The sequence below is a fragment of the Lynx canadensis genome, chromosome C1, assembly GCF_007474595.2.
Source record: "Lynx canadensis isolate LIC74 chromosome C1, mLynCan4.pri.v2, whole genome shotgun sequence".
Taxonomy (NCBI): domain Eukaryota; kingdom Metazoa; phylum Chordata; class Mammalia; order Carnivora; family Felidae; genus Lynx; species Lynx canadensis.
This window is the reverse complement of record NC_044310.1, coordinates 53,767,057-53,911,235: the sequence shown is the minus strand read 5'-3', so window position 1 is coordinate 53,911,235 and position 144,179 is coordinate 53,767,057. Positions and strand designations below refer to the sequence as shown.

At 37.8% G+C, this 144,179-nt stretch overlaps 1 protein-coding gene across 2 annotated transcripts; it reads right to left on the bottom strand.

Moving 5' to 3' along the window:
• Positions 1–54,667: 54,667 nt before the first annotated feature.
• On the bottom strand, positions 54,668–143,822 carry LEPR (leptin receptor). Of its 2 annotated transcripts, none has more exons than XM_030324219.1 (20): positions 143,768–143,822; positions 143,377–143,421; positions 127,363–127,421; positions 122,667–122,996; positions 119,764–119,887; positions 102,387–102,595; positions 97,468–97,613; positions 95,071–95,215; positions 87,688–87,978; positions 87,413–87,530; positions 84,543–84,742; positions 82,599–82,747; positions 81,195–81,354; positions 80,994–81,076; positions 79,606–79,822; positions 77,307–77,489; positions 75,798–75,893; positions 74,047–74,152; positions 72,785–72,860; positions 54,668–57,975 (listed from the first exon to the last, which is right to left on the bottom strand). In XM_030324219.1, the coding sequence occupies exons 3-20, from the start codon at positions 127,400–127,402 to the stop codon at positions 57,148–57,150; spliced, it is 3,501 nt and encodes a 1,166-aa protein (XP_030180079.1). In that variant the 5' UTR covers positions 127,403–127,421; positions 143,377–143,421; positions 143,768–143,822; the 3' UTR covers positions 54,668–57,147. The 2 variants fall into 2 exon arrangements, with proteins under 2 accessions (XP_030180079.1, XP_030180082.1); XM_030324222.1 differs by lacking the exon at positions 54,668–57,975 and adding an exon at positions 59,630–61,484 and having other exon boundaries at positions 143,768–143,815.
• Between the last annotated feature and the right edge of the window lie 357 nt (positions 143,823–144,179).

Sequence of the window (144,179 nt, the reverse complement as noted above, 5' to 3'; positions counted from 1 at the left end):
ATCAGGATCTCCATTCTTTAATCTCAGAATACAGCTACAGTTTATTTATCCATTCACCTACTGAAGGACATCTTGGTTACTTCCAAGTTTTAGCAATTATGAATAAAGTAGCCATAAACATCCTTGTGCAGATTTTTGTGTGACATAAGCTTTTAACCATTTGGGCTTATCCTGTCCTTTGGGCTAACCCTTTGGAGCATGATTACTGGATTGTATAGTAAGTAGTGTAGTAAGAAAATGCCAAACTGTCATCCAAAGTGGCTGTACCATTTTGTATTCCCACCAGCAATGTATGAGAGTTCCTGTTGCTCCACATCCTCCCCAGCATTTGGTGTTTTCAGTGTTCCAGATTTTGACCAGTCTAATAGATATGTACTGGTGTCTCATGTTAAATTTGCATTTCCTGATGATATATGATATGGAGCATCTTTTCAGATACTTATTTGCCTTCTGTATACCTTCCTTGGTAAGTTGTCTATTAAGGTCTTTGACCCATTTCTTAATCTAGTTGTTTTCTCATTGTTGCGTTTTAGGAGTTCTTTGTGTGCTTGGATAACTATCCTTTATTAGATACTTGCTTCCAACATTTTTTCCCAGTCTGTGGCCTGGGACATTCTCATTCTCTTGACACTGTGGATGGTGTCTTTGGCACAGTATATAAAAAGGCCTCACCATATCCGAAGTCATCTAGTTTTTCTCCAATGTTATCTTCTAGGAATTTTATAGTTTGTGTTTTACATTTAAGTCTGTGATCCATTTTGAGTTAATTTTCGTGAAAGATGTAAAGTCTGTGTCTAGATTCATTTTTTTTTTTGCATGTGGATGTCCTACTGTTCCAGCACCATTTGTTGAAGAGACTATCTTTGCTCCATTGTGTTACCTTTGCTCCTTTCTCAAAGATCAGTTGACTATTGTTTATGAGGATCTATTTCTGAGCTCTCTATTCTTTTCCATTGACCTACTTGTCTCTTCTTTTGCCAATACTGCATTGTTTTGACTACTATAGCTTTATAGTGAGTCTGGAAGAAGTAGAGTAATGTCAGTTTTCCAACTTTGTTCTTCTGCTTTAATATTATGCTGGTTATTCTGGGTTAGTTCAAGTATTTTACACACAGAATTTAGGTATTAATAACTGCTCTCTCTTACTGGCTGAGGGTTCAGATCAACTGGAAAAAGAAAGCAAAGAGAGTGAAAGCATAGAGGGAAGAGGGTGACAGATTTGATAAACATATTCTGAGAAGCCAGTTTGGCCTTAATGCATTAGCTCTCTCCCTTGCCCTCTTAACAGAGACTTGCTAATGATTTTCCATTTATTCCTACAAATACTTTCTCCCTTTCATGGTTTATAGCTAAGCGATAATGTGAGCACATTTCTCTTTTTGGCATGCAGAACATAGTTAGGGCATCCCTTTTTATTACTGGTCTCCATCTTGAACTGCAAAGACCAACACATTTCACTGAGCCTGAGACAATCACATTAGTTACTAACGTTGTGTCATTTTCTCCTTTAGATAAAAGATGGTATGTTTGGAGCTTTTCCGTTTCCATAAAGTTTCCTTGGAAACATTTGCCTTGCAGAAGAATACATTTGCATTGCAGATGAAAGAGTTTGGCATAGGGGTCATTCTGGAGGGTTTGGCTGAAATTAAATGAAATGAACCTACCATGTGCCCATGTTAATTACACATAACCAATATTTTCTATTGTAGGAGGGAAAGATACAAAAATAAAAGACCAACTTTCTCTAATTCAATTAAAAGAACGTATGATAGAACTCAAAATCTATGGGTAGTAGATGAATTATTGGGGACAGATATTTATTCACAGCCTAGGAAACTTAATTGTACTCTTTCACACAAAATATATACTCTGCTGTGTCCTTTTACCCAACCCTCTTGCCTTAAGTATTTTAGGAATTCTCTGTTGCACACACAGAACCATACAATCAACAGGTGATCAATATTCATTGAAAAGAAGATTCTAGTTTTGTTTTTCCATTAGCAGTAAGCTATATTTCTCTCGTATACCCATCTGTATTCAATATCGGGTGGATATATTTTCTCCTTCTTTTTATATTTCTTGCTTCTGGATTATAGAAAACCTCTTCTAATGGCTGTCTTCTTTTTAAATGTTCATATTTATTATGGAAAAATTAGAAAATACATGTAGAAAAAAGGGATGAGTCATTCAAAACTCCACTGCTCAGTGATAACCACTTTTAAAATGGTGGTTCTTGGGGCACTTAGGTGGTTCAGTGGGTTAAGCGTCAGACTTTGGCTTAGGTCATGATCTTGCTGTTCTGGGGTTCGAGCCCCATGTCAGGCTCTGTGTTGACAGCTCAGAACCTGGAGCCTGTTTTGGATTCTGTGTCTCCCCCTCTCTCTCTGCCTCTCCCCCCTTGCACTCTCTCTCTCTCTCTCTCTCTCTCTCAAAAATAAACATTAAAACAAATTTTGTAATGGTGGTTCTTCCTGACCTATATATCTTATACATAAATACATAAAATGTAAAACAAACATGGAATTTGATCCTATATATTTCTCTGTATCTGCTTTTGTTTGGACATTTTCTGTATTAATAAATACAAACTCATATCCTAATTTTAAAGGATTCCATAAAATTCCATATGTATACACGATAATTTAGTAAAAGCTTTATTGTTGAACATTAAGATTGCTTAACATATAAAAATGCTTTTGAAAAAATATTCTTGCATGTTGTTTTTCGATTAGAATAGAGTTCTAGAAAAAATTACTGGATTTAAGAGTATGTAATTTTAAGGCTGTTAATGCATTTTGTCAGGTTATCCTTCAGAAAGGTTGTAAGGATTAAATTTCCACCTGAATTATGTTAAAGCACCTACTTTACCACACCTCATCAAAACCAAGTATTTAAATACTTTTGCTAATTTCCTTTTAAAGGGTGTCTTTTTATGTTTGAGTGGTTGATATGGCTTTTTTTTTTATTTTTTTTTCAATGTTTATTTATTTTTTTGGGACAGAGAGAGACAGAGCATGAACGGGGGAGGGGCAGAGAGAGAGGGAGACACAGAATCGGAAACAGGCTCCAGGCTCTGAGCCATCAGCCCAGAGCCCGACGCGGGGCTCGAACTCACGGACCGTGAGATCGTGACCTGGCTGAAGTCGGACGCTTAACCGACTGCGCCACCCAGGCGCCCCTTGATATGGCTTTTAAAAAAGACTAAGGAAAGATCATTATCACTTTGAGAATCCCAAAAGGATTATTGGTTATTCCCCAGTTACTAAGGCATCATGGAGCTCCACCTTAAATCTATACCCTTATTAATATAAATCCATGTTCCTAATTATTCTTGTAGTTAAATGTACTTCGTACAAATCGCCTGTTTTCAGCAAAGCCACTATTAAACCTCAGAATGTTATTCATTTCGAATCTTGTAGCTATCAATCTAAAAAGCTTTTAAGTAAGTCCCTAAGGCTGAATATTGGCATCTTTTCCCAGTGGCTTAATAAAACACGCAACAGAGAAAATAGGCTTAAATTGAGCTGCCAGTTTAAGACTTGGGACTTCTGCCATTTTCTGACTGAGATTTGACCCAGCTATTTTTTTACTTCTAATTGCTTCTATCTAGGTGATTCTTCAAAATAAAGAGATTGCAGGACATTTTTCTTTAGCTGAATACCCAGCTCCTTGATATGGTGGTGGTGATAATAATAATAATAATAATAATAATAATAATAATAATAATAATTTAAAATGAGATCCTTTTTATCTGTTTTGACTAATGTAGCATATAACAAATATCTAACTGCACATACAGCCTATAACAGGGTTGAGAGAGGGGATATAGAGATGGAATGATTTATAAAGAGATTTCTTTGAAAATAGCTTTGCTGTGATACCCCAATCTATACTCCCAAAATGAGAGGATTTACTTCAGTAACCTTTAGCTTATGGAGGGAGCATGCACTGGCTTCTCTGAGAGCTTTAGATTGCTCTCTAAGGCTGGATCACACTAAGGAATGTTGCCTTGACCTTCATGAGAGAAAGCTAAAGCAGTCTGCAGATAAAGATTAAAACTTGCTGCATTGCAATGGGTCAGCATTTCCAGATTGTCAGAGCAAGGGATGAGTATCTACTCCCTGTGGTCTCTATATGAGCCAGACAGGAAAGGTGGCCATATTAAGTTAAGTCCTGGATCCCTGTTAAGTCCTGTCTAGAGGAGTATCTAGGAGGGTGAAGAACTCCTATAAGAAAAATCTGCTGGAGAAATAGCTGGAAAACTAGGGGCTGGGGGTGGCATGGTAGGTTACTGGGTGACAAGACAAAGGCAAAGCATAGACTGTATCAAGGTTGCTATACTGAAAGGCCACAGAAGCCCCCACAAAAGTGAGTCCACTTGAAATACCAAGCTCTTGAAACCATCTGGTCAAGGTCAGAAATAGAAGCTAGCTCACTGGGGAGGAAATAAACAGAAAGCAGCTTCCCTGGGAGCTGGTGGCTCATCAACTAAGGGAAGTCCAACCTTTCAATTAATATATAAGGAGAAATTGATGTTTGGGGCTGGACATTTTAAACTTATGAATCCAGATTGATTTGAAACAAAGAGAATTGTCTATCGTGGCCTGACAGAGACAGTTTTATCCAGGAGAAGAACAATAGTTCCTCCCTGAAAAAAATATTTAAGGGAACAACAGCAGACAATGATAGCTAGCTAACACACACATATATACGGGGCTTTGTACAATGGCAGGCACTATTCCAAACACTTTACCACTATTAACTCTTGTGATCCTCACAATATCCCAGGAATCAAGCATTATTTTCATCTTTATTTTACATTTTAGGAGCCTGAAGCACAAAGAGTTTAATTTGACAAAAGTCACACAGCTAGTAAGCAGCAGAGACAGGATCAGATAGTTATCAATCTGATTCCAGAGTCCAAGCTCCAAAGTTGGATGTATCCATTAAAAATTATAAAGCATAAATATCTGAAAATCTTCATGGATGGATGTGGTAGGGAAAAAATAACTCTGGGCACTTTAGGAATAATAACCAATCTATCCACTTCTATAGCACATAACATAACAAGATATCACCAGTTGCCTGGGGGCTCTTACCTTCTAGTAATAATTTGGGTAGCAAAGATCACCTTTCCCAGATGAGGCTGAAGTTTTTTTAAGGGTAGAGAAAATGTTGTGATATTTTTTTCCAAAATGTTACATATGCTGGACCATAATAAACATCTGTGAATGATATTACATGAATTAAGGGAAAAAGACAATCCTTACTTAAATTATTTTGGATATGTACCAGGAGTGGAATTGCTAGATCACATGGTAGTTCTATTTTTAATTTTTTGAGGAACCTCCATACTGTTTTGCACAGCAACTGCACCATTTTACATTCCTACCAACAGTGTACAAAGGTTCTAATTCTCTACATCCTTGCCAACACTCACCTTAAAAAAATAAAAATAGCCATCCTAACGGGTGTGAGATGATACCTCATTGTGGCTTTGATTTGCATTTCTGTGATGATTAGTGATGGTGAGTACCCTTTCATATGCTTATTGGCCACCTGTATGTCTTCTTTGATATCTGCACTCTCACATTCATTACAGCATTATTCACAGTAGTCAAGATATGAAGAAAATCTAAATGCCCATCAATGGATGAATGAATAAAGAAAATGTATATATACAGATATAGACGTATGGATATCATATCCATACATCCAAAGATATTAATAAAGATATATGGATACAGATATAGATGTATGTATATATGTATATATATTATTCAGCCTTAAAAAAAAAAAAAGAAATCCTGCCATATGCAATATCCTGTCCAAATGGATAAACCTGGAAGACATTATGCTAAGTGAAATAAGCCAGTCACAGAAAGGCAAATACTGCATGATTCCACTTATACAGGTACTTCTAATAGTCAAACTCATAGAAATAGAGAGTACAATGGTGGTTGTCAAAGGCCAGGAGCATGGAGAAATGGGGAATTGTTGTTCAATAGATATAAAGTTTTAGTTACACAAGGTAAGTAAGTTCTAGATATCCGCTATACAACATAGTGCCTAGAGTTGATAATAATGTATTGTTCATTTAAAATTTTTATTAAGAGGATAGATCTTAGGAGTGTCTGGGGTGATTGGGTAGCTCAGTCAGTTTCACGCCCACTCTTGGTTGCAGCTCATGTCATGGTCTCACAGTTTGTGGATTTGAGCCCCGCATTTGGGCTTTGCACTGCTTGGGATTCTCTCTCTCTCCCTCTCTCTCTGTCCCTCCCCTGCTCATGCTTTTTCTCCCTCTCTCTCTCAAAATAAATAAATGAACACTTTTAGAAAAAGGGGGGGTAGATCTTACATGTTAAGCATACCTACCACCAGGAAAAAAGGGGAAGAGGAGTGCAAGAGGAATGTTTTGGAGGAGATGGAATGTTTGTTACCTTGACTGTGGTGATGGTTTCACAGGTATGTGCAATGTCCAAACTATCAAATTGTATACACTAAATATGTACACGTTTTTTGTATATAAATTATACTTTAAGAAAGCTTTTAAGGGGTATCTGGCTAGCTCAGTCAGTAGAGCATGTGACTCTTGGTCCCGGGGTTGTAAGTTCAAGGCCCATGTTGGGTAAGGAGATTACTTAAAAATAAAATCTTTTAAAAAAAGAAAGCTGTTAAAAAATTAAAATTAAAATAATAAAAATTAACAAGGGGGCACCTGGGAGCTCAGTCAGTTAAGCATCTGACTTCAGCTCAGGTCACAATCTTGCAGTTGCGAGTTTGAGCCCCATGTCAGGCTCTGTGCTGACAACATAGAACCTGGAGTCTGCTTTGGATTCTGAGTCTCCCTCCCTCTTCACCCCCTCCCTCACTCATGCTCTCTCAAAAATAAACATTACAATTTTTTTGAATAAATAAAATAATAAAAATTAAAAAAAACAAAAACAAAAACGGCAATCCTTTTTCTGCCACTGATTCAAGCTTGTTTCAAGATAGGTTTCCGATGAAGTATGAATGTAGGCTGGATCTGATGCTACTGAAATGTGCCTTGCTTTTTCCATATTTGCTATTGCTACCTGGGAGTTAATATTGACCAGGGTAATGAGAAGGAGTCAACAATTACTAGTATCTATTATACACCAGATAATTTCATTGTAGGTTATCTTATGGAATTCTCATGAGAAAGATAATTAAGAGGTAATTGCCATTACCTCCATTTGGCATCTTTAATAATAACTCTCATTTGTTAAGCACTTCCCCTATACTAGGCACCATTTTAATTCTTAAATTAATTCAGTGATTCCTGCAATAACTTTATAAGTTATTATTTATCCCATTTTACAGATGGGAAACTGGAACAGTAAGAAGTTAAAAAAGTTTTCCCCCTAATTTCGCCACTAAGACATGGCAGAATGAACATTTGAACCCAAGCAGTCTACAGCAAAACCCATTCAAGTGTTCAGCCACTCACTTCCTCATAGTGAAGTGAACTGGGAGTCTGGGTGCAATGGACTGAATGTTTATATCCCTCCTCCCATTCATATGTTGAAATCTTATGTCCAAAGTGATGGTGTTAGGTGGAGGGGCCTCTGGGAGGTGCTTAGGTCATGAAAGTGGAGCCCTCAGGAGTGGGATTAGTGTTGTTATCAAACAGACCCACAGAGCTCCCCAGCCCCTTCTGACACATGAGGGTACAGCAGAAAGACAAGCCATCTAGGAAGTAGGTTCCCACCAGACACCAAATCTGCCAGCACCTTGCTCTTGGACTTCTTAGCCTCCAAAACTGTGAGAAATAAATTTCTGTTCTTTATAAACCACCCAATTTATGGTATTTTGCTGTATCAGCCCTAACAGACTAAGACACAAAGTGTTAAAGTGACATCTAAAAATCCCAATAAAGGACAAAGACTAGATTCAAAATCTAGGCTCTTGGACTTGCATGCTTTCCTGCACACTCTCTTCCTGATCTAAAGGAGTCACCCTACTCTCCCCTCCCCCAAAAGGACATATGGCTTTACCCCTAGGTGTCATATTTGGGACTTTCAAAATCTTGGGTATTATAAGCATGCACTCATCTGGTTATCTTCTCCCTGTGCATGTATGACTCAGAGATACTAGAACTTAATTAAAAAAATCTCTACTGTTCCTAATTTTAACTATAAGAGAGAGCTTATTAGTGTTCTGGCAAAGGATATTCAGGAGCAAAATTTCACTTCTAGTTTTAATCACCATCTGCCTAGCAGACTTTTAGAATGTGAACTTTGACCCCTTCTGCTGATTAGCAGTTGTTTCTGCTGATTGCCATGTTAGATTGGGTTGGTTGTTGGACATATAGTGTTTCCAGTCTCTCTTCATTATATTATTGGCTCAACTTTTCCTTCAAGGCTCAGTTCAAGTCCTGCCTCCTTTGTGAGAAGTCTCAGGGATTTCTCCTCTGAATTTCTATATGGCTTTGTCTATTCCTCTTAGCTGGTGTCTTGTGTATAAGCTACCTTGAATCAGACCTATCATTTCATACTTGAGCCTTGCCTTAACAATATCCTCTTCATATCTCCTGAGGCCATGTACCCTTACCTGTGGGACTAGTCCAGAGGGAAAAGAATCTAGCACTGGGTGGAGTGGCATCATGGAACTCAACTACATAGCAGGTTCTGAGAGATGGCCAAGACTCTCCCTCACAATGCCCAAAGGGAAGAGTTGATGTCCAAAATATTTACTCGGCAGAATAGACTTCCAACCAATCAGAATGGATACCAGCTGCTAAAACTTATCAGTGTGTAATGACTGAATATTCTCCTTGCCTAAACGGATACTAGTTATGGCATAGTACTTAGGAATATGAGCTCCAGAATTAGATGGACTGAATTGAATCATGCTGCTGTTTAATTTTAGGAAAATTTTCTTTGTCTATATATACTCCATCTTCCCATCTTTAAAAAGAATATGATAGTACTTTCTTCATAGGGTTGTTACGAAGATTAAATATGCTAGAATAGGTATCTAGAATATTTAGAATTATAACAAGCACATAAAAGCTCAGTAACTATTGATTATTAATGTCAATTTCTCTCAGCTACAGGGTCCAATCTATGCAGTCTATTAGGAGGCACCAAGCAGAGGTGAAACTTTCAGTCAGACTGTCTGCCCATCACTATCCATTGGTTGACCACTGTTGAAGCAAAACCCCCACTGGTCAGTAATAGAGGGGCATACTCTCAGGCACAAGAATAAGACTGGGAGATCTAAGCATGAAAGCATCTCGTTCTGAAGTTTCTTTCAAGTACAACAGATGCTGGGGTTACAGCAACAAGATTTATTCCAGGATCCACCCACTGGTGAGGATATGACATGTGGCAAAGCCATACAACACAAGCTAAGGGACTGGGTAGGGTGCTGATCTACAGGCTGATGGTCATTGGTGTCAATAGCTAGGCAGAGCTAGAGAAACAAGAACCTTCCTGAATCCTCTACAAAACTGGGGCACTCACAAGGATAGTGTTAATGATAATAATGTTGTTGAAAAAGTCATTTAGTTACTCATCCCACTGAAACATTTTCTGAGACCTTACTCTGACTGAGGTACTCTGCTTTACAATGGGAATTCAACAGCAAACAAGAGAGACATGGTCTAGCAGGCCCAGATGAATTCCATGCCATATTCCGAATTTATCAACGTTAAAAATTTGTACTGACAATGCAGAAAGGCAAATAGTCTTTACTTCGGTAGGGAGCTTCTAGCTTCCACAGATTTGTTTGGCTGGTATCCTAGAAATCAGGGTGAGAAACATTTCCATCATAAATTTCACAATCTGACCCCAAAGCTCTCAACCCAAAGCAGTACCTAATATTCTAGCACTTCTAAATTCAAATCATAAGAGCAGCTTGTTTAAAAAAATAAAAATGATAAAGCTCTTACTCCTTGAGAATGCTAGTAATGTGGGGCCGATGTGATGTGCAAAGTTTGAACAGAAATACCCATCTTAGCACATTTCATTTTTTCTCTTAGAAGGATAACTGTGTACTGAAACCATTCTTTTCTCTGGGGTGAATGCTTAGAAAATCAACATGCTATGCCCCTAGAAAGAAAAGCTTCGTCCTTTTCTTTGGCTTTTCTTGTCCTTTTTGGTGAGAAAACATGCTTTTTAATAAGGTGGTCGAGGAAGAAGCATATAATCTGCCTCTCTAGATTCTAGTTTTACAAATGGAGCCAGAGGGCTCGGACACAAAGCAGATGAAGGACTCCAGGGCTCCAAGCCAGTGGTAATTTCAAGAGGCAGCACAGCACCCACCATTTCAATTTCATGAAATTGAATTTCCCCACAGTGATAGAGGTTTTGGAAATAGAGAACCCCAGATCCACACTGCTCAACACACACACACACACACACACACACACACACACACACACACACGCTTTTGCTCTTAACCCTTTGATCAGTGGGTGAAAGACTCACACCTAATTGAAAATTTTTTTCCTCATCTAGGATCCTAATGAGCTGATCATCTTTCTCACTCGAAGGAGTAAATGTCATCGTTTTCATAGCATTGGGTAGAAAATGGCTTCCCAGCAGGTGTGTGGTAGCTCAGCTTAAAACACAGCTGGTATTACATTCAAGAAGATGAAACTGAGAAAAAGAGTTTCATTTCCAGCCTTAATCAGTGGCTCTCTGCAGCACCCAGGTCAGCAGGCAGTCTGTGTTCTGCACTTGTCTTCTCTCCCACTTGAAGGAAAATGGAAGGTGGTAATGAGAAGAGAAGGAAGGCAGCCTGCAGGTGATCAGTGACCCAGCCATTCTGGGACCATCTTTTCCCTTTATCACCTGCCCAACACACATGTGCTTTGCTTTTTCTAATCCTAACTCTGTGAGCTTCCCTAGAGTTGAACCCTGGCAACAGATGTGCTGAAAGTTTAAAAATCCATTCTAAATGTCACGGTGCCCCAAGCAGAATAGTTGTTCTAGAAACATTAGGTGATGATCATAAGGATGGAGATGGGAACATGAGAAAATCCAAGCTCACAATATCCCAATTGTATTTACATTTGAATATTAAATATCTATTGAGTGACTATAGGACAGACACAGAAGGTCTTCACAAAAGTGAGTAAAGAACAGTCAGAGTCTCTGCCCCGTGGAGCTTACATTTGAATGGAAGAGACAGAAAATAAATCAAATAAACATAATCTTGCAGCAGTAATCAATGCTAACAAGGGGAAGTTCAAGGTGCCATCAGACGGAATTTTGGAAGAATCTGATCTAGACTAATGGGTCCGGGGGATCATTTCTAAGGACAATTGACCTGAGATCTAAGGGATAAAGAGGAATTATAGGGGGTATACGATGGAGGGAAGAAGAAAGTGAATTTCCAACAAAGGAAACAGCATGAGCAGATTCCTGTGGAGGGAAGGGGCAGGTGAGAACTAAGGAAGCCAGCACAGCTAGAGTGGCTGGATGGCTGGGGGCCAGGTGGCCATGGTGGGAGGTGAGGCGGAAAGGGCTTTTGTATCCTATGTTAAGGATTTGGACTCCATCCTAGAAGCAACAAAAAAAGATTAAAGATTGTTTTAGGAGGATGAAGGGGGAAATGTTTTGCATTTTGAAGTGTTTTCTCTAGTTGCTGCAATTAAAAAGGATTAGAAAGGGCCAAGTTATTGAAAGAGGCCAGGGAAAATAGATGGTGGCTTGAATGAGTGCTGGCAATGAAGATGGAGAAAACCAAATAGTGCTCGATGTATTTAAGAAGTAATTGGTACATTGTTTTGGTTATTCACAACTCAAATCAGATTATCATTTTTCACTCATTAATTAATTACACAAACATATCTGAAATGCCTTCTATGTGCTAGACTGTGGAAGTACAATGAATAAAGATACAGTTCTAACTAGAAAGCATTGCAAGGGTTGATTTAGCAGAGCAGTCATGAGAGTGGGCATTGGGGTCAGATGGAATAGTTTGAATGCTGACCATGCTTCTAACCAGCTCTGTCATCTTGGGCAACTCAAAGACTTTGAGCCACTTTTTTTTCTGAGCCACTTTTATAAATGGATGTAGATGGCACCTACTTTACAAGATCATCTTGAGGATGAAAAGAGATGATGCATGTCTAATACAATGATTGCATTAGAAAGTTTTTAATAAATGGCAGCTATTTTCCTAGTTCACCAAACAACGGAGATATCAAAGATCCATCAAAGTTGGTTTATTGGCAAATGCAACCCTCATTTAAAGGAAATGTGATCAGAGGGACTTAAGATGGAGGAGGAGCATGGAGACCCTGAGCTTGTCTCATCCCTGAAATGCAGCTAGATCAGCACCAAACCATTTTGAACACCTAGGAAAATGATCTGAGGATTAAGACAACAATCTGCATAACTGGAGCCACAGAACTCTGCAGGTACGCAGTGCAGAGAAGTAAACTGGGGAAGACAAAAGCCACAGAGGGTATGGAGCTATTTTTGTAAAAATAGGACAGAGAAAGAGAAAGGGGGAGAGTGGGGTGCATCAGGAGTGCAAGAAAAGCACTCTCCCAAAAGTAGCTGAAGAGAAAGAGTGAAAACACTGGCAGGATGTTGAACAAGAAATCTGTCCCCTAAAACCACTGATGGGAAGAAAGAGGATGGTTTCAATACCACCAGGATTCTATAAACAAAGGAATAACAACTCTGAAGTTTTGGAGCCCTGTGCCTGGCAGTGCTCTGGTGAGGAAGCAGAGAAAATCCCCAGGAGCAGGCAGCGGGGTCTGAGGAGTCCATGTGCCACATGGGAAGAAGCGGTTCTCCTGCTTGGAGTGCACTGGGTAGAGGCCAGATGGTCTCCCCATAGGCAAAGCTCCCAGCGGACCCCAGAGAGCAGCCACGTTTGCTGGTATTGGGACAAAGATGCCAGAATGCTATAAAACCTGGTACTGGCTGTGTGTGTCTTGTGGTTTGCCATAATCTCTGAACCTCTGCCACTGCATGATCACATGAACGTTTTCTGGGGCAAGCTGGCACCTTGCCATTGCTCAGTGAGACCCTCCTCCAGAGAGGCAGCATGGGTCCAAGCCACAGGGGTCTCTGAAGGGTGGGGTTTTGAAACACAACCCAACTGAGATAAAACTGTGGAGGGAGGTGCCACCTGGCAGGTGAACAGCTTGGACATGGACAGGGTAGAGGTGGGAGTGGACAGAGGCCTGAGTCAAAGGAGAGGTGTTTGATCGCAGATCAGTGTGGGTGCAAAGTTCCTGTGCCAGAGACTAGGGAACTGGATGAAGCCACTTCCATCACTCCTACACACGTGCATGCATGCCACACTGATCCACCACAGTAAGCTAAGTAGTGCTACCTAGTGAAGAATGGAGCCACTGTTACACCAAGCCCTGCCCAACTGTGCCTTCCAAGCACATCTCACTCAACCTGCTTAGTGTATGGACTATAGAAGGCTTCATAGTTTCAGTTCTAGGGGAAACTAGATGTAACTTCATTCAGGTTTCATTCTGTTTGCTGGTTCATTTGTTTGTTTTCCTTGCTTCTGTTTTTGCTTAATAGTTTTTTCTTTTATTTTCTTCCTCATTCTTGGATACAGAAAGAGAAATTTTTACTTTTATTTTTACATATCTTTTCTTTATTTTTTATTTTAAAAAAATGTTATTCTAATTTATTTTATTCTACTTTATTATATAATTTTTTTTAATTTTTAAATTTTATTCTTACCTTTTTTTTCCTTCTTTCCCTTTTTTCTCTATTCTGTCAAGCTTTTTTAACAAGCAGACCAAAACACACCTAGGATCTAGATTTCTTTATTTGAGTTTTTGTTTTGTTTTTAATTTTTAATTTTTATTTTATTAATTTTTTTCTTCCTCCAAAATGACAAAACAAAGGAATTCACCCCAAAAGAAAGACAGGAAGAAATGCCAGCCAGGGGCTTAAGCAAGATATCTGAACTAAAGCATATGATGAAAAAAGCATAGAATCCCTTTCTGTGTAGATAAAAGAAATAGATCTAGTCAGGATGAAATTTAAAATGCTATAACTAAGATGCAATCTCAAATGGCTGCTACAACAGCAAGGATGGGTGAAGCAGAACAGTGAATCAGCAATTTAGAAGATAAAATTATGGAGAATGATAAAGCAGAAAAGAGAAGGAAACTAAGGCAAAAGATCACTACACAAGACTTAGAGAACTCAGTGACTTATTAAAAAGGAATAACATCCAAATCATAGGAGTCCCAGAAGATGAAGAGAGGAAAAAAAGGGGCAGAAGGTTTATGTGAGCAAATTATAGTGGAAAACTTTCTTAACGTTGGGAAAGACACAGATATCAAAATCCAAGAAACACAGAGGAGTCCCATTAGATTCAACAAAAACTGACCATCACCAAGGTATATCATAGACAAATTCACAAAATAGACAAGGAAAGAATTATGAAAGTAGGAAGGGGGAAAAAAGTCCTTAACCTATAAGGGAAGACAGATCAGGTTCACAGCAGACCTATCCAGAGAAACTTGGCAGGCCAGAAAGGAGTGGCAAGATATATTCAATGTGCTGAGTCAGAAAAATATGCAGCCAAGAATACTTTATCCAGCAAGGCTGGAGAGATAAAGAGTTTCCTAGACAAAACAACAACAACAACAACAAACTAAAGGAGTTTGTGACCACTAAACCAGCCCTGCAAGAAATTTTAAGGGGACACTTTGTGTGGAGAAAAGACAAAACAAAACAAAAAAAGACCATAAGTAACAAAGACTAGAAAGGACCAGAGAACATCATGAGAAACACCAACAGACAATACAATGGCACTAAATTCATATCTTTCAGTACTCACTATAAATGTCAATGGACTAAATGCTCCAATCTAAAGACATAGGGTATCAGAATGGATGAGAAAACAAGAGCCATCTATATGCTGCATACAAGAGACTCATTTTAGACCTTGAGATGCCTTGATATTGAAAGTAAGGGGATGGAGAACAATCTATCATGCTAATGGTTGTCAAAAGAAAGTTGGAGTAGCCATATTTATATCAGACAAACTAGATTTTAAAATAAAGACTGTAATAAGAGATGAATAAGGGCATTATATCATAATTGAGGGGTCTATCCACCAAGAAGATCTAACAATTGTGAACATTTTTGCTCCCAATGTGGAAGAACCCAAATATATAAATCAAATAATCACAAACATAAAGAAACTCATTGAAAATAATACCATAATAGTAAGTGACTTCAACACCCCACTTACAACAATGGACAGATCATCTAAGCAGAAAATCAACAAGGAAACAATGGCTTTGAATGAAACACTGGATCGGATGGACTTAACATATATTCAAAACATTTCATCCTAAAGCAGCAGAATACACATTCATCTCAAGTGCACATGGACATTCTCCAGAATAGATAACATACTGGGTCATAAATCAGCCCTTAACAAGTACAAAAAGACTGAGATCATACATTGCATATTTTCAGACCACAAAACTATGGTCTGAAAATAAACCACAATAAAATTTGGAAAGACCATGAATACTAGGAGATTAAAGAACATCCTACTAAAGAATGAATGGGTTAACCAAGAAATTAAAGATGAAATTAAAAAGTACATAAAAGCCAAAGAAAATGAAAACATGACAGCCCAAAACCTCTGGAATGCAACAAAGGAGGTGGTCATAGGAGGGAAGTATATAGCAATCCAGGCCTTCCTATAGAAGTAAGAAAGATCTCAAATACACAACCTAACCTTCAGAATAGCAAACAAAGCCCCAAACCAGCAGAAGATAGGAAATAATAAAGATTGGAGCAGAAATCAATGATTTCAAACAAAAAAAAACAAAAACAAAAAAACTGAACAGTAGAACAGATCAATGAAATCAGGGGCTGGTTCCTTGAAAGAATTAGCAAAACTGATAACCCCCCAGCCAGAATAATCAAACAGAAAAAGGAAAGGACCCAAATAAATAAAATCAAGAATGAAAGAGGAGAGATCACAATCTACACCACAGAAATACAAACAATATTAAGAGAATACTATGACCAATTATATGCCAACAAATTGGGCAACCTGGAAGAAATGGACACATTCCTAGAAACATATAAACTACCAAAACTGAAATAGGAAGAAACAGAAAACTTCAACAGACCCATAACCAGTAACGAAATTGAATCAGTAATCAAAAATCACCCAACAAACAAGTGTCTAGGACCGGATGGCTTTCCAGGAGAATTCTACCAAACATTTATTTTTTTTTTTTAATTTTTTTTAACCTTTATTTATTTTTGAGACAGAGAGAGACAGAGCATGAACGGGGGAGGGTCACAGAGAGAGGGAGACACAGAATCTGAAACAGGCTCCAGGCTCTGAGCCATCAGCACAGAGCCCGACGCGGGGCCTGAACTCACGAACCGCGAGATCATGACCTGAGCCGAAGTCGGATGCTCAACCGACTGAGCCACCCAGGTGCCCCTACCAAACATTTAAAGAAGAGTTAACACTCATTCTTTTGAAGCTGTTCCAAAAAAAAATAGAAATGGAAGGAAAACTTCCAAACTCATTCTCTGAAGCCAGCATTACCTTGATTCCAAAACCAGACAAAGACTCCACTAAAAAGGAGAACTACAGATCAATTTCCCTGATGAGCATGGATGCAAAAATTCTCAAGATACTAGCGAACCAGAGCCAACAATACATTAAAAGAATTATTCACCACGATCAGGTGGGATTTATTCCTGGGACACAGCGCTGGTTCAATATCCGCAAATCAATCAATGTGATACATCATGTTAATAAAAGAAAGGATAAGAACCACATGATCCTCTCAATAGATGCAGAAAAAGCATTTGACAAAATACAGCATCCTGTCTTTATAAAAACTCTCAAGAAAGTAGGGATAGAAGGATCATACCTCAAGATCATAAAGGCCATATGTGAAAGACCTACCACTAATATCATCCTCAATGGGGAAAAACTGAGAGCTTTCCCCCTAAGGTCAGGAACACAACAAGGATGTCCACTCTTACCACTGTTATTCAACATAGTGTTGAATTCCAAGCCTCAGCAATCAGACAACACAAAGAAATAAAAGGCATCCAATCAGCAATGAGAAAGTCAAATTTTCACTCTTCACAGATGAAATGATACTCTACGTGGAAAACCCAAAATACTCCACCAAAAAACTGCTAGAACTGATCCATGAATTCAGCAAAGTTGAAAGATATAAAATCAATGCACAGAAATTGATTGCATTTCTATATACCAATAATGAAGCAGCGGAAAGAGAAATCAAAGAATCGATCCCATTTACAATTGCACCAAAACCCATAAAATACCTAGGAATAAACCTTACCAAAGAGGTGAAAAATCTATACGCTGAAAACTACAGAAAGCTTATGAAAGAAATTGAAGAGGATACAAACAAAACAAACAAACAAAAAAACGGAAAAGCATTCCATGCTCCTGGATTGGAAGAACAAATATTGTTAAAATGTCTATACTACCGAAAGTAATCTACATATTCAATGCAATCCCCATCAAAATAACACCAGCATTCTTCACAGAGCTAGAACAAACAATCCTAAAATCTGTATGGAACCACAAAAGACCCCAAATAGCCGAAGCAATCCTGAAAAAGAAAACCAAACCTGGAGGCATCACAATCCTGGACTTCAAGTTGTGTTACAAACCTGTAATCATCAAGACAGTATGGTACTGGCACAAAAACAGATACTCAGATCAATGGAACAGAATAGAGAACCCAGAAATGGACCCAGAAATGTATGGTCAACTAATCTTTGACAAAGCAAGAAAGAATATCCAAGTTTGTCTTTCAGCAAAACTCGACAGTGACATGCAGAAGAATGAACCTGGACCACTTTCTTACACCATACACAAAAATAAACTCAAAATGGATGAAAGACCTAAATGTAAGACAGGAAGCCATTAAAATGCTAGAGGAGAAAAAGGCAACAACCCCTTTGACCTCAGCCACAACAACTTCTTACTTGACATGTCTCTGGAGGCAATGGAAATAAAAGCAAAAATGAACTATTGGGGCCTCATCAAGATAAAAAGCTTCTGAATGGCAAAGGAAACAATCAGCAAAACTAAAAGGCAACCAACAGAATAGGAGAAGATATCTGCAAATGACATATCAGATAAAAGGTCAGTATCCAAAATCTATAAAGAACTTACCAAACTTAACACCTGAAAAATAATCCAGTGAAGACATGATAGACACTTTTCCAAGGAAGACATCCACATGGCTAACAAACACATGAAAAAATGCTGAACATCACTCATCATCCGCGAACTCCAAATGAGATACCACCTCACAGCTGTCAGAATGGCTAAAATTAACAACTCAGGTAACAACAGATGTTGGCAAGGATGTGGAGAAAGAGGAACCCTTTTGCACTGCCGGTGGGCATGCAAACTTGTGCAGCCACTCTAGAAAACAGTATGAAGATTCCTCAAAAAATTAAAAATAGAACTACCCTACGACCCTGCAATTATACTACTAGGTACTTACTCAAAGGATACAAAACTGCTGATTCAAAGGAGCACATGCACCCCAATGTTTAGAGCGGCACTATAGACAATAGCCAAAGTATGGAAAGAGCCTTAATGTCCATCAACTGATGAATGGATAAAGAAAGTGTGGTATATATATACAATAGAATATCACTCAGCAATCAAAAAGAATGAAATCTTGCCATTTGCAACAATGTGGATGGAACTAGAGTGTCTTATCCTAAGAGAAATAAGTCAGTCAGAGAAAGAAAAATATATGATTTCACTCACATGTGGAATTTAAGATACAAAACAGATGAATATAGGGGAAGAGAAGCAAAAATAATATAAAAACAAGGAGGGGGACAAAACATAAGAGACACTTAAATCCAGAGAATAAACTGAGGGTTGCTGGTGGGGTGCTGGGTGGGGGGTGAGAGCTAAAAGGGTGAGGGACAATAAGGAGGACACTTGTGGGGATGAGCACATAGTGTTATATGTAAGTGATAAATCACTAAATTCTATCCTAAATTATTATTACACTGTATGTTAACTTATGTGGACTTAAATTTTAAAAAATTAAAAATTAATTAATTAATTAATTAAAATAAATTAAAATGTTAAAAAATTCAGTTGGGATTTTAATAGGGATCATGTAGAATCTGAAGATTAATTTGGGAAATACTGTGATCTTAACAATATTAAACCTTCTAACCCATGGACATGGGTTGACTTTCTACAAATATAGATCTTTCCTATCTTTCAATAAGGATTTATAATTTTCAGTGTACAAGTGTTGCACTTCTTTTATTAAATTTGTAACTATTTTAGGGGCTCATGGGTGGCTCAGTCAGTTAAGCATCCAACTTTGGCTTAGGGCATTATCTCGCAGTTCGTTGGTTTAAGCCTCACATCAGGCTCTGTGCTGACAGCATGGAGCCTGGAGCCTTCTTCGGAGTCTGTCTGTCTGTCTGTCTGTCTCTCTCTCTCTCTCTCTCTGCCCCTCCCCTGCTCGTGTTCTGTCTCTGTCTCTCAAAAATAAATAGACATTAAAAAATTATAACTATTTCAATTTTTAGGCTATTGTAAATAGAACTGCTTTACATTCATTTTGAGAATGCCATAGCTGGTGTGTAGAACTCAAAATGATTTTTGTACATTGCATTTATGTCTTATGATCTTTTAGAAGTGTTTTATTAGGTTTTTTAGTGGATTTACCCTGGGATTTTCTTTATACATGATCACACCATTTGCAAATAGACACAGGTTTGCTTCTTGCTTTTTAGTTTATATGCCTTATATTTCTTTGCCTTGCCTAATAAATCTGGTTAAAATGTACAGTCCAAAAGTGGTGAAAATAAAATAAAATACAAAAAAAAAAAATAAAGGCTATATGATGGGATGTCTAGGTGGCTCAGTCAACTGAGTGTCTGACTCTTGATTTCAGCTCAGGTATGATCCCAGGATTGTGAGATCAAGCCCCACGTTGGGCTCTGCACAGGGTATTGAGCATGTTTATGATTCTCTCTCTCTCCCTCTGCCCCTCCCTCCCACTCTCTCTAAAAGAAAAAATATATATATTAAATTTCAGAATAAATAATACTAATTTTGAAAACAGTTTAAAAATTCCTGGAGCAGTGCAACTGCCTATATTTGCTGTAAGAATATTTATCAGGCAAAGAAGTTCTTTGAAGTCTAAAGTTAAAAAAAAAAACTCTTTAGCCAGAAACAAAAGCAAAAATAAACTATTGGGACTACACCAAAATAAAAAAGCTTTTGCACAGCAAAGAACACCACCAACAAAACAAGAAAGGCAACCTACTGAATTGGAGAAGATATTTGCAAATGATATATCCAATAAGGGACTGATATCCAAAATACATAAAGAACTTCTAAACTCAACACCAAAATATATAAGAATACGAATAACAGTAATGTGATTTAAAAATGGGCAGAGGCCATTTTTGACATTCTTCCAAAGAAGACATATAGATGGCCAACAGACACATGAAAAAATGCTCAACATCACCCATCATCAGGGAAATGCAAATCAAAACCACAATTAGATACCACCTTACACATGTCAGAATGGCTAGAATCAAACATACAAGAAATAACAAATGTTGGCCAAAATGTGGAAAAAAAAAAGGAACCCTGTGCACTGTTGATAGGAATGCAAATGGGTGAAACCACTGTGGAAAACAGTACGGAGATTCTCAAAAACTAAAACATAGAATTACCTTACGATCAGTAATTCCATTTTTAGATATCTGCCCAAAGAAAACAAAAACAGTAATTTGGGAAGATATATGCACCCTTATGTTTACTGCAGTATTATTTACAATAGCCAAGATATGGACACAGACCAAGTATCCATTGACAGATGAATAAAGATGTGGTGGGGCACCTGGATGGCTCAGTCAGTTAAGCGTCTGACTTTGGCTCAGGTCATGATCTCACAGTTTGTGGGCTCAAGCCCTGTGTCGGGCTCTGTGCTGACAGCTCGGAGCCTGGAGCCTGCTTTGGATTCTGTGTCTCCCTCTCTCTGCCCCTCCCCTGCTCATGCTCTGTCTCTCTCAAAAATAAATAAGCATTAAAAAATTTTTTTAAAAAAGGTGATATACATAGACAACGAATGAGATCTTGTCATTTGCAGCAACGTGGCTGGATCTAGAGGGTATATGCTAAGTGAAATAAGTCAGCCAGAGAAAGATACTCATATCATTTCACTCACATGTGGAAGTTAAGAAGCAAAACAAATGAACAAAGGAAAAAAGAGACAAACCAAAAAAAGAGATTCTTCAATACAGAGAATAATTGGTGGTTGTCAGAGGGGAGGTGGGTCGGGGAATGGGTGAAGTTGATAAAGGGGATTAATAGTACACGTACCATAATAGCACTGAGTAACGTAGAAAATCACTGTATCGTTATTTGAAAATAAAACAAAAACCTCTTCAGCCAATAAAACCCACATAGAAGAAAGTCTTCCAAAGGGAACATTTATTATGTAAATTCCATATTATGTAACTTTCGTTTTCCCTTCCCTTATTTTAATGACTGATTTTGGAGTTAGTATGGTATGAAATGGTATCTCAGAAACAGATTGGAAATATTAACATTGATCCTATAGGAGATAAGGGCTCTACTCACAGAGGCACACTTGTGACCACCATCCAGAAGTGAATTCAGTCAGTGGCTTTCAAACCGTTCTCAGATCCTAATATTTCTTCAGAGGTGTCTCAGGGCTGCTGCCAGACTGGAAAAAGCCAGGAATTCTGTGAATGAATACAACAAGCTCGCTTCCATGCCCAGCTGCATCTGTTTTACATGTTAGCCTTCAGTACAAATTTCACTTGATTAAAAAAAAAAAAGCCTGCCGCATTTTTAAAAATATGGAGAACAAACTGAGGGCTACTGGAGGGGTTGTGGGAGGGTGGATGGGCTAAATGGATAAGGGGCATTAAGGAATGTATCTACTCCTGAAATCATTGTTTCACTGTATGCTAACTAATTTGGGTGTAAATTTCAAAAAATAAAAAATAAAATTAGAAAAAAAAGTTTGAAACTCACCAAACTAGGATTTCTGCCAAACAGCGGAGAGTAGGCTATCATTTGTAGGGCCCCAGAGTCTAGACACAGGTATTTTTCCTCTCTAAATCCATTCTCTATTCTTTTCATTATTATTCTTCTGTTTCTTCCCCTTCTTTTTCCTTTTTCCTTCTTCCCCTCCCCTTCCTTCCATTTCTCCTTTATCACAATAAAACATTTAGTTCAACGCTTGGTAAGTCTCACTGGTGATTTTATATATGCAATAAACATTTACCTCTGAAGGTGTTGGGGATTTAGTTGCTGGTGTCATCGAGACGCTCACGGTGCAGGACAGCACAGAGTGCACAGAAGCAAACCAGCAATGCAACCCGTTGTGGTAAGAGACACGTGCAGGCAGAGGGCAGGTGAGCGGGGACGTTTACAGCATGAGTTCTAGAGTCAGACTGCTTCGTTCCTAACATTCTTATTCAACCATTTGCAGCTGTGTGATCTTGGCAAGCTGCTTCATCCCTTGGCTTCTACTGAGGTTTAAGACAGAAAGAGAACAGGCCTCAAATGGAATCACTTGTGCTAAGCCCACATCACCAAACTGAGATTTTATATCTACCTTAATTACACTTTCAACCTCTCCCAGGAGGGGCATCTTATACCAATCAATCTTGAATTACCTGGTCTGTACTAGTGAGGTCATCTGTGTGCTCCAAAGCAAGGCTGTGGTGGAAAGTAAATGAGTCAATACACACAAAAATCTTCAAATAGTGCTTATTAGCCTGTGGTAAGCGCTAAACGAGTGTGCATTTGTGTCTTTTTAGTCCAAGATATTTTAAACGCAGAGGGGTCTGAGCAAAGAATTTGGGAATCAGTGATATTTAAGCTGAGTTTTTGTTAATTTGTTTGTTTTGTTTTTTATTTTAGAGGGGCAGGGGGCGAGGCAGAGGCAGAGGAAGAGGGAGAGAGAATCTGAAGCAGGCTCCATGCTCAGCCCAGAGCCCAACTCCAAGACCCTGAGATCACCACTTGAACTGAAATCAAGAGTCAGAAGCTGACTGAGCCCCCCCAGGCGCCCCAAGCTGAGTTTTAAATAATAACAAAATGTTTCAAAATGGAATGCGCAAGCCTAGCTAAGAGAGTCTCTTTTAAAGTAGGGCTGGGAAACCATTAAGGCAGGAGCAGTTTCTGAACTTTTGCCAACTGCAAGCCCTCAGCCTAGACTCAACTCCCTTGTCACCAGGACACCTGAATCACTCCCATTGTTCACTTTTTTTTAAAGGAGGCAAAACACAGATGGTAGCTACACTTGCGGTGAGCATAGCGTAATATATAGGCTTTCAACTCTTCTGTTGTACACCTGAAACTGAAGTAACATTGTGGGTCAACTACAGTTTGTTTGTTTTTTAAATGGAGCCAACCCTATTTGACAAGTTTCAATCCCTCATTTGCCTCTTAACCCAGTAAACCCCAGTTAACCTAGTCTCAATCCGTGTTTTGCGTAGAGGACCTAAATGAGAACTGCTCTTTATAACTCTGCTCCCTGTTTGACTTCCTCGGAAGACAATTCACATTTCTACCTGAATCTGTGTCTCCCAAATTGCAATTCTAATTGTCCAAATAAATGCCTGTTTGCTTAATTTTTCAGTAAATTCCTTCTAGGTCAATATAGTGACCAGAAAATTATCTCAGAAAATTAACTGACTGCCCCGGTGGGTCAGTTAAGCGTCAAGCTTCGGCTCAGGTCATGATCTCGAGGCTCATGGGTTCAAGACCTGCATGCGGCTCTGTGCTGACAGCTCAGAGCCCGAAGCCTCCTTCAGATTCTGTGTCTCCCCCTTTCTCTGCCCTTCCCCCACTTGGTCTCTCTCTCTCTCTCTCTCTCTCTCAAAAATAAATAAACATTAAAAAAATAAACTCATTATGGGGCGCCTGGGTGGCTCAGTCGGTTAAGCGTCTGACTTCAGCTCAGGTCACGATCTTGCGGTCCGTGAGTTCGAGCCCCACATCGGGCTCTGGGCTGATGGCTCAGAGACTGGAGCCTGCTTCCAATTCTGTGTCTCCCTCTCTCTCTGCCCCTCCCCCGTTCATGCTCTGTCTCTGTCTCAAAAATAAAAATAAAAAAAGTTAAAAAAATTAAAAAAAAATAAATAAACTCATTATGAACATTTCTCCATGTCATTATTCTTCTACAACACATTTGTAATAGCTACATAACATTCCGTTTCAAATTGTAAATAGCATGTTTTTTAATCCATTTTTAGCACATTTTAATTATTTCCTTTGAATAATTTCCCAGAATTGGAGTTCTCAAGTTAAAGAGTATGGCCATTTTAAGGCTGTTGATATGTATGCACAGTCAAGATACCTCTAGGAAAGATAATGTTATAAATAGGGAACTTGCTGAGTGTCCTTTTTCATTATGATAACGCAGGCACTTGCTGGGGGATATGCATCTATCTGACAGGAAGGAAATCTTATGGCTGAGGCCTAAATGCATACCTACCTGTGGACACAGCAATGCACCCCATGTCCAGAGGAAAAGATAAGACAAAAGCCAGGAGGCAAAGAAAATGACACAAAATGTTTTGTGTCATTTCTGCTCATAGAATTTTTTAGAAAAGGATATTCCTTCTATTTAGCAAATTAACCCCCCCAGCCCATCCCCATTAATAAGTACAATACTGTCTGCCTTATTCCTGACCATTTTTCACTCCCATTGAGATTGTATGTATGAGAGTGAACTTCCACCTTTGCCATCAGGTAAGTCTCAGAACTAAACTTAGCTTTTTCGATATACAGACCATTTTAGCAGCATAGGGTGAATATTCAGTGAAGACCCACTGAAGGTTAAAGGGATGGAGAAGATCTGATATGCGTTAAGAATCCACTATGGGCCAGAGATTTCCTGCATAGATCAGTTAATCTCCCAGTTACTACCTAGATCATTATCATAATTATCACCAATTTAAAATAAGGATTAAGTGACTTAAGTGATCCTGCTGCAAATAACTGGCAGAGCAGAGCTCATCCCACACTCTGCTAGACCCCAAAGCCCATCCTATTAACCCTGCCTGGAGACGAGGCTGGGGGTGCGGGGGGGATACCCCAAATGTGAATTCCACACAAGCTTCTAGCACATACTTCAGGGAAATTCAGTCTTTTTCCATTGTTCCTTGGGATAGACAGTCTGAATTGAATGCATCTTCATGGTATCATTTGACATCTTCCTCTACGCTCTGTAATTCTTGGTTACCTGATGTTAAATCTAGAGCAGAAGTCAGCAAAATGTAGCCTTTGGGCCAGCTGCCTATTTTTGTAAATTATCTTTTTTTTTTTTTTGGAATACAGCCAGTCTCATTTGTTTATGTATTACTATGACTGCTACAACAGCAGAATTGAGTAGTTATGACAAAGATCATATTGCCTCTAAAGCTGAAAATATTTACTCTCTGACTCTTCAAGAAAAAATTATCAACCCCTGATCTTAAGGCTTGAACAAATTCAATGAGTTCTCTGAGTTCCAAACATACTCCTTCATATTGCCGATTATTGCATTGCAGCAATACTACCACCTCACAGTCATCAGGGCCCAATATATCAAACAATAAAGTAATTCCTTTATTTGCTGAATAGGTTATATGCATGAGGAGCCCCAAGTGGCCAGGTGGTAGTTTCCAACTCAGAAAACTATGCGGAGGCATGCCTAGGGAGAGGCAATCCCATTCACATGGGAACCAGGATCCCTAACATAACAGAACTCAAGGTTATGAGGACAGAAAGCATAGACACCCCATCTAAGTCACTGGAAGTGATGAGGTCAAACATCCTTCTGTCTGTTGCTTCCTGGATCCACCTATCATAGCTACTGAGGACAAAGAACCATATTGGTCATTGATTTGCTTAGCACATCCTGAGTGACAATGCACCACTAGTGAATGGTGCTCTCCCAGGACTAGTGCTTTTGCTAAGCCTTCAAAAGCCCATTCCAGTACTACTGGGACACCTGCTTTCAGTGGTAGGGCAATAGTATGAATCTTGTGGTCATGTGCCAACTGTTGCATTTTCTTTGTAGCAATTTGGTCCCTTCGTCTGAAGCAATATCAAATCAGATATTATATCAGCTGTTGTATCAATAGATCATAAACCCTAAGATGGTGATGCTGACAGAGATACCACAGGTGACATGGTCAAATCTCTACTTGGAGCAAGTATCAATTCTCATAAGGACAAATTGCTCCCCACTCCATGTTAGAAGGTGTCCAATGTAAACACTTCACAAGGTAGATGCCTGGCAAAGGTCACTGCGGCCACACAGAGCCCCATGGTCAGAAGCACCCACACTCCATTTGATGCTCTGCTGTCTTGGAATTCTCAATAATTTCTGAACATGGGGTCCTACATTTCCATTTTGCACTGGGCCTCACAAACTATGTAGCCACTTCTATGGAGAGAAGAAGTCCATGCCATTGGCTTCAAAAATATCAGCTATTCTTGTAAAAATGGCCCAAATGTTCATGGTCCCACTGCATAAGCACTGATACGGTTGAGCATAGACGCTGGCTTGACACCCATGAGATGAGTCATTCCATCCTCCTGCTAATTCCAGACCTCTTCTGATAGGTATTAAAACTGGACAGGAACCGGATATCCTTCCACAGAAAGCCCTCTAGCATTCAAAGTCACCTTTCATCAAAGAGTTTCTAATAGCTTTTAAATTCAACAGGGAAGAGGTCAACTTCCGTCCTTTTGTTTCCAGGCCATTCAGTGACACCTATTGACCTCCACCCTAGAGACCAGTCATGTGCCTTCTGAGAGGCAGCCATGGCCAAGTTTCAAAACTCCTATTATGCCTTCCCTCAAGGCCATGGGCACAAGATTACTTACCATTTACGTTAGTAAAAGAGACTACCCAACCCCCCAAGTCACTCTTCCCAAAGCAATATCTGCTCCTAATGATGCCTTCCATTTACACCTCCAGACATTAAACATGGAAGCTTTTCAATGGCAACTTTTCTTGCTTTAAAAAAACACAGACAAAAACAAGGAAGTGCCCTCACCTGGAGGCATTCCACTTTACCACCTTTACAAGATTGTAAAGGGTATGATAAGCTACTTTAGGCAGTTTGTATTTTATTCTAAAGGTGGAATGGTAGGGGTGGGAGGGGGGGCTGGGTGGCTCAGTAAGTTGAGTGTCCAACTTTTGATTTTGGCTCAGAGTTTGTGGGTTCATGGGTTTTCAGCCTGATGTCTGGCTCTGTGCTGACAACATGGAGCCTGCTTGGGATTCATTCTCTCCCTCTTTTTCTGCCCCTACCCTGTGCCCTCTCTTTCTCTCTCAATAAATAAATAAACTTTAAAAACATAAAAAATAAAGGTAGGATTGAAACTTGAGAATTTTAATTAGAAGAAAGACTCTGCTTAGATTTTTTACGTGGGGGAAAATTATTCTAACTGCTGTGTGGAAATAGGATTTTAAAATAGCATAATTGGAAGCTAAGATGTCTGTAAGAAGGTTGTTGGAAGTTATGGTAGGTAGGACACATAAGAGTAGAGACCAAGATGATAGAGGTAAGTGAATTGAGGAAAGAGATTTAATCTACAGGACTTTTTTGTATATGGGACATGAAAGAGAAGCAGGCACCAGAATAGAAATAGACACCCAGGTTTTTGATTTGGATAACTGGACAAACTCAAATTAGCCACTCACGCTAGGAACACGGGGGAGAGAAGGGCTAGTAGGAGAAACAGATAATGATCAACTTAGTTGGGTTTGGGGGATGCAGGAGGGCTTTCCAGCCATGCTCTAGATTGAAACCAGAACCCCACCATCATAATACAGGCTATCTATCGCTAACTGGAGGGACATCTAACTAGACATTCCAGAGAGCAGTTGAATAAATGGGTCTGGAACCCAAGAGCAATGTCTAGGCTGAAGATAGGAATGTGTAAGTTATCAGAAGATAGATACTAACTGAGGCTGTGGCAGATGGATAAGCTATTCTGGGGAAAATGTGTAGATTGAAGAAATAAAATGGCCACTATCAAGGCCTTAGCAAACATCAGGATAAAGGAAGAAGTCTTCATAAAAGGCTGAGAAAGAGTGGCTACAAAGGTAGGAGGCATCCATGAATGTATAACATTACAAAAGACAAGAAGGTATAATGTTTAAAGGAAGGAGAAGTCAACAGAGTTAAATATCACCGAACAATGAAAGAAAGTCCAATCTGCAGCAAGGAGTCAGTTTCCTGTCTAAAGGCCTTCGAAGACTGACCTTTCCCAACAGAGAAATATTCATAAGCACGGGTAACAGTCGGTATCTGCTCAGGGACGCAGAGGACACATTAAATATTTTAAAGAGAAGGCATTTGATGCTGGGGATTGGTGACATAAGTGTGGGAAGGCTTCAGGAGCAAAAAGGGAATGTGGCCACCTCTAGAGAATAAGAACTGCAGGGAGCAAACCTTACTGCCAGGAAGGAGGAACCTGAAGGAAAAAGATGGTATTTCCAGAACTAAAGAGCTGGGAATTCAGGCTTCTTGAAGGAAGCTCTGGAAAGCTGGCACTCAGATCAATGAGGGAGAAGGGTCCAGCAGAGGTTTGGATTATCAAGGGATTTTCAGGCGCATCTGGTGAAGGATCATGGGGTGGCTGGTTCCCTGATTGCCAGCAGAGTTGCCAGCCAGCTGCTGCCGGCAACCAAGGGGCATTGAAAGTGGAGCCAACTACAGAAACATGGACCGCATAAGGAAACAGGGAGGAAATCCACTTTCTCCTTCTCCCACCTCTCCAGCCTCTTTCTAGTACCTCCCAACGGCAAAACCTAACAGAAAAGCAGCTGGCAAAGGAGTCCAGGAAATGCAATTTGCAAAGTCCCGGGCCCAGCACCACAGATCATGTAGAAGAGGCTAGATTTGTTGCAGACAGATAACAGATATTTAAAAAACAGCCCTCATGGCATACAAGACCCTGTATAATCTGCATCCACAAAACAATGTAGCTCGAGCTGGAAAATGCAGATGTACCATTTACCAGCTATGCAAACAAGAGCCAGTTACATGCATCTAAGCTTCTATTTGCTCTTCCACAAAATGGAAATACAATAGTTCATCTCTCCTGTGACACTACATAGATGATCCTCAGAAACCTCATGTTCTACCAAAGTCACACACTAAAGATAAAAGGACTGAAGGGAAATTTAAAATTGGGCAGGTCTCTCCAAAGCTGTGAAGCATGGCAACCAGAGAACGAACAAAAACAAATAATTGGAATCTCAGGAGGTAAGTCAGACGCTCAAGGCAGGTATTCAGTACACGTGAAGGCTGCTTCCGGGGATGTTTTTAAAACATAAAATTACAGAGCGGAGATACTATCCTATAAGAGCGAAGAAAATGGAGACAAAAGTGGAGCTCTGAGCCAGAGGAACTCAGAATGTAGACCGAGAGGGACATGTACCTGTCATGAGCCAGGAGCCTGTGCAAGCTGGGCTCTCTGGAGAGGGAGCGCAGGGGCAGGCTCTCAGTTTTAATTTTCTTAAAATAGAATAGTAGGGGACCCAGCCTAAGCGATAGTTGAGCTGAAGGCTTTCTCATCTCCTGCTGGAAATTCTAATTTTACTCCTACTCTTCCAATTCCCTTTTCCTGGCATGGAAATCGTGTTTCAACCAACCCAACTTCATTATACTGAAATCATTTCCCTATTTTTCCAATCATGCGTGGGTTAATTGTTGTTACAGTAACCCATATTATAACAAAACAAACTATACCAACATTCAGGGTTTTGTAAAAAAGTAAATAGGACAGCCTGCGGAAAGTGTTGAGCAGAATACAGAGCCCCTTGGATGATGGTAGCATTGGTGCTGTTGTTCTTATGCCCCCAGCATTTCCTTCAACTGCTTTCTCTCAGGCGAACTAAGCTCCAGCCAGCCTAGACTACTTGTAGTAGCACCTGCCAGTTCTGCACATCTGCGTGGCTAAATGTCCACCCATCCCCCACTGGCCATCCGCAGCCCAAGTGGGCTGGCTGACTCCCATTTGCTGATGCTCTCTAGCCTGGACTCCTACAGAGCTTTGGGCATGGCTCTCTTGCGCACTTACTACACTGCAGGCTGCCTCTTGAACAAGATCTGGAGTGGCTGGAGAACAGGCACCATGTCTCACACAGCTCTCTAGCCCCAAGAAAACAAGAGGCAAATTTGGCTGATGGCAAATTTTGGCTAGGTTACCAGGAGGGGAGGAGCAGGTGATAAGCCTGGGATGAGACTGTGGGGGGACTTACATGCCCACCTCTGGAATTCAGATTTTATTTGGTCAATGCTGGATTACTTGTGAATGCTTTTAGCAGGAAGAGCCGAAACTAGCCCTCAGATTGATGAGAAAGGTATCTCGGAGCCAGATGGATGAGCCAAGGGAAGACTAGGGGGTCAAAACAGCTTAGGAGCCTAGTGCTGTGGGATGAGCAGAGGCAACAGACAGAGCAGGGAAGCCACAGGGGGAAGGAGAGAAGGTAGACCCAGAGATAGAATCTTCAGGACTGGACACTTGTTTAGAGAGGAAGAAGAGTCAAAAGTAACTCCCAGGGGGTGCCTGTGTGGCTCACTTGTTAAGCGTCAGACTCTTGGTTTCAGCTCAGGTCGTGATCTTGTGGTTTCATGCGGTCAAGCCCTATGTCAGACTCTGTGCTAGCAGCAGGGAGCCTGCTTGGGATTCTCTGTCTCCCTCTCTCTTTGTCCCTTCCCCACTTGCTTGCTGTCTGGCTCTCGCTCTCTCATTCTCTCTCAATATAAATAAATAAACTTAAAAAAAGGGGAACTCCCAGATTTTATGCTTAAGTTTCTAGGATGATGTCCCTGTTTTCAAAAAGGGTAGCAGAGAAGTATCCGCTGAGAGTGGGGAGAAGTTGAGTTTGATTTCACTTAGGTGGTGTTTCAGTTGCTAATGGGGAGAGCCTAGATTTTAGCTCCTCTCAGCTCAAGTTAAACTGTACAGGTTAATAAGTCTTAAATGTTGACATCCAGGGGCACCTGGGTGGCTCAGTCAGTGAAGTGTAGGACTCTTGGTTTCTGCACAGGTCATGATCACATGGTTGGTGAGATCCAGCCGTGAGTGGGCCTCTGTGCTGACAGTGTGGAGCCTGCTTGGGATTCTGTTTCTCTCCCTCTCTCTCTACCCCTCCCCTGCTTGTGCACTCTCTCTCTCAAAATAAATAAACTTTAAAAAATGTTGATATACACAAGCCTCTCCAGTGGTAAAAAAAAAAAAAAAGTCCTTGCCCCCCCCTTCCCTCCCTTAATACTTGAACAGACACAGGTTTTCCCCACTATCTGAAAGTAGAGAGTTCCTATGAAAACCTTTCTATGGCATAAAGCAAAGAAGCAATTACCATTAATTTTTATGAAAGCAGTTTTGAGCTCTCCCAGACCCGAAAAATAACCTCTCATAGGCTTTTCGGATACATCAGGAAACATCTTGCCAAGAAACGCACAGAATCAATGGAGATAAAGCACAGATGCTCACAGACACAGTTCAAAGCTATGGTGGCTTGACATGGAGATTCCAAGTGTAGTTCTGAGGGAAGGCGCTGGGTGGCGCCACTCTCCCCGCTGTGCACACTGCCTCCATTCAGGCTGGCTGTCAAATACACCCTGAAGGCTATTTTCATTTTTCACTTTTTTTTTGTTTTTCATAGAAGCAAAAATCCTCTTTGGATTTCCCTCGGCTTTCAAAAACAGATACTAACACTGGTCTTTCATAAAAGTGAAGTGGCATAACGCAGACTTTTGAAAAGTGGGCGACACCTGTAACGTCTGTTTCTAGCCACTTACTTGAGATCATTTCTCATGGCAATGGAAAAAGAGGTTGGAGTGAGGGCGGGGCAATTACGACGAGGGAGGAGGACTAGGGAGAGAGGTAGTGGCAGGAGATCGTGGGTGAGGCCGGAATGAGAACAGGCAGGGACATGAGGACAGTGTTAGATCTCTAGACTCCAGAGCCAGCAACATGCCAGCCCAGCCAAGCGATGGCATTAGGGAGGCCAAAGAGCTCTGCCCCTGTCTCCAGACTGCTGATGTGGGTTGCGTTACTGAAACACAGCTGCCCTTTTCTGCCCTCCCATCTCCTGCCTGGGACATCCACGTCCATCCTACCCACAGCAAAAAAGTCCCAGGAATGTAGGTCTCTGCTTAGGGAACTTTTTTTAGTTAAAAAATATTACACCAGTAATAAATATTCCCTATAGAAAAATATTCTCATCACCCTCAGACAAATATTGTTTGATATTTGGTCTTTTACCAGAAATTTTATATTCTTGGCATATGTGTGAATATATGTATTCCCCAGATTCCGGGTGAAAAGACGATGGGCAGTGTTCTAAAGTCGTTAATGGATAGTGTCCATTAACCATTTCCCTAACTGTTCCTTGAACAATATGGAGTCTAAGTCTGAGAACCCTGCTGACTTCGACGACCCACCTAGCTGAGGCCCTAGTATAACCAGGTCAGCTGCTTGTAGACTCTCTAGTGGTACACACACCCCAAATGAGGGGGCTTTCTCTTGAGTAAGTCCATGGGCAGAGTTTTAGCCAATGGAGTCCTAGTTTTAGCCAGTAAGAAGGCCCCAAATCCTTGGGACGATTTCAGGCTCTCAGTGTGTTCCAAATGAGTGGACTGCAGGGAACAAGCATTTTGCAGGGGACTGGGGTGGCTGGGGGTGGTAAGACGGGGGGCCAGGGTGGGGGAGGTTTGGTGAAGGAGAAGAAGGAAAAAAAGTTAAAAAGTCTCATTTGAAAAATGCCCACGGGCGACAGTCAGGCACAGCTGCGCCCCCCATTGAACCATTCACTTCCTTTATTGTTTTTAAAGTTTATTTATTTGGGGGAGAGAGAGAGAGAGCCCACTGTGAGCAAGGGAGGGGCGGAGAGAGAGAGGAGAGAGAGAATTCCAAGCAATCTCTGCCTGCTGTCAGCACAAAGCCAGATGTGGGGCTCGAATCCACTAACCGTGAGATCATGACCTGAGCTGAAATTAAGAGCGGGACTCTCAGCCGACTGAGCCACCCAGGCGCCTCATCCATCTCCCTTATATCAGAGGTTTCAAGGACCCAGGGGAGAGGCCTCCCTGCCTGCATCCTGTTGGTGGGCTGGAACTTGAGACTCTGAGGCAGAGGTCCTTTACTCAGAACTTTTCTGAAACACCTGAAGAAACGGACAAGCCAAGGGTCTAAAACAAGCTCCTTCAGAAGAACTGCAGGGGACGCTGTAGTCACCCTGCTGGCCTGAGCTGGCAGAGTGAGCTGAGCAACGACAGTGTGAAGCTACTTTTTGCCTTCCTACAGACGACCAGCAGGGGGCAGCAGAGCACAACGCAAATCGGGACCAGCCCAGGACTGTTTCCTAAACCCTTGGAGATTTGGAATCCAAGGATCCCACAGCCATTCCAGTTTTCACACCCCAGTTAGGAGAGCTTTCCTATGAGAAGCACACTATTTGATAAGCTGCTTTGGATATTTATATGCCTTTAGGCCCGATTCCTTTCCTTACTCAGCCACTTACTAGTCCTGACTTGTTGGAAAATTTACTAAGCCCCCATTTCCTCGCTGGGGTTATTAACCATTATGAGGATTAAAATAAGAGGACGGTGTAAAGTCACCAGCACAACACTGGCCCATAGGAAAGTCCTCAGTAAATGCCAGTGATCTTGCCCCATCCAAGACAACATAAAGTGAGATGAATAAAGAGGTCATCTATTATAAGGAGGTGTGTCATTTCAAATGTTTAAAAGAGAGAATGACTCTCAAGCCAAAGTTTTTTTGTTGTTAATTTATTTTTAACTCCCAAAGCAGTGTCAACACTTCTTTGTCCTAAACATTTCACTCAAAAATTTTGTTCAGTGTCATTAAGTGAAAATTTACCAAAGACCTACTAGGTACCAGGCACTATCATAGATACTGGAGGTATAAATATAAGTAAAACACTTGATTTGTTAATATTTCCTTGAAGATTTTGTGTCTCTACTTATGTTTGTGGTTTTCTTTCCTGTAATAGCTTTGTCTGGTTTTGATATTAGGGCGTTTTAGCTTTTTAATATGAGTTAGGAAGTATTTTCTCCTCTCTTTATTCTGGAAGAGATTGTGCAGAATTGGTACTATCTCTTCCTTTAAGCTTTGTAGAATTCACCAATGAAAACCTCTGGGCCTAGAGGGGTTTTTTTTTTTGTGGGAAGATTTTTAAGAACAAATTCAATTTATTTAATAGATATAGAACTAGTCAGTTAAGTATTTCTTTCTTACTAAACTTTAGCTATTTGTGTCTTTCAAAGAATTGATCAAGTTTATGAAGTCTCCAAATTTTGATTGTGTGCTACTCTGAGCTTTTGAACAGACAGCACAGTGGGCAGAAAATAATACCTAGAAATTGGCTGCCTTTGAAATGCACCTGGCTTAAGATGTGGTAAGGAGAATTGTGATTCTGAGATTTTTTTTTCCTTGATAATACTGTTTATTGTCCATTGACCAAGTCATCACTCAAGAATGATACAAAGCATGGGAGACATACACAGTTGCTTGTCAACATTCAACAGCTCTTACGTGTTTGCAGCACAGGAAAGTCACAGACTTCATATTCCAGCAAAAACACATTGCCCAAAAATTAAAAACAAAACAAAACAAAACAACAACACAAAAACAAAAACAAGCAAAAACAAACACAATCAAACAAAGCTTTAAATTATGGCAGCAAGTCTGATATTTCTTAGTACTTATCAAGCAAAGATTTGGAAATAACTACAATGTAAACTTCATTTTCAATATTTTGAGTTGCATGCATGAAGACAAGAATGGCTTCTGGCAATTCCATATGTATTTGTTTGGGGAGGGAAATGATGGATTTACTTTGTTTCAGGCACTGTCCTAGGCATCAAAGATATATAATTGAGAGAACAATACCATGCCCTCCTAAAGCTTAAAAGCTTATATGGTAGTGAAATATACAAACAAGAAAGTAAGCAAAATAAACATTAATATAACTTTAGTTAGAGAATAGTTTTTTTTTTTAATGAAAAGAAAGAAAATGATCTGAAAAGTCACAACTTTAGAATAGTTTGGTCTTGAACGGTCTCTGAGGTGAGGAAATTAATTCAAGCAGAGCCCTGCCTGAAGTGAGTCAGGGACCCATGCAAAACATGGGGAGAACAACATTTATAGTTGACAGGTACTAAGTGAAAACCAGACTGCCATGTTCTGAGAATCTGACTTTACCATGTTCTTATCCTGGTTAATGTATTTGACCTCTTGACAAGGATTTTGGTGTGTACTTCTTTGTATATGGGTTTTCTTTAGCTTTGTTCTCTTTTTAGTGCAGCTCATTTTTATATCTACACATTCCTGCCAAGTTGGAAGAAATGTAGTTTTATTTCTACAAAAACACCAAACTTATGAATCTCTACTTTTTTCAGCTGAGAGGAAACTAAAAAAATCTCTCTATGCTTCCTTATCTATTCTTTCCCTCTTTTCCCACACTTCTCTTTGCAGAAAGCTAACCTGTATGGACTGTATCAACAGGGTTCCATGCCTTCTTTCCCTGGTTGGGTTTGACTAATTGAACCTCTGGGAGGAAAGTGGAGGGAGGGGAGGGGAACAACATAGAGGTAGTTTTTCCTTTGGTTCTCTCCCTGTCTAGAGCTGAAAGGCCTCCAGCTTTCTGTGTCCCTCAACTTCAGTTAGGCTCACTGCTTCTCTCATAGTGGCTCTTTCTTTTATTATGTTCTCTGGCGGGAGCTCAGTGCACTCATCTTTTGGGGCCCAGGGGTGGTAGCAGTTTGGCTGTTACTTCCTTGACATCCTTCTGAAAAAAGAGAGTCCAAAGTCTTAGAGAAATAGATAAGCTGGAATGGATCTATTATGTGCATACCTTTGTCATACCTTCCTCTAAAGACCGGAGGATACTCCTTCACCAGTTAAAAAATGTCTACCTGAGGCGGAGGAGCCAAGATGGAGGAACAGCATGGAAGTTTTTTGTGTGTCTCGCATCCATGAAATACAGTGAGACCAATGCTAAACCATCCTGCACACCTAGAAAACTGATTTGAGGATTAACACGACAATCTGCACAACCTGAACCACAGAATTCAGCAGGTTAGCGGCACGGAAAGGTGAACTTGGGGAGTGAGAAGCCACAGCAGGTAGGGAGCCGCTTTTGCTGGTAGAGAGAGGACAGAGACAGCGGGGTGGGGAGGGAGGATACGGGAAAAGCACCCCTCCCCAAAAGCAGCTGGAGAGAAAGTGGAGAATTGGAAACAGCCACAGGGACTAAACTAAAAAAGGAGAAAGAAGAAAGGAGAAAGGAGAGGGTTTAAATTCCATTAAGACTGTAAACAAAAAAAAAAGACTGTAAACAGGGGGAGCACAGAGTCTGAAACTCCGCAGCTCAGCTCGATACCTGGTGGTGCTCTGGTGGGAAGGGCGAATCCCCAGGAGCAGAGTGGGGTCCTGGAGGTTCTCGGGACACATGGGGAAAAGTGGTTCCACTGGTGGAAGTACATTTGGTACAGACTGTTGAAGCCACCTGGTCCCAGCAGGCCCCAGAAAATGGCCACATTTGCTGGTGCTGGAACAAGGTTGTTAAGGGTGAAGCCTGGTGCCAGATGTGTGTTGTGATCTTCCATAATCCCTGAAACACTGTTGCTACAGTATCTTGCGAACTTTTTCTGGGGCGGGCTGGCACCTGGCCACAGTCTTGGGACACCAGCAGCAGCAGGGCCCTGTGAACTTTCCTGGGTGCGGCCAGCATTCAGCCATTGCTCAGTGAGACCCTCCGCAGAGGGGCGGAACGGGTCAAAGCCACATTCCTTCAGAAGTAAGGGGCCGGAGAAAACAGCCACATCTGAGACAAAACTTGGGAGAGAGGTACTACCTGGGACTTGGTCATGGACAGTGAAAAAGCGGGGAGTGGACAAAAACTGAAGACAGAGGACGGCTGCGCGATTGCTAATCAGGGAGAACAGAGTTCCGATACTAGAGACTGGGTAGCTGGGTGATGCCATTTTCACCGCTCCTGCGCATGTGCATACGCACCTACCAGTGCTGCAACAATCCACCTCAGTAGGCTAGCAGCGCCATCTGGTGCAGAGCGGAGCCATTACATGGAGTCCCGCCCAACTGGGTCAACCTCGCTCTTCAAGAACACAAGTCTCACCGCCTGCTTAGTTTATGGACTATAAAGCGATTTCTAGGGGAAAACATACTCTGATTTCTAGGGGAAAACAAAGTAATTTCAGTCATATTTGAATCTGTTACCAGGTCCATCTATTGAGTTTTCTTTTCTTTTTTTTTCTCCTCTTTTTCACTTCTTTTTCTTGAATACAGAAAGGGAAAAATTCAGTTTTATTTTCAATTTTTTTTAAATATTTTTCTTTAATTTTTTTACTATATTTTTTACATTTGTGCAAATTTTTTCAAATTCTATTTTACTTCCATCATTTTATTTTAGTCTACTACAGTGTATTCACTTTTTCAAATTTTCAAATGATTCCCTTCTTTTTTTTCTTTTTTCTCTTTTCATTTCTTTTTTCTTGACTACAATAAGAGAAAAAATTCATTTTCATTTTTAATTTTTATTAAAAATATTTTTCTTTAATTTTTTTCTACTATATTCTTTACTTTTGTGTAAATTTTTCAAATTATATTTTACTTCCATCATTTCACTTTAGTCTACTTCAGTGGAGTAAATTCTCAACTAATTTGAGAATTACTAAATTACTAAATTCTCAAACGATTTCCTTTTTTTTCCCCACCTTTTTTCTCTAATCTGTCAAACCACTTTCAACACCCAGACCAAAACACACCTAGGATCTAGCATCATTTATTCGAGTTTGTGTGTGTGTGTTTTTAATTTTCTAATTTTAATATTTTTTTAATTTTAATTTTTCTACCTCATTAATTCCTTTTCTCCCTTCGAAATGACAAAATGAAGGAATTTACCCCAAAAGAAAGAGCAGGAAGAAACGACAGCCAGGGGTTTAACCAACACAGATACAAGCAAGATGTCCGAACCAGAATTTAGAATCACGATAATAAGAATACTAGCTGGAGTCAAAAACAGACTAAAATCCCTTTCTGTGGAGATAAAAGAAGTAAAAACGAGTCAGAATGAAATAAAAAAATGCTATAACTGACCTGCAATCATGGATGGATGCTGTGGCCACAAGGATGGATGAGGCAGAACAGAGAATCAGCAATATAGAGGACAAAATTATGGAGAATAATGAAGCAGAAAAAAAGAGGGAGATTAAGGCAAAAGAGCATGATTTAAGAATTAGAGAAATCAGTGACTCATTAAAAAGGAACATCAGAATCATAGGGGTCCCAGAAGAGGAAGAGAGAGAAATAGGGGTAGAAGGGTTATGTGAGCAAATCATAGCAGAAAACTTTCCTAACCTGGGGAAAGACACAGACATCAAAATCCAGAAAGCACAGAGGACTCCCATTAGATTCAACAAAAACCGACCATCAACAGGGCACATCATAGTCAAATTCACAAAATACTCAGGCAAGGAGAGAACCATGAAAGCAGCAAGGGAAAAAAGGTCCCTAACCTACAAGGGAAGACAGACCAGGTTTGCAGCAGACCTATCCACAGAAACTTGTCAGGCAAGAAAGGAGTGGCAGGATATATTCAATGTGCTGAATCAGAAAAATATGCAGCCAAGAATTCTTTATCCAGCAAGGCTGTCATTCAAAATGGAAGGAGAGATAAAAAGTTTCCCAGACAAACAAAAATTAAAGGAGTTTGTGACCACTAAACTAGCCCTGCAAGAAATTTTAAGGGGGACTCTCTGAGGGGAGAAAAGATGAAAATATAAACACATACATACATACATACTGAAAGAAACAAAGATTAGAAAGGACCAGAGAACACCACCAGAAACTCCAACTCTACAAGCATCATAATGGCAATAAATTCATATCTTTCAGTATTCACTCTAAACGTCAATGGAATCAATGCTCCAATTAAAAGACACAGGGTAACAGAATGGATAAGAAAACAAGATCTATCTATATGCTGTTTACAAGAGACTCACTTTAGACCTAAAGACACCTTCAGATAGAAAGTAAGGGGATGGAGAACCATCTATCATGCTAATGGTCAACAAAAGAAAGCCAGAGTAGCCATACTTATATCAGTCAATCTAGACTTTAAAATAAAGACTGTATCAGGAGATGCAGAAGGGCATTATATCATAATCAAGGGGTCTATCCACCAAGAAGACCTAACAGTTGTAAACATTGATGCACCAAATGTGAAAGCACCCAAATATATAAATAAATTAATCACAAACAAAGAAACTCTTCATTAGTAATACCATAATAGTAGGAGACTTCAACACCCCACTCACAAGAATGGACAGATCATCTAATCAAAAAATCAACAAGGAAACATGGATTTGAATGACACACTGGACCAGATGGACTTAACAGATATATTCAGAACATTTCATCCTAAAGCAGCAGAAAATACATTCTTCTCCAGTGCACATGGAACGTTCTCCAGAATAGACCATATACTGGGACACAAATCAGCCTTCAGCAAGTACAAAAAGATCAAGATCATACTGTGCATATTTTCAGACCACAACGCTATGAAACTCGAAATCAACCACAAGAAAAAATTTGGAAAGGTAACAAATACTTGGAGACTGAAGAACATCCTACTAAAGAATGAATGGGTTAACCAAGCAGTTAAAGAGGAAATTAAAAAGTATATGGAAGTCAATGAAAATGATAACACCACAACCCAAAACCTCTAGGACGCAGCAAAGGCAGTCCTAAGGGGAAAGTATATAGCAATCCAGGCCTTCCTAAAGAAGAAAGAAAGATCTCAATTACACAACCTAACTTATGCCTTAAAGAGCTGGAAAAAGAACAGCAAATAAAAGCCAAACCAGCAGAAGACAGGAAATAATAAAGATTAGAGCAGAAATTAGTGCTATTGAAACCAAAAAAAAAAAAAAAAAAACAGTAGAACAGATCAATGAAACCAGAAGCTGGTTCTTTGAAAGAACTAACAAAATTGATAAGCCACTAGCCAGTTTGATCAAAAAGAAAAAGGAAAGGACCCAAACAAATAAAGTCAAGAATGAAAGAGGAGAGATCACAACAAACACAGCAGAAATAAAAATAATAAGAGAATAGTATGAGCAATTATATGCCAATAAAATGGGCAATCTGGAAGAAATTGACAAATTCCTAGAAACATACACTACCAAAACTGAAACAGGAAGAAGTAGAAAATTTGAACAGACCCATAACCAGTAAGGAAATCGAATTAGTAATCAAAAATCTCCCAAAAACCAAGAGTCCAGGGCCAGATGACTTTCCAGGGGAATTCTACCAAACATTTAAGGAAGAGTTAACACCTATTCTCTTGAAAGTGTTCCAAATAATAGATATGGAAGGAAAACTTCCAAACTCTTTCTATGAAGCCATGGTTTTGATTCCAAAACCAGACAGAGACCCCACTAAAAAGGAGAACTATAGACCAACTTCCCTGATGAACATGGATGCAACAATCTTCAACAAGATATTAGCCAACCGGATCCAACAATACATTAAAAAAATTATTTACCACGACCAAGTGGGATTTGTTCCTGGGATGCAGGGCTGGTTCAGTATCCACAAAACAATTGACATGATTCATCACATCAATAAAAGAAAGGACAAGAACCATATGATCCTCTCAATAGATGCAGAGAAAGCATTTGACAAAATACAGCATGCTTTCTTGATAAAAACAGTCAAGAAAGTAGTGATAGAAGCATCATACCTCGCGATCATAAAAGCCACACATGAAACACCCAACGCTAATATCATCTTCAATGGGGAAAAACTGAGAGGTTTCCCTCTAAGGTCAGGAACAAGACAGGGATGTCCACTCTAACCACTGTTGTTCAACATAGTATTGGAAGTCTTAGCCTCTGCAATCAGACAACACAAAGAAATAAAAGGCATCCAAATCCACCAGGAGGAGGTCAAACTTTCACTCTTCACAGATGACATGATACTCTGTATGGAAAACCCAAAAGATTCCACCAAAAAACTGCTAGAACTGATTCATGAATTCAGCAAAGTTGCAGAATATAAAATCAACGCACAGAAATCAGGTGCATTCCAACAATGAAGCAACAGAAAGAGAAATCAAGGAATCGATCCCATTTACAGTTGCACCAAAAACCATAAGACACCTAGAAATAAATATAACCAAAGAGGTGAAAAATCTATACACTGAAAACTATAGAAAGCTTATGAAAGAAATTGAAGAAGACACAAAAAAATGGAAAAAGATTCCATGCTCCTGGATAGGAAGAACAAATATTGTTAAAATGTCAATACTACCCAAAGCAATCTACGTATTCAGTGCAATCTCTATCAAAATAACACCAGCATTCTTCACAGAGCCAGAACAAATAATCCTAAAATTTTTATGGAACCAGAAAAGACCCTGAATAGCCAAAGCAATCTTGAAAAAGAAAACCTAAGCAGAAGGCATTACAATCCCGGACTTCAAGCTGTACGACAAGGCTGTAATCATCAGGACAGTATGGTACTGGCACAAGAACAGACACTCAGATCAATGCAACAGAATAGAGAACCCAGAAATGGACCCACAAACATATGGCCAACTAATCTTTGACAAAGCAGGAAAGAATATCCAATGCAATAAAGACAGTCTCCTCAGCAAGTGGTGCTGGGAAAACTGGACAGCGACATGCAGAACAATGAACCTGGACCACTTTCTTACACCATACACAAAAATAAACTCAAAATGGATGAAAGACCTAAATGTAAGACAGGAAGCCATCAAAATCCTCGAGGAGAAAGCAAGCAAAAACCTCTTTGGTCTTAGCCGCAGCAACTTCCTACTCAACACGTCTCCAGAGGGAAGGGAACAAAAGCAAAAATGAACTATTGGGACCTCATCAAAATAAAAAGCTTCTACACAGTGAAGGAAACAATCAGCAAAACTAAAAGGCAAGCAACAGAATGGGAGAAGATTTTACAAACGACGTATCAGATAAAGGGTTAGTATCCAAAATCTATAAAGAACTTATCAAACACAACACCCAAAAACAAATAATTCAGTGAAGAAATGGGTAAAAGACATGAATAGACACTTGTCCAAAGAAGACAGCCAGATGGCCAACCGACACATGAAAAAATGCTCAACATCATTCATCATCAGGGAAATACAAATCAAAACCACAATGAGATTCTGACTCACACCTGTCAGAATGGCTAATATTCACAACTCAGGCAACAACCTCATGGAGGTTCCTCAAAAAACTAAAAATAGAACTAGCCTACAACCCAGCAATTGCACTACTAGGCATTTACCCGTGGGATACAGGTGTGCTGTTTTGAAGGGGCACATGCACCCCCATGTTTATAGCAGCACTATCAACAATAGCCAAAGTATGGAAAGAGCCCAAGTGTCCATTGATGGATGAGTGGATAAAGAAGTTGTGGTATATACACACACACACACACACACACACACACACACACACACACAATGGAGTATTACTCAGCAATCAAAAAGAATGAAACCTTGTCATTTGCAACTAGATGGATGGAATTGGAGGGTATTATGCTAAGTGAAATTAGTCAGAGAAAGACAAAAATCATATGACTTCACTCATATGAGGACTTAAAGAGCCAAAACAGATGAACATAAGGGAAGGGAAACAAAAAGAATATAAAAACATGGAGGGGGACAAAAGAGAAGAGACTCATAAATATGGAGAACAAACTGAGGGTTACTGGAAGGGTTGTGGGAGGGGGGGATGGGCTAAATGGGTAAGAGGCACTAAGGAATCTACTCCTGAAATCATTGTTGCACTATATGCTAACTAATTTGGATGTAAGTTATAAAACAAAAACAAAAACAACAAAAACACTGTCTTCCTGAAGGGGCACCTGCATCTGGAAGAGCTCTGTGGTGACTGTTTTCTGAGGCTGAGGCTGGAAATGACCATACAGTATGATGCAGTGGAATTGGGTTCCTGATTTACCCACATGCTTACTAATTTATTCAAGGAAGGATACTGGTGTGGGAGGGGCCAGATGATGGCACTTAAGAATCAGTGATAAGGTGGCACAAATAAGGAAGGTAGGAAAGACAGGAAGTTAATCAGAGTGTTTAAAAGTAGCCTTAAACTAGCAAAAGAAAGAAGATAGGAAAATAAAGAACAAAAGAATAAAGATTAAAGCATGAGAATAAATATCTTTTTTCATTGAATTTGGGAGGAAAGCTGTCTACATTTTGTGTAGTCATCTACTTGGTTTGAAGGACTTGGGTGGGAGCTGTCACCCTTCTGGGAGACCATCAGTTTCTAGAGGATAAGAACCCTCAGCTTCAGATCTGGTAGGAGTACCCACTGCAGCTCCCAGGTGGTTAATGGTGGCATTTATCTTTGCAATTGCCCTTAGATGGTGGAGGAGATCCAAGGGCTTTCCCTTGGCCTTTCCAACCATAATGGCCCCCACTCCTTGGGACAGAAAACAAACATGGTGATTCTGACAGTTACAAACAAAGTATATTTTCACTATATAATCTGGGACTGGGTAAAGAAGCACAAGATAAATCTGAGGCTCAGGCCAAGACTCCACTTCTCAGTGATCTCCATAAACTCTATCCTGTGAAACACAGGGGTGTTTCTGATCTCTGGGAATCAGTGTAAATTCAGACCCAGTATATAATCATCCCTGGAAGAACTGAGGATTTCCCTGTCCCCATTGCACCATTAATTTGATAAATGGCTACAGCTGTTCTCAGTTGGGAGTCTTTGGTTCTGCAAACTGACTTAGTTCTAGGAACTTGGTAAGAAGCTGTGAATCTCTACAGTGGGTCCTCATGTCTTCTCAGCAAACCCCCAATTTTCTTCCTATATATGTCCAGCAACACCTTACGAGGTTGTCCATCTACTTCATTTTTAGAGGCCCTAGGATCAGTTGTGGTTAGAACAATCTCGCAATTCTATATTCCCTATCAAGTTAGCAGGCATGATACCACAGAAGAGGAAAGAATATTTTTGGTTAAAGATCTGAGGATGAGCTCATTCTTAGGCTAGAACATGAGAAATGCCTGAGGATTATTAGCGGTCCCACTATTTGGGTTTATTGATTTCTTGGGAGAAGTTATGAATTTGTGATAAGGATTAAGGTTTACATTGTAGTGTCTATATCAACAAAATATTTGCAAAGTTATCCTTTCATAGAGAAATTTCTCCTTGTGAATTAGTCAACATCTTTATTATTGTTTGATACAGTCAGTTTACCCACATGCTTACTAATTTATTTGATGAATCTCACTCTGTCCTGCGTTCCATTTCTTTCTTATCAGTATCATACGGTGGTTCCTCCAGTGAAGGTCTATGCATGGTAAACGCTAAGTACATTGTTATTTTCTCTCATGACATTACAGATATTATTCTATTCTGGTTTCCACTCTAGCTTGTCTCTGTCATTCTTTTATAGATTGTTATTTTTTCTCTGGTTTCTTTTAATATCTTTTCTTTGTGTTCATAGTTTGGAAGCTTCATCAGATGTCTGGGTAAGGATTTAGTTTTATTAACAATTAGGGCCTGTGGTCCCTGCATCTTAAAATTCATGTTTTGCATTTCCCAACCATGATGCATGAGCACCTACCTTAGCCAAGTCCTAGGGAATCGACACCGTGTACAGACGAGTTCGTCTAGAGAGCTGATGCATACCCTAGCTATGATAAAGCAGACAACACAAACCTATAAAAACACCGTCCTGACCTGATTCAAACCAGGTCATCCAAAGCTAAATTTCAGCTTCCACTAACATCTTGCCATTACTACAGAGCCAAAGGCTACATTTTGCAATGTGTACATTCCTTGGCATATGCCTCCCAAAACATGCTACTCCTTAAGTACATAACATTTCACAGGTAATGATCCTAATTTGTTAGCTATTTTAAACAGGACTAACATTACATATCTATAAGGGATTTTTACTTTAGAAAACTAATTTTCTCATGTGTAATGCATTAGAGTCATATATTTTTCTGGCTTTAGGTGTATATATTTCTGACCACGTTAAGGGTGACACAGCTGACCCGCATCTCTTATACCCCCAGGTACCCTCTGGCATGAATCTCTTCCTCCTAGGCCTGATATTTCTCCCTCAAACTTTTCTCTCTCTTCTACTGCGCTGTAGTCCCCACAGCTATAGCACCTCTGTTAATCTCCTTATTCTCCAGCACTCTTGGCCTATACATCTGGCTGAGCTATTGACTCCAGCTGTAAATCTCAACTGGGAGCAGTTTGTTTGCCAAGACTTTATGACCAGAGAATGCAGCACAGTGTTGTACCAGGCAGTGCTGAGCACATTTTGCTGACTTTGCTGCAAGGAAAAACGAGGGAACTGGAAGCTGTTGATTTGCTACAAGAACTCCAGTGGGTCAGTTGCCCTGGAGAAAATAATTAACATTTTTCACCTTGGGTGCCCTCTACTGCAGATGTATCACATCCCAGTTCAGGAAGAATAACCACCTCTCATGAACCTCTCATCCACTCATCCACTTCACCAAGATTTCAATTCCTTACAGCATTTTTCTACTTGAATGGCCTCATTTATGAAATAGGAATCATCCCTTCCTCAGATGTTTTGACAACACTGGGAAGTTTGAAGACTGTAATGATGTTGTATGTCAGGGGTCTGGGGATGCTGTAGAGCACACGGCACTCAGGAGGACCTTCTACCTTAAGTTCCCTCCCACTCCCATCCCAGGGAAGAGGCAACAGGTAATTGTTTCCATGGTGAGAGACAGTGACAAGAACCACAGGCATCTAAGCATAAAGACCGTACAATAGTAGTGCTGGAAATTACTGAAACTAATTACTCTCTTCTTCTGTTGTCTAGACTGGGGAATGCAGAGAAGCGCTTGAATCTACACCTATTCAGAAACAGAGATGCCACAAGAGGCAGCCTGAGTGGGGTTGGGACAGAAATAATGAAGTTACCATCGTCTGGCACTGCCTCAGGCTCCGACTGACACCCAGCTCCAGCTCCAATCTCGAGTGGAAGTACTTATCCAGATAGGTAGGTGCTTGTGGATCATGGAATATGGACTACGAAGAGGGGCTGGAATATGAAGAGGGGCCGACCTGGAGCCCAGGCCCTCAGTCTAAGGCAATTAAGAGTGACTTTTTTTTTAAGTAAACCTAAAGTATTCTCATTTGTTCTGTGAAATAACATCAGTTCTGCAGAGGTGAAAAATTTCACACTCAGTTGCAACCAACTCAAAGTGGTGAGTAGGAAAGACTCTAGCACATAAAAATTTCTTGAGTTTGGGAGATTTGTGGTAGGTTTGAAATAGTAAGGTTGCTAAAGTGTCTCTCTTGCAGCTTCATTGTTCCCAGAATATTGGGAAACACACCACAGGAAATCTAGCTGGGTAAGGTTATTTTCTGAAAATAAATACTTATTTCCTTAAAATGGCATAAATATTCTTTGAAATCAAAAGAACTTCTCTTACTCAGAAATATGCAACATATTAAGGTATAAGACAGGGTCTAAGACTGAATAAAGTACAACCTGAAGGTATCTGTATACTTAAAGCAGAAAGTGGGTAGACTAGATATTCTCAGACAGATATCCCACCGCAAAACAGCTACTGTCCGATAAAAAGTTAATGAAATCTTCAAGGCCAAAAGTCTTGGACATAGATTGAAAAATTCTTGAAACCAGAAAGACATGAAAACCAAAATTTGGATAATAAATTCAGAAAATAAAAATACAGAACACCCAGGTAAATTTGAGTTTCAAGGGAAAAAATACATATTTGGAGGGGACATGCTCATACTAAAAAAAACTTTCATTATTTATCTGAAAATTGAATATAACTAAGTGGTCTGAATTTTATCTGACAACCCTATCCCAGGGCCAAATGGTTAATGCTTATACGGCACTGGGAAATGAGGCTCTGTCATTGCAAACAATGGGAGCTAATCCTGAGAGCTTCAGGAAAAAACTAGGACCTTCTTTCTGTCCAAGGAAACCAACATAAAAATTTGCCTGTCTTTCTTACATCTCTAGGTAAAGGAAAAAAATATGTAGCTCTAATAAGCCTCTTCATGAGAGACATGGAACTAGAATTCGAATTTGTATTTACAGTGTGGTGGATGAAACTGTAAGCTGAGAAACTGAAGTTCTAAAAGATTGGTAGTACCCTGATGCCAGGCAGAAGAATATGCAACCCACTCTAAGGAAAGGATCCTTAACTCAGATCTCTTAAAGATTCCAAAAATGAACTACAGCCAACTGATTCCATAATTAAAAACCCACAATTTAAAAAATATATATACAAGAGTAAACAAGTCACTATGAGTTAGAGCTAGCAGAGATAATCAATTTAGAAGAACTAGGACTTCATTTTTTTTTTCAACTAGGACTTCAAATGTTGGCATTATCAGTTACAGAATATAAGACAATTACTAATAAGTTACATTAAAAATAGATGTTGAGATTTTTAAAAAAATTTTTAATGTTTATTCATTTTTGAGAGAGAGAGAGAGAGATAGAGAGAGAGAGAATGAACAGGGGAGGGGCAGAGAGAGAGGGAGACACAGAATCTGAAGCAGGCTCCAGGCTCTGAGCTGTCAGCACAGAGCCCAAAGCGGGGCTCAACCCCACGAACTGTGAAATCATGACCTGAGTCAAAGTCAGCCGCTTAACCAACTGAACCACCCAGGTGCCTCAATAAAACTAACTCACTAACTAACTAACTAACTAATTAACATTGACAAAATATAATGAAAATGACTAAAAATTAATAACTCAGGCAACAACAGATGTTGGCAAGGATGTGGAGAAAGAGGAACCCTTTGGCACTGCTGGTGGGAATGCAAACTGGTGCAGCCACTCTGGAAAACAGTATGGAAGTTCCTCAAAAAATTAAAAATAGAACTACCCTAGGACACAGCAATTGTATTAATATGTATTTACCCAAAGGATACAAAAATGCTGATTTGAAGGGGCACATGCACCCCAGTGTTTATAACAGAACTATTAATAGCCAAAGTATGAGAGGAGCCCAAATGTCCATCAACTGATGAATGGATAAGGAAGATGTGGTATGTATATACAATAGAATATTACTCAGCAATCAAAAAGAATGAAATATTGCCATTTGCAACAACATGGATGGAACTAGAGTGTATTATGTTAAGCAAAATAAGTCAGAGAAAGACAAATATCATATGATTTCACTCATATGTGGAATTTAAGAACAAAACAGATGAACATAGGGGAAGGGAAGCAAAAATAAGATAAAAACAGAAAGGGAGACAAACCACAAGAGACTCTTGAATACAGAGAACAAACTGAGGGTTGCTGCTGGGGTGTTGGGGGGGGGGATGGCCTAAATGGGTGATGGCTGATAGGCATTAAGGAGGGTACCTGCTGGGATGAGCACTGGGTGTAATACATAGGTGATGAATCACTAAATTATATTCCTGAAATCATTATTTCACTCTATGTTAACTTGGATTTCAATTTTTAAAAATGACTAGAAGACTTGAAGAAGAATTCCTCAAATTAAAAAATAATGTCATTGAAATTTGCAACTCAATAACCATTTGGTAAGGCTAGGCTACTCTAACAAAAACACCCAACAATAATTCAGTGTCTTAAAGGAGACACGCTGATTTTCTTCTCACATTATAGTCTAGGGGAACATTTGAGGGACACATTAAACTCCACTTCATTTGGCCATTCAGGGACACAGTTTCCTGCTTCATTATCCTCTACATCCTTATTTTCATCTACATTTTGGGGAATGGGTGATCATGGGTTCCAGCTAGTCAGAAGGGAGAAGAGAGAACAGAGGAGGTAGGACTAGATCTTACATTTCCATCCTGGAAGTGGTATACATCTTATCCAATCATGTTATATGGATCAGAACTTTGACTTAAGTATGCCCCTTTGCAATCTACCCTCTCACCTCTCCCAACCCACCCATTCCAGGCAAACACTGATCTACTTTCTCTAACATTACTTTGAATTTCCTCAAATTTTAAATACATAAAATCATTTGGTAAGTACTCTTTTCCTTTTTTGGTCTGGCTTTTTTCATTCAGTAAAATTATGCTGAGATTCACCCATGTTACGGTGTATATTACAGATGAAGTATTTTAACTGTATTTCACAAATTTTGATAGGCAGCTCAATGCTGCTTTAAGAACCAAACCTTTTCCATTTTCCCCTCTGCCCTCCCCAGCATATTGGCTTGGTTTTCTCGTCTCTGTGGTTCTGATACTGTCATCTGCTGTTCCAGCTGACTTTCGCTAATGGGGTCTGTGTCCTTGTGTAAGTGACTTTGTCAATACCCATATGTTCCCTGGAATTTTGATGTCCTCTAGGTCTAGGTTGAAGGTGGATTTACCCAGAGACTATTCATAGTTGCTTCCGTGATGTACCTTAAAGCCTCAACCAATCTGGGGCTCTTGAAAGTAAATATTCTGTTTCTTTTTCTGGACCACAGAAGTGGTATAGATTCCAGCCCAAAATCCATGTGAATGAAAATCTGAGGATAAAAATCTGAGTGGATACAAACTTGAGAGCATGTAGCTTTTTTTTTCCTTTTTATCTTTTCAATTTGGTCAGAATCAATGGCTGAGATAGGAATATAAGCCTACCATCCTTCTCTGCAGGGCATGATTTTACTTCTGAGGTCTTCTATTTATGAAAGGTCTCCCCACTCTTTTTCTTCTGACATGTTTCCCTCTCAAAACTAGGCTATAGGTCATGGAGATCAGTTGACTCCAATGTTAGCATACTCCTCTGTACTTTACCTATTATTCCTTCAATGCAACCATGCATTAAAATGATATTTTTAATCTAGTGATTTTTTTTGGATATCCTATATAATAGGGTAGATTTCTCATCTAGCATACTGTATTGCTGGATAAAGAAAGCTTTTAGGTTACTTTTGAGGAATAGATACATATATGCAAATAATAGCTATTTGCTAATAGATAGTTGTTTTCAGATGTTGCAGTGGGAGAATTAAAGCAGTATCTTCATGTTCTTTAAAGTGCACCATCATTTCCAGATGTTCTATACCTGAACAAATTTGATAACCACTGGTACATTAAAGAGATAAAAGCAACAGTGACAAATATTGTCGGAGGGCTAGTCCTTTATATGATAACCATATATTTTGTTTGTCAAAACTAGAACACTTATAAGAGTAAAAAGGGTCATTTTATATATATATATATATATATATATATATATATATATATGTGTGTGTGTGTGTGTGTGTGTGTGTGTGTGTGTGTGTAAAGGAAGACTTGGACAGGTACAGTGGGATGCATAATCACCCTACTTATAACCCCACATCTAAAGCATGAAGTTTAGAGCACCTACACATTACTATTCCACAGTATCAAAGGCGGATTCTTGGAAGAATTTAATACTGCAGGTATGATATGAATTATTTCTATTATTTAGGAAGATACAAGTAACAGTTTCCTCTGAACGTTTTTAAATTGACAGGCAATGTTGGGCATCTAAATACCATTGTAATAATACTTTTCAATACTTTTAACTACAGTTGAAATGCCAACAGGATTATTTTTTTACAAAAGCTTAATGACACAAAAATTGCTCAAGAAAGAATATCAATGAAATATAATGAGCAGGGCTGAGGAATCCAGCCCTCCAGATATTAAAACATATTGAGTAGCTGATGGTAATTAATAAACTTGGTACCAGATGAAAACAGATTGAATAGTCAATGAAAAAGAATAGGAAGCCCAGAAATAAACACAAATATACTTGAGAATTAATAAATGATAAATGTGATGGGGCACCTGGGTGGCTCAGTTGGTTAAGCATCCAACTTCGGCTTAGGTTAATATCTTGCAGTTCATAAGTTTGAGCCCCATGTCGGGCTCTGTGCTGACAGTTCAGAGCCTGGAGCCTGCTTTGCATTGTGTCTCCCTGTGTCTCTGCCCCTCCCCCGCTCGTATCAAATAAACGTTGAAAAAAAATTTAAATAATGAATGATAAATGTGACATTTTACGTGTGTGTGGGGGGGGGAGGGCGGTGGGGGGGGGGAGATTGTTCTCCCAGAACCAAATTGTGTTGTGACAACTGAGTAGCCCCTTGGGAAAAATAAAAGCTAGATAATCATTCCATTCCTTATCCCAGAATTAATTCCAAATAAGTTAAAAACATTCATCCCCAAATAACAGCACAGAATACCAGAAAAAGTAGTTATTAAGCAGTCAGAGTTGATCCACAGGACACGAAACTTCTTTAGGATGAAAGGAAATTATCCCAGATGGAAGCACAGAGATGCAAGAAGGAATAGACTGCACTACAAAGGGCAAATTTGAAAGACTATTTACTGCTATAATCAACAATACAACAACACTTTAGATGTTTATGAAATACATGGAAATAAGATATATGACAAAAATAGCAAAAATGGCAAGAGAGGGATTAGTTAAATATTACTTAAAACCGTCACATATTACAGAAGCACAAACTGAAACCACGAGAAACCGTTATACAACCATCAGAATGGCTAACATTCAAAGGCTGACACTATCAGTGTTGAAACAGCAGGACCCTTCTACATTACCGATGGCAGTGTAAGTTAGTTCAACCATTACTTTACAGTATCTATTAAAGATAAATTAGGACCTAGCCTGCATTCAGCAATTTTACTCCTGGGTAAATACTCCAAGGGGAAATGTGTAAAAAGTCACCAAAGGCTTGTGTACTTTACAGTATATAAGCTGTATCTCAATTAAGAAAAACTAAGATCACATATGTAAAAAATAATTACAAGAAATCAACAAAATGATAATAATTCAATAAGGAATAGGCAAAGAATATGAAAGTAGAGAAAACTGAATGGCTTATAATGTGAAAATATGCTCAACTTCATTCAAGATGAAATTAACACATCAAAAAGATACTCAGACAATTTGAGTTGATTTCTTACACTTGCAACCAATAGTCCTGACAAGTAGATTTGCAAAACTATGCCAAGGCAATTATATACACAAATGTTCAGTTCAGCATTGCACATAAAAAAAAAATAGTAAAAAAACACACACACACACACACACAAATGTTCGCCAATTGTAAACTGTTTACATAAATCATTGTACTTTGATACAGAGGGACAGTATTAAACCACTACAAATAATGAAGTAGGTATATGTGGGTTTATATGGAAATATCACCAAGCTATATTAAGGGAAAGGGGTAATTTTATGACAGCAAGCGAAATACAATTGCAACTCTATAAATTTTTCAAAAGATATGTGACTAATAATAACAGGATATTTGGGGGAATAGGAACTGAGGGTTGGGAGGGGAGAGACACTTATACTTTTTATCTTATAGTTCTCTGTACTGTTTGAAATTTTTCCAGTGTGTATTTTGTTCTATTCACATTTTAACATCAGAAAGCAGGAAATAGAATGTATCTGAATACTAGCCCTCAAAGTGGTTAAAAATTCAAATTGCTTGAAGTCTAAATGACAAATATTCATAGATCACTAAATCAAGATTTCTTAAGGAAATAAAGAATCGAACCAAAGAGCTCTTTATGTTTAAAATGAGTAATTTGTTATCACAAGTGGCTATGATGCCAGGAAAAATCTGGTGTGGGGTGATATATTGAGTAGATACCAGAGACGGTAACAATAAAGGGAAATACTTGCATCTAAAATGTTTTCAAATCCCTTTCAAAGCCAAGGCATTATATAAGTATTTTGAAGATATAAAGGCTAACAATGTATAAAAATTTTATATTAACTATTGACATAAACTACAAAGATTACTTCTTTATATTTTCAAATCTTTACTAAAAGCAATCATACAATAGATGAAGTAATTCTAAAATAACTTAAATTCATAATAACTCTATTTGGACTTTCCATTTCTTAAAATTCTGACATCGTTCATGACTTATAATGATAAAAAAATGAAAATATTCACAGTCATAAATTATCTTCCTTCTTTATGACTTTAGGAACATAAAGGAGAATCAGACTAATTACATTTTATAATATGATTCTCAACACTTATAACATTTATTAAAGTACCAATGGTGACTAAAAGAAAGTAGTAACTGATACCAACTTTAATGACACGTTTGTACAATGTCTGCAATCTAGGTATTTCACTACAAAATTAGATATTTTCCAAATTCTTTCTCAGTTCCAGGGAATGACCATTATTTAAAATATCCTGTCAAGGGCCTCACAAAATTGAATTTAATGCCAAACATCTGAAGTGTAGTTAATTTTGAAAAATAGACCTCTTCAGCAGCTTTCCAAAATAAATACTGATTGATAAACTTTGTATAAAAATAATTTGTGCAATATAAACACCCATGGAAACCATTTTTGATGCTCATACAAGTAACAAGTAACATGACTCAGTTCTAATGAAGACCTTTGTATTCTAAATTGCCCCCCCCCAACATTGTGACTGCGTGCAGGCGTGCTTTACTGTTTTAATTTAGTTGTGCGAGATAAGGCAAAACTACTGACTTCTCTAGTTTCCTTTTGTAAATGCTTCTTCACATTTTCTTTGGTGACTATGTTTGCATTTTTTTCCTCAAACGCAGTTTTTCATAATAGAGTGGACAATTTTGTGTTTTACATCTGACAGTGTGGTTTCTCAATAATAATCACTTTAGAAGAGTCCTTAACTATCAAGATGACCCTCAAAAGATGAACAGTGGAGTACATTTCTTTTTAAAACTACAGGAAGAAATTTGGAAAGAGGTCTTTTTCCATCCATGTCTAGGTGACATATGGTTGCAGCATGTCTTGATCCATTTAGCACGTTGTCCAACCCCACGTGGTCCCCATGGGCACAGCTCTGATGGCCTAGCCTGTATCCCGTGCCAACCAAAGTAGTTTTGGAATCTGGCATCAGTTTGTGAAGGAAGTTTCTCTTCTCTCAGCATTTGTGTAGTCAAAGTGAATATTCCTAAGGGAATGTGACCATATGTTTGATATTTGGAAAGAGGGAGTTGGTTTTATTGGAAAGGGAAGAGAGAAGATAAACGCAGCTCATGCTCGGTGCCATAAAACCTTATTATAGGTCCAGAATCACCCACTGGTTTGCAAATTTCATCCAAGTCCTCTTACCACTTGAGACGAGGCTTAAACATAAAAGAATATCTGTTCCTATTCCTCTTGTCCATATGTAGCCCATCTCCAAATGGGAACACAGGGCTCCGTGGGAGGCCCCTGCTGTTACTGATAACTACACCTTGATTTTTCTTCTTTGTTTTAGGGGGTTTAACATAGGAAACGTATAATCTCATTAGCCCTGACAAGTGATTTGTCTTATGTTGAACCTTGAGGCCATATCCCAAATTATTAACTTCTGAATTTCTTTTCATCAAGTTCAGATTTAGAGAGACTGGTAACTTGTGTTGCAATTCAAGGCCTTAAGAGAAATACTCCAAATTCCAGATTTATCCTAAGTTTAAAAGTGCAAATCCATATTTCAGCTCTTCTCTCCCTTAAAAAAATTTTTTAAGGAATCTTTGGAAAGAAATGGAAAATATCAGACCATCCTGAAGTATAAAATGTTCTAAATTTACCTATATTTTTATTAAAACCCACTACTTAATGACAGGTAATATTCATAAAGACCCAATAATGTATAGTGATATATGCAGTGAAACAAACTTTCAAAAGTGAAAATCAGAGCCCTAACACACTGACAACACATAGGATCTAAATCTATATATACCAATAGGCCAAACTCTACCATTCAGCCCTCTCCATGAAAACAACTCCCTTGGCATTTCACTACTTGAGATGTTTTCATTTGTTTTTGGAACTGTGCACCGGGATATCAATGATCTCGTTAATATATTGTTACTAAATTCCTTTAACTCAGACCTGCAGCACTACACTGTTGCTGGGACTTCTGAATTCACTGCCACATACATATAGCATGGTGAAATCATAGGCTGCTTGGAACATCTGTCACTTTCTCTTCCCCATAGTCATATAGTCATGGGTCCCAGGCCACAGGAGAATGTTGTGTCTCAGTGGACATGCTCATTGTTTAATCTCTAACTTTATGCAGAATGGAGCAAAATGTAATTCTCCTATACTGCATCCTCAATACAACTTCTATATTCTATGAGCAGCATTAAAAATAATGGTCAATTTTGCCAGAACTTCCATACATGCAATAATTTCTTTGTTTCTGAATCTGTAAACCACTTAAAACATCAGTGAAACAAAAATGTATTCTCTCAATTTATCTTTGTATAGAACTAAGGCTTTCATACCACACTCATAATTCAGTGAGTTGATGTGAGCCCTCTACCATTCTCTTGTGAGTCACCTATCTGTTGATGAGTATGTGAGATCCTGAGATATCTCAACAATCCTTATGGCATGAAACAACTTTATTGATTTCTAATTGGCAAATGATCATGAAGTGTGAAAAAAAATACCTGTTGTTTGGGACCTGAGATCTTTGTCACTGTCTAGAACTTCTCATTTCATATGGCCACAACTAGAATAGAGATGGAGTGTAGGATTTTATCTAGGGTAACAGTAAAATCAGCAGGATCCTCTCTCAGGCCAAGTATGAAACTGGTGATGCTTAGCAATCTAATAGGCATATTTCTGAGTACTAAAGTATGTATTTTGATTATACTGATCATCTTGAAATTCTGATTTATTGACACTCAACATCTATCTCTGCAGGTTTCTTGATTAGTTTGTTGCTCAAAATGCTGTCTCGGAGTTTTCTTGCCATACCAAAAACTGAAACAAACAAGAAATATTAAAGTCTTTAAAGGCAAAAACAACATCTGTGTAATTCTCACTTCATTTTCACCCAGGATTATATATCCACTTAACAAATTTTATCTGCTTGTGATTCATTTTTTTAATGGACGGCAATGTAAGGTATAGGTTTAAAACATAATCACTAGCATTAAAAGATCTGGGTTTAAATCTGGATTCTGGTTCCATTATACACTAACTCTGTGTCCTTGGGAAAATTACTTAATCTTCTAATCTTTAATAAGGGTGTTATAGTAGTACATGTCTCATACAATTATTTTAATAATTGATTGAGATAAAATATGGAAAGCTTTAACACAGTGGGTGGTTATATGAAAGAGAAGTGAGGGAAAAAAAACAGCGTACAAGCAAGTTGGAATCAGGGAAGACAATAATTCCAGAGTGATATACAGTAGCATTTAGTCATCTAACTGTATCAGAAAGCAACCACTGCAACATCTTTTATAGGGAAGCGTTAAGACACACATTATGTTTTCAAAATGCTTTTGTTGTCATCAAAATACTGTTTGTATTCTAGTATTGCCATTCTGATAGGTAGTATCATTGCATGGTTATATTCGATACATAAAGATCAGCTTACTTGTCAGTCTTCAGAAGTATATCCCCCAGGCCAGATCTAAATCTGCAACATTTAGCGGACTGCCTACCACAGAGTAAGTGCTCAAGGCAAGTTTGTTAAATTGCAAAATCTTAAAATCACACAGTCAAGTGGCACAAATACAAATATATCACATACTTCAAAAATGTACGAGGATGCCTCTTATGTATAGACGTGTGTGTGTGTGTGCGCGCGCACGCGCGTGTGAATCAGTTGAAAACAAAGACAACTCAAGATAAAACAACCATACCTTTGAAACAAGTTACATCCCACAGTGTCTTTCAAACTTAGGTATAATCGAGAAGATTAGCTCTTTCTACACAGGTCTAATGTTCGCCAAAGGTGGTATTTGTTGGGTTCATTTCTAGCTAGAAACAAACCATTGGAGATCTTCCTAGCGTAGCTTGTTAATGAAATCATTAGAAGAGTCAGTCTACATTGCCAGGCTCTTGAAGACTCTCATTTTTTTGTCAATATTACTGAGCAATGACAGATACCTTTAATTTGGAAACACTCACTTTCAAGTTTGACTCTGACAGTTTTCCTTCCTCTCCCATATCCACAACCATGGTGGACTGTATTACATACACTTCATACGATTCACTGTAACATACATCTGAGATGTTTCTTGAATGAAATTAGACAGTTAGGTCACACATTGTGTTTTCCATTATCTTCCGAGTCTGAGTAGAACAAGTCTGAAACTGAGGCATGTAAGATACAAAAGTCTTCTGACCATTAGTTCCTAAACTGAAATGATTTTCTACAAGTTGTGAGCAAGTGTCCTGGAGGATTCTGATGTCAGTGAGTAAACAATGGGCTGGGAACGGACACAACACTTGTGACTCATCAGTCAAAAATACACCACTCTCTCTTTTTTTGATTGAGGTGACCCCTAAATAATAGACAGACCTCTCACCATTATTTTCTTCAGGGAAATTTCCCTCAGGTTTCAAAAATTCATCCAATCCTTCTGAGAACGGAAGGTGTGGTGAAATTATATTGGGATGCTGATCTGATAATATAAAAAATGCCTGGGTTTCTATCTCCCATGAGCTGTTAGAGAAAGAATCCTTGGACAGAGAATTTTTGCTAGAGAAGCATTTGCTGACTGAACTGTTTATAAGCCCTTGCTCTTCATCAATGTCACTTGATTTAGAGCTGCTGAGTAGGGTAGCATATCTAACAGAGGGCTGTCTCCTGTTCTCATCCTCATAGGTTACCACGCTGCTCTCAAGCTCAGAGAAGTCAGCACTGTTGTGCTGGTCACTGATACAAATAGAACCCTTTTCAAGATCCGGAGTTGCCAAAAGTAGAGAGACCAGAGCTGTTGGCACCATGTCATCTTTATTTTTCCATGTTGTGTCAACACTGACATCTTCTGAAATGGCTTCAGGCTCCAAAAGAAGAGGACCAAATATCACTGATTCTGTATGCTTGACAAAAAGATGCTCAAACGTTTCTGGCTAAAAGAAAAGACACATTTTAACGCTCAATTGTATTATTATTATTATTATTTTTCTTCACTACGACATCATTGCAGAAACGAAAGTGTAAAAGGTTTACTACCAAAGGACGTAAGTCAAGCACACATTAACTAGTTTTGGACTGAAACGGATATGTCAAAAATCATAAGGGAGAGACATAAATTAGTGTTTAAAGTGGGATGAGATAGACTTTGGTTTGAGTCCTTCCACTTCTATGACCATGGACAAGTACATTAACTTCTTTGTCTTTTGGTTTCTTCATCTGTAAAAATGTGTTCTATCGGGGCGCCTGGGTGGCGCAGTCGGTTAAGCGTCCGACTTTAGCCAGGTCGCGATCTCGCGGTCCGTGAGTTCGAGCCCCGCGTCAGGCTCTGGGCTGATGGCTCAGAGCCTGGAGCCTGTTTCCGATTCTGTGTCTCCCTCTCTCTCTGCCCCTCCCCCGTTCATGCTCTGTCTCTCTCTGTCCCAAAAATAAATAAAAAACATTGAAAAAAAAAATTAAAAAAAAAAATGTGTTCTATCAATATTTACTTCCTGGCATTGCGGTGAGGAATAAATTAGAGAGGGTCTGAAAGTGCTTAGGTCTCAATAAAGATTGGTTGCTGCATATCTTCTGAAGAATTCCTCATGTTTTACAGCAAATTAGGTTTCCACAAACTGAAAAATTTAAACCTCAAATGAAAAAGTAATTGAAATAAAATCAAATGAACAAACCCTCTAGTCCAAAGATAATTAGAGTATCTACGCCATGACATAAGATATGATGTAAAGGCGAACTATTTGTGACTGTTGAGACTAATCTGCCTTACACGATACTGAAAATCTACTTAAGATCACCAGAAGACAGGAACTAACACCAATTTGTTGAAAACAATGATGGTAAAAGAGATGATCACAGACTCTTAAGTCACCATTCCTTATAGATAACTTCACATAAAAATACACACGGAACATGTGGAATGAAGACAAAGACACAAAACAAATGCACATCGTATCTTTTATAAGAATGCTGGTTACATCACAACAAAAAAATCCTGCCAAGCAGCTACAAATCAAGAATCTGTGTGTAAAAAGCTCAACTTATACAATGTAAACATATTGAAAAATTAGTGCAAAATAAAGAACACTGTGGACACATCACATTGAAAAATTAACGCAACTAAAGGACGTGCTACTGAAAATGTGTTCAATTTGTGAAACATACATATGATTGACCTTTTGAATTTTACAATTATTTTTTATTTTTTTTATTTAAAAAAATTTTTTTTAATGTTTATTTATTTTTGAGGGAGACAGAGACAGAGTGTGAGCGGGGGAGGGGCAGAGAGAGAGGGAGACACAGAATCCAAAACAGGCTGCAGGCTCTGAGCTGTCAGCGCAGAGCCCGATGTGGGGCTTGAACTCACGAACTGTGAGATCATGACCCGAGCTGAAGTCGGACGCCCAACCGACTAAGCCACCCACGTGCCCCTGAATTTTACAATTTTTAAACTACCAGAATGAATTCAAACTTATTCCCTGAAATAACAGTATCCCCAACTATTCTTCATAATGGCAAATATATTTCATATAAAAACATAATTCATTAGCACAGTTCTAAATTCTTAAATGAAATATATTTGTGATTATAACCATAAAGAATAAATATATCAAATGCTAAATATGATAAAAAATGGAATACATTTATATAGATTTTAAAATACTACATAATGACAAATATCATGTTAATACAACCTTCTCTTTTATGAACATAATATATGAAAACTGTTCCTATGCCTTTTTTTCTGACAGAAATTTATCATTAGTTTTATGATTTGCTTCAAATATTTATTTTCTCATATTGTTTTTTCTTAAACTTGCTACTCTGTGTGTCTTGAATTTCTTAAAATTTAAATGAACCTAGAAAATAAGATCACCAAATAAAGGAATTACATGCTATCAACATGAAAACAAAAAAATACACACAAATAGCCAATAGCACGCAGACTCATATATGTTCTTCAGATGATGGCTCTGGCATATTTCATGTCCTCTAAAACCTTATAACTGGTAACTAATTATTGGTACCAAATAATTTACATGTCTTCAAATGCATCCAGATGGAAGATAATTAATAAGAAATCACATACCCATATATTATTGAGGTATATTTCATCAATGGGTCACAAACATTTATTAAAAGTATGTTCATTATAAAATCTTAATCATTATATGCACCTAATTTTTAAAGATTTTAGAACAGTCTGGGAACATATTAAGTATGTATTCAGCTGGTAGGAATTAAAAAATATTCTTTCATAATTTCACACTTTGATTTTACATTCCAATGATACCTATTCAAAGTCAATGAAGGGGAAAAGGACACATTGCTCCTCATTTTTAGTGTCTTTTTTGGTAATCAAATAAAACTCTGAGTGAAATCTAAATGTTAGTGATCTGTCTTTACCTAAATCTGAATATTATTTAGGTTCATCAAACAGAGGCTTTGGTTTATTTTGAATGTGAGCAACATAACACACTTAGTATGCTAGCATCATAGAAACAGCAAGGGTCTTTTTTCCAGGGAGAAATGTCCTACCCTTGCCATGAACTTGTTGGAAAAGCTCCCTTTTTGCATCACTGTGTACTTCTATGCCTGCCAGAGGCTTTGGGTGGTTCAGTGTAAATAAATTTAAGAAGGAATTTCCAAAGAGGCTGAATTGGAGACTGATGTGTTTTCTGATCTGGTCAGTCTGACCTGGATATGTCAGGTCATCCCGATACGAACTGTAACTTCCATTGGCCTGTGACCAGCACAAGCCCTAACTTCTGGCTTTCTTTGAACTGAAACAGAAGTTAGCACATAAGCCATTTGCAAGGATACCAACGATAGAAATCCCCAGATTGACCAAAGTTAGAAAGACATAAAAGCTTGAAGACATTCAAAACAACACCCAAGTGGGTCAGTTTATAAGCTCAGATGTCTAGAGAAGAATATAAAATGGAAAATTTGGGATGTGAAAATATTAGCTAAATAGTTTTACTGTATTTTATAATTAGATTCATTGTGTTTGCAAAGTTATGTGTCAGAAGTTGTAGCTTTCATCTAGTTACAGCACTGTCTACTACATATCTGATAATATCTAATAGACCCATGGGAAGAGCAACAGTCATAGTTTTTAACGTTTTATGACCACCATACAAATGATAAATCAAAAGCCAGACACCATGAATATTACTTGTTAAACTTCATGTGACCTGAAAAGTAAGCATATATTCAAAATGCAGTGGACTGAGACCTACATCTTGACCCCAAATTTACCCTTCTATTTAAGTTCTAAATCAGCATCATCCACTATATGTTAGTTCTCAATAGTTCAACCAAATATTTTTTTAGATTTGTCTCCCCTTCTTCAAAATGTAAAAATCTTCTAATACTCTACAGAATGTTGGGAAGAATTGGGTTCATCAGTTGTGATCATGATTAAGCTTCAAAGAATATCCATTCTCTGTTTAGATAAAATAAAATAAGAAAGCAAAACAAAAAATCAGAAACAAAAGATAAAATATTTCAAAAACATTTTCTCTCAGGCATGGCTTCTGGACTATCAATTCTTCTGTGATACTACAGTAATGTACCTTTTTAGGAAAGAGTAAAATTTTGAACTAAGGTAGCCTTTTCTATTTCCGTAAAGCATGCCTTAATATCACACTCTAAGAACAGTCTTGGTGACCCCAGAAAAGGAAAAACTATACAATAATAACAGAATAAGGAGAAAGAACAAAGAGCTGGAAAGATAAATAGGCGGGGGAGAGTGAGGAGCAGGAGAAGTATTAGAGAGCTTGAAACAAGAAAGAGGAAAAGAGTAGAGGAGTAAAAACAAAAGTTCAAAAATTAAGAGAAAGAAGAGCTGAAATAATGGACCATTATCATGATTTTTCTAATCTAGGAAATCTAATCTAATCTAGGGGGAAAAAAATCTAAGAAACCATCTGGTCCATGAGTCTCCCTTTTTTTTTTTTTTTTTTTTTTTATAAACAAATTGGGGCTTAAAGTTACAGAGCTAATTAGAGCAGAGTGAGGACCCCAACTTAGTTCTTTATTTTCTTCCAGTCTAACAAACTTTCTATAAAACAATGGAAAAATGAAAAGAGATGCTAACTGCAAACAGGCAGGAAAACATGTTATTTGTCTTGCTTTTTCTACTTGCTATGTTAGATTTCAGCCGATTAATTCAGTCTCTCCTCTGGCTACTTATAATTCATGGGCATATAACAAATATGAAGAACAGGAAAGTAAACAAAACTGAAATCATATTTTAGGGGAGTGAGATAGGTATTTCTAAGCCCAGTAATGTGTACTCCTAAATAGAACTTCCAACTCAAAACCACACCAGCTCTACCCACTTCTGCAAGACCAATTTCAGAGTTGCTCTGCCTCAGATCTGTGAGGCTGGTATTCTGGGAAGCTGCAGGTCTTTGAGCTTCTTCTTTGGAGGCCTAGAGCAGACTGAGGAATCTTGGATAGTCTTTGAATCACAAGGGAAAATCTATTTGGCTTTAGCTTTCTCACTTCTAAAGTAAGTTGTTAACTGGAGTACACTCTTGTGAAGAAGACAACAAAGAAGCGGGGTTAGATCCCCCTCCACCCAAAAAAATTACAGATGATTTAGATTCAGAGGAAGAAAATGATAGATTAGGCAACACTGCTAAAGAGAAAGGTAAATAACCAAATTGGTTACAGTCTTTTAAACACTATGAAATTTGCATTAGAAGAAAAAGCAAGTCTATTGCGTCATTGTATTTTCCTACAAGAATTCAACTTTTGTTTAAGATTCTGATTTATATATTTATTTTTATTTTATTTTTAATTTATTTTTAAGATTCTGACTTTTAAAGTATGAAAAGAAATGGTGTAGCACAGTATTCTGGTTCAAGATGGCAGGTTGAACACATTTCTCTCTCATCTTTGTAGAACTCTGTCACAATAAAAGTACACAAACAACAAATATATACCCACAACACAGAAGATAACCTGAGAAGGCAAGAGGGAATAAGATTTTGAATTCACTTCTAAAAGATGGAAAACAACCAGAAGAGTATAAACCAACGAGGATGAGCAAAGAAAGCTACAAACCAAAGTATCTCCAGAGCAGGCTGTGGCTGAAGAGAAAGGCAGTTTTCCCAGTTGAATCCAGTTGAGATGGTGAGTGACGAAATGGCAGGTAAAAGCAGGTAAATGAGTGAGTTGAGTGAAGAAATGAGTGAAGAAATGGCAGGTAAAAGAAGATATGAAGGAATGGGGCTCTTCCAGTTCTCTGTTGTATATGGAAGAGCCTTTATATTAGAACTACCTTCCACACCCAAATTGAGGTTTTGTTTTCAAAAGCAACTAAGGAGCTCTCCTGGGAGTTACTAAGCAGCTGTGGGGTAGTAGCGACTGTGAGTACATTTTCTTCTCAGCTAGCCAGAGCCCTATCTACCCACCCAGAGCAACAATCCCTGCCTATACACATTGGGCTCCCAATCAGCTCATCTACAGTTTCATTCTAAAACATTAAAGGAAACCAAATAATTACTAGATATTTAGGGAAAGTCTGAGATTAAAAAAAAAGAAAAGCCAATATAAACAAGAAGAAAATAGGATCCTGGCAGAAAGGGAATTCAGGGAAAAGGGAAAAAAAGAGAATTTTTCAAACAAACAATGATCCTTAAAATGGTCCTTCTAGTAAGATTTAAGAAAATATCATATATAAAACCAGAACAAAATACTCTGAAAAAAAAAGTTTGCAAATTTACAAATGTAATAGTAAATAAAAGTTCAACAGAAACACTAAAAGAATAGGATATGGCAAGGTCTCAATGTAAAACAAAACACAACAAAAGAACATATTAAAGTGATAAGAAATATAGAAGATCTATGCAAAGGGCTCAACATCTAACAAATACATATTCTAGAAAGAGAAAACAAAAGAAACAGGAAGAGAGGAAATCACAAAGAAATAATATAATTTCTTAGATAAGACAGAAGGCATGGAATTGAAAGTGTCTTCAAATGGTGACCAAGTTAAATGAAAAAGAACCTCCCAAGATCCATCGCTGAAATTTTAGAACACACAAATGGAGAGAATTTTTAAGTGCAAGAAAACTGCAAGTAACCAGTGAGGAGTAAAAATTAGAATGGCATCTGACTTCTCAGAAGCAATGCTGAGTGCTAGATGATGAGACAGGAATTGCTTCAAAGTTGAATTGGAAAGGTTTGTCCAATCTGGAAATGGCTACTCCACCAAACTAATGATCAATGAAGGCACAATGAAAAGAATTTCAGGCATGAAGAGACTCTGACTTAGCAAATAACATTTCTTAGGAGGTTACTTAAGGATGTAGTTAATCAAGAAAGAGGAAGGAAACGAACTTAGGAAGCAGCAATCACTCGAAACCAGTTAAGGAAAAATTCTGGGTGATGGCTCGTAGAAATTATAGAAAACACCTTATCCGGATTGAAGTAGGAGGATATAGGGTTTCCTGGGCAAAATACACTGGGAAAAGGTGTCCAGTGAAAAAGTTTGTATAATAGCAGCACACAGACATTCAAAAACACTTTGAAAGAAGCAATTAGCAGGCACCTGGGTGGCTCAGTCGGTTAAGCATCTGACTTTGGCTCAGGTCATGATCTGAGTTCAAGCCCCGTGCTGGGCTCTGTGCTGACAGCTCAGAGCCTGGAGCCTGCTTCAGATTCTGTGTCTCCCTCTCTGTCCCTCCCCTGCTCACCCTCTGTCTCTCTCTCAAAAATAAACATTACATTTTTATAAAGGCAATTAGAAACACTAGAAAAAGCAACAACAACCCCATAAAAACTAAAAACGAAGCCAACTAAAATTTGGCACAATTCTGACCAACAGGTGAAATATTTCTAATATCTTTTAAAAAAACATTCTCCTGTGACATTGGAACTACCAAGAAATGTCATCACGTATATTACTTGTTCTTCACGGAACAGTGTTTACATACCCATAGCCACCTAAATGCAGTTTACTGACTTTGTGTTTTTTACAATGATTATAGGACAAAACATGCTATCAATCCTGACTTAAAGCGAAGAGTTCTATTTACATAGACTGGGAGGTGGAGAGAGAAGGTAAGAGTGCTAATGTCTCTATTTAACAATAAAGCTCCCTAGAAGGGGAGCTCCTACAAGTGGCCTCTATTGATGGAAATAAATGGAATTTAAAAAGATTCTTCTGAGGTTGCAGAGTAATTACTGAAAAAAATGGGGAAAAAGCGACAACACAGTATGTCATAGGAGCGTGGGGAAAGGAGAACGGAAGGAAAAGTATGTGTATCAATAAATATTCATTATAGCCAGAAACCAATTGATCATGTCTACATTCCGTAGTGGTGTAAGCATATTATTTTTAGAAATATAAAGATGACTTGCCAGAAAAGTTAAAAGCAAACCAGTTTAAAGTAACGGCATTTGGAAAGCAAGACTAAGGATAGGTAGGGATGGAGGAGGACACTCTACTTTGCAACAAATGCTCTTCCATACTATTTCACTATTAAACCATGCACATTGATTACATGCTCATGCAAAAACTTATCTTTTTAAATAATGGGACATATACATCCCCAGAGAACAAAGAGATATTAACAACCATGTTTACAGCAGCATTGTTTGTAATGAATAGAAAAAGTTTGCAAACAACTTAAATATCCATAGGGGGAATGGACATATGAATTATGATATATTTATAGGATGGAATACAATCGGCCAGTCCACATAGCTGAACTCCGTTAATGGCATCAACATGGAAAGATCTCAAAAAACAATGCTTAGAACAAAAATAATTTTTGAATGACATGGAAGGCATGATAACATTAATTAATTAATGCCAAAAGTATTATTGTTCATTGGTCATGGATACACATATACAGATACAGTAAAGTACAAAAGCACAAACTAGACAAATACATACTATATTCTTGAAAGTCGGTGCCCCTAAAAAGGGAAGGAGGGACCAAAACGAATGAGAGGAATAAGCAGGACAAACTTTATCTTAACTTTTATCAATAAAAAAATATGAGGCAAATATGGATTTTTGATTAATTATAAACAAAAGGGAATGAGAATGATAGCTTAAAAAATGGAAGAGATTACTTTTAGGGAATATTTTAGAAACCAGGATGGATATCTAAAGAATTACAAGTATAGATTACTTTCATAAAAACCAATGCTCAAAGTAATCTGAATGTGAAGAACAAATTAAGGAAAATATTTCACATAAAAAATTATCTCCTTAAAAAATACTGTCATTGTTTTTAACAACAATGGACTACCACAGTGTTTGCTTTGCAACACGTTGTGGGTTTTTTGTTTGTTGTTTCCTTTTGTTTTAGAATTGGATATATCACCCTTTGCTTATCCATTCAGCATTTGATGGATATTAAAAAATATGGCTTGTTGCCACATTTTGGCCATTATAAACAATGTTGTTATGAACATTCATGTATAAATCTCCACGTAAATACATGATTTCATTTCTATTGGATACATACCTAGCAGTGGAATTATTGGGTCATATGGTAACTCTATGTTGAACCATTAAGACCATTTTCCAAAAGGGCTGCATCATTTTTTTTAAGTGTATTTATTTACTTCAAGAAAAAGAGAGCATGAGCAGGGGGAGGGGCAGACAGAGAGAGAAAGAGAGAATCCCAAGCAGGCTCTGTGCTGTTAGCACAGAAAGGGCTGCATCAGTTTACTTTCCCACTGGCAGTGTATGAGTTCTAATTTCTCCATGTTCTCACCAACACTTACCATCTTTTTGATTATAGCCATTCTAGCCAGTGTAAAGTGGTATCTTGTGTTTTTGGCTTGTATTTCCCCAATGTTGAACATATATGCATTAGTGCTTATTTTTCACTTACATGTCTTCTTTGCAAAAATATCTATTCAGGGGCTCCTGGGTGGCTCAGTCAGTTAAGCGTCCGACTTCGGCTCAGGTCATGATCTCACAGTTTGTGAGTTCGAGCCCTGCATCAGGCTCTGTGCTGACAGCTCAGAGTCTGCAGCCTACTTTGGATCCTGTGTCTACCTCTCTCTCTACCCCTTGCCCACTCACGTCTCAAAAATAAACATTTAAAAATATTTTTAGGGGCGCCTGGGTGGCGCAGTCGGTTAAGCGTCCGACTTCAACCAGGTCACGATCTCGCGGTCCGTGAGTTCGAGCCCCGCGTCGGGCTCTGGGCGGATGGCTCAGAGCCTGGAGCCCGTTTCCGGTTCTGTGTCTCCCTCTCTCTCTGCCCCTCCCCCATTCATGCTCTGTCTCTCTCTGTCCCAAAAATAAATAAACGTTGAAAAAAAAAATTAAAAATATTTTTAAATGTCTATTCAGATTTTTACCCATTTTTAGAATTTTGTTAAAATATATATAAGATTTACCATTTCAATTATTTTTAGGTGTACAATTAATGGCACTAGTTAAATTAAGTAATACATTTGTTAATATGGAACTGATGGCAAGGGTAGCAGTTTGAGTCCAATGGACTGGGTTTAACGAAGGTTTATACAAGTACAGGATAGATGATCAAGACAAGCCACTGAACCACTCTGAGACTCAGTATGGTCATCATAAAATTTAAGACGGTTAGGCCTATGAGAATTAAATAAAATAAAATATGAAAGTGAAGAGCCAATAGTAAATTTGCCGTACCCTTTTTAGAAATTAGTATGAATTACACTATATTATTTTTCTCTATTAGACTAAAAACTATTATTTTTAGTTATTTAGGAGATAAAGTAGAAAATGAGATTTTTCTTAAGTTATTGAATTTTAGAAGATTAAATGTTTACCATTAGTAAAATCCTTTGAAATTATATTCTTCACTCTTCAAATATGGCCATTATATTCCAAAAATTCCTTTATTCCTGATTATGTTTTCTGTGTACCTATTAATCCCTAGAAATAAATTATGCATCTTAAGGACTAGTTGTGCTCAAATAATATCTTATAAGATTATATAAAGTCAAATATCTGCAGAGGGGGGAAAAATCGGTCTTACAAATAAGGATATTCACACCCACTTTAAGTATCCTAAAAATTCTTCACACTTCTTTATTTTACCAGAACATAGGAAATTTTAGTGGTATTTCAGTCTCCTTGTATATAATGTCTGTCAGATGATCTGCTGCAGCTTTGTGCTCATTTTCATCATGTCCATGTGAGACAGGGGAGCACACAGTCTACAAATATTTACTGACCCGACCTCTACCCATCAAGTGGTTCCTTTGCACACACCATTTTCTGGAAAGGAAAAGACATTTGGTGCAGGCTCAAACTGCATTTGCTGAGATGGGCCTGATCATTTCCCTGCCCTGGTAAACACTTAGAAACCATTTTCATGGTGGTGCATAGGGAAGATTTCAGAGCTTCACATGTTGAAGACAGAATATTTTAGCTTCCCCTAAAGCGACAGTGAGATGGTTATTCTCTGCATTCATATATACTTGTATAGTGAAGCTTTAAAATTTTTGCTTATATAGGTAGTTTTTCTGACCAAAAAAAAAAAAAAGCTCATATTAAAAGAAAGAACCCTTCATATTTAAGAAAATTAAATATTACATTGTAATTAAAAACTACACTGTCTTTTAATCTCCCTATTTTCAGTTTGTGAATGTGCTATGATCCTTTCTACCTCAGGGCTTTACATTTGCAGGTGGCTTTGCCTGGGCTCTACCTCTCCACCACAAAATCTATTTAATGACTACGCATCTTCCAGAGCTTAGGTCAATTGTCGCTTTCCTACCTTCACCCTCTCGTCCCCATCCATCCCACACACTAAGTTCAGCAAAATGGATCCTTTTCTTTAACAACATGTTGTTTATAATTATTAGTATATCATATAGATCATATATATATTATTATTATTTTCATTATCATTGATTGATGCTTATCTTCCCCACTAGACCATTCACTCTAGGAGTTTCTGTTTTCTAGTCATTACAACCTGAAGATATTGCATAGTGACTAGCAAAGAATAGGTATTCAATAAATAGCCCATGAGTGAATGAGTGAAATTAATGAATTTTAAAATGAATCAACTATTTTGGAGATGGTAAAGAAGACAAGTTCTTTCTATTCTGCTTTCCACCCAGCCACTCCTTTATGATCTGTCTTATTTCCCAGATACTAAGGAAAATCTCTTAAAAATTTGTTTTCCAAGATCCAAGCAATATCCTAGACTTACATATAAATACTCACTATGTGCTTATTGAATGAATGAATGAACGACAAATAAATATATATGTCTGAAATATCCCTATAGCTACAAAAATGTTACTATATGAATTTACAATGGAAGAGAGAGGAGAGGAATAAATATTTTACAAATTAAAAAAATATCATGACTTCTGTTTAGTGAAAGGGGAGTAAGGGCTTACAGCGAGTAAGTGCATAGCTGAGAGAGGTATGGGGCTAGATGGACTCAAAACAAAGTGAAGTTTCTATAAAGAGAATGATCATCTTTAAAACTAGTGCTACCTGGTCTGAAGATAAGACAGTGTCATAGACCAATGGAATAGAATAGAGACTCCAGAATTGGACCCACAAATGTATGGCCAACTAATCTTTGACAAAGCAGGAAAGAGTATCCAATGGGAAAAAGACAGTCTCTTTAACAAATGGTGCTGGGAGAACTGGACAGCAACATGTACAAGAATGAAACTAGACTACTTTCTTACACGATTCACAAAAATAAACTCAAAATGGATGAAGGACCTGAATGTGAGACAGGAAACCATCACAACCCTAGAGGAGAAAGCAGGAAAAAACCTCTCTGACCTCAGCCGCAGCAATTTCTTTCTCAACACATCTCCAAAGGCAAGGGAATTAAAAACAAAAATGAACTACTGGGACCTCATCAAGATAAAAGCTTCTACACTGCAAAGGAAACAATCAACAAAACTAAAAGGCAACCAATGGAATGGGAAAAGATATTTGCAAATGACATATCGGACAAAGGGCTAGTATCCAAAATCTATAAAGAACTCACCAAACTCCACACCCAAAAAACAAATAATCCAGTGAAGAAATGGGCAAAAGACATGAATAGACACTTTTCTAAAGAAAACATCCAGATGGCCAACAGGCACATGAAAAGATGTTCAATGTCACTCCTCATCAAGGGAATACAAATCAAAACCACACTGAGATACCACCTCAGGCCAAAGAGACTAAAATGAACAAATCAGGAGACTATAGATGCTGGCAAGGATGTGGAGAAACAGGAACCCTCTTGCAGTGCTGGTGGGAATGCAAACTGGTGCAGCTGCTCTGGAAAACAGTGTGGAGGTTTCTCAAAAAATTAAAAATAGATCTACCCTATGACCCAGCAATAGCACTGCTAGGAATTTATCCAAGGGATACAGGAGTGCTGATACACAGGGGCACTTGTACCCCAATATTTATAGCAGCACTTTCAACAATAGCCAAATTATGGGAAGAGCCTAAATGTCCATCAACTGAAAAATGGATAAAGAAGATGTGGTTTATATATACAATGGAATACTACTTGGCAATGAGAAAGAATGAAATCTGGCCATTTGCAGCAACGTGAACAGAACAGAGGGTATTATACTAAGTGAAATAAGTCAGGCAGAGAAAGACAAATACCATATGTTTTCACCTATATGTGGATCCTGGGAAACTTAACAGAAGACCATGGGGGAGGGGAAGGGGAAAAAAAATTACAGAGAGGGAGGGAGGCAAACCATAAGAGACTCTTAAATACTGAGAACAAACTGAGGGTTGATGGCGGGTGGGGGAGAGGGGAAAGTGGGTGATGGGCATTGAGGAGGGCATTTGTTGGGATGAGCACTGAGTGTTGTATGGAAACCAATTTGACAATAAATTATATTTAATATAAAAAAGACTGTAATTTCTGCTGAAAGATTACAATTTAATTGTTTGCACTGTTATATCTACAATATTACATATTTGTTCATTTGTTCATCGATAAGCTGTAGAGCAGTGTTTTTCTAACCTCAAGTCATAGGCCATTAGTATGTGAAATAAACGTACTGGGTTGCAATCAGTATTTTTTAAAACAAAACAGAATTTTGAAAATAGCACTGCATATAATAAAATCACTTTGACATCTTTTTTCAGTTTTGCATATCTACATCTATGCATGTACTGGGCTGCAAGGTAAGGCATATTTCTTACTGTGGGTCATGGTCAAAAAAAAAAAAAAATTGAAAGCCACCGCTAGAGAGAAAAAGAACTAATGGAGCAGGCTCCACTGTGAGACAAATAGGCAAGCCAAGCCAGGTTCTAAAATAAATCACCTAATCACTATGCGCTTCAGGTTTTTTCTTCTATAAAACGGAGATAATGATACTTACCCCACAGTGTAACTGAAAGAATAATAATTTAAAACATCTAAATATGTAAAATAATGATAACTAATAGTTATTGAAACTTAACTATGTTACAAGTACCATCTTCTTCAATCCCCAAAACAATCTTATGATGTAAGTTCTATTAAACTTCATTTTACAGGAAACTGAGATACTGCAGATTGAAGCATATACGACTATGTCTCAGTGATTTGCACATATATAAGCAGACACTCTTATGAATTACCAGCAATGCTTTACTGAATCTTCAATTTCATACTTCACATGCAGCAGGAAGTCAGTCAATATTTGTGAGGGGTAAAATACTCCCCAGGAATTCAGAGAACTTTTCACAGAAATTAAACAGTAAAATGCTCTGGGAACTTAGAGGGAGAGAAATTCTGAACTACTTTTGTTAAAGGAAGGTTTGGGGAAAGGGGCCTAGAAGGGCAAGGTCTTCACTGACATGGTGGGGCTGTAGAGGTAAAGGGAACAGTAAAGGCATGACCAAGGCCCAGGGACAGAAGAGATAGGTTATGTAAGTTGATAACAGATTGTAGACAGAAGTCATTGAGTGCTAGCTTAAAGGGACTGTACTTTATCTTGTAGCTAAAAGGAAACCAGTGAAGACTTTTCAACAGTGACTAATAATAAAGATGCAATCATTGAGACTGCTTAATAACCTCCATATGACTGATATTTAAAACAGCATGTTGATATTTGGACATGAAAACTGAATTCTATTTTCTCAATTTTATGGGTGGAAAACCAACCTGGCTTCAAGGGAAACTACAAGAACTAATGAAATATTAAACACTAGAGGTTTCTAAGAAATTCTATCATAGATGTAAGTACAAATTATTTTATTGTAGCTAATTCATAAAGTACTTTAGCTTGAAAAAAAAAACCAATGTACTTAAATGTAAGTTTTATTATGATAATTATATTTTTCAGGTTGTGGTGTTTGAGGCCACAATTATTTTTATAGTTTTTAATTGATTTAAATAATTATGGAAATAATTACAGGGATTAAAAATATTGATTCCAGCTTTTACCTAAAGACAATCAATTTATACCAAAAAAGTATATCCAAATATCTGTTCTTCATCATATTTAACTCTTAACATTCTAATATTTATTTTATTATATACTGTGATACAGATATATATTTAATGCCCACATGATAAACTACCTACTGAATTTTGTTTCATGCTGGTTTTAAATCTCTGCATCTTGCTATTCTTAAAAATATGTAATTAAATTAAAGAGAACCCATATTTAAATGAATACAATAAGACTTAAACCATACCCTTAAAATATTTTAAACCTTAATAATGTTTGAAGCTATATAAGGCATATAGCATTTAAATGCAATCTTATATATTTTGGGTTAAAAAAAATTGAAAAAGGGACCTTCTGAAAATTAAGTCCTTGTGCCCAGGAACAGTTCTTGGGGTTTGGAACATCTTCCCAAAACATCTTTTTCATTCTGCAAAGGATAAATAACAAAACATTCATACTGAAAATGTTCACAGTTAATGAGTGCACAAACTAGAAATTAATCACTTATGTCTCAGTAGGGCTTGATTCATTTCAGATACTATCCCATGAAGATTTCCACAACGTTCTGTCTAGATCAAATCTAATAACCAGTATAATAATAAAAATAACCAACACTATTTGAAAGCTCTATGACAGGCACTGTGCTGAACACTTGGCATGGATTTTTTTTGGAGAAAATAATATATTAAAAGTGGCCATCGATTGAATTTCAGAAACAATTCCACTTGATATGGCCTCATCAGCTCACTTGACTGAAAGATATATTCAGATTCTAAAACCTCCTGTCCCTCTTTTCTGCTATAAGACAAAAGTTTCTGTAGAGATTTGGCATGTGTGAAATAATATCATTGGTCCGGACCTCTCAGCACACAGGGATGGGGCACCCACAGAACCACAAGAAATTCAAGGTTATTTGCCAAACAAGGCTATTTGCCAAACTGGGGAGCCGTGCAGTGCTGATTTTTAAAAATGAACTGTCCACTCCAGGTAAATCTTCATCACTAAAAGTCCTCAACCCAAAATCTACAACTCTAAAAGTCATTTTTGCCGTATCTGAGAACATACTGCTTAGGATATCCTGTTATAAGCCTGTTATTTCCTGAATGTATTTACATTTTAAAAATGAATTTCTGGGGTGCCTGGGTGGCTCAGTCATTTTAGCGTCCAAATTCAGCTCAGGTCATGATCTCACAGTTTGTAAGTTTGAGCCCTGCATTGGGCTCTCCACTCTCAATGTAGAACCTGCTTCAGATCTTTGATCCTCTATTTCCCTCTCTCTCTGCCCATCCCCTGCTCGTGTACACTCTCCCTCTCTGTCTCTCAAAAATAAAGATTAAAAAATAATAATAAATAAATAAATAAATAGATAGATAGATGGATAAATAAATAAATAAATAAATAATGAATTTCTTCCATGATGCTTATGTGGTACTAGCAAAACAGAATGTGGTTTCCTGAAAACAGGCCTTTTCTTTTTAGGCTATCGTAATTGTATACTGAATACACATAAACATATCTAGCATACTTTAATGTTTCTGATTTGGGGTTTAAATTAAGGTTTAAATATTCTCAAGGGCTTTTTTCATAAAGATTTTTCACATCAAATACATTACCTTTGGTGTGATATTAATAATGTTCCAAGCAATAAGATTGAAGAGGAAATAATTATTGGCACAATTACATATAGACCTGCATCATTCTGGCGTTTTTCAATATCATCTGAAAAAGACATACAATTCACACGATTCGGAAGCTTGAGAAAATAATGACATCTTTCTGTATCAATAATTACAATAGACTTTTTTTCTGATTTTATCATAAATCTGTATTACTTAAAGATATAAAAATAAGAAAAAGATAAACTATAATTATGGTCACATTAATAACATGATTATTTTGTTCAGAATTATGTTTACTGTAATTTAGCAAAACATTTTTTCAAAATTATTTCTTTGCCAATTCCATTTGATCACCTTAGGTTATATAAGTCAAAGTACCAATTAAAGTTCTGATGACTCTGTCTCAGCATCTGCTTCTAGAGAAGCCTACTTACAACACCTGCCAATGTCTACCTTGTTCACTACATACACATTGACCTTGCTTTTCTCGAGCTACCAAATATACTTGCTCTTCAGAAACTTTGCACTTGCTAACCTTTGCCTGAAATGTCTTCTTTTGTACTTGTAGGTCTTGACTTAAATGTCATCTGCGCAGAGAAAAAGACCAATTCTGGGCATCCTAACTAAAGCAGCACTTTTTTTTAAATGTTTATTTTTGAGAAAGAGAGAGAGAATGTGTGAGCGGGGGAGGGACAGAGAGACAGGGAGACAGAAGATCCGAATTGGGCTCTGCACTGACAGCAGAGAACCCTACACAGAGCGCACACTCACAAGCCATGAGAACATGACCTCAGCTGAAGCCAGACGCTTACCCTACTGAGACCACCCCCCCCCCGCAACAAGGAGCCCCTAAAGAACCACACTTTAACTCATCTTACTTTTATTTTGCTTCATGGCACTTACTTCTATCTGCTGTTATATTATACATGATTTGTTTACTGTCATTCCCATTAGAGCACTGGGGTTTAAGCTCCATGAGTACAGAGACTGATGTTTACTGTTCAATCCCCAGTTCTTGTGCCCAACATGTATTTGCCAAATAATGAATGAATTTTTATAATTATTTTAATTCTGAAACCAGGAAAAATATTTCTCTCTTCAACTTCATCATTAGGTTGCTTCAATTTGAAGACAATGTGAACAGTAATAGCAAAATCAAAATGTTAATACTCCAACCATGGTAAGATGAATCAGAAATTTAAGAGGAACAGTGAATTTATTTCTATAACTACCTTTCTAGTTTTATTTTTAGGGAACAAAATGTTTCCTTTAAAAGACTGATTAAAATTTAAAGGATCATAAGTATATACCCCCAAACATATTACTTGGGGTAGATACATTTATATGAATTGTACAGAAAAGTCCTATTTTTCCAAGTAGTCTTTCTGATGATGTATTTTATTGTACAGCTGCATATCTCCCTTTATTTTGTTTCCATTACCTTTTTATCCAATTTGAGACTGAAAAATTTAATTTCCAATACGAGAATACAATACCATGCTTGGCTGTTCTCCTTCTTACTACCACCAGGGAACCATACACTCCTACTGCAATCACTCCCTGACACATCTATGTAAGACTCTGGACTCTTCCATGACTTCATCAAAAAGAATATAATCAGATGGCAATATAACTGCTAACTGAGTAGGAAACCACACATCTGTGTAAAAAGATGGCAATATAACTGCTAACTGAGCAGGAAACCACACATCTGTGTAAAAAGAAACCAAAAGGAAAAAATTTACCTGGGGTAAAACTATTAATTATCTTCGGTTTCCCCACTCCTTCCATAAATACTGGGTAAAGACTGAATTGATACTTCTCGATGGGGATAAAATGATCTGAGGAGAAAAATTTATTGAAGGGTCATTCCCACTGAATTAATATTAATGACTAAAACTTATATAAAAAAATTTTAGGTGACTCTCCTATATTTCCACACCTAGAAATTTAGTTATTTATGGATCGAAACTGATGACTAAGCAAGTTTCAAAAATAACCTAAGCATTCCAAATTCTCCTAGTAATGACAATACTTTGTAACTAATTTTTGAAAATATTACCCAGAGACAGAAGATTGCAATTTTCAAAGGCACGTTCCAATGATTACCAATTTGTTCAAGCTCATAGGATATGAGCTTCCAGTTTCCCTTTCCAGGACAATATGCCCTACCTCCTCTCCCATATCCCCAAAGCTAGCAACATTCCTCTTTCATATGCATTTAGTTTACTTAGTTTCCCTATTCAAGGCAGCTGTGAGACTAAAGTCTTATGAAATGCAAAGTAGGGGCAGGGACCAGGAGTCCCCGTGCTTATCCAGCCCCCCACCCCGCCCCCCATCAAGGGAACAACGATCTGTATAACAAAGCTCAAAACAAATCTATCAGTGATGTATCATTTTTACAAATGTTGATAATATATAAATATTCCACAAGGGATCAATCTCTTTGAAGCCTAAATTATATATTCCCATAATTTAAATAAAAGCACAGAAAATAATCATCTGGACCACAGTGGTAATGAACTGAATTTAGTTCTCTATCAATTGTTTCTATGTGTCCTGATGCTAGGGTCTTTGGAATGCAACTGAAGTATAAGTCTCTGGAGTGATACTGTATTGTCGGATCATGGTAATCATTAGCTTCCCTACTTCAACCTTACTCAGACTTGGAGATACTGTATTATGCAGTTTAATCACCTCCTGGGGCAACTGGTCTACTCTGGGGAGTTTATATTGCCTACATCACCAAGTCCTACATTTTTAGACCTTCAGCCTGGCATTCCCACTCTCCACTAGTGGCATTATATGTTGGTACACATATTTGGGAAAACAATTTGGTGGTAGATAGTAAAAGCCATTAAAAAATAGTCTAGAAAAAAAAAGGTAAAGCTAGAAGCAACATAAATGTTCTCAAAAAAATAAATGGTTTAAGTAGACTTTAGAATAAGATCCTATATGATCATTAAAAATATGGTTAAAAGGATTGGGGAGAAAAGAGAAACATGCTTGTGATATATCAAAGGAACAAATCAGAAAAAAAGTTGATAGATGATATGATTACAACTGTAAAATATTTTAAAAGGATCAAATGAAATAGAATTGAATGTTTATGATAAAGGGATAGAATTATATGTAGTAAGATGGCAGTATCATCTATATTTTTTAAGTTTTCATTAACTGGCTATGTTATTTGAATTAATAATCACTCTCCTACTACTCCATAAGAGAAACTTATTAAAGTACAGCAAACTTACCATGAATATAATATTTCTTAAAGGATGAAGGGATTCTAAGCCATTTAGTTTCACTGTCTTCATTAAGAATTTTCCACTCAGTAATAAAATACATCAGAGAGTAATCACTGGGTGATAATTTCCAGGAAAGAAACACACAACTGCTGTTTAAAGGATAAGCACTGAGTGACTGCACGGTATTTACTGAGGGGAAAAGAAGGAAATTTGTTTTTAAATTCAAAATTAATGTAAAAAATCAAATACCCTCAAGGCACATATAACCTATTAGACAAAAGGAGAAGGAAGAGAAGGCTGATATTTATATAAATAAATACAATACAATTATTTTTGTACCACAGAGTCATGTATGCAGAAAGATGTGGGAATATATGCTATTGAGGAAAAACCAAAAACGGGATTTTGGATAGAGTCAAGGAAGTTGCTCGCCACTGTAATACTGCCCAAGCTTATTAATCATCCTCTCTACTTCTCTCCAAACTCTTCTCTCCTGCTGATGGAGTTGTGCTTTCAAAGAACAAATCTGATCATTTAACACCCTCCTCACAGAGTCTCACTTAAAAGCCTCCACTGGAGGGGTGCCTGGGTAGCTCAGTGATTTGAGCATCCGACTCTTGATCTCAGCTCAGGTCTTGATCTCAGGGTTGTGAGTTCAAGCCCCACAATGGACTCTGTGCTGGGCATGAAGCCTACTTATAAAAAAATCCTCCACTGTATTTCCATATGTGAGGATAAAATTCCTTCATGTCCTCTCCTATGCCACAAGGACTTTCCGTCAGACTCGTCCTCTCTCAAGAGCCAATGCTCTTTTGGGGAAGTTTCATTCCTATACTGCTTGCTTAAGAAAGCCTCTCTAAGCCTCAATACCAAGTCAGGTTCCTATTTTATTTTCTTTTATAAAATTATATTCCTCTCCTGGGAACATTTATCTCAGTTTGTAAATAAGCATCAACTTGTATGATTATTTGATTATTTGTTAATTAAATAATCAAAAAGTTGATTTGCCTCTGTGGATACTGAGACCATTATAGTTTTTCTCACATTGGAGTTCCCACCACCTACCACAGTGCAGCATTCAATAAATATTTCTAGAACATCTTGATGGAAAATATTTTTAGTGTAAAACATTGTGTAGATGCTATGGAACTTACAAGAAGCTTACACTATATGTACAAAACTAATCATTAATATAAGGCAAGATATAAAATACCTTAAGAAAGGTAGAAGGCACCCCAATTTAGGACATACCTAATCAAAGCAATAAGCAAAGACTTCATGGAAGAGATTAGTAGAGATACAAGAGATTTGAATTTTCCATTAAAAAGTTACACTTTGAATATGTAATGCAGATTGGAAACTCCTATTAAAGGCAGTTCTCAATTCTCTAATCAAATATATCAAAATTAATTAAAGAAGGTTCATCACTTTTTTAAAAAGTTATTTATTTATTTTGAGAGAGAGCATGGAAGAGGAGCAGAGAGAGAGGAAGAGAGAGAGAATCCCAGGCCCCATGCTGTCAGAGTGGAGCCTGATGCAGGGCTTGAACTCATGAACTGTGAGCCAAAACAAAGAGTTGGATGCTTAACTGACTGAGCCACCACAGAGCCCCAGTTCATCACTTGTATTAAATGAAGAACAGGGGTGCCTGAGTGGCTCAGTCGGTTAAGCGGCTGACTTTGGCTCAGGTCATGATCTCGCGGCCTGTGAGTTCAAGCCCCACGTTGGGCTCTGTGCTGACAGCTCAGAGCCTGAAGCCTGTTTCAGATTCTGTGTCTCCCTCTCTCTGACCCTCCCCCATTCATGCTCTGTCTCTCTCTGTCTCAAAAATAAATAAAAATGTTAAAAAAATTTTTTTAATGAAGAACAGATAAATTTTCCAGTCTGAACAATTACTTGCATCCATATGTCATACTATTACATATGTATGTAATAAATATAATACACACATGTACCTGTACTTACTTTTACACACACACACACACAGAGGCAGGGAGAGAGAGATTAATTCACATACAACTTGCATTGATCCAAAAGGTTTAGGTATTAGATTTACTAGAATATTCTCATTTATCATAATATTATTTCAACATGGTTCTACCACATGAAAACCCAAGGACCATATTATATAACCAGGGTACAACCTGCTTTGCTGTTTTTCAGAAAAGAAGAAATTAAAGACAGGAGACAGACTTACAGATTCAGGGAACTGCAGGCTTCTTGGAAGATCATTTAGAATGGGAGGAGTTTGTAAAAATTAAATATTGAAAGGGGCACAGGTTTACCACCCTGTACCCTTTCTTACCTTTGCTCATAGGCCATGAGAATGTTAAATTAAAATTCACAAAAGAAGCACCAATTGAATTGACAGCCAGAACTGTAACAGAATGTGCTTGCTCTGTCCACAGGAAAGTGAATTGAGTGTGATTTCCCACATCTTCTGACCATGTTCCATTGCGGGAAGTATGATGTTTTACCACATATTTTCTTACACTACACAATGAGTCATTTTTCATCAGAGGCTGCAGTAAACATGAAAATTGATTAGTTTAAGGGCTCCCGTGCTTTTTATATCAACCAAGCTCATGAACTCTTCTTATACGTTTCCCACTGGGAGGCAGGGGCAGACCAGGGCAAGCCCTGTCTAGTTCAAGGCTGAAGTATGGGGAGGTGAGGTAGGAGAGGGCTGGTGTCTGACAGAGACACAAAGAAGTCATCGGGATGGGTATACAGCGCAGGAAACTTATTTTTTTCCTTAAGACTCAGGGAATAAATCATTTAAGTATAATTAATTATGATACAATTAGGACACTTTTCTACTGAGAAGTTTCACACTAATTTTAGAGAAAAGAAAGACTGGCAGAGAGTCAAGAGTTTCCTCATCTGAAAAACCAACAACGAGTAACCATCTGGTTCTGTAAAGCAACAACAAGAAAGAGCTGAAAAGATATTAATCATCATTTATGTTAACCCCAGTGTCATTTGTTATCTCTTCTTCTCTTAATCGTTGCTAATTCAAGTAACGGAGGCTATCAGAACCATGTATACGGCATCCCAGAATTTCTGCCCGATCATTTAAAAAAAAATCATACCAGATCACTGATGATTCCATGTAAAATATATATCTAGTCCAATTCTGTTCTTCCATTCTACAGAGCATTAACAATACACCCCACTTCCTCCATTACTGCCACCTGTTTCAAATAAGATTCAGTGCTGCCAATGCCTTACAAACCCATCGAAAACGACTCTATACAGTTGACTGGAAGTGTTTCTCCATATATTTTTTTTTGTCATCGAGATTCCTCAAAATCAGAAATAACAGAAAAAAAATAAACACAAACACATACACATGTATGTCTGCGGGGTGTGGAACAATCTGGGTAGGTGGGGAGTAGAATTTTATCAGATATCATCTAGTCCAGCTCTACATTTATACAGATGAGAAAACTGAGGCTGAAGCATCTAAGCAACTTTGCCAAAATAATGCTGACCTAGCTGTAATATACTCAGCTGAGAACAGAATGAAGTTCCCTAACTCCATGCCAGCACATTGTAGCTCTCTGCAATCACATCTCAAAACTGAAATGAAATATTGGACTGCAGAGCCTAAAAAATGACAGGATTATGAACAATCAAGTCTTTCATAAGTATAAAAATAAAATTTAAGGGTAATATAAAAAGCAGGAATACCTTCCAAAGTAAAGTAACATTTCTCTCTTTTTTAGTGGTGTCTTCATTAATTATTCTCCAAACTTCAGGTCCTCTGGTAGGAACTGCAGAAGGACAAGGAGCCCAAGTTGTACATGTGCTCTCAGAAGGAATAGTTTTTAGTCCTATTGGAAACGCACATCCTCGTGCATTTTTAAGACACATTTAAAAATCTCTACAGACCTTTTATATCTGTGACAACTGTGTAGGCTGGACTACTCCAATTGCTCCAATATCCCAGCCCATCCAGCCTCTTGCAGCGCACCTGAACAGCATAGACAGCACACAGATCTGGCACCAGGACGCTGGCAGAATTGGATTTTGCATCATGCACCTCATACATCTGTAAAATAAACTCAAGCATTAGAGTAATCATTACCAACACCTATGTAGCTAAAGGGCCCTGAAGTGCATTCTATTTAAAACCTTAATACTATTCCAAAATTAACAGAGGGCTGACTTTGTGTTTTCTGGCTATAGAACTATGTGACTTGGATCTTGAGCTCCTTCAAGTGAAGGATTATCTTAGTCATCTGTGGTCTCCTTCTCAGGCCAAGATTTGGACTGACCTACTTGCAACCTCACTCTCAGCTGTTCTCAACTCTATTACTAATCTCTGTCCACTAATCCTCTACCCACAGAAATTCTTAATAATTTTAACTGAGTGGTTACATAGTGATATCTCTGATAGTCTCTTCGATAAGATGGTAAACTGTCACATTCCTTTCTACTAAAATCATGATGATCTAAAGGCATAATTAGGGTTCCTAATATTCCTGGGTCTTTGCCAGCTGCCATCTGAAAACTGACGTGGCCTGTCACCATATGCACACTTGCCACTACGGGTGTGGTTTTAGTTGTTTGGTAAAAGCAGCTTCTTCCAAAATGTGTCCCATTGAACATAACTGTACTAAGGAATATTAGATGTTAAAGGAAAAAGAGTTCCTTGGTAAATTGAGTTTGAGAAACACAGAATAAAATAAAGTCACAAATATTACTTTGATGCAGGACCTCTCTAAACCTTTAATATGTAACCCAGTGCAGTTCTGTACTAGGAACACACAGTGATACAGGGGTTCCTACATTTATTCATCCATGCAATCTTTTTTCAAGGAATATTTCAATATTCTGTCAAACTCATTTTGGGAAATGATGGGTTGCAGGAAATGTCATAACTTTAAAGGGTTAGACCTAGGGGTGCCTGGGTGGCTCAGTCAGTTAAGTGCCCAACTTCAGCTCAGGTCATGATCACATGGTTCATGAGTTTGAGCCCCACATTGGGCTCTCTGCTGCCAGCGCAGAGCCTGCTTCAGATCCTCTGCCCCTTCTCTCTCTCTCTGACCTTCCCCCACTCATTCTCTCTCTGTCTCTGTCTCTCTATCTCTATCTCTCTCAAAAAAAAACATGAAAACAATTCTTTTAAAGGGTTAAACCTATAGAAATATCTACTTAATAAAAACAGCTACAGAATACAGGAAGATGTACATTTGTGCCAATAAAATAAATCTTATGCAATAAAATTCTTAAACACTTATAAGAAATAACATTTAGTGAGGCAAGCTGAAGACATTTCTAGGTAAAATGTACCTTCCACTGTACTTCTTTTCCACTTAAGCCGTAGCGAATCTGGAATTTAAGATTATTCTCTGGAAAGACTGGCTTTTCCCAAGATATTTTCAATAATCCAATTTTTACAGTAATTTCCACTTTCACACTGGATGGAGGCAGTGGTTTCACTAGAAAATTTAAAAATAGTACTGTATAACAGTAATTTAAACAGTGAGAATATTTTTAAAACATTATCATGATGTTATAATCTTTTATACTCTATAAAGCAGTATCTCCTTCTCAAAGGAGATTAAAAAAAAATAGTACAAGTCAATGTGCAAACTCAGCATATTTGGGAACTAAAAGTCCCAACATCCCAGCACAGTAATATGAACTCTGAAGCTCTGCACTTATAATACCTTAAGACTGTTGATGACCAAAACCTCTAAACCTTTTCATTTCTAATGTTTCTCATGCTTATCCAATTCTTCATATATGAAGAAGACATTCTTGACCAACAGTAAGATGACATACATTTCAACTCCTGAAAAGTTAATTCCTCCTCAGAAAAGGAAGTATGAATATGTGAGAGATGCTAAGACATTCAATCTGTGACCTTACTTGACTGAATCATATGGATATCATATGGATATATTCCATGAATATCTAGTTTGCAGAAAGGATACTTTGAAGTACAAGAGTTTGCATGATCCCTACAACATGCACAGTGAGGAGGAAGGAGAAGCTTTCCACATTTTATGGGTGATAAACTAGTCACAGGGCACTTACATGTCTAGCCCATGTTTACAAAGCTAGTAACACATGGAACTGGCATTTGGATCCTAAAGTTGAATCTCCACCTTGTTTTCTAGTACTAAGTAGGCAGTATAAGCCTAACTTAAACTCCTTATTTTAGTACTGAAAAGAATAACATCAAAGGTTGTTCCGATAACATACAGAACTGAATTCATAGTGTCATATATTACATGTGAAGTTATTAACGTGCGTGTTTGTGGGGTAGAGAGTGGCAGGAGGGTTCCATGCTATTCCAAGATACTTAGTACCAGAGAAGTACTCCTTACAGTAAAATCCCTTTAAGTGGAACCAAACTAAATAGTATGTGTGTATGCATGTGCGTGTGTGTGCACATGCGCGCACGTGGGGGAGGAAATCAATTAATTGGGAATCTGTGGTAATAAAAAAAAACCCTAAATATTATGATTTTATCATACATTTAACAAAATATAGGTTTTAATTCAGATGTGTACTAATTATTTGAAAATATAACGAATCAAATACTGATTTTTGGCATAATTTCCCAATAAAATAGTATATAGGACCAAAGATATTGTTTTACCTCTATTGCATAATCATAAATAGGTCATTTCTCAAAGATTTTGCAGCAATATTGGAGGGATATATTATACTTTTCAATATATTCTTAATCCTTTGAAATCAGTGGATCTTTTTTAAGCGTATTTAAAAATATCATGATGGATATCATCTTTATTTTTTTCTTGTTCAGTGTAGTCATTTTGAATCTTTCAGTAGCCTACACAGCCTCACAAATTAAACTCTCTGGTTATGACTACTCAGATTACAAAATCCATCACAATATGCAAATTAAATTTCTAAATTAAAAACACCAAATGTTTTCATAAGTACATTGGGAGAAAAACAAAGTAGTGCATTATTTACAATAATATTACTGCTACATTTTATTACCAATGACCAATATAACTTATCAAATTATATGCTGAAAGTATTCCTATTACAAAAACATTGTGCTATAAGTAACTTAAAAAAATAAAAACAGTAAAACTTTCTAAGGTTGATTGTCTTTTCAATTCCACTATAAACACACACAAAATTTTGTTTAAAAATAGTGTTATCTGAAAATGGTAAAACACAACAATTACCATGAATCAACCTGAATCCAAATCTGCTAATAAAAATGAAGACACACAACACAGTTTGACATACCCACAGAATCAGGAACAACACACGTTGGTGGAGAGTCAAGTGAACCCAAAGAGTGATTGATTCTAATCCACATTGTATAGCCGGACAATAGAAAGATTGGCTGAAATACGCATTCATAAAAACCATCTCTCTGCAAATGGCAATCTTTAGATTCAGATATGGGATGAATAGATGGAACATCAGAGCAGTAAAGGCTGCTCCTTAAAAGATACGAGAACACTCAGTTAATATACAACGTTGATGAAAACGTTAAGATATATGAGAGAACGCCATAGATTTTATTCCACTTAAAATAGATGTTCTTATTGGAAATGCATTTTTGATTTCCCCACTGTATCACAATTTTATGTATTTCCATAAAAACGACAACAAACCTTATTAAATATTTTATTAGATACTAAGTGGAAATGCAAATAAAATAATTGGTATTCCTTCTCTACGGATCCAAGTAGAGGTAGAACCTACAACACTGAAAGTTAAGTTAATATTATATTTAAGTGATTATCATTTTAAAAGTATAGATCACAAGTAGTATTGGAGCATTCCTGAGATGGGAAGGAAGATAAATCCCTTACACTTTAAATATGGATTAAATTCCACCAGAAACTGAAGACATAACTGATGACAGTAAATTATAGCTTAATTGACAATGTCCTAGTATTTTCCAGTTCGGAGCATTACAATGAAAACAATACCAATCTTTGATTTATATCTGAATCATATAGTTAAATATATAATGCATTTTCTCGGAGAAGAAAATTAAGAAAGCAATTTTTATAACTGTGTCCCAATCAACACTCTACCTCAGAACATACGAAGCATTTTTCCTTTTCTTTGAAATAGCCCTTCTGCCACTATTTGCTCTGAACATGGTATTTAAGTGGTTAAATTAGCATTTTCTGTTTCCATAAAAATGGAGGAAGGAGGTTACAAGAAAATGAAAAACCTACATTCTTATGTTTCTCGTTCTATTTTTTGTGACATTTTCCTGCCTATCTCCTCAAAATTACAATCATTGGGGTGTCTGTGTGTGAATGAGTGCTAGTGGGGAGAGGAGAGAGATGAGAACAAGGCATGGGGAGTCATCTGCAGTAAAAAGAACCGTGACCATGTACAGAAACACAGTAATGCTCCATTTGGAATGCAAAGGTTATATCTTTGTCATCATGACAGCAATAGCCATTTACTGAATATTTACCAGGAGAAATTCTATCACTTAACTATAATTAAATGGAATTTATCATTAATTCTCACAGAAACCTTGTAAGTCCTATTATTCACTCCATTTTACAGACAAGGAAGTCGAGGCTTAGGTTTAAAAAACTCGCCACAGTACATGCAGGAGTTTCATACTCTTCTGTAAATATTAGTGATTTAATTGAGGTACAGAGCTTATGTGATGATCATCCACAAACACCTTTTTTCATGTGAAAATGTTATGGAAGGAACGTAAAGACAGATTATAGAAGTAAAATGGCATCCCATGAACATTCTATTGATTTTAAAATGCTACTATCAAGTAAGATGAAGCCAGCTATTATTCCCATGTAAGAAATGTAGAAATTGCCCCATTTTTCTACCACTACATAAGAATAGACTGGTCATGGGGTGCCTGGGTGGCTCAGTCGGTTGAGCGCCCGACTTTAGCTCAGGTCATGATCTCCCGGTACATGAGTTTGAGCCCCATGTCCGGCTCTGTGCTGACAGCTCAGAGCCTGGAGCCTGTTTCAGATTCCTTGTCTCCCTGTCTCTCTGCTCCTCCCCTGCTCACGCTCTCTCTCTCCCAAAAATATAAAACATTAAAAAATTTTTGTTTTTAAAGAATAGACTAGTCACTTTAGGGACAGAATTCAGATCACAGTATTTGAGGATGGGGATTTGTTTTTCACGTAGAAAATTTAGATTTTAAGAATAAATGAGTAGGGGCGCCTGGGTGGCTCAGTTGGCTAAGCGTCTGACTTCAGCTCAGGTCATGATCTCACAGTTCGTGAGTTCAAGCGCCGTGTCAAGCTCTGTGCTGACAGCTCAGAGCCTGGAGCCTGCTTCGGATTCTGTCTCTCACTCACTCTCTCTCTCTCTCTGCCCCTCCCCGGCTCATGCTCTGTCTCTCTCTGTCTCAAAAATAAAAATAAAAACATTTAAAAAAAAAAAAGAAGAAATGAGGACAAGGGATACAAACTGGAAGGCCCCAGTATGAACACAAATTGAGACAGCGTGTTTGAGAGCAGTATATATCACTGAAAACTACTGAGAGAGATTATAAAAATAACAATGTATCTACCTCCTCCTAATCAACAGTTCTATTACTTCAGATGATACTACAGGAAGATGATGTCTTGGAATCATTTCAAAACAGGGAAGCACAAAAATAAACAAGCATAAATTACTCTTTATCATAACACTTCACTCCTTATTAAGCATTTCTTTCTTAACCTTTCCTACTTCTGAAAGCATTCATATTATCTCTTAGAATCTTTGTGCAACAACTTCTGACTTTTTTCCAAGATATTTATCTTTAGCAAATGATACTGGACCTCTATAATCATGGATATTCTCCTCTGGCCAATTCTCTAAGTCAAACTAAAATGTACAGAAGCCAATTCTTCCTGGATTTCATTCAATAATTAAAAGGCAATTATGGAAAATTAACTGATTATCAGAAAAATAATTTGAGGTAAAAACAAGTTATATTTTTTCTATCAATGTAAGTTTTTTCAAAAATCACCTAATCCCTCAACAATTTCCTAAGTATATAGTACCTTCCTCTATTAGGAAGAACGTCTACTAGACTACTGTTCTGATGATATTTCTATAAAAAGTTTTATCTCACCATATCCATAGAATAATAGCACAGCAAAAATAATACATACCTATGATACCTCAACTGCAAAGTACTTCCCACGAGTGATTGGATTGCATTGGTTGACCATCTGCAAGTCATTTGAGTTAAGTACCCATCAGTTTCACATGATATATTGATATTGACATCTATTTAAAACACATTAAAATATTAATACAAAGCAAAATCACCACAAATTTTTTAATGAAAATAAAATTTCCTTACATTATCAATGGGACTCTAATATAGGGTCCATAATAAAAATCTGTCTGTGGAAGGAAATGAAGGGAAGTTCAGTATTCTTACCAATCACATATAATTCAGCATAGCGATGGTGGCATTCATGCTCGTTGCAGCAGTATATTGCATCGTAGGTAAACTTCCCTCGAGGTTTGGTTGCCTTCAAACTGCGAAAAGTAACTTTGCTAACATGGTCACCCACGACATGATACTGGCTTTGAGGAATTTTCTCAGCTAAATTCATCCACCAAATAATCTTTTTTGAGGAAACAATCTTATTTTCATTTTTATAAATGCAGTGAAAAGAAACGTTAGACCCGACACTTGTCAGAATTTTAGGTGGAAAGTATATGACATCTGCAATAAGAGAAGAAAGGGAGGATATCAGATGAAGAACAAAAACATCCTGTATGGAATTTATGCTACATAGAGAAGATTCACAATGCAATCAGGATCACACTGCCAAAAATAAAATGAGTGCACTAAGAGACTGTATAACTTGTACTGCCTGCTTACGTACAATTCTGTAGTATCCAGGCATTCCCATTTCCAAATCACTTAAACTTCCAAAAATGTCTCAGTATTTTCTTTTAAAAATTTTTTTAATGTTTTATTTATTTTTGACAGACAGAGAGAGAGAGAGAGAGAGAGAGCGCGCGCGCATGAGTGGGGGAGAGCCAGAGAGACAGGGAAACACAGAATCTGAAGCAGGTTCCAGGCTCTGAGCTGTCAGCACAGAGCCCAATGTGGGGCTTGAACTTATGGACTGTGAGACCTTGACTTGAGCCAAAGTCGGACACTCAACCAACTGAGCCACCCAGGCGCCCCTGTCTCAGTATTTTCTAAACATAGAAACTTATTACAAAGTGTATTTAATGAGTAATTGTCACTTGCTAATTGACAGGCAGAAAATCAATTTAAATGAAATATAACCTAATTCCACAATGACATATTTTCATCAGACTGTGCCTTATGAATCAGTGAAACCTAGGCTGAGTTCTTGAATCAAATCACTGTAAAGGCAAAATTCTGAAGAATAAATGGTGGTTGCTATTGTCTCATTTGGATATATGAAAATTTCAATCAGCAGGTAAAGCTGAAAAATAAGCTTTAAATAAGAGAACTGGTTAGGGACAGGGCACCTGGCTGGCTAAGTTGGTTAAGCATCCAACTTTGGCTCAGGTCATGATCTCATGGTTTGTGAGTTTGGGCCCCACATCTGACTCTATGCTGACAGCTCAGAGCCTGGAGCCTGCTTCAGATTCTGTGTCTCCGTCTTTCTTTCCCTCTCTCTCTCTCTCTCTCTCTCTGCACCTCCCCTGCTCGCTCTCTCTCTGTCTCTCACTCTCAAAAATAAATAAACATTAAAAATAAATAAATAAATAAATAAATAAATAAATAGCTAGAACTAGTTAGGGAAATGTAAAATCAACAATGCCCCAATGCACCAAAACAGGTAAACCTTAAATACTGGTCTGTAATGTTTTAAAGTTATTTAATGCCAGTATGCTGTGGTTAAGGATAAGAGGAACCAATATTTTTCTAAAATATTATTATTTTTTAATGCCTCTACACTATTCCATACTACTTTTTTGGTCCCCTATTGTTGGAAACAATATATTTTTATTTTTAATAAAATAATCTATTGTTTACATAATGTTTATATATTTTTATTTTTAATAAAAGAATTTATTATTTAATAAAACAATCTATATTTTTAATTAGAAACAATAAAAGTGATTGTTTACATAAGAAGAAATCACTTCTGCCACAGTGCATTACAAAAACAGTGTATTTCAGTTGTACAATTCACAATAAGACATTTTCTTCTGAGAGAATATGAATATGTTTCTATTCATATCATCTGGATTACCCCCCAAAACAAAAACGAAAACCTTCATTGATTTTTATTATTTTATATCATCTGGATTACCCCCCAAAAACAAAAATTAAAAACTTCATTGATTTTTATATTTAAGTTTTTTCTTTTTTGCAATAGCGGGCTAAACTCCATGGTCTTTGTATTTAGAATCCATACAAAACATTTGTATTTTGTACGTTTGCAGTCAAGCATAAACAAGAAAAAAATTAGTAGCATGAAATCACTAGACAGAAGACAGTCCATTAGATTTTTAACCCTAGCCTAGGATGGCACTCAAGCTTCATTAGTACATTACTTACTGCACGCAAGTACCTAGCACAGATCTGAAAAATCATTAACCTATTTTCAATATGCTCCACATGTCATTACTGAATGGCTTCAAAACTTTAAGAGTAATTTATTTTTTTAAAGAGTACACATTAGATTTCAAAAGCTAAGCTGAATCTTTTATGTTTAAAGATAATGAAAAACTCAAACCATTTCACTTCAAAATTGAATGCCTCAGTAAGGCTTAATCAAGAAATGCAGTTAAAGTCATAGTATTTTGGCATGATTAAATACTAAGATATTAGCTTACAAAAAAGAAAAGCAGGTTATTAAAAACCTGATGATGTGTAAAGTTTACATTGAATATACAGAAATTGATATGAAGTAAATGAATATTTAATTTTTAAAATAATATAAATATATATTTTATTCTCATGTAAGATACTCCACAACATTTAATTTGTAAAACGAGAAAATAATAATTTTCTTCTGATGACCAGGTACCAATACTTTTGTAAGGTCTAAAATAATGAATTTCATTAAAAGAGGAAAATCTTTTGATAAATATTAGTGAATTACCTACATGAACATAAATCCTGAATCAAAACATTATAGTTAAAGTTATTTTACAGTGTGTTTATTATAGCTCCAGAAAATAGATTTTTAAATTTTCAAAGCAGACTTCCTATTTTCCTTTGAGGGAAAAATATTTTCTCTAGCACATTATAAGCACTGCCAAGTATGAAATGAAGAAATTATCTGTTTCTCCTCTTCTTCGGCAGCACAAGAATGTAATTAAGAAAGGTACTACAGGGGCGCCTGGGTGGCGCAGTCGGTTAAGCATCCAACTTCAGCCAGGTCAAGATCTCGCGGTCCGTGAGTTCGAGCCCCGCGTCGGGCTCTGGGCTGATGGCTCGGAGCCTGGAGCCTGTTTCCGATTCTGTGTCTCCCTCTCTCTCTGCCCCTCGCCCATTCATGCTCTGTCTCTCTCTGTCCCAAAAATAAATAAACGTTGAAAAAAAAATTAAAAAAAAAAAAGAAAGGTACTACAAGAATGAGCACTTCTAAACTTGTTTTAAGTGTGTGGCGTAACTCAACTGCAACATTGTTAGCCTTCCTAAGTTCTGAGAGGGTCCTGGGTTTTCTTCTCAAAGTCCAAGGTCTCCCAATAGCTACAAAGAAAGAACCTAGCCAATTCATTTTCAAAAAATCTGTAAGAATTCCTTGATTAGAACATTGTTAGCCTTCCTAAGTTCTGCGAGGGTCCTGGGTTTTCTTCTCAAAGTCCAAGGTCTCCCAATAGCTACAAAGAAAGAACCTAGCCAATTCATTTTCAAAAAATCTGTAAGAATTCCTTGATTAGAAATGGTCAATGCTTCATTAACTGTGTACTTGGTAGGTACAGCTTTAATAAATCAATGACTACAAAATAGTAACTATAAAGGTACTAATAATTAGCATTCTGTTTGCTCTGGCAACAATACATCAGACAACCTCTGTTAAAAAAAGAAAAATCAATAAAATCCAAAGTGTTTGGAAATGATAAAGCAGGTATGCTAATTCACTCATGCTAAATAAGTTAATGCCTCAAACTTACAGAATACTTCTGTTTGGTGGATGTCATTGTAGCACCTAGCAGTGAGCAACAGAAGATAATCTAATAATATTAAATACCTAGATTTAAGGGAGAAGGATCCAAATCCTTTTACATAAGAATAGGAAGCTCCCGAGTTTGGAGAAACATACTTCACTGCTGCACAGCACTCAAGAACAAGCCTCAAGTGCAGTAAGCACCGTGAGGTGTAGAAAGTGCTGTGAAGGTAAACTCAGCAAAACTAAAACTTGAACAACCTAAGCAACACTGAAACCTCGTTTATCAGGAACCAGGAAGGAAATGAGAGGTCCCACTAAAATGCTCGATGTAAGTTTACTGCTTATTAGTTCCCAGTATCAATTTTTAGTGACACCAGAAATCTTGCATAAATATACATCATGCACTTAATCACTGTATTAGTGTGTACAAACATGAGCGCTGGGATTGGCCTGCCAGCTCTAGATTGTGCCAACTTTTACAAGTTACTTAACCTCTCTAAATCTCAACTGCTCTGTTTGTAAAAAGGGAGTATCAGGGAGACATAGGTGAATACCCTATCTCACAGGGCATCAAAAGGATAAAATGCTAATACATGTAAAGCACTTAGAGCAGTGCTTGAAACACAGGAAGTACCCTGTAACTGTCATTACTATGATTATTATTATTATTATTATTATTATTCAGTAGGGAAGTATGAACCTAATTGTACCTTTGATTTATGATTCAGCACCCATCATTACATCATTACAGAAGATGATACTGTAACAGAAATGTGCTTGGGAGCTACTGAAGTGTGTAGGCTTTTCTCCCCACTCTTGGTGTCCCTAGTCTACTTTCTATTTGGCAAGTTTCTATCTTTCCCTTAATATTTACCTGGTACCACTCACTGGCAACTAAGCCATCCAAGTCTGTTAAACTAGTAAGCTACTTTTACACTTATTTCTAAATCAACAAATTCTGACCATTGGGGCAGCTGTTTACTCACTGTCTGGCTTTATTTTTAACTTATTTTCAGACATTTCTGTTTGGGATGTCTAAAGTCACTAGAGGGATACACCTGTGGTGAATAAGTAAAAGGATAGGTGTTAATTGTAATACTGTTAGAGACTGTACAAGCAAACAAATTGGTAAAGTTTCTTCTCAACAAAACATATCTTTATTACTGTCAGGTACACAAAACACTAAATATATGCAGAGGGAAGGGCATATATATGCCTATGTGTGTGTTTTATAATACATATTAATAAATCTTATTTATATTATGCACAAAAGCATAAGAATGTGGTCCAACATATTCAGAAACCAAGCAAATTTAATCCTGCACATAATGACCATGAACTAAGAAAGTAATAGTAGTATGAAAGGATTTTGCACAATGTAAAACAGAACTAACCCTATGTCCATCCAAAGGTCTAAAAAACCTGACCTGAACAATCTAAAACAAAATCTTACATGAAATATAACACAAATAACTATCACATCATAATCGATCAAAATGTTCATCTTAGGGGCACCTAGGCGGCTCAGTCGGTTAAGCATCTGACTTAGGCTCAGGTCATGATCTGACGGTTCATGGGTTTGACATGAACTGTGCTGACAGTGGGGAGACTGGAACCTGCTTCGGACTCTGCATCTCCCTCCCTCTGCCCCTCCCCTGCTCTCACTCTGTCTCTCTTTCTCTCTCATAAATAAATAAATAAATAAATAAATAAATAAATAAATAAATAAATAAATAAAATTTAAAAAAATATATTTAAAAAAATAAATATTAAAAAAATTTCATATTAGTCCCACTAAAAATATAACATTGCTAAGAGCCATTATTCTAAAAAGGCATAAATGTATGAATATTCAAAATGTTGAATATTAGCAAGCTTTAAAAATAACAATGATTCTTTTAGAATTTCCCTCTTCTTCAGAAAGGGTACATTTTCAGATCTAATTAAGAAGTAAAATCATAAAGAAGAAAGCCATTTTTTTCTCAAAGAGAAACATTTCACCAGAAGGTAGTTAAAGGGGCCATACGGTCACTCAGAGTAGGTTTCCAGACCACTTCTCTCCTCTTCTACCCACTTCACCCCATCCCACTGTTGTAAAAACTTCCATGGGATAGTCTTTAAAATTTGATTTATAATTCATTCCTTGTTACATAACTCACAGCTGGTCATTAAGTCCTGTTAATCAACAATAAATAATTGAAGGTAGAAAAGTTGACCTTCCTTGGAAATAATCCCAAAGCTGAGTTGTCAGCACCATATTACACACATTGCTCAATAATTATTTGAGGAAAAGTGATGAGAAATTCATGTTTTCTAAATCTGTTCCCACAAGGTTCCTGACTTTCCTAGAGAGAACCAATCCTTCCCGTTGCCTAGCACTTGGTCAGCTCTTCTGACAACCTTGCTCATGCAATTAGTTATGTATCATGTCAACCTCTCACCTTTATTAGATGCTGAGATTTTGAATATCGAGTTGTGGTTTATAAACTATGGTTGCATCTACTATTTACTGAGTGCTTACTAAGGGTCAGGACAAGAAAATATTAAGGGCAGCTTTCCAAATCCGTAACAGTGACCTCACTTATTTGAGCTATGCTCAGTAATACAATGAACGTCAATAGAAGTAATACATTGTGAAGCAGGGGCTTTTTTTGTTTGATTTTGTTTTTTGTGGTTTTTTTTTTTTTTTTTGCAACTTTGCTGTGTGAGAATCCTCTAATTCAGTGCAGACATTAGGCGAATTGTGCCATTCTATCATATAAAGACATCTCTATTTTGCAGATGAGGAAAGGAGGCATAGAAAGGTTAAGAAACTTTCCAAATAAGTGGTGGGGCCGGGACTTCTATAAACTTGTTGGACTCCAAAGTCAGTGCTCTTAAACCACTAATGCTACAGACTTTTTGACTAAGCAATGCTTTTTAAATAGTAAGCAATCAATACATGAACTTATTTAGTTAAATATGTTGACTATCTTCTCAGTGATTTACACAGCACTTGTCTCTATATATCCATAATCAACCTGCATGAGTTTCAGTAGGAATAATTTTGGTCTTTTGATGGATCAGACAACTAGGCAAAGGTCCACAAAGTGTCTTCCTATGGTCACAAGTTAGCATGTGACAGGGTTGCACTATTCTAAGGCTCCCGGGCCTCTTTGTAAAACACCACCCCAACTTCACGAGGTAGTTCTGAATAAATCACAGTTTTTCTGATGTTAAGCTTAACTTTCAAAATATGCAAATTAACAGTGAAAACTCTCAAAAGCAAGTATCTAGAGTGGAAAAAATTATTTTATTATGTTATTATTTATTATGTAAAATATAATAATTAAATAAAATTTGAATATTTGAAATTTATGTCAAATAAACATATCTGACATAAATAAACATATACCTAAATGTAAATTCAAAAAACATCAATATAGGTAAGGTTCTGAATTTGTATATTTGGAACCTTTCTATCTTTTCTATCTTTCTATCTTTTGAGTAAGAAAGAATAATTCAGCAAGACACTACTATGGATGAATGTAAACTTGGGAACCTTTACACAAGTTTTCATTAACAAATTAACCTGTCAAAATTTAAATAAAACATTAATATTGCATTCCTCCTTGACTGCCACAAAGTTTAAGATGCTTATAACAGGCCAAAGAAAAAATCAGGAAGCATATTCTCCTCTCAGTAGGAGCCACTATTAGCAATCCTACCTTGTGTGGTAAAGATCAGAGGGGCACTCCAGTCACTCCAGAGTCCTGGGCCATCCAGTCTCCTGCCCCTCACTTGAACTTCATATGAAGACCCAGGAAGCACACTGTCTACCAGCAGAGATGTAGCTGAGACAATCTCATCAGCCTATTAAATATTATTTGAAAACATCAGAGCATCAAGTTCATGTGGAACCTTTATCAAAATTGATGACAAGCAGTCTTAGCAAATTTCAAAGAATTAAAATCTTACAGAACAGTTAGCAGGCCCCAGTGGAATTCATTTGCATATTTGTCAATAAAAGTTTAAAGAGCCCATGAGTCCAAGAAGAAAATCACAGTGACAGGAAATATTTTTACCTGAATAATAATGAATATTGACCTTTCGAAATTTGAGAGACACAGCTGAAGTCAGTGGAGAGCTTTAAGCCACCACTGACATCTCTAATAAACACACATGGTAGGAAATAATGAGCAGGGGTGGACAGAGAATAACAAACATTCCTAGAATAAAGCTTCACAGAGAAGGGCACAAATAATTTAAAAACCTGAACTTGATGATAAGCTACAGTGAATCAAAATATAGTTTATACACTAGAGAGCAGATATCCAAGAGACTTAATTCTGCATAAGACAACCACTACTAAGAACTGCTTAGCAAATAAATTCAGTTTTCCAATGATGTACTCCAAAGCTACTGAACTCCCTGGCCTCTTAAACTGGGAAAGGGTGAAAAGCGCTAGGAATGTATTACACAATAGCAGATCACTTATATTTCAAATTCTATTATCTCCGTTTTATAGATGAGAAAGCTGAAGCCCAGAGAAGCCTTAACTCTGCTTTTCCCACACGTGGCACTAAGGATTCCTTTTCTGCTCTTCATGAAAATAAAGTCTTTAAAAAACTGGCCCAGAGTTAAAAAGACAGTTTTTATATCTAAATTATATAACAATTCATTTCATAAGGGAAAATGCCAAACTCCATGCACAGTCCACGCTCCTTATGACCTCCTTCTTCTCCTCTCCTACTCCTCTCTGATTCATCCACTGCTACTCTTGCTCTCACTCACTCCCCTGGCCTCTAGCTTCTCATCCAGCTTATGGCCTCTGAATTGCTGTTTCCTCTATTTGGAAACTAATGCCCCCATATATCTCCATCACGAACCTCCTTCAAATCCTTGCCCAAATGTCACCTTCTCAATGAGGTCTTCCCCACCTCCACTTAATGCTACAACCTACCATCTCCACCAGCACCCTCAAGCTCCCCTCTCCAGTTTGTTCTACCACCAAGTGCATCCTGATGCCCGTAGAACAGTTCCTAGCACCTATTAGGTACTCAATAAACACTGAAACGATGCAAAAGGGATTTGACACACTTTACACTACAAATGCATGCACTGCATGTAAACAAATATGTTGAGCAATAAAAAAAGTAAGTTTGAATTGTAAAATCAGAAAGGATTATGATCATGAATCCAAGTTTCTGTAACTGGACTTTCTATAGCCCTTTAGCCGTGTGTGCGTGCATGCGTGGAGGGAGAGGGAAGAGACAGAGAAAGATGGTAATCTATACATAAACTCTTTTTGGAAGTGGAACTTTCTCTGGGACTAAATTCTGGGAAGAATTTGTCATACCCCTCAATATATAACATGGATCCATACATAAGAGATACTGTGCAACATCAAACAATTTTTCTAAAAGCATTTTACCAAAGATGCAGACATGCTGTTCATATGGTCCTTTATTTCCTAGGCTGATCTTTTTTTTTTTTTTTTCCAACGTTTTTTATTTATTTTTGGGACAGAGAGAGACAGAGCATGAACGGGGGAGGGGCAGAGAGAGAGGGAGACACAGAATCGGAAACAGGCTCCAGGCTCCGAGCCATCAGCCCAGAGCCTGACGCGGGGCTCGAACTCACGGACCATGAGATCGTGACCTGGCTGAAGTTGGACGCTTAACCGACTGTGCCACCCAGGCGCCCCGACCTAGGCTGATCTTAAATGAAAGCAAGTATAATATTAAATTACAGCTGGTTCTGCTCCAGAAGAGCCATGTACATTTGGCAAGCAAAGGGCATTTGAGATGGGACTTGGAAAGCGCCGTATCTTCAGTTGCTTCTCGATGTTCCATTTTGTTTACTAAAATATACTTACTGGGGCACCTGAGTGGCTGCCTCCATTAAGTATCAGACTCTTGATCTCGATTCAGGGCATCTTGGCTCAGGGCATGATCTCATGATTTCATGAGTTCGAGCTCTACATCAGGCTCTGTGCTGACAGCACAGAGCCTGCTTGGGACTCTTTCTCTCCTTCTCTCTCTCCCCTTCCCACATTAGGGTTGTCTCTCTCTCAAAATAAATAAATAAACATTAAAATTTTTTCCAATTTAAACTATACTTACTTTTCTCATATTTGTTGAAGAATTCTCTGAATATTTCACTTGATATTGAAGTTGAAATGGTACCAATGTTGGGCTGGACCAAGAAATTTTTAAATTGCCAGTGTCTGTGATTTCCATATGTAAACCTAATGGTGGATCAGGCTTCACTTAAGGAAAAGAGAATATTTTGAAGTCAAGCAATTTTCATGATACTCATAAAATAAAGTCAAAATGAATTTTTAGCAGATCCTAATCTTTTAACTACTTAAAAGGTAACCTTAAGCAAAGGCTAATTACAGAACCAAAATATTAGGTCTCCTCCTTGTATCTTTCCATAACAATCCACACATCTTCCTTTCCTTCTCCCTAAATGGTAAAAACTGTAAATCAGTAAATGAGGTTGTTTTGATAAACGTGAATTCCTGCTGTAAAAAAGTCTGTTAACTTTATTTAAACCGGCATTCCCCAAACTTCTTTGAAGCTTCTCCCTACCACACTCACCCACTGTTTTAGTGGGTGACAAAGAAAAACAGCATTTTGCAGAGCACTACTTGGAAAATGCATACAGAGTTTTCAGGTAAAACTTCACACAAATATGCATGCAAACTTCAGCAAACCTATTAACTTGGAAATACAGTAATCTAGATGCACCAATTCAAATAACCCACAGCATGCATATTTTACATGCAATAAACATAGCATTAGCAGGCCCTGGCTTGTCACCAGAAATGGGCATAGAGTTTCATAGTCTAACAATATGTTTAGCTTAGTAAATGATTTGAGTTTGTATGTATACGCATGTGTTTATGTATGTATATGCATTTGTGTATAGATTTTGTGTGTGTGTGTGTGTGTGTGTGTGTAGTTTTAAGCACACATAACCTTGGGACACCTGGGTGGCTCACTCAGTTAAGCATCTGACTTCAGTTCAGGTCATGATCTCACAGTTTATGAGTTCTAGTCCTGCATCAGGCTCTGTGCTAACAGCTCAGAACCCATCTCCCCTGTCTCTGTTCCTTGCTTGTGTGCTCTCTCTCTCCCAAAAACAAATAAACATTAAAAAGAAAAATTAAAAACACATAACCTTTAAATTATTTGTAGAAACAATATAAACATCTTACAATAAAAGACTGGCTAAAGAAATAATGGCTCATCCCTATAAGGGGCTCTATATAGCCATTAAAAATGATAATGGAGAAGAATATTGAACATGTTTAATACTGTTAGTATTGTAAGTTTATTGGGGGTGCCTAGGTGGCCCAGTCAGTTAAGTGTCTGACTCCTGACTTCAGCTCAGGTCATAATCTCACGGTTTGTGAGTTTGAGCCCTGCATCGGGCTCTATACTGACAGCGCAGAGCCTGCTTGTGATTCTTTCTCCCTCTCTCCGTCCCTCCCCTATTTGTTCTCTATCTCTCTCTCAAAATAAATAAGAATAAATTTTAAAAAAAGTTTACTAAACAACATCTATACTTGGATTCCTGATTTTTTTTTTGAAATTAACAAATAAAAGAATATTCATAAATATGTATTAAAATTAGAAAAAATGACAAAATGATGGAAAACAGATAATGAATTTGTCCTTTTTGCACATCTCTTGTGTTTTTAAGATTTTAACTAGCAGAACTTACATACATAGAAATAGTCATTACATTGAAACACTGATTTGCATTTCATTTTCAAGAACTAAAATGGCACATTACTGTTTTTTAACACACTGTATTTTCTTTTCATTTTTTTTAAATGTTTTTATTTATTTTTGAAGGAGAGAGAGAGACAGAGCATGAGCAGGGGAGGACCAGAGAGAGAGGGAGACACAGAATCCAAAGCAGGCTCCAGGCTCTGAGCTGTCAGCACAGAGCCCGACATGGGGCTTGAACTCACAAACCATGAGATCATGACCTGAGCCAAAGTCAGACACTCAACCAACTGAGCCACCCAGGCGTCCCTTAACACACTGTATTTTCAAGAATTTAGACATAGTTTTTCTCTTTTCCTTGAATCAAAATTAATAAAGTTTTCATTTTATGTGACATATTACAAATTTTAGTTATTTTAAAGCAGGGACAGATAAACACTAAAGTCTAGAAACAATAGGTGAAACTCACTGAGTTCTCATGACCAAAAAGAAAACAAAACAAAGCCATCAAACAGAAATCATAAAATTATAAACTATTGTACACTTCCTGCCTGTATAGATATATTCCTTAATATTAGAAATCTAAAAATAAATCTTTCCCTGAACCAACTATGTCCCCAGTCTTAGATATACTGCCACCTACCTGCTTCTTTCACAGCAATATCTCTTGGAAGCATTGGCACTACTCATTCCGCCCACTTTGTGTCCCATCTTCCTAACCAACCTACTCTGATCAGGTCTACCCCCTCACCAATCCACTGAAAGCGCTCTCTCTTATCAAGATCACCACCCTTTTCCAAACCCAGGATCAGCTGTCTGATCCATTTCACTCCACCTCTCAGTGGCATTCCACATATCTGCTCACTGTTCCTGCATGGTTCCAGGCCACCATGTTCTTTTACTCCTCTTTTCCCTCTGACTGCCTCAGTCTTTCCCTCGCTGAACTCTAAGTGGCTGATCTTATTCAATCCCATAAACATCTATGCACCAAATACTCCTGTATATATCTCCCTTGAACTCTAGGATCATATGCCCAAATGCCTACTCAGCATCTCTTGGGTATCTATAAGCATCTCAAAATTAATGTGTCACACCTGATCCTCCCCAAATCTCCCCATCCCAGTATATGGTACCACTATTCACTGGCATGCTCTGGTCCTAGCCTGAGTGTTATCCTTGGCTCTTCTCTTTCCTTCGTACCAAATCCACTAGAAATCTCAGATAGCACCATCTCCCAAATAAATTCCAACTATGACCATTTCTTTCTTCTCCATTGCTACATCCCTAAACCAACTAGATCATTCCAATAACCTCCTATCTGAGCCCTCTGATTCCATTCTTGCAACTATCCTTCCTCTTTTCCCCATCAACTTTCTTCTCCATATGCAGAGCAAATTTTAAACATGCACACAGACACATATACCTGACCATATCACTCTCCTGGTTCAAAAGCTTCCAGTGCAATTAGGATAAAATCCAACTCTGTAACTCTGGCCTACGATATGAACCCAATAACTCTCCGACCACATCTCCAGATATTCCCTTACCTCATTCAGCCCAAACATAGAGGCCTTTTCTTTGGTTCCTCCAACTGCCAAGCTCATTCCATCTCAGAGGTTTCATGGGTGCTATTTTTCCTGCATGGAGCACCTTTCGCTCTGGATTTTTACACAGTTTTTTCTCTTTCATTTAGCCCAACTGCTATCTCCCAAAACAGGTCTTCTTTGACCTCCATAGCTAAAATAATAGTCACTACACCTGACACTCTCCATCTCTTAATTCTTTTATGGAACTTAAAATTTTGGGACATTATCATATATGCCCAAGCATATGGAAAGATTTTTTTTTCCTCAAAAATCATTACTGAAAAAAAACAAAACTCTTTTTAAGTTTCTTATAAAGTCTATCATAGAACTTCATCTTAACTTTTATTTTTTTTAAATATGCAATTCAATTCTGGCTCCAGGTGCTTCTAAAAATCACCTGAGAGAATTAGTTTTAAAAAGAGAACATAGGGGCGCCTGGGTGGCTCAGTCGGTTGGGCGGCCGACTTTGGCTCAGGTCATGATCTCGCGGTCCGTGAGTTCGAGCCCCACGTCGGGCTCTGTGCTGACAGCTCAGAGCCTGGAGCCTGTTTCAGATTCTGTGTCTCCCTCTCTCTGACCCTCCCCCATTCATGCTCTATCTCTCTCTGTCTCAAAAGTAAATAAATGTTAAAAAAAAAATTAAAAAAAAAAAAAGAAAAGAGAACATAACAGTATTTTATAAATATTATGTATATTTTTTCCTGTGGTATAATTTCATGATGGAATTGTTCAGGCATCATCACAATTATGTTGTAGAGACCAAAAATATATCCCTAGAAGACAAATTATTTGAAAGTCCTAATGTTAAAATATGATGTCATATGCATTCATATGTCATATGTCATATGCAAATCTACATATGCAGATGTCATGCTCAGTAACTTAGAAAGAAATGAAGGTGAGGCTATGTGAAAAACCGTGTGAGATGCCTGGAAAAGTGGCTCTTGTGATGTCAAAAACAATGATGCAATGATGCATGTAAGAAGTTTGTATACAATGCTTTCAAGAAATACAAGTGGAAAATAGTAACACTGTTACATTACATATTATATATAATATACATACATACACAAAACTGAGTTAATAAACACATTAAGTGAACACTTGCCTATCTTATTCATATTTGTAATTATATGTTCAAGTGGATCAAAAGAAACTTTGGGAATCTTTGCACTAAAAATCTGGGCCATAACCTATTACTTGAGTTTTTCTTATAATCAGATTTGTACAGCAAATTATTTAGTTGTTTACTTTTTTACTATCCCTGTCTGCTTAATATTGTCTCTGGTCTATGAGGCAGAAACTCTGTCTCATTCACCACTGTTTCCCCAGCTCTTAGGTCAGTGGCTGACACACATGAGCCTCTGAGAAATATTTATTGAAGGAAGAAATCCAGGTAAAAAACAAGCTTCTCATTATTTTTGGAAATTATTATCTGATAAGTGAAAACAGAAATAACCAAACGACACGTATCCATTGCACAGATCCAGGATTTAAGAAAAAATGTTTTTAAGAAAGAATTTAACAACTGCAGAGATATCTATATTGTGCTTAAAACATTCTAGAAGCTACTCTTAATAGTTCCTCATACCACATTTACCATCCTTACAGCTCGAAAGCAAGATAAACTATTGAAAAAAAACATTTTGTGAGCAATTTTTAACCTGCTTGTGTGACTGATGTTTAGATCTATTATCTCTTTTATACACAACTTACCAACATTTATGGGCTGAACTGACATCATAGGTGACTGAAAAATTACTCCACCAGACGTGATTTTGAAATACATAAGAAGAGTGTGGTTGAGTTTGGCTGTGGGCACAGGCACATGGCATTCACAGCTGTCACGAACACTGCAGTTACACTGAACAGTCAGAAAACTGCCCTTCTGGGGGACCGGAAGTGACTCTTCTAACACTTCAGGCCTATGTGAAAAAAGAAGAGATAAATATTAGTGTAGATGTGGCATGTACTGGATTTACTTAAAATGTATGACAAAAACTTCTGCGCCTCCAGCTTAAAAGGCATCTAGGAAAAAACAAAGGATGCATTATATCAGAGACACAAACATAAGAGTTAAAGCAGGTTAGCCATTAGAAAGAGTATCAGCACAGGGGCACCTGGCTGGCTCCATCGGTAGGGCATGTGACTCTGGATCTTGGAATTGTAAGTTCGAGCCCCATGTTGGGTATAGAGATGACTTAAAAATAATAAAAAATCTTAAAAGAAATAATACCAGCAACAAGGTACTGAAGCAATAGTGAAATACCAAAAAGGAAAGAGATACTGTGATCGTAAAACTCTATATCCAGAGAAAATATCTTTCAAAATAAACATGAAATAAAGGTTTTTTTCAAGCATACCAAAACTGAAAGAATTCATCACCCATCAAGTGTGTATTATAAAAGCTGCCAAAGAAAATCCATCAGGCAAAAGAAAATGATAGCAGATGGAAGACAGGTTCCACACAAAGAAATGAAAATAACTTTAAAAGGGTATTTACTTGGGAATGCAAGCTGGTGCAGCCGCTCTGGAAAACAGTATGGAGGTTCCTCAAAAAACTAAAAATAGAACTACCCTATGACCCAGCAATTGCACTACTAGGCATCTATCCATGGGATACAGGTGTGCTGTTTCGAAGGGACACATGCACCCCATGTTTATAGCAAGCACTATCAACAATAGCCAAAGTACGGAAAGAGCCCAAATGTCCATCGATGGATGAATGGATAAAGAAGATGTGGTATATACATACAATGGAGTATTACTCGGCAATCAAAAAGAATGAAATCTTGCCATTTTCAACTAAATGGATCGAACTAGAGGGTATTGTGCTAAGCAAAATTAATCAGAGAAAGACAAGTATCATATGACTTCACTCATATGAGTACTTTAAGAGACAAAACAGATGAACATAAGGGAAGGGAAACAAAAAGAATATAAAAACAGGGAGGGGGACAAAGCAGAAGAGACTCATGAATATGGAGAACAAACTGAGGGTCACTGGAGGGATTGTGGGAGGGGGGGTGAGCTAAATGGGTAAGGGACACTAAGGTAATCTACTCCTGAAATCATTGTTGCACTATATGCTAACTAATTTGGATGTAAATTTTAAAAAATTAAAATTAAAATTAAAAATAATAAATATGGAGAACTGAGGGTTACTGGAGGGGTTGTCGGAGGGGGGATGGGCTAAATGGGTAAGGGGCACTAAGGAATCTACTCCTTAAATCATTGTTTCACTATATGCTAACTAATTTGGATGTAAATTTAAAAAAATAAAAAAATAAAATTAAAAAAATAATGTGGAGAAAGTTAAAATGGGATATTTTAAAAGCCTATACACATTTATTTTTGTTCTGTACTGAAGATAAAGACAAGGAGAATCCTTTCAAGATCAAGTAATGAAAATTCTCTAGTTTTTAGAGCCTCTACTCCTTTACCATAGGTTTCTAAAAAATTTAATACCTATTTTAGGATCAATACTTTGTCCAAATTAATATAAGGAGGATTCTGGGGGATGAAGTTTAGAATTAGCAAAAATAAGAAGGGTTTATATTTTTCCAAGAAAATAGAAAAAAAATCACTGGAAAACAGATTCTTGAATTTTTTCAGTTATTCTAAAATGTCTTGTCTGTGGAAACTATCCAGTTTTCAAAACAACATTATCCTCAGATCTTTGTAACTAGAGCGTATTTATTAAATCATGATTTTAAAAAAGGGTATTTACTGACTGCTTAAAGCAAAAATAATAACCATGTAGTGTAAGGTTTATAACAGATAGAAGTAAAACATATGACATTGGCTCCAAGCTTGGGAGTGCGGGACATAATGTAAGTATGCAGTTGTAATGTTCTCATGCTACACATGAAGTGGTATAATATTCCTCGGAGGTACATAAGTTAGACTGTGATGAGTTAAAAACCTGTATTACAAATCCTAAAGCAACCACTAAAATAACAAAACAAGAAGTTATAGCTTTGGAATCACAATGGTCAAGTCAATAGAGTACTAGTATAGAGAAAAATAGATGAATGAAACAGAATAGAGACGAAGACCTATATGGACAACCAGCTTTCTAGAGAGGTACAAAAGCAGGTCTGTGGAGAAGGGTGGTGAGCAATGGGACAGCTATATGCAAAACAAAACAGATTTCAATCCCTACTCACACCAGATTCAAAAATTAATTCAAAATGGGTCATCAATTCAAATATAAAATCTAAAGCTATAAAACGTCTAGAAGAGAACACGGGGAAAAAAATTTGTGACCTTGGGTAAGGTAACATGTCCTTGGATGCAACACCAAAAGCATGATCCATAAAAGAACAAATTCATAGATTGGACTCTTCTCAAGATTGAAAACTCCTCTGAAAGAAAGACACTATGAAACAACAAAAGGACAAGCCACAGACTGAGAGAATACATTTCCCAATCATCTATCTAATAAAGCACTTGTCTCCAAAAGATAAAAAGATCTCTCAAAACTCAATAATAATAGGGGCTCCTGGGTGGCTCAGTTGGTTAAGCGTCAAACTCTTGGTGTCTGTTCAGGTTATGATCTCACGGTTCGTGGGTTCAAGCCCCATGATGGGCTCCACCTGCTGGGGATTCTCTCTCTCTGTCTCTCTCTCTCCTTCTTTCTCTGCCCCTCCCCTGCTCTCACTCTCTGTGCATCTCTCTGAAAATAAATAAACTTTTTTAAAAAAGGTTAAAAAAAACCTTGCAAATGAGGAGAGAGTATTAATATTTAGACATGACCACTGCCTTCAGAAATCTTGCAGCCCTTTTGGAGGGAAAAACTATAAGTGATAAATATACAAATTTAGTGCAGGGAAAGCAATGCTTTAGAAACTCTGCTAACTAGCACATACCTGAAAATTCAGATATAAACACAACATGAAAGAAATGGGCCCAAATCATTCATACATATACCCCTAGTATTAAATGTTGTGAATTATGATAGATTTTCATGTTTCCTGAGATAGACTTTAGTATTACTTTAGACCTAAAAGAAATCAATCAAGAAACAACATTTCCAGGCCTTTTAAGGTGCAAATCAGTCTATTGGGCGCTGTGTAAGGGATAATCCTATTGTGGGAAGCACACTAAATTAAACTGAGACCTAAAATTAAGTCCTGTTTGCTTATGAGCCATAGTCAGAGAGTTCCTTTTGTGAGCTTTGGTTTCGACAATCAGTAAAACAGAGAAAAATGCCTGCACTACTCACCTTTACAAGGCTATTGTAAGTATTAAAGAGGATAACATAAAAGGATTTTTGAAAACTTTAAAGTGCTATATACTCATAAGATACCATTTTGGGTTTTTTTTTAATATGAAATTTACTGTCAAATTGGTTTCCATACAACACCCAGTGCTCATCCCAACAGGTGCCCTCCTCAATGCCCATCACCCACTTTCCCCTCCCTCCCACCCCCCATCAACCCTCAGTTTATTCTCAGTTTTTAAGAGACTCTTATTGTTTCCCTCCTTCCCTCTCTGTCCCCCATGGTCTTCTGTCAAGTTTCCCAGGATCCACATAAGAGTAAAAACATATGGTATCTGTGTTTCTCTGTATGACTAATTTCACTTAGCATAACACTCTCCAGTTCCATCTACATTGCTACATAAGGCCATAATTCATTCTTTCTCATTGCCAAGTAGTATTCCATTGTATATATAAACCACATCTTCTTTCTCCATTCATCCATTGATGGACATTTAGGCTCTTTCCATTATTTGGCTATTGTTGCAGGTGCTACTATAAACATTGGGTTGCAAGTGCTCCTATATGCATCAGCACTCCTGTATCCCTTGGGTAAATTCCTAGCAGTGCTGTTGCTGGATCATAGGGTAGATCTATTTTTAATTTTTTGATAAACCTCTACACTGTTTTCTAGAGTGGCTGTACCAGTTTGCATTCCCACAAGCAGTGCAAGAGGGTTCCCGTTTCTCCACATCCTCGCCAGCATCTATAGTCTTCTGAATTGTTCATTTTAGCCACTCTGACTGGCATGAGGTGATATCTGAGTGTGGTTTTGATTTGTATTTCCCTGATGAGGAGTGACATTGAGCATCTTTTCATGTGCCTATTGGCCATCTGGATGTCTTCTTTAGAGAAGTGTCTATTCATGTCTTCTGCCCATTTCTTCACTGGATTATTTGTTTTTTGGGTGTGGAGTTTGGTGAATTCTTTATAGATTTTGGATACTAGCCCTTTGTCCAATATGTCATTTGCAAATATCTTTTCCCATTCCATCAGCTGCCTTTTAGTTTTGTTGATTGTTTCCTTCGCAGTGCAGAAGCTTTTTAATTCATGAGGTCCCAAAAGTTCATTTCTGCTTTTAATTCCCTTGCCTTTGGAGATGTGTCAAGTAAGAAATTGCTATGGCTGAGGTCAGAGAGATTTTTTCCTGCTTTCTCCTCTAGGGTTTTGATGGTTTCCTGCCTCACATTCAGGTCCTTTATCCATTTTGAATTTATTTTTGTGAATGGTGTAAGAGAGTGGTCTAGTTTCATTCTTCTGCATGTTGCTGTCCAGTTCTCCCAGCACCATTGGTTAAAGAGACTGTCTTTTTCCATTGGATATTCTTTCCTGCTTTGTCAAAGATTAGTTGGCCATGCTTTTGTGGGTCCAATTCTGGAGTCTCTATTCTATTCCATCGGTCTATGTGTCTGTTTTTGTGCCAATGCCATGCTGTCTTGATGATTACAGCTTTGTAGTAGAGGCTCAAGTCTGGGATTGTGATGCCTCCTGCTTTGGTTTTCTTCTTGAATATTACTTTGGCTATTCGGGATCTTCTGTGGTTCCATACAAATTTTAGGATTTCTTGTTCTAGCTTCAAGAAGAATGCTGGTGCAATTTTGATTGGGATTGCACTGAATGTGTAGATAGCTTTGGGTAGTATTGACATTTTAACAATATTTATTCTTCCAATTCATGAGCACGGAATGTTTTTCCATTTCTTTGTATCTTCTTCAATTTCTTCATAAGCTTTCTATAGTTTTCAGCATACAGATCTTTTACATCTTTGGTTAGGTTTATTCCTAGGTATTTTATGCTTCTTGGGGCAATTGTGAATGGTATCAGTTTCTTTATTTTCTTTCTGTTGTTTCATTATTAGTGTATAAGAATGCAACTGATTTCTATACATTGATTTTGTATCCTGCAACTTTGCTGAATTCATGTATCAGTTCTAGCTGATTTTTGGTGGAGTCTACTGGGTTTTCCATGTAGAGTATCATGTCATCTGCAAAAGTGAAAGCTTGACTTCATCTTTGCCAATTTTGATGCCTTTGATTTCCTTTTGTTGTCTGATTGCTGATGCTAAAACTTCCAACACTATGTTAAACAACAGCTGTGAGAGTGGACATCCCTATTGTGTTCCTGATCTCAGGGGGAAAGCTTTCAGTTTTTCCCCATTGAGGATGATGTTAGCTGTGGGCTTTTCATAAATGGCTTCTATGATGTTTAAGTATGTTCCTTCTATCCCGACTTTCTCAAGGGTTTTTATTAAGAAAGGATGCTGGATTTTGTCAAATGCTTTTTCTGCATCGATTGACAGGACATATGGTTCTTATCCTTTTTTTTTTTTTATGTGATGTATCACATTGATTGATTTGCAAATATTGAACCAGCCCTGCATCCCAGGAATGAATCCCACTTGATCATGGTGAATAATTCTTTTTATATGCTGTTGAATTTGATTTGCTAGTATCTTGTCGAGAATTTTTGCCTCCATATTCATCAGGGACATTGGCTTGTGGTTCTCTTTTTTTGCTGGGTCTCTGGTTTGGGAATCAAAGTAATGCTGGCTTCATAGAATGAGTCTGGAAGTTTTCCTTCCCTTTCTATTTTCTGGAACAGCTTGAGACAGATAGGTATTCTATGTCTCATAGAATTCCCCAGGGAAGCCATCTCGTCCTGGATTCTTATTTGTTGGGAGATTTTTGATAACTGATTCAACTTCTTCGCTGGTTATGGGTCTGTTCAAATTTTCTATTTCTTCCTGTTTGAGTTTTGGAAGTGTGTGGGTGCTTAGGAATTTGTCCATTTCTTCCAGGTTGTCCAGTTTGTTGGCATATAATTTTTCATAGTATTTCCTGATAACTGCTTGTACTTCTGAGGGATTAGTTATAATAATTCCATTTTCATTCATGATTTTATCTATTTGGGTCCTCTCCCCTTTCTTTTTGAGAAGCCTGGCTACAGGTTTATCAATTTTGTTTATTTTTTTCAAAAAACCAACTCTTGGTTTCATTGACCTGCTCTACTGGTTTTTTTAGATTCTATATTGTTTATTTCTGCTCTGATCTTTATTATTTCTCTTCTTCTGCTGGGTTTGGGGTGTCTTTGCTGCTCTGCTTCTATTTCCTTTAGGTGTGCTGTTAGATTTTGTATTTGGGATTTTTCTTGTTTCTTGAGATAGGCCTGGATTGCAATGTATTTTCCTCTCAGGACTGCCTTCGCTGCATCCCAAAGCATTTGGATTGCTGTATTTTCATTTTCGTTTGTTTCCATATATTTTTTAATTTCTTCTCTAATTGCCTGGTTGACCCATTCATTCTTTAGTAGGGTGTTCTTTAACCTCCATGCTTTTGGAGGTTTTCCAGACTTTTTCCTGTGGTTGATTTCAAGCTTCATAGCATTGTGGTCTGAAAGTATGCATGGTATAATTTCAATTCTTGTATACTTATGAAGGGCTGTTTTGTGACCCAGAATGTGATCTATCTCGGAGAATGTTCCATGTGCACTTGAGAAGAAAGTATATTCTGTTGCTTTGGGATGCAGAGTTCTAAATATATCTGTCAAGTCCATCTGTTCCAATGTATCATTCAGAGCCCTTGTTTCTTTATTGACCGTGTGTCTATATGATCTATCCATTTCTGTAAGTGGGGTGTTAAAGTCCCCTGCAATTACCACATTCTTATCAATAAGGTTGCTTATGTTTGTAATTGTTTTAAATATTTGGGGGCTCCCGTATTTGGCGCATAGACATTTATAATTGTTACCTCTTCCTGATGGATAGACCTTGTAATTATTATATAATGCCCTTCTTCATCTCTTGTTACAGCCTTTAATTTAAAGTCTAGTTTGTCTGATATAAGTATGGCACTCCAGCTCTCTTTTGACTTCCAGTGGCATGATAAATAGTTCTCCATCCCCTCACTCTCAATCTGAAGGTGTCCTCAGGTCTAAAATGAGTCTCTTGTAGACAGCAAATAGATGGGTCTTGTTTTTTTCTCCATTCTGATACCCTATGTCTTTTGGATGGCGCATTTAGTCCATTTACGTTCAGTGTTATTATAGAAAGATATGAGTTTAGAGTCATTGTGATGTCTGTATGTTTCATGCTTATAGTGATGTCTCTGGTACTTTGTCTCACAAGATCCCCCTTAGGATCTCTTGTAGGGCTGGTTTAGTGGTGATGAATTCCTTCAGTTTTTGTTTGTTTGGGAAGACCTTTATCTCTCCTTCTATTCTAAATGACAGATTTGCTGCGTAAAGGATTCTTGGCTGCATATTTTTTCTGTTCATCACATTGAAGATTTCCTGCCATTCCTTTTTGGCCTGCCAAGTTTTAGTAGAGAGATCCATCATGAGTCTTATCGGTCTCCCTTTATATGTTAGAGCACGTTTATCCCTAGCTGCTTTCAGAATTTTCTCTTTATCCTTGTATGTTGCCAGTTTCATTATGATATGTCGTGCAGAAGATTGATTCAAATTACATCTGAAGGGAGTTCTCTGTGCCTCTTGGATTTCAATGCCTTTTTCCTTCCCCGGATCAGGGAAGTTCTCAGCTATTATTTCTTCAAGTACATCTTCAACACCTTTCCCTCTCTCTTCCTCCTCTGGAATACCAATTATGCGTAGATTATTTCTCTTTAGTGCATCATTTAGTTCTCTAATTTTCCGCTCATACTCCTGGATTTTTTTATCTCTCTTTTTCTCAGCTTCCTCTTTTTCTCAGCTTCCTCTTTTTCCATAATTTTATCTTCTAGTTCACCTATTCTCTCCTCTGCCTCTTCAATCCGAGCTGTGGTTGTCTCCATTTTATTTTGCAGCTCATGTATAGCATCTTTTAGCTCCTCCCGGCTGTTCCTTAGTCCCTTGATCTCTGTAGCAATAGATTCTCTGCTGTGCTCTATACTGTTTTCAAGCCCAGCGATTAATTTTATGACTATTATTCTAAATTCACTTTCTGTTATATTGTTTAAATCCTTTTTGATCAGTTCGTTAGCTGTTGTTATTTTCTGGAGATTCTTTTGAGGGGAATTCTTCCGTTTCGTCATTTTGGATAGTCCCTGGAGTGGTGCGGGACTGTGGGGCACTTCCCCTGTGCTGTCTTGAATAACTTGCATTAGTGGGCAGGACCACAGTCAGACCTGATGTCTGCCCCCAGCCCACTGCTGGGGCCACAGTCAGACTGGTGTGTACCTTCTCTTCCCCTCTCCTAGGGGCGGGATTCACTGTGGGGTGCCGTGGCCTGTCTGGGCTACTTGCACACTGCTAGGCTTGTGGTGCTGGGGATCTGGTGTATTAGCTGGGGTGGATCGGCAAGGTGCACAGCGGCAGGAGGGGCAGGCTCAGCTCACTTTTCCTTCGGTGATCCGCTTCAGGAGGGGCTCTGTGGCACCGGGAGTGAGTCAGACCCTCTGCTGGAGGGATGGATCTGCAGAAGCACAGCGTTGGGTGTTTGTGGGTGTTTTCGTGGTGCAAGCAAGTTCCCTGGCAGGAACTGGTTCCCTTTGGGATTTTGGCTGGGGGATGGGCGAGGGAGATGGCACTAGCGAGCGCCTTTGTTCCCCGCCAAGCTGAGCTCTGTCATCCGGGGCTCAACAACTCTCCCTCCCGTTGTCCTCCAGCCCTCCCGATCTCCGAGCAGAGCTGTTAGCTTATAACCTTCCAGATGTTAAGTCCCGCTTGCTTCCGAACACACTCCATCCGGCCCCTCCACTTTTGCAAGCCAGACTCGGGGGCTCTGCTTGGCCAGCAGGCTGCCCCTCCGCCCCGGTTCCTTCCCGCCAGTCCATGGAGCGCGCACCGCCTCTCCACCCTTCCTACCCTCTTCTGTGGGCCTCTCGTCTACGCTTGGCTCCAGAGAATCTGTTCTGCTAGCCTTCTGGTGGTTTTCTGGGTTATTTAGGCAGGTATGGGTGGAATCTAAGTGATCAGCAGGACGCGGTGAGCCCAGCATCCTCCTACGCCGCCATCTTCCTCCGGCACCTGCTCGCAACAAACTCATTATTTTTTTAAAAAAGCATTTCCATTCAGAAATTTCCCAAACTACCACAACAGATAACCCCATCATGAAACTCTAAAAATCAATCTAAAACTAATTCTCAAAGTGTTCTATACAGGGGTGAGAAAACTACAGCCCACAGGCCAAATAAACTTGTTTTTTGTACAGCTTGTGAACTAAGAATGGTTTCTTACATTTTCAGAAGGTAAAAAAAAAAAAAAGAGGAAGAATGTCCTGTGATACAAGGAAATTGCATAAAATTCAAATTTCAATGTCCATTAACATACTCAAGTTTATTCATTTATATATTTGCATATGGCTACAATGTTGTGATAGGGACAGTATGGACCACAAAGTCTAAAATATTTGCTATCTGGGGGTGCTTGGGTGGCTCAGTTGGTTAAGTGTCCAACTTCGGTTCAGGTCATGATCTCACGGTTTGTGAGTTCCAGCCCCATGTTGGGCTCTGTGCTGACAGCTCAGAGCCTGGAGTCTCTTTCAGATTCTGTGTCTCCCTCTCTCCCTGTCCTTCCCCCATTCATGCTCTGTCTGTCTCTGTCTCTCTCTCTCTCTCAAAAATAAATAAATATTAAAAAAATTTTTTTTAAATATTTGCTATCTGGCCCTTAAAGAAAACATTTTTCAAACCCAGCTATTGGCCAAAAACATTTTGTACTCCTTACTGCTGGGTACTTGAAAGGCAAAGGACACAAAAATAAAGAATCCACATTAAATATATCAAATTTCATTATATAGCATATTTACAATTGACATAAAAACAGCTGGAGGATCACGATCTAATTCAACTTTTCAAAGAAAAAGTAAGTAAGAAACTGAATAAGAAACTGAGGCTTGGAGACCATACAGACCTGAAACTCATTTGAAGCCTATGCTTACATGCTCACTGCTCACTTCATTATGCCCAACATATCTTATTATCACAGGAGACATTTCACTGTTACTGTTGCCATTTGATTTAGGGGATTCATAGAGACATCGGTAGCCACAACTAAAAACTTATTATAATCTGAATCATCTCAATATTTCTATAGATCAGAACTTTAAAGAATTAGAGAATTATTTCAAATTACTTTTTCTGTGAGTAAAACATTAGATATTTCTCATATGTGTGAGAGCATAAGCTTTTCAAAGTTTGTGTGAAACCTGGAATACATGAGCCTTGTTATTGTCAAAGCCTTTGTTATTTGTCAAAGTCAGCATAAGAACTTCTTTTACCTTCCAAAAGAAGTTTGAAGTTATTTGTGAACATCAAACAACACTCTAAATTTTGATCATTTTAATGTATAAGGATTAAAATGATGATCAAATTTTTAAAGTAAGAAAGAGATACTTTGGCTTAAAATATCCAAAACTTAATAATTTCTGAAATCCTTGAAAACTTTTTATGCAGCAAAATATCTTATATCTTGCCAGTACACACATAAATTCAGTGCCACTATTTATTTAATCTCTATATGTGAGTAAACTTTACTTAGAAGTGAAAATAGTAAAAAAAAATTTTTTTCTCAAATTTTACATTTGGCTACTTTGCAAATTTCATCACTTGGGCAATTTTTCTACTCAGAAGTTAGATATACAAATATTTATTACTGAAAGTTCATTTCTGGTAGCCACAGTGGTTTACAGAGAACACATTCTGTCCTCTGACCTTCTGTCAAATTATTCATTCCCAGAATTACTTTTCCATGAATATATTAAAACTTCTCTAAGCAATGATCTACACTAAGTTACTACAGAAATAGCATCAAATGGTGCCATCCAAGTTCCTGACTGTGACATAAACTGAGAGCAAACTACAGTAGACAAACCAATACATAGGAATTGTTTAAAACAGTATTACTTTTATATATCATTTGAACAGGTCACTTTAAATCTATACAAATTTTACCAAATCTATACAAATGTTACCCAAAAAATCTACTTTGCCAATCCCCAAAGTTTCAAAGACCAGGTTAGTGTTCCAGACTGGTCTCGTCATCATAATCACCTGGAGACTTGTTAAAACTAGATTCCTAGACCCTCCATGAAGAAGTCAGTAGGTCTGGTGCTAAAGAATCTGTTTTCAAGAAGTCTTAGATGAGTGGTTCTCAAAGTTTAGCCCCAAACCAGTAGCATCAGTATCACCTGGAACTTGATTGAAATGCAAATAACTGGTTCCACTTTATATCTTGTGAATTAGCTCCAAGTGAGAAGTAATGGCCTAGATAAATCTCATCAAGGAGACAAGTTTAAGAAGCATTTTGTAAAACATGAAGTATTCTTCAAATGTAAGATAGTGCCAAACAAATGGAAAATCAACAAGGATAAAAGAGATGAAGAAAAAAGAAAAAGAAAGACTGCAAACAAAAACAAATGAACCTTAATGTATATCGAATTAAAAATACAACCATGTGGGTAGAGGGGGAGGGATATCCTAATTAACTTTGGAACACAGTATTTTGACCTTGTAACCCTTAGCCTTAGCACAGGCAAAATGAGTGTAAACAAATACTAGCAACTCTAGTTAGCATGCTTGTTTTTCACAGTGGTATAGGTTACCAATTCCAAAACTACTTTACATGTATTCTACGACTGAGCAAATGGGTTATATATCGTGGGAAATGGAAGCCAGGTTTCTTACTGGTGGAAGAAAGAGAAGAAAGAAGGGCAAGGAAGGGAGAGGGAAGGGAAGAGAAGGAGTGAAGAAAGGAAAAAAGGAAAAGGGAAGACTAGAATGTATCCTATGGTTTGGGGCTAAAATGGGAGATATTAGGGGCACCTGGATGGCTCAGTCAGTTAAGCATCCAACTCTTAGTTTTGGCTCAGGTCATGATCTCAAGGTTCATGAGTTCAAGCCCCACATCTGGCTCTACGCTGAAGGTGAAAAGTCTGCTTCAGATTCTCTCTCTCTCCCTCTCTCCCCCTCCCCTGCTGATACACTCCCACTCTCTAAATAAATAAATAAACAAGCTTTAAAAAGTAATAAAATGGGAAATGTTAGTATGAATACCTACTCTTAATATATGTGTATACAGATACAGAAATATAGATTTGTGTATATTATATATAAACCTTGCATATATTGTGTACGTACATACATGTATCTAGTGCATACATACACGTATCTGGGAAGGCCCAGATGTTTCAACAATGCCACTCAAGTAACAATGAGCATCTAGCTCCCAGATACTGCTTTGTAAATACCATTCTCCAATAAAAAGGAAGCAGGGCTCCTTGGAGAAATGGCTGACTCCAGTATTACGGCAAGGAAAGTATAAAATCAACCTGAAGCATCCTGTAGCACTAAAGAGTAAGGAAGTCCTCAAAAAAAAAAAAAAAGGTGGGACAGATCAAAATGACACAGGAGCCAGCTTCAATAAGTTCCCAGTGGTCAAATATGGGGCAATTTGACCAATAATATAAAAAATGAAAATAACTGATTATAGCTTATAAAATAAAATGAGAATCTATGAGGGGTGCTGGGATGGTTCAATAGGCTGAGCATCTAACTCTTGATTTTCACTCAGGTCATGATCTCATAGTTCATGAGTTCAAGTCCTATGTTGGGCTCTGCACTGACAGGGCAGAACTTGCTTGGGATTCTCTCTCTCCCTCTCTCTCTGTCCCACCCCACTCATGCTTCTCTCTCTCTCTCTCTCTCTCAGAATACATAACAAACTTTTTTAAAAATGTGGGAGTGGCTTTAGAACCAGGTGATGGACAGGGGTTAGAAAAATTTGGAGATGTGTGATAAAGAAAGCCTAAATTGTCTTGAATAGACTGTGAGTGGAAATGTGGAGTTTGATGACAGTTCCAGTGAGGGCACAAGAGGAAGTGAGTAACACAGACTGGAAACTGGAGGAAAGAGAATGTAATGTAAAGGCAGACAGCTAAGTCACACATCCACAGTTACATGGGAAGCACAGTCTACCTACTGAACTGGGTGATCTGCTGCAGGAAATTTCCAAGCAGGTGTTGAAGGTGCCTCTTGGTTTCCTCTTGCCACAAGAGGAGAGGTACACATTGAGTAAAGGATGGTTAAACAAAAGAAACCAAGACTTGAGAGCTATGAGATGCCTGGCCTCTCCAGAGGGTAAAGATGTTAACACTAGGCAATGGCTTCTAAGCAAAGTCCAGGGCTTAGAGATCTGTGGGCTTTTGTCTAATGGGGTGAACCCCAGTGAGAGCCACAGAAGGCTGTATGGTCTTGTGAGAGAACACAGTAGCAGACACACTGCTAGCCTAGACTGAAAGGATACAAAATGAAACGAAGCCATTGGACGTCCAAACTTGTGTTGACAGGAAGCATATGAGAAAACTCCCTGGCTGCAGAGATATGCAGCCTTTCATGAAAAAGAACCTCAGAGGACAGAGCCAAGAAACATGGAGAATTCATTATTCCTGAGGTTGAGGTAATAGAGGGAATAAGCCTAAGGTGAGGAGGAGGGGGGGATGGTCAAAGAGTGGGATCCTTGAAACTGAACTTATAGACAGAGCATGCTTACCAGTAATGACAAGGTCTATAGTAGGTCCACAAGAATGGGTGAACCAGGTCAGGTGAAAAAATAAGAATAGTGAAAGAAAAGCCTTTAAGAAATTGATGATCATCCATATAGAAGTGGAAATCACCAAGAATGGTGACAGGGAGGGGCGCCTGGGTGGCGCAGTTGGTTAAGCATCCGACTTCAGCCAGGTCACGATCTCGCGGTCCGTGAGTTCGAGCCCCGCGTCAGGCTCTGGGCTGATGGCTCAGAGCCTGCAGCCTGTTTCCGATTCTGTGTCTCCCTCTCTCTCTGCCCCTCCCCCGTTCATGCTCTGTCTCTCTCTGTCCCAAAAATAAATAAAATTTGAAAAAAAAAAAATTTAAAAAAAAAAAAAAAAAAAGAATGGTGACAGGGTAACAGTAAAGAGACAAGGTAAACTAGGTATTAGCAGTTACAAAAGTCTAAACACCTTGGATGACCCTTACTTATTCTTCCACTTCAATTTCTCACCATCCCCCAGCTTTACAACCCAACCACACTTAACTTTTCTTGTCCACAATGTCCAGATGTGACTGTGGGACTTTGCAAATGCTCTTCATTCTACCTGGTTCATTCTCTGCCCCCTTGTAACCCAGGCAGATAACTTCTAGTACCTGTATATGTTTTCACAAGTCCCTATGTTTATTACATCACAGCACTTTCAAATTATTATGTTCTCTGTCTTTACTGTTAGCTCCAGAAGGGTGAGGGCTGTGTCTGAGTTGTTCAACATGGTTCCTCACACTGAACTCAGTGGCTGGTGCACACAGTAGGATTTTTCTCCCAGGTCAAAGGTAAAGCGTCTAAAGAAGTAGCCTATTTCTATGGTATCTCTCCTTTGGATTCTTTGACAAACATTAATATCTGAGCTCAAATAATGCTTTCCCTTAAGGGACATATTTATAGGGCTTTAAATCCCTTATAAATGTTAGGTTTTGGTTCCTTTTAAAAACCATTCTTATTTACACATGGAAGCATTTGAAAGATTTCTCTCATGAACTCTAATGTCTGCAGAAGGGCATTTTGATTAAAAACTCTTCTTACAGTAACCACCTTTATGGGTTTTCTCTTCCATGGAAGTCTTATTCATTAAACTGACCATCTCTTCCTCATGATTTGAGGAGTCTTATTTAAATTATTTAGAGATACAGTGCCCAGAGATGCAGACAACACAGAATTTAAGGCAGAAACAGCATTGACAATTGGTAAAGTGGATATATTAACCCAATCATACAAAGGAGAAAACAATTAATATGGCAAAAAGGAGTAAGAAAAAAACCCACAATGTTCCTCCAACTGCATGCAATTATGACAAGTTTTCCTGTACTGATATTTTTAGAAAATTGAGTTCAAAACAAAAGCAGGTCAAAAGAATCTGCTAAATTCATCATGTGAGTAAGTTGAAAAATCTAGTTAATTTATCATAATTTTCTCATTTTCTGAGTCTGACCCAGAAAAACCATCATGTAATGAATAGACCAATGGTTACCTGGCTGACTGAAGTGAAGTGAAAATTCTCAACTGTAACTAAGTTACTATGCAATTTTGTAATGTTCCAATATATTCATGTATATTTTTTTCTAAAAATGCAGACCTCAAGACTTAACTATAGTCTATACATAATAGTAAGATTTTGACAATAACAAAATGTAAATACTTGCACATGGTCACAGAGCTCTTAAACCAAGCATGCTGCCCTAGCTTGCTGACAATATCTGAAATTCTCTTGAATGGGCACCCAGTGAGTTTTTGATCACCATCCAAAATATTTAGGTCATCGTAGGAATGTGCTACATTGCAAAGTAATTCTTTTCTGTGAGCTAAAACCTATTTTGCTCAATAAAACAGGAAATTTTCTGTTCCAAACTTCAAATATATCTTTATCTACCACAGTGCTTCCTTTCTTTCCTCAGTACTCAAGGTTGAGGTGAGCTTCCTTCATTTTAAGACCAACCTTTCACCTGTGCTTTTTTCCTGGAACTTGTTTATTTAAATATTCACACTCTGTTATAGATCTTCAATAGTCCCCCTTCTACTATATCTTCAAACTTTCCCTCCCTGCTGGGTCATTATCTAGAAGCAAGCTCACTCTCTCCTGTCCTTTAAATGCCCACCCTTGGCTGTGCATTACCCATTATTCCTCTATCCTTCCCACTTTACAACCTCCACTACTTTGGGGGACTCTAGAGGTTTATAGCTCAGTCATTTCTATTTTGCACATTTTTCTAGGTTTCCTGGCTGCCCAGAATTTTGTGCCGCTGAAACACTGGCAGCTAGGGCACCTTTTCACCAATCAGATAGTCCCCTTCAGGATCCTCGCCTTAATGTGAATTGCACAAAGAAGCAAAGGCTAGCAGGGCCTTCTACAGTTATCTAGAATTAGAATTCAGCTGCACAAGTTATCCCCACCTAAGGCTTCCACAACAATCTTGTGTTCCCATGGCTTCATGTGCCTCCCAAACAGACAACAGTAACCACTAAAACTGAAGCCCTATACCTATCTGCCCCAACCACCAGCCTGTGATGCCTCAAAGGCAGAAATCATTACTATCTTTTTTTCTCAGCATCTATAAGTTTTTCTTTTCAAATTATTTTTATTGGGGTAAAATATACATAAAATTTATCATTTTGAGTATACAGTTCAGTGACAGCAGTACATTTACACTGTTGGGTAATATAAATCCAATTCCAGAACTTTTCTCATCTTCCTCAACTGAAACTCTATACTTATTTAAAGAGGACCTCCCATTGCTCCTACCCCTAGTCCCTGGTAACTACTATTCTATTTGACTCATGTTTATATGGACAGTTTCTAGCATATCGCCCCTCAGTGGTATGATCCCAATAACTGCAGAACTGAAGGAAATGAGTCTCTTTCTCCTTGAGCATCCCACAAAAGGACAAATTAGAAAAAAAATTTAAAGAGCTAAAATTTACAGAGGAATGATATGTATTATCACTGGAATTACTAGAACACTTGAATGATGTGTTAGCTAGAATTCTAAGTGTATGGCTATCTCAAACCACCATCTTGGCTCTCTAGCTAGCACAAATAAATATTGAGCACTTCTATTTTTAAGCGAATAAAATGATCAAATATGAAGGAAAAAATCTACCTGAAAAAGAAACGTGTAACAAGTTTTTCCCCTCCACTCAAATATCTAAGACCCCTGAATTGAGTTCATACTTCTTTCAGAATCTATTCCCGTAGATACAAAAGGAAATGTAGGGATAGGAGAGTTTTCATAATCCACTTCTGTGTATGGAAGCTCTTGCATTTAAAAGAAATTATGTCCTAGAAATTTCCAAATTAATTTATTTGGTACTTACAGAACATATAAAAGATGGACCTTAAGGTCATAAGCCTTGAAAGGATTCTTAAATAGTGACTCCATATAGCAGATGAATAATTCCAAGTCCTCTTTCGTCCAGCACTGTATGTTCCAGTTTGCACCTGAATTAAAAATAAACTACATTAAATCTGAAAAACATTCTGAACAACTCAGTGAAAGAGAAGAACTAAATTAAATTTACCAGTGTTCTGATACAACTTCCACTGCCTATTCTGAGAGAAAAAGAACCGGCTCTAACCAGTGGTATGTATCTGCCCAAGTGATCTAGTCCCTTAGGCCTTCAGTTTCCTTTCTGGTAAAGTAAGAGACTTAAATTCAATTACTGCTTCTCAAACTCTTCTTATTTTTTTAATCTTGAACTACTTAAGTAGGACAAAAGACCTCAAAAGTCACCTAGTTCAGTTCATGCTTGCTTTCTAAGAGAAAAGAAAATATTCAATATCAAGATACAAGCACATGTGGAGCAGTATTTATGTGTCTGCTTTAGCAATAAAAGCAAAGTGATTCACATGTGAACAGTGATTCATGTCTTAAATTCTTGTTATTGTAAATTACAGGCCCCAGATATAACTGATGCAGGCATACTTTCACTGTGCACTGAAAAACTCACCTGGCAATAAATTATTGGCGGGTTGTAATTTAAAAAGCAAGAATAGCAACAATCATAAATAATGGCTCACTTAAGACAACACTAACGTATTCCCCAAACTTGAAGGATTTCTAGCTGGTAGGGATTTTACAACAGTGTTGAACCATTATGAAGTAAACAGCATGTGTGGCAGAATAATCAGCTGAAATCCTCGGTAACCACCACTTAACCTACCGATTTCAGTTACAAAAATTTAAAGTGAGAAGTGACTAGTTATGCAAGCTTTATTTGTGTGTAAAACTGAAATCTACGGCATCATAGGGACACCTGGGTGGCTCAATCTGTTTGGCTCAGGTCACAGTCTCACGGCTTGTGGGCTAGAGGCCCTTGTTGACAGCGAGAAGCCTACTTGGGATTCTCTCTCCCTCCCTCTCTCTCTCTCTCTCTACCCCTCCCTCCCTTGCCTCAACACACACCTGCACGTGCTCCCTCTCTCTCTCTCAAAAATAAATAAAACTTAAAAAAAAATCTATACCATCATAATCATTTCTCTTCAAAAGTGAAGAAAGTACTAACATTTTTTTGATCATTTCAAAGCTCATCACAAAGACCCTGCCTTAATAAGTTCATGCTTGGTATATCCATTGAATTGCTGGAATGGCTAGTTAAGTTCCCCTACAAATTAAAAAAAAAAATGCTTCAATTAAAATTAAGTGAATGTTATGTGGCGCCTGGCTGGTTCAGCCAATTAAGCATCTGACATTGGCTCAGGTCATGATCTCACGGCTTGTGGGTTTGAGCCCTGCATTGGGCTCTGTGCTGACAGCTCAGAGTCTGGAGCCTGCTTCGGATTCTGTGTCTCCCCCTCTCTTCCCCTCCCCCACTCACATTCTGTCTCTCTCTCCCTCAAAAATAAATGAACATTAAAAAAATGTTTCATATTAATAAAAAATTAAGTGAATTTTATTAATCAATGGTTATGGACTCCATTGGAGACACTGGGAGTTATTACTACTAACTTGTTTTAAAACTCTGATTTTATTGCATATTTATACTTTGTTCTTAAGCTGATTTCAATAAACCAGAGTGTTTCTTCCATCTAATCAGTGATGCTCAACCAGTGGCAATTTGGCCCTCAGGGGCATCTGGCAATGTTTGGAGACATGTTTTGATTGTCACAACTGGGGAAGGAGCTACTTGTATCTAGGTAGAAGCCAGGGATGTTGCTAAACATCCTACAATGCACAGAACAGCCCCCCCATACCCAAGAATTGTCAGGCCCAAAATGTTAATAAGGTTGAGGTTGAGAAATTCTGATTAACCCTGAACAGAAGTGCTATATTTATGCTTGCCTTTACTTTCATACTGTAGGTCTCTTTGTATTACTGAGTCAATGGATGCTGTTCTGTTAGCTTTTCCAGAAGGCTTGGAAATAATTTTGTTGTTTAGATTTCCAGATGTAGAATTATTAGTTATGCTAACTACATTCAGTGTACATTATACTTGAACAACAAAACCCCCTTGATTTAAAACATGGATTGGCTGCAGAGAGATTCTTTCCTTGAACAAATATTATTCATAAATGCTTTAAAATTTAACTACTTCTGATGTGCCTGGCTAGCTAAGCCTGTAGCGCATGCAACACTTGATCTCGGGGTTGTGAGTTCAAGCCCCATGTTGGGTGTAGAGATTACTTTAAAAACTTTTTTTAATCTTAAAAAAATTTTTAACTAATTCAACAGTTGAATGTTTTGAATATTTAATATATTTAACAAAATAAGGGGTGATTTTTCTATTTTAAAGCAAATTTAGTGGTGCCTGGGTGGCTTGGTCAGTTGAGCATCCAACTCTTGGTTTTGGCTTAGGTCATGATCCCAGGGTCATGGGATTGCACCCACATTGGACCCTGGGCTGAGTATGGAGCCTGCTTAAGATTCTCTCTCCCTCTTTCTCTCTCTACCCCTTTCCTCTACACATGCTCTCTCTCTAAAATAAAAAATAATAATAATAAAATAAGGCAAACTTAGAAGATTACAAAAAACTGACTTACAGGGTATAGGTAAGAGTTCCCTCATTACATTTTTCTTTTATTTTTATAACATATGAAATAATTTGGGGCTCATTAGTTTGGTCACATAACGAATCATAATTTTATTACTAATATAAAATGATGATATGTGTTAAGAATTCCATCCATAAGACCTCTATTTTACACAAGTTTCAGAAAACGAAAACATTTTGTTTAAAACAGTTAAAATAACATCTAATGCTCACAACATTAAAATACTTACCTATTTGTTGGAAAACTAAAGAATTCACTGTTGCAACAAATGCCTTCCCTTCCATGTCATCTGCATGTACAGAACAGTTTTTATCTTCCTCGCTCCAAAGGCAACAGTGAAAAGTTGTTTTGGAAGATAAATTAGAAAAGTAGGTACTACTTGAATTAAATTTAGCTTCAACAACTGCCTCATAATGTTCATTCACATTTGAAGTGTTCTTTGAGATTCCAGTAGGCAAGAGAAAGTCATAGGTTGTATTTGGTGGCATGCACGACAACTTAAATCTCCAGGGAGTAATTGGGTATGCCAAGTTAAATGCAGTTATCAAATAAATAAATTCTGTCAGGGTATTAAAAAAGACACATAGAAAAATAATTAATCACTTTGACTAAGACATAAATAGGAAGTATCTAAGATTAAACCGTGTAGTGCTCAGTAGTATTTAACTTATTGCCCAATCCGTGCCTAATGCACAGCTCTGGGTTTCCATTACACAATGTATTATACATTAGTTCATAGAGATAACTTCACTCTTAGCACCTCTTTTTGGAAATTCATGCTTCATTTTCCTCATGAATCTAGCATTCTATATTTATATTTTAATTAAAAAACTATAGCTCAATATTTCAATTACCTTTTCTAAAAAAATATTCTAATGAACTTCCAGTATAAGAGAGAAATATCTGAATATGCAATTATATAAACAAGTATTAAAGTTCTGTTTTAATATTTTTTTATTTTTTTAAATGTGTATTCATCCATTTTTGAGAGAGACAGAGAGCATGAATGGGGGAGGGACAGAGAGAGGGAGACACAGAATCTGAAGCAAGCTCCAGGCTCTGAGCTGTCAGCACAGAGCCCGACGCGGGGCTTGAACTCGCGAATCACCTGAGCTGAAATCAGACATTTAATGGACTGAACCACCTAGGCACCCCTGTTTTAGTATTTCTTAAAGAGAATAATACCAAAATGTTAGCACTATGAGTGCTTTTCAAAGAGTTTGCATTCAACATCAGGACAGCTGGATGATCTCTTCTGCCCATGATCCTCAAATATATGACATCATTGAAGGCATGTCCTTAATGCACTCTCCAAGAATCAATGTACAAAGACAGGAAAATTCCATTGCTGATTAAAGACAATTCTCACCTTTTTAGACATAAAAAAAATTAAGAATAATCATATAATCCCATACTCAAAAACTCTCAAAAGTGGTACTTATTTTTTTAGGAATTGTCTGAAAATATAATAATAAATTCTCAATAATTCTTTCTTTTACAAGCTACTCAAATAATACAACAGCTGTGTTGCCTCATATACAAACTAATACAGAATGAGAATTCTGAGAATTTAGCATGGATTTGAATGGAATGAGAATTTTGAAGAATTAGGGTAAATGTAAAAATATAAGAAAATAGCAATTTTTAAAAAACAAATTCACAAAAACGATGTTTTAAACTATAAAAGTAAAACATGTAAAAATATTTAAGCAATATGTAGGTAACAACTGTTAAAGTTTGGTTTCTAAACTTTTCCATAAAAATAAATTAACATAAAAATGTATCAGATGTAGGGGCACCTGGGTGGCTCCTCAGTTAAGCATCCAACTCTTGATTTCAGCTCAGGTCACAATCTCATGAGATCCAGCCCCACTGCTCAAGATTCTCATTCTCTCTCTTTCTCTCTCTCTCTCTCTCTCTCTCTCTTCCTCTGCTCCTCCTCCACACTCATACACTCATTCTCTCTCTCAAAATAAAAAAAATTTAAAATGTATCATATGCAAAAAAAAGATAAAATAAGAATATATCAGATGCCTAAATTAAGCCAAATATGACTGTGACCCCTCATTACAATTGTGTTCCTTTGGACTTCAATCTTTCCAATATATGTTTCTGAAATCAGAACATGTTAATAAAAAATAAAATAGGTTATTTCTTTGGTTTTACAAAACCATGAATATTTGTTGGTATTAATTAAAAGCATTATTTTCTAGCTGCATATGGAAGATTCAGTTGGCTGAACTGAAATGAGCCTAAAATCCTCAAAGAAGTCTTTGAAATTTAAAATGTAATAATGAATGTCATACACATAATGACTGTTGAATCAGCTTAATTAAAAGATGGTTCTATTTTTGCATGCTTGTTTTGCAAATAATATTTCTTTCCCTCCAGATGAACCCTAAACAACAGAAACCAGAATTTATTTCTGAAGGCATATGTTATCATGGTAACAACGTCCCAAGAACTCTTCTGATTCACAAGACTTCATCAAACAACAAACCTTTTGGAAAGCCAATGTGAAACACGTTGAGTGGAGCCTAATAAAAGCTAGAGAATATAAGAGAGAATGAGTATGTTGCTACTTTTAGATAGTCCCTTGTGGCATAGTTGTTTTGTTTTGTTTTGTTTTGAAATCTGTCAAAGTGGGGTTATCCTGGGTATTTGCTGTAAATATACAGATGGCGACAATGAGAAAGAACAGTATGCACAACAAGGAAAACTAGTAGAGAAGCTCATAAGAGTGCCTTCAGTTTGGATTAGCCAAGGAGATGCTCAGAACTCACTGACACATAGCTGGACAGCTTGAGGAGCTCCTAATATGGTTGCCAGATAAATTTTTTTTTTTTTAAGTAGCCTGACTTTAATTTTAAAAATGGAACATAACCTAAATTAGATGATTTGAGGGTTTTTTTTAAGTCAGAATATCTCTAGAGTGTGGTCAGAAACAAGTGAGAATAGTATGCTCAAAATTCATTGGCAATATGAGTGACTAATTTCAAACAGAAGCATACTATTAGTTAAAATCAAGACATTTTAAAAAATCTATAAGCTTTCTCTTGAGGATATTCCTGCAATGGATAGGAGGGAGACTAGTATACATTTAAACTCTGAAAGCATTCTTCTGGTGGTATTCAGGATGGAAATTTTAAAGGTATACACCATCCCTTGGTAATATCCCTTTATAACATTATACTTGTCATTGTCTACTGGAGTTCTAATGTGAAATAACATTTAAAACGGCATGTCCCTTCCATTTGAGAATAAATCCATTATTTTGTCATAGTCACATATTTTAAATATTATCACCAAGTTAAACAGCTCCTTGATAGAGAACTAAAGTTTTGACTATCACCTGATATATATACATTTATAATTTAATAATACTACATTTACTAAATTAAAATTAAAACATTTAAGTGTCACTGTATCTTTTTTCTACACATGCATAAGGGTGTTAGTATGCATACATAAATTTCTGTACCATAAAAAAAAACAAAGTTAAAAAGCAAACAATGGGCAGGAAGAAAAATTTGCATAATATTAATAAATAGTTACAGGCTTCTGATGATTAAGGTTATGTGTCAACTTGTCTAGGTTCATGGGGTGCTCAGTCATTTGGTCAAACATTATTCTGGGTGTATCTGTGAGGATGTCTGGATGAACTTAACAACTGAATCAGTAAAATGGGTAAAGCAGATTACCCTCCGTAAGGTAGACAGGCCTCATGATCGATTGGAGACCTGAATAGAGCAAAAAGGCTGAGTTAGAGGGAACTCCTACTGCCTGACTGACATCAGTCTTTTCCTTCCTTTGGACGCAAACTGAAACATCAGCTCTTCTTGCATCTGAAGCCTTCCAGTGTCCAGACTGGAACTTGTATCATCAGTTCTCCTGGGTTTCCAGCCTGGCAACTACAGGTCACGGGACTTCTCAACCTCCACAATCTTGTGAGTCAATCCTTATAATAAATCTCTTTCTCTCTATATATAAATCCTACTGGTTCTGTTTCTCTGGAAAACCCTGACTAATACAGTACTAAATATCAATTACATTTTAGAAAATCCTAAAAATCACTAAGACAGAATCCAACCACAAAATGGCCAAAGCATATGGTTTAGAAAATCACATAAGAAATATAAATGGTCCATAAACAGTGCTCAACCTCGCAAACAGCCAAATAAATAAAACTGAAATGGGATGCTATGTTTTGCTTATCTGACAGAGCAAAAAGACAAAAGAATGATAGTATACATCTTTGACAGAAATGCAATGGGCTGGCGTTCATATATCTGTGGTGGTACCACAAATGCTACAAAGCTTTGTGGAGAAAATTTCACAGTATTCATCAAATTTTAAAATGTGCATACTATGTAATAGAGAATTCCTCCTTAACAACTAATCAGCAGGAATATTCTTCCAAATGTACAAAGATATAGATACAGATATATGGATTTCAATGCAGCATTATTTGCTACAGTAAAAGAAATGTCTATCAATGGGGAATTGGTGAAATAAATTAATAATTTAAAGTATATTCATACAGATCATTGTTGTGCAACCATTAAATGAATAAGCATATCAGTAAACACTCAGTAAAAAAAATGTTATCATAATAAATTGAAAAACTATTAAGTAGAAAAAAACAAAAAACAATATGTATAGACCAATTCTATTTTTGTAACCATAGATATGGATTGTGTGTGTTTGTATGTGTTATGGTTCTGGAAAGCTACACATCAGGTTATTCCCAGGAGATTGGGAAGTGTTTTTATTTTCACACTTATGCTTTTGTTTGGTTTGTATTTTTAATCATAAGCATGAGAATTCTGAACTGTGGACAGGAAATTCTGCTAGCCAATAAAAGAAACAATATCTCCAACAGCAAAATCTCCTATATACGGACATTTAAAAAGCAGATAACTTACCCCAATGTAACAAAGCCACACAGAATTTTTGACAAATCATCTTACTTCAGAGAGTAGACCTGAAAAACAGTACATCGAAAACAAATACATACACACACACATGCACAAAAACACCTGACATCTATATAAGCTGTCTGGGAAAATATAAAAGGAAAAGGATTATGAACAAGTCTTTAAATTTAATCCTCTATAATACTCTGCATCAATATCAGAGAACTGTCTCGCATTAAAGTATAGCTACACATTAAAGGTTTACTCCTGTGTACCTGCTATCTTACACAGTTAAAATATAAGCTACATATTCATATACAGCATAATCAATTTTTCAATGTTCCTTTATGCCATGACAAACGAGGACAGGCATCAAAGGATAAGACTATATTTTTAACTGAGCAAAAGTGTTCATAATGTTAAATATGTACTAACATTAATAGCACAGTCTTTTTTTTATAGCTCAGTTCTTAAATTTCTCTTATTTTCTAAAGCCTTTATCTTTACTATGATACTACAAAGTCAAACAGTTATAGCATAGGTAATCACTGTACATTTGTTTCAAAAAAAAGAGGAGGAAATTTTCCAGTATGTTTTTGGAAACTCCCACCATTTATTTGCAGATAAAGCAATATTCACATTGGAGAGTTATTAGAGTAATTCAAGGAAAGGCTGATGGCTTAATATATCCAAATGATAGGGTGACTTCAAGAGATAAGCTTTCCCATGAAGTCTCCTCATTTTTAAATACATCATGAATGAGATTATTCTTACCAGTATATCATGAATGGTAGCATAATTTTAATATATTGGGATTCAATTTGGTTTTTTTCAACGTTTTTTATTTATTTTTGGGACAGAGAGAGACAGAGCATGAACGGGGGAGGGGCAGAGAGAGAGGGAGACACAGACTCGGAAACAGGCTCCAGGCTCCGAGCCATCAGCCCAGAGCCCGACGCAGGGCTCGAACTCACGGACCGCGAGATCGTGACCTGGCTGATGTCGGACGCTTAACCGACTGCGCCACCCAGGCGCCCCTATTGGGATTCAATTTGTAATGAAACCATAAAGGCTTTTGTTGTTCCAGGGTTTTTTGTTATCTCAAACTGGGGATTCAGTTCACTACACAAAAGTTAATCTGAGTTAAAAAGTTCTGAATTAGGTGTCAGGAGTCTTGAATGTCAATCTAGAGTCTTTGACCAGCTGTAGGACTTGGCACTTCAACACTCTAGACCTCAAGTTCCTCATCTACAAATCCTCCTGATGGATGAGCTCAACAATCCCTTTCAGAGATGCTCATGATTCTGAGAGATTTTATTTTAAAATAGAAATCACAGCTTTACACAAAGATATTTTCAAATATCAAGTAAGAAAGATGTCTCATAAGTCATTACTGACAATTGGTACCATGTGATGAGTAAACAGAAAAACGTACTTGTTTAGTTCACAACTTAATAACTCTCAGGAGGAAAATGGATGAGTATAAACATTTTGTAGTCTGGTCAATTTGTTTTTCAGCCTCTTGCTTTTTCATCAGAAGTTTGGTTCTTTATATACTGACATCACAGTGTGTCTTCAGGATTTCTAAAAATCAGTTTAGTGTTTGGAATCCTCATTATCTAATCATATGAATTTTTTTTTTTTGCTACCTGTTTCTGGTACAACATTTTCTCATAAAATAAACCCAAGAGCAAGTTTCATAATCAGGATGTGTCATAGATACAACATATCATTTAACTAAGTGTTTTGAATGAACTGACTGGTGACAAGTAATTCAGTCCAACAACAGATTTGACTCACTTTTAACTCAACTGATCTGCTGAGTCAACTGACCAAACAGACCAGAGTTTTTTTGCTTATATAAGACAAGCATTATTTTCTTTAATGTTCCAAGCAAAACACAAACTATTCTGATGGTTTGAATTCTGGTAGTCAGGTTTCACTCTTACATAACAGAGAAATAATCACAGATATGAAAAAGGCATAGATGAAACCTTGAAGAGAGTGTGAAAGGTGGTACCTTACACAGACCCAATGAGACAAATATTTAAATGACCGACACTGTACCAGAAATGAATAATAAGGAGATTTGCAAAAATACAAATAAAACAGAAAAAAAGGAACAGAAGTTTTTAAACTGTGAGAAAAAAAATCAAGTAAAGGGAAAACTAATGGTAAGGTGGCCAAAATAAGTATAATACACAAAATGCCATTAATTTGAATTCGGTTTTTAAAGATGAGCTATTGGGGCACTTGGGTGGCTCAGCTGGTTAAGTTTCGGACTTCAGCTCAGGTCATGATCTCACTGCTCATGCGTTCAAGCCCCACATCAGGCCCTGTGCTGACAGCTCACAGCCTGGAGCCTGCTTGATATTCTCTCTCTCTCTCTCTCTCTCTCTCTCTCTCTCTCTCTCTCTCTCTCCTGGAGCCTGCTTGATTCTGTCTCTCTCTCTCTCTCTCTCTCTCTCTCTCTCTCTCCCCCTCCCTCTCCCTCTCTGCCCCTCCCTTGCTTGTGATCTCTCAAAAATTAAAAAAAAGTTAAAAAAATTTAAAGATAAGCTATTGATTTCCCTTATGCTTTCTTATGGTCAAATTGGTCAATTACAAATTCAGAGTACTCAAAATAAAACGTAACCAACAGCTTAGGGGAAATGTTCAAATAATCCTAACAGTAAGAACAGAAAGAAATTTTGCCTGAGTAACTTCAAAACAGGTAACATCCTCATGAACACTCTCACAGTACCAGAGTTTCATGTGAACCTCAAAATCCAATAATTTCTCAGCCCCTCCATTGCCAATACCCTATTCTAAGTCACCATTATCTCTTCCCTGGACAGTCGGAAGGGCCTCCTAACTGGTCTCCCTGCTGTTGCCCTTACTCTCCAGTTCAGTCTATTCTCAATGCGGCAGCCAGAGTGGTCTTGTTAACACATAGGTCATATCATGCCTGTCTTACCCCAAACACAGTCGTACTCTCCTTTTCACTCTGCGTAAAAGTCCAAGTCTTGCACAGAACTACAAGGTCCTGGATCTCTACTGCCTCTCTGACCTCATCAACCACTGCTCTTCTCTTTGTTCAAGTCACCTTCTCAGAGGAGCCTTTCCTGACTAGCCCATCTACAATTTCAACCCAGCATGTCATATCTGCTGAATTTTCTTCTTATTATTACTTCGCACTGTCTAATGTGAATATGACTTATTTTTCTTGTTTATTGTTTAACTCTCCCCACTAGAATATAAACTCCACTAGACCAAGGGATCTTTTTTTACTATTTCCTTTCATCATTATATCCTTCTCACATAGAAGCCTGACTCTCACATAGTAGGGGCTCTCTATACACTCACTGAATGAGTGAGTGAATGAATGCATGATACGACTCTTTCTTGATATATTCTTAAAAATAGGCTGGTAGCATCATACCAAGAAAATAACAGCAATCTTTAAAAGAGGTGTTCTGTGGACAGCAAAGATGTGATACACACACACACAGACACACGAATATTATACAACCATAAAAAAGGATGAGATCCTGCATTTGTTACAACATGGATGCTAAGTGTAGTAAGTTAAACTGGGAGAGACAAATACCATATGATTTCACTCATGTGGAATCTAAAAAACAAAACAAATGAATACACAAACCAAAAGTAGAATAAGACCTCTAAATACAGAGAACTGATGTTTGCCAGGGGGGAGCTGGGGGGATGGGCAAAATGGGTGAAGGAGAGTGGGAGATATAGGCTTCCAGTTATGGAATGAATATGTCACAGGAATAAAAGTCATAGCATAAGGAATATAGTCAAGGATATTGTAATAATGTTATATGGTGACAGATGGTAGTTACAGTTGTGGTGAACATAGCATAATGTATAAACTTATTGAATCACTATGTTGTACATCTAAAACTAATGTAATTTTATGTGTCAACTATACTCAAATTAAAAAAAAATTAAAGAGGCATTCTAATAAAAACCCATCTTTGAGAACCAGATTTAATTCCAGAGAAAATTTCAGAATGGTGATTCTTAACCATTTTTAAATATGCATCTCGTTGAGAAGTTTGTGAGAGCAAGGTACCAACTGCCAGGAAGAGACATATATATACAAAATTACACCTATAATATCAGAGGGTTAACAAATTTTCTGAAATTTATTCAAAGCTCCCATATTAAGTCCTGATGTAGCTAAATGAACAGAGTTCACACTCCTCCATCAATCCTCCATAAGTATAGCTCCTATGAATCGAGCAATTGATAGACACCGAATTGTGAGGAGTTTGAGATAATATTGCCTAACATTCCCTCTGGAATGTAGTCATTCTATGTTGACAGTTAAAACACTTATGTGTTTTATTTGAAATCTCCATAAAGTATACAAAGATTCATCCACAGTCTGATCTAAATGATCCCTCCATAATACCTGGATGTGCAGGCAGTAATTCAAATTTCATCTTTTTCTGTAATTTTTTTAATTTTTATTTTTGAGAGAGAGAGAGAAATAGAGACAGAGTGTGAGTGGGGGAGGGGCAGAGAGAGAGAAGAAGACACAGAATCTGAAGCAGGCTCCAGGCTCTGAGCTGTCAGCAAAAAGCCTGATGCAGAGCTACAACTCACGAACCACAAGATCATGACCTGAGCCAAAGTTGCACACTTAACTGACTCATAATACAACAGAGTAAGCATATTATATCACTAACTCTTCAGCTATTACTATCATGGAAAATTCTTTGTGTATTTTTATGTATAAAATTCTATTTAAATATAAAGCAGAATAGTCTCAATTAATGTTTGAATGAGTGGGAAGAAAAATTATTTACAACTTGCTCTAATGATCTCACAAAGTCTCTAGTTTGTAGAAAAGTTTATGAGTAAGAAAAACAATTCTGACAATTCTGTTGTCTTGATGAGTAAACTCAATGAGTTCCATCTGCCACTAATTCTTGCTTTTACTTTCTGCTAGAGAGGCACCCATCTTTCACTTAAAAAACAACATTTAAGTATTTTGTTTAAATATAAATGAAAAACACTATTTCTTCAAGGGTCAAAATAAATATAGCTTGGTCTAGCTCTACTAACCTTGTTATCTTAGTTCTGTTTACTTTTATTTCTTCACTTAGGACAGAAATTGGTCATGTTATTTCTTCCCATTACGTAGTTGTCAAAGACTTAAATTTTTCTTTAATTTTTATTTATTTATTTGTTCTTATTTTAGAGGGAGAAAGAGAGTATGTGCATGGGGGTAGAGGAACAGAGGTGAAGAGAGAGAGAGAATCCCAAGCAGGCTCCACACTCAGCATGGAGCTCGATGTGGGGCCCGATCCCACGACCCTAGGATCATGACCTGAGCCAAAACCAAGAGTGAGTCACTGAACCAACTGAGCCCCCAGGTGCCCCTGCTCAACTTTTAAAATCAAGCTTAGAAGATCAAAACATAATATAGAAGTGCCTGGGTGGCTCAGTCAGTTAAGCATCCCACTCTTAATTTCAGCTCAGGTCATGACCCCAGGGTCATGGAATTGAGCCCCATGTTGGACTCCTGAGTGTGGAGCCTGCTTGGGATTTTCTCTCTCCTCCTCTGCCCCTCTATCCCCAGCATGCACACGCATGCTCTCTCTCTCTCTCCACCTCTAAAATTAAAAAATAAAAAAAAAAACTTTCATCATCTTGGCATAAGCACTTGTCACTTTGAAAACTTAATTTCAAGTGTTTTAATTTCTAATGACTCTAACTGTGTGATCTTGTTGCAAATTAATTCCTTGAAAATGAAGAGGGATGAGCTATGATTCTCAGACTTAAGTGCCATAAAGTCAACAAAGTTCAGTCAGAATAGGCATCTTACCTACAAAGTAATTTAAAAATCTCTATATAAATTAACTCATTTAAATATTAACTAAATATTTGGTAAAATATGTTACCACACAGGGTACTAGAAATATAAAAATAAATAAGAAATCATCATATACTTTAATAAGTAACATTGTTTTATGACCTTTTTACATGTCAAATTTTATAATACCAATATGAATAAAGTACCATGGGACTTCAGATTCAAGACGATAAACTGAATAAACTGATTTTCTTATTCCTGAGATGCCTTTAGAATTACAGAAAGTAAATCATTATCAACCCACTAGAACAGAGAAAATGAGAGGGGACCAGCAGCAAAAAAGAGATTTAAACACATTTCTGGAAGACAAAGAAAAAGTAGAATGATGGAAGTGACTACCTAGGATATTTGGGGAAAGAGCTGTCATCAGTGAAGAAACAAATTTATTTAGAAAACTCTGGAGGTGTTCTGAATTGTAAAGGGCAGGGTGACGTGGGGCTGAAAGAAGAGAAGGCTTTGGTTTGTAGATGTAATATCTGACTTCTTGATCTCCTTATAAACAATTCACAGCAGCCAAATCTAACTCCTTATAATTGTCAGAGGAGTGGTTTATAAACAAGCAGGGTAGTTTAAATAGAATAAAAAATTATTAAAGATTATTGGGTACCTCACTGAGCCTCAGTGAGATCCAGTAAACCTAATAAAGCATTCAGCCAAGAACCACACCCAAAATCCCAAGTAAATTGCTCTAGAAAAGACAGCTCTGCCACCACGCCAAGGCATTGCACGTCATGACTGAAATCTCGATGCCTACTACCTCTGAGTTCCTCTGAGGCCATCTGCTCCTCCATATCCCACACTTCTGATCTAAGATCTGGCATGAACACCTCTTATTGATAAAGAATAGTTCACAGTCTGTGTGTAGGCAGCCAGGAAATTTGGGAAAATATGGATTTATAAAGTGAGGAATTCCCCAAACATAGACAAAATACTCAAAGATGACAAATAGCCAAAAGACAAAAACTTGTTCCGTATACTTCTATATGTTAAAGAGCTAAAACGTATAAGTTATTTGAGGATAACTTGGGCTTTTAGTACAGACTTCACACCACACACACAAACTTACATGTTGTGACATTTAGGGGCACAGGCCTTCAGCACAAAAGGTAGCTCCCCACTCAAGTGCTTAAAAGAAAGCCTAAAAGTTGACAAACACTGCCCATATGCACAGAATTCACATTCCTCCTATTTCTCTCCTTAACAGCCATGCTGAATGGAGACAGGAAGACATCAGCATCATGGAAAAATTGTGTAAAAAGAAGGAAAGAAAAAAGAAAACCTACCACAGGGACCTAGATAAATCAGAGCAGAAAAAATAGCTTTAACAAATGTTCATGAGTGTCTTCAAGGACATTTCAGAAGACCTTGCATCCACAATTTCAAAGACTGTTCTGACAAAGGAATCATCAGAGGAAGAAAGAGCTTAGCTGTGAAAACATTTTTCAATAGAAATCTTAGAAAACACATTTGCATAATTAACTCTTCCCCCAAAAGAAATAAAGAGAAAAAAATGTTTTAAAAAAAGAAAAGTTCAAATGATCCATATCCAGTCAGCAGTATTTCTAGAAAAAGAGAATAAAGAGAAAATGATCAATGAAATAACATGAAAAACTTTTCCAGAGCTGACAAGAGACACAAGTCTTCAAACTGAAGGCGGGGGGGGGGGGGGGTGTGGAGGGGAGGAAAAAAAAAGAAAAGTCCACCAAGTCCAAAGAGAAGGAATAGAAAAATACCCATTGCTAAATATATCACTAAGAAATTGCAAGAGCAAAGAAGATAAGATAGGAAACGTTTCCAGAAAAGAAAAAAACCTCTAAAGGTATGAGAAACAGAATGGAAGCAAATGTTTCATACCAAAACAATGAACACTAGAAGATAATCCAGTAACACCTGATGTAAAATGATTTACAGTGGAAAATGCTATTAGCCCGTCAAGCAAGTATCAGAGCACAGCAAATATATTTTCAATAACACAATGACTTAGAAAATTTATATCCTACAAATCTCTTTCTCAGAAATAATTTTATAACATAGTCCAGCAAAATGAGAAGTAACCAAGAAAAAGGGATTCAGGGACTAAAGATTCAGGAACTCATGAGTACAGACTTGACAATGACCAGTACAGATAGCAGATGACTCTCGAAAGTAAACAGCCAGAAGGAAGGCGGGAATTGAGACAACTCAATACATCATATGATTCTGAAGCGGCAAAATTTGATTTAAAAAACAAAACAAAACAAAACAAAACAGGGACGCCTGGGTGGCTCTGTCAGTTAAGAATCCAGCTCTTGATTTTGGCTCGGGTCATGATCTGACAGTTCGGGAGTTCAAGCTCCACATCAGGCTCCATGCTACCGGTGTGGAGCCTGCTTGGGGTTTGTTCTTTCTCTCTCTCTCTCCCCCTGCCCCTCCCCTGCTCTCTCTCAAGAAATAAATAAACTTTAAAAAAAAAAAAAAAACAGAAACACAGAATAGCACAAGGGGAAAAAAGGAAGTCCTATTTCAAAATTGTAGCCACTAGGCCAAATAAGAATATGAGTTCATGGACTTCAAAAAGAAGAACGAAATGGATTCCAAAAAAATAAAGAGAATGAATAAAAAACTGAAAAATTAAGGATATAATAAAGTAGGCCCACCTACCTTGTCCCAATAAGAAAAAAGTTTATTGGAAAAGGCTTACAAAAAGTCCTGATCTAAATATGAACCAAAATAAAATATGGCATAATTTTCCTTTTTAAAGTAAGCTCTACACCCAATGTGGGGCTTGAACTCATGAATATGAGGTCAAGAGTTGCATGCTCTACCTACTGAGCCAGCTAGGTGTCTCCAAATGGCATAATTTTGACTAAGTGCTGGAATTAAAGAATCCATTTGAAAGAAGGAAGAATGGCTTCAACCTTGATTCTAGGAATATTTGCCTTTGGGTAGCTAAGCAGTGATATTAAAATGAAATGAATCCTGGAACGCTTCTTGATTCTGTAGTGAGTAATATTTACAAGGTCATAATAACATTAATGCTATTTATCAATTTTTCAACTGTTTGGCTCAGCCAATACACAAAAACAAAAGATTTAATTAATTACAATACTAAACATGAAATACTAACAATATTCTCACTATACAGTTCCAAAACTTGGGTGGCATATTTATATAAGGAGAGATAGTGGGAAGGCTTATGAAATATGAAATAACCCAACCTCATACTGTAGGAAGTCAACAGAAAATGTCTGTAGTGAATAGAACAGAAATAGTGGAGGGAATTACAAATGTAACCAATTAAAACACTCAGAAAATTAATATAATTATATGTAGGAATGAAGAAAGAAAGAAGGCAAAATTAGTAGGCTAAATTCTCTTCCATGATGGTGTCTGTTTAAAGTTGATAAATGAAAAGAAAAGAAGTCCCTAAAAGAATATTATTTAGCCCAGCATAGGTAGTCAGAGGTCTAAGAACCAAAACCAGAAATGGATCAAGTTCGTTGTTCCCAAGGTCAGCGCTGGCACAGTGACGGTAGAGGGGCAGGGGGACTAGAACTTTTTTTTTATTGCAGTAGGTTTTTGTCACCATGCACATGGATTATTTTCATGTATAATTATTATTTAGTCCTTTCAATTAAATAGAGGGCTATGAGATTTCAGAGAAAATAGCTACTAACAAAGTCCTAGGGGCCAACAAAAGGTTCACAGAAGTAAATTTTAGTTGAACTCCAACAAATACAAAAGAAGACAGGAGTGTTGTATTTCTTCTTATTTTAAGGTTCACAATATTTTAAAACCTCCGACATCAAAATCTTTGTTAAAATCAATGTCATCTCACAACTACCGATAGCCTAGTAGCAGCTGTGATCTAGTTGTCATTGATTGCCTACAGACAAACTGGGGCGCTTTCCTCCTGACAGACTTGACAATTTTAACCCATCAATATTTCGATCAACAAACTATTTAAAGACCATTTGAGGAAAAATAGGAGCCCTGAGCATTGTCTGAAAACCTTATGTTAACATCTTATGGGAAGATCATATAAAGAGCCAGCATAAAATCTGCAAAATGGACCACACTGGTAGAAAATCTAAGAAACAACAGTGAAGCATTGTTTTATAAAGTGCTATATCACAAATACTCTTGATAACCCAGAATATACTACCGTTTAGAAAAATACTGACATCAACAGCACTGAGTTGAAAAGCAATTTTTAAAAAAACCCACCAGATTCTGAATATGAAAAAGAATTCCTTAACCAATTTCTTTGATCTGTACTTTTCTTATGAGAGTGATACGATTTAAACAAAAATCTTTATTTAAATAATTCTAAAAGAGCTCTTCCAGTAGATATAAGACAAAAATTCTAAAGAAAGAGAAATCATTGTCAAATATATAGGCAGAGTCTTTTCTTTCTTGGACATACAAAAATGGTAGTATATCTTAAAAATCCATGATGTCTAGATTTACAGAATTACAACTATCTAGACAGAGTGGTAATTAGGAGAAATCAGACAGATTACTTCTTGTGTGGAGAAATCATAACCAGTGCCACAGAAGAGGGTCAAGTTGACTGCCCCCTTGAAGAACAGGAAGGCATATGAAACATAGTTTAAGTATTAGAAGAAAGATACCCACAGGACCTATGGTCCGTAAAAACAAATAAGCCAAAGAATATCAATCACAGACAATAGGAACTCCTATGTGAGAACTGATTTGCACATTGAGAATCAAAAGACCAAGAAACTGCCTGCCCAGATGACTGTTTCACACAGAAAGAACATTTTTTACATCCTGCTTGTTCTGTGCAAAAACCTTCTCTCCCTGCAAATAAAATCTGTGACTAGCAGTGCTGTTATTAGACACTCAGCTCACTAGAGATACAGCCAGCTACCTCCTGCATATGTCTAACATGATAGGTATATATCATAATTCCAAAAGATAGCATCTTAATAATATAGCAACTACAATTACTGGCTATACATCAGTATGTTTTCTCTCTCTGCTTAGACAGTGTGTGTGTGTGTGTGTGTGTGTGTGTGTGTGTATCTATGTGTGCTTATAATTTATTTTCTCTCTCATCTCCTGACCACTGACCAGACTGGTTCAAAAATTTCGTTGGTGCATACAAAAATCTAATTGTTCAATGATCTCATGTTCATAGTTTCTCAATTTTCATAGGTTTAGACACCCAAATAACAGCTGCTAGTTAAAGTAAAATGAGAAAATATAATTCTGAGAAAAACTAAGTTGTCCTATGCCTTCACAAAACAAATATTTGGTAGCAGCTGTTCTTAAACATGAGTTCACATTTTTAAAGCCTATTATAATACCAGTATAGAAGCTCCTGAAGCTCTATTTATCTCAAATCTTTAGCCACTATCTAGTAAAAACAGATAAAAATGTTTATGTTCCCATAAACCTTAAAGAAATTATTGGCCCAGGAGTAAAGCCTCTCTCTCTCTACCCCCTACTCCTTCTCTTTCTCTTTCTCATTCACTATTATACCCATATGAATACACATTTATAAGTCTATATTGTTTCTGGATTTCTTCCCATTAATTGGCAAAGACTTTAAGATGAGTAACACAATGCCCCTTAAGAGAGTCTCTAGTTAGGTCATCTTCTTTTGCTAGTCCATAGTACTCTAGTGTGATTCAAATACATGACTCTCATCTTCAGGATCATCCACTCGCCCACCAGGCAGGGGCTTCCCAACCTCTGTGCTCTCCTGGGCAAGTCTCCATGCTGTGCTAGCCAGGGCCACAGCTCACTCCCAGTGGAGCAGATCACTGAGAGACTGCACTAACTGAAAGCAGACTATATTGACTTTGCGGAAGACTTTACTTGGTACCCATAAGCCTACTAAGTTAATAGAAGAATGTGTGACTTGCTGACTTTCATTCAATGAGAATCAATATCCACAAAAATTTCTTATAGTCTACCTTGAACATATTAAGTGTTCACAGTTCTGAAAAAGATTTTAAACTTCCAAGCCCATGAAACTTAAATTTGACAGTAATTTTTGCTATGTATCCAATATTGCTATGTCTAATGAGCTTGGCATGTTGGCAATGTAGATTCAAGGGTCACACCGCTGGCGGAATATAAAAGGATGAAAGCTGCTCTGGCATACAGTTTGGCAGATCTTTAAGTGTTAAACATAGTGTTGCCATATGACTCAGCAATTCCACTCATAGGTATATACCCAAAAGAGATAAAAACATATATTCACATAACAATGTGCACACATATGTTAATAGCAGCATTATTCATAATAGCCAAAAAGTGGAAACTACCCAAATGTCCACCAACTGATGAATAAACAAAAAGTAGTATACCAATATAATGGAATATTATCTGGCCATAAAAAAGGAATGAAGTACTGACCCATGCTACAGCACAGATGAACACCGGAAACATGCTCAGTGAAAGAATTTGGTCACTAAAGGCCCCATGATTTTGTTTACATGAAATATCCAGAATAGACAAATCAGTAAACACGGAAAGTAAATCAGTGATTTTGAGGGATGGGAGGAGGGGGGTTGGAGAGTGAGTGCTAATGGGTACAGAGTTTCTGCGGGGAGTGATAAAAATGTTCCGAAATTAGATAGTGGTGATGGTTGCATAAATCAGTTAATGTATTAAAAACCAGTGAATAGTATCCATAAAAAGATGAACATTATGAATGTGAATTACAGTCCAATGGAGATATTATTTTGAAAATCTGTTTCAAGGTCAAGTTTATGTCTATCTGGCATCAATAAACAGACAATGAATGTTTTAAAGATATGGTTTAAAGTAATTTTTTAAATATGTGGTTCCTGTAATAAAGAAGATGTTCAAGAACTCCTAAGAAAAACATCAGACAAAATTTACATTTCATATATCAGAGAAGACCTATTATACTAGGAGACAGTCATGGATTCTAGGACCAAATATTTAAGAGACATCAATTTTGGAGCACCTGGGTAGCTCAGTTGGTTAAGCCATCCAACTCTTGATTTTGGCTCAGGTCATGATCTCATGGTTCTTTAGAGGAAGCCCTGGGTTGGGCTCTACACTGTCGGCAAGGAGCCTGCTGGGATTCTGTCTCTCTCTGCCCCTCCCTCCCCAAAAGAAATAAACTTAAAAAAACAGTTTTTGCTTTAAAGGGGAATGAAGAAATGGCTTAATCTCACAAAGACATAATGCAAGAGAATCCATGAAAGAATGCCTCTTAAGTGAATACAACATTTTTTTTAAGGTAAAACTAAATTTGTGATCAGGAAGAAACAAGCAAGAAGTTTCTAGATGTTGGCATGTTCTCTCACTCATGATAAGGTATTTGCCTTATCATCGTCTGTTGGAATGATGTGCTATATTATTTGTCAACCAGCACATTTTTTATGTACCCCTTCTCTCTATATATGTCATATATATATATATATATTCAAATGGTTAAAAAATTAAAGATGAATAAGATCACGTGTGTGAAAAGACAACAGATAATATCACCATTGCGTCACAAAAGGTTTAATAAAAAGTATGTGAGAGGAAATATTCCAAATTATAACCAGGCCAAATTTGAATTGAACCTCCAAAAGGTTACATGTACTAGGTCTGTCCAATAGGTAAACATTTGTGCCTTTCTGTTTTAATTAAAAGCGGAATTTGTAAATCACATAAAATCTTAAGAATTAGAGGAGACCATAAGCCCTTTTCTTCATTTTCAACTCCACAGGATATGGTTTTGGGTTTTTTTTTCTTTTTCGTATGTGTGTTTGGTTCTCAGTATGAAAAAATGCAATACAGTACCTGCCAAGACAAGTCTTCTTTTTTTTTTTTCTGGATATTTTAGAGTTTTATTTCCAAGGCCCCCAGAGAGATTGCTTTTCACAAACAAAAACCATTTGATTATATAATAGTGATCTAAGTGTAAAGACATGACTGGTTTTTTTCTTGGTAAATTCATCACAAAAGATGAACAGTGCTTCGGCCAACCATGGGGACACTCCCAAGCCGTGAATGAATTGGCTGTAGACCTTAAGCAGTCAGATCCACCTACTGTTTTCCAATAAGCGCCTAGAAGGCAGGGTATTTGAGTTCAACTACTCTCTAGTCATTCAACAACCAATTCACGTAACTCTTTGAGCATCTCTCTTAAAGGAGATGATCATCTACTTCACCAGAAAATATGAGGAAGACAAATGCCAGATTGACAGATGATACTTCCAGCCCACAGGGGGAAAAGCAATGAAAATAAGTGGCTGTGTTCATAGAAGAACAGTGTACTTCAAATCCATTCCACTCTCCCAAACTACATGCGCAGCACAGGCTGGGTGGGAACACATTATTTTATTTTACATCAAAGCCACCAAAAAGAGGCTGAAACACTTTTAAATCTATTCTTCTTTTTTAATTTTTTGTTTTTACATTTATTCATTTTTGAGAGACAGAGTGAGACAGAGCACAAGCAGGGGACGGGCAGAGAGAGAAGGAGACACAGAATCTGAAGCAGGCTCCAGGCTCCCAGCTATCAGCATAGAGCCTGACGCGGGGCTCAAACTCACAAACCGTGAGATCATGACCTGAGCCCAAGTCGGATGCACAACCAACTGAGCCACCCAGGTGCCCCCACTTTTAAATCTAACTACTGATGACTGCATCTCCAATAATTTGATATTACAAGTAACAACAAAAGCCCCTCTTTCTCACAGCCTCTGTGCGCTTAAACAGACCAACGGCTGTCTGTTGTTTGTTTTTATCAAAAGTAAATAAAAGGCTCACTGACACTGTAGCACACACTTCTCTGACAACTGTTATGTGTGTGTGTGCGCATGCGTGTGTGCGTGTGTCAATTCCTAATTTCTGGTTTATCTATTTAGTTAACCTTTGCTATTTTCTGGGCTTCATTCCAAGACAACTAAAGTGCATTACTAAAATTGGCATCTCTGCTATTGAGCTTAATTTCAAAGAGGTTCTGAAATGATCTGAAACCATTTTTTTAATATTCTGCACACAACTTTATGCTAAAAAGTAACAAATGTTGGTCAAGACGAGTAATTGATAGGAAAGGTGCAATTTCGTTTTCCTCCAAAACAATTTTTACTTCCTCCAAATATACTGAAAAGAGAGTAAGTGCAGTGCTAAGGCCACATGTTTCGGTTGCAGTGTCATAAATATTGCCTTCAAGTTGAACATAATTCCTTAGAGTGAGAGATGATCTAAATATTTACATATAAACCATACATTTCTGAACTCTTTTATAAGCCTTTTTCTCTTTTTTTCAAGTTTATTTATTTTGAGAGAGACAGTGAGAGCTCTCTCTCTGAGAGAGGGAGAATCCCACGCAGGCTTGCAGGCAGATCAGTGGGCAGAGCCTGAGGTGGGGCTTGAAACTCATCAAACTGTGACATCATGACCTGAGCTGAAATTAAGTCAGGCTCTTAACCAGTTGAGCCACCCAGGCGCCCCAAGCGTTTTTCTCTTGATTTGGGGTGGGAAAACCCTAAAAGCACAAGTCATAAATGCATATAAACAAATGCTCATGAAATTATGAATCTACTAATGTTTGTGACATGTTAAAGAGTCACAGAATTATACATTTTTAAGTTGGAAAATACCTGAAGTATTTTAAAAGGCCCCTAGAATATCAACTCCCTCTAATTCGACAGATGAGGAAAATGAGGCCCAGAGAGGTGAAGCTAACCACAGCTGTCACGGATAATAAACGGCAAATCATGTCAAAATCCAGATATTCTGACTCTGAAAGAGTATTTGTTTCAATATACCTTAATACTTACAGAGATACGTGTTAACAGAGGGCATTCCAGGCAGCCCCTCAACAGAAGGAACTCTCAGGCTTAACAGAGCCAGCCTGTTTGCAAACACAAGTTCTAGAAATAGCACCAGCAACAACCGATTTCTTAGACGGCCTCACCGTACCTGGGGTTCCCAATGATTCCTCAGTTAGGTCTATTTTTCTCACCTCTAAGAATCCCTTTAAATAAGTGCTTTGGTCGGGATTGGGTGTATTTTGTTTCGCTTTTTACATTTGCTTGCGGAGAGCGGGAGAGGGGGAAAAAGAGAAGCTGGCATTTAAACCACCCCTGAAGCACAAGTTTGTTCTTTGGGCAGCCAAACCAACAAACCCTTCCCCGAGCCCCAGGGCTTACTGGTTTATGTCGCAGTCCTTTCAGTTTCCAAAGTAGGAAGGAGACCTGGAAAAGAAGTTGGCTGGGTGGCGCAGCCTTTCGGTGGCGCCTGGCAGGTGCGCGCCCACGTGCGGCCGGCGGCCGACAGCCGCGCGTCCCTGTCTTCCGCCCGCCCCGGGAGCCTCCCGCTCCCCGGCCGGGGGGTGGGGGGGAACCCAGAGCCCCTGCCGCCCCTCCCACCGCCCCCGGGCGCAGGCCCCTCCTGGCGCCGCCGGGCTGTCCCCTGACTCCCGGCCCCCAAGTGGCCCGCGGGCTCCCCGCCGGCCACGCGGGCCCCAGCGTCCCGCTCCTCCAGTGTCCGAGAGCGGGAAAGGTGGCAGTAAGGGGTGCAGGAGAGAGAAGCGGGTCCCACCTCGTTGCCGGGGTCCAACCCACACAGAAGGCAGAGATGGCGGCAGCGGGGCTCCAGCCCCTGCGTCGCTCGCGCTGTGCGGGCCGCGCGGGCTCTGCGGCGGGGCAGCTCCGAACTCCTCGCCCAAGGTGCCGGACAACTCTCCGGAGGGCGCAGGGCAGCGGAGCGTGGGGAGGAGGGGCCGAGGGGGAGCGCGTGGGGTGGGGAGAAGGGAGGAAAGAGCCCGCGGCCGCCCGCGCGCGCCCCGGGCCCTGGTCCCCAGCTCCGGGTCGGGGGCAGCGGACCCCAGCGGCGAGGGCGGCCGTGCAGGTGACCGGAGCTGCGAAGAGGAACGTTGCTGCCGTGGCCGTGGGCCTGGGGCTGGAGCAGCGACGAGCTTGAGAAGGAGGACCCCCTGCCTGAGGGAGGCGGA

Coding starts and splice junctions, on each gene's coding strand:
- LEPR (XM_030324219.1), bottom strand. CDS start 127,402: ATGATTTGTCAAAAATTCTGTGTGGCTTTGTTACATTGGG. Junction 122,997..127,362: donor TGTGGCTTTGTTACATTGGG/GTAAGTTATCTG, acceptor ATACCCTGACAG/AATTTATTTATTTGATAACT. Junction 95,216..97,467: donor CTTCAACAAATATGAGAAAA/GTAAGTATAGTT, acceptor AATATTTAATAG/GCTGATGAGATTGTCTCAGC.